Here is a 144,179-nt window from a genome sequence, read left to right as displayed (position 1 = left end):
TCCTGCCTTGGACAAAGGAGCCAGAGGCAGCAGCAGCAGAAAGGCTGCCACCCAACTTGGGAGTTCATGTGGTCACCCAGCAGTCTTCCCTTTTAAACAGATTACTTCTACCTGCTTCTTGGTTTTGAGTATTGAGTATTCTAGTATTGAGACTTCAGGTTCTTCTTTTAATGCCTGCAGGAATCTTTCCATGTGAAAAAAAAAAAAAAAGTTAAGGATTTTTTCTCTAGGATGTCACATGCTCTGCTACTAAATCACTCTGGAGATCCTTAAAAGAATAACACAGTGTGCAAGAATGCAAGAAGTGATGTGCCCGTTTTACGCTCTCCTCATCCATTGTGTTTTTGAGTAGCACAACATGATGTGTCACAATTCATGTGTCATTTTTACCCTTGGAGAAGTGGCCAGCATGGACCAAGCCAGCCATCCTGGCTGAGTATGCTGTTGTTGACTGATACATGTCTCGAGTGCCACAGGAGCCACAAGTATACAAGGCTGTTGTGGAGGTGCTGACTTTTAAAGCCCAGCTGCATACACAACCCTGGCATATTGTACAGTTTTCAGTTTCATGGGACATTTCTTCTGGTGTTACCAGTGGATTTTGTTTTACCTTCATCTCCTCTTTCTGTTAACACTGCAGAAACTCACATCTTGAGGCTCTGTCCTGTCTTTCTCAATCCCACGTGCATTGTGTGATTCCATGGCAGAACCTGAATTTGCACAAGTACTTCACATGTACACTCACATCCCAATGCCAGACAACTGAATAACATGAAAGCTGTCACAGGTCATTTTGCTATAGCCCCAGTATTTGAAAGGTATTTAGATTATAGTAAAACCAGATTTCAGCTCCAGTCAGCCGTTTTTTGCAGGATACAGAGAACAGCTGGCTGGTGGATGTTGCCCGAACAAGTCTCCTTCTACTCCAGGTGGCCTCGAGGGGCAACTGCTGCTGTTGCTACTGCAGCTGCTGCTCTGTCTGGCTGGCCTGACAGTAGGGCCCAAAACAGGGATTTATCCTGTACAGCTGTGGAGATCAGACAATCCAGGGCTGTATTTTATCCATAATGAACTGTAGGAGTACATTTTTCTCCTACAACCTACTCAGATCCGAGAGAGAAACAGAGCGAGCTGAACCAGTTCCTCCATCGCTATCCTTCTGCATATTTCTACATGGGTTTAAGTATCTAAAACAGGGTAAGCACAGCTCTGATGTGGTACTCACATACTCTTTGAACAGAGAGAAAAGTAATTCTCCTCCCAGGATTTCTCCTGGGGAAGGCAGTGAGAAAGCTCAGAGAGAAGAGAAAACAATTCTTATCTCTATTTGCTGTGCCTGTTGTTTGGCACATGTGGAATGTGTTATGGAGATTGTTTACTGAAAGGGATTTGTTAATTGGACTCTGGTGATGGTTGTTTGGATTGATTGACCAATTAGGAAAAAGCTGTGTCGTGACTGTCTGAAGGGGTCACAGGTTTTTCTTTAGTATAATATAGTAGTAGCATAGTATAGTGTAATATAGTATAGCTTAATAAAGCAATTGTTCAGCCTTCTGAACCATGGAGTTACTGCATGTTATTCTCCAGCTGGGGGTCATCCTGCATCGATACTCTGAGGGTTTCTTTTTGCCAAGATCTGACTATATTAATTTCCACGGAGAAACTTTGGTTTCAGTGTCTGCTAAAATGAAAATATCATCATTTTCAAGCTAAAATTTAATACATTGAATTATCCTTATGTTGAGATGGACAGAGCACTTTATTCAATTGATCAAGCTTTGCTCAGTTAGCCTTTACTGAACTTGCTTTTCTCTTCTTTGCTGAAATTAACACAGTCATATTTGTAACTGAAGTCAGTGGTAGCCAAGGCTCTAAAGGCAGATAAATGCAAAAACCTGCCTCTCCAAAGTCTTTAGTCTCACTAAGAAAAAAAGCTCACAGAAGGAGATTGAGATAAAAATCAATGCTACCTAGCCCAGGAAAAAAATAATTTGCAGGAGTTCATCTTAGATTCTTCTATATACATAAAGAGAGAATAATTAAGTTTGTACATGCAGAATTTTATCTTCTCTTAGTCTCTCCATTATGTGGACAAACTGTTGAGTTCACTGCTTTGATAAAAATCTTTCTAGAACACTTAAATTATTCCCAAAATACTGGGGTTTTTTCCTGCCTTTTTTTTTTTTAAGTTAGACGTTTATTAAAGAGATCATGGATTTTTCCAGTATTAGTTGTGAAATCCATATGGGAAAAAAAATCAAATCATTCTTGGCATTTATTATAATAATTTTAACTGGGACTCATAAGGTAAAGGAACTTAATTGCATTACCTATGCAAGATCTGAGAATGTGCATCTCCAGAAATAATTACCTTAATTACAGCATTGATCTTGTGTAGGTGGAAGCCTGGTGTAGAAGGAGCCTGGGGGAAATGCTCATGCTACATAAATCTAGGAGACAGTAAAATCCTGTAAGGAATTTTTCCTAATTTTTGGGTTTTTCCCATGCATATTGGAGAGGAAATCTTCACCGCCTCCATCCTAATCCCTTCTGGTGCCTGCTAGGTGTCCAGCTCACTGTGTGTGTATGACTTGCATAAAGACAAGGGAGAAGCAAGAAACATGTCTGTGCTTAACAGAGGCACCTCGGCAGGAAGACAACTCTTGGTTTTGTTTCCATCATTTCTTTCAAGTGACAGAACAGCATGAGAGAACTGTGTAGGTGTGCCTTTTGTCATCAAAACATAACATGCAGGACATGCACATCTGCATAATTTGGAATTGCATTACTTCCTGTGAGCTAGAAGGCACTGAAAGGTGTCAGCACACTGCTACAGAAAATACATCTGCATTAACAAACAACTTGCCTCTTTCTTTTCTCTGAGATAGAGAACAACCACAGTAGCTGGATACTTTGGCATCTTTGAGTCCTGTGATTTATGTACATGAAGCCTGGAGGTTTTTAATAACTGGATCAAAAGGATTTAATCCAGAAGCAAGTCTTCAGTCATAATAATGGTGTACAAGCATTGTTCAGTGACAAATCAGCCAATGCACCAACCCAAAAAAAGTTCCAGGTCGGATTTTCAACCATAACTTAGTAAGAACTTTTGCAAAGAAACACTTGTGTAAATTCATGACCAGTTGTTAGCAGCAGGTGATTGTACAAGCAGTAGAATATACATTGCTTCCATGCTGAAATGTACATTGTGTATTAAACAAAAAAAGTTCTTAAAAACTATAGCCATGAAAGGATAACAGTCCTGCTTACCTGCTGCTTCAGCCACTTCTGAAGTTATCACAATCTGAGACTGGCTTAGCTGACGCCTAAACTGTCACAAGATTTCAGATCTTGTTTTAGTAATGTCAGTATAAAATATATCAGCATTTTAGGTATATGAGCAAACAGCTGGAGTCCCAGGCTGAGAGGATCTACAAAACCTGAGATGCTTCCCACCTGCAACAATAGGATTGTAAGTGAAATGTCTACATCATACAGATGTTTGTGGTCTGTGAACTGGGGGCAAGCATGGTTAAATCATGATGCTGGTTCTTACTGTCACCACATAAAAAGAGGTGCTGTGGTGGTAGACTCAGTAGAAAAGAGATTTACTACAGGCTTACTGTCTTTTCCTATTATTTACAGCTAAGGGTAATCCTGAAAATATTCAGAACTTAACGTATCCAGTGTCCCCTATTCAATTGTAAAAGGGAGAAACAGGACCAAAAAGAAAATTAAGTTCTATTTTTGAGCATAATTATTGTAGTAATTACATATCCTCTGAACAGAGAGAGAGACATGGTTCTCCGAGGAAAATCCTGGGAAACTGTGTAAAAGCTGTGGGAAACTTAGAGGAAGAGAATTCAAACAATTATTCTCCTTCTGTAACCATTATTTATAGATACGGTTCTCCAGAGTGTGCTATTCATAGGTCACCAATAGTGTGAGAGAAGATTCCTAAAGGCCAGTCAGGTCTTAGGTCTACCATTGTTTCTATAAGAACTGTAGATTTCTAATAATAAAGTGTCTTTTCATGCCTTCTGATCAAGGAGTCACTGTATCACCTTTGGCTGTCCCCAACACCCCTTCAGTGATGTAAGTATCACAACAGTTTCCTCACACCATAAATTTGCACAAAACAATTTGCTTCCAGATACTTCTTTAATATCCCATGTGTCCTCAAAGAATTGTATAGGACTTTCCCTGTATTTGGCTTTCTTCAATTCCCTATGTTTTGTTTAAACACGCTGTTCCAAATTTAGCAAAATTACTTGTCTTTGAGGTCCCATTTTCTGTGGCCTAGTTCTGTTTCAGCGCCAGATCTGTCAACTGATTTCATGTAAGTATAATATGTCCCAGGCAACCAGAGAGGTGTATTAACACAATTTCATTTCATCAATTACTACTCCTGTCTCTTCACTTCATTCCCTGATTTCAAGATTTCAATGAGTACAATTACTGCAAGGTTCTGTCCTTTTCTCTGCACCTCATTTCATCCCAATCCATGCCATCTGAGGTGCGTTCAAAAGGGACCTGGCCAGGTGATCCTCTTTCCCTCTCCTTGGCCACTCAGGCTCAGGAAGGGGTTTCCTCCTTTAAAGAAGGCTCTAGGGAAGGTGGCAGCCAGGAGTAGGCAAATAGGGGCAGGGCATGACAGTGTACACAGGCAAGGTAAGGAGGCTAGGTTGCAGTCATCCTTCTGGTATTGGGGCTTTTATTTTGTGTTGGGATTTTTGTTTGCTTGTTTTGGGTTTGGTTTTTTGTTTGTTTTTTCAGCAATGGTCTCCAAATGATTAAAAGCAATGGCTAGTGAAAGTGTGCCAACCCAAACAGATCACCCCCAAGAAGAATATGTCTGTCCAGACCCCTAGCTGTAAGTAGTATATGAGGCTGTCAGTAGTACCAGGGGAAAATGTGAAAGATGCCCGCGTGTGGTGTGAGCAGGTGAATGATCTCTGTCTGGTGGCTGAGCTTAAGGAGAAATTAGAAAAATTTAGGAGTATTAGGGAAAGTTAAAGGGAAATAGACTGGTGGAATTTCACCCTTCCATCCCTGAAAGACCCCCCTGGGAGTCAGAGGACTCCCCTGTCTCTCACCACCAAGCAGGAGGAGGAGACCTAGTAGATGAAAGGGAGGGAAAATGAGTCCCTACTTGGGGAGTTAATAAAAATTCCTCTGACCCCCATCACATACCCAGGTGCCACTTCAGAGTAGGTATGAAGCCCTGGATGCCGAGGGTCAGCCAGGTGCCAACAAAGAAAATAACCTGCCCAAAGAGCCTCCCAATTACACTTTGTCTGTCAGATGGATCAACACCTCTGGCATTAAAAAGAAAAGGGCAGTTGTAGTGCGTGACTCCTTTCTTAGGGGAACAGAGGGCCCTGTATGTTGGCCAAACCCATGCCACAGGGAAGTCTACTGCCTCCCTGGAGCCTGGCTGTGGGCTATCAGGAGACTCCCTAAGCTGACTCAGCCCTCTGATTATCATCCACTGCTGATACTCCAGGCTGACAGTGATGAGATAGAAAAGAAAGGTACTAGGGCAATTAAAATCGTCTTCAACGCTCTGAGTTCAAGGTTGATTGGTTGATGGGGCAGGAGCACAGGTTCTGCTCAGTCCCTTCAGTAGTAGGGACAAATGATAAAAGGAACAGGAGGGAATACATTACCAAGTGGCTTAAGGGCTGGTGCCATGGGCAGAGCTTTGGGTTCTTTGATCATGGGGCAACATTTATGACACCTGGCCTGCTGTAGCCAGCTGGGCTCCATCTAACTAACAAGGGCAAAAGGATTGTAGCCCATGTGGGGGCTGATTGAGAGGACTTTAAACCAGGTTTGAAGGGGGAAGGCGATGTAAGGCTCTCCAGAAACAAGCCGAAGGAGGGTAAGCCAGAGTCAGGGGTGAAATCAGCAGCCCAGTTGAAGTGCACGTACACTAATGCACGCAGCATGGGCAACAAACAGGAGGAGCTGGAAGCCATGGTATGGCAGAAAAGCTATGACATAGTCACCATCATGGATTATTTTGATTACATTGAATTAAATTGAAATAGATTTTTTTTTTTACATTTCAATTGCATTTTATTTTATCATATCATCATTCTAGAGTGTTACACTTTCTTCTCTGATCTCAAAATTTCACTTCCATTCATGAAATGAGGTTCTTAATTTCATGGAAGGAAACAAAATCTTATGAGTACAATCAGGATAAATTTGGCAAGGTTTGGTCCATTTACCTACACTTGACGTCATCCTATTCCATTTTATTGTTTTCACTTTGATTTACAATTTTTTTTTAAGAATTTAAATCCATAAATTTTTTTTCTGCTGTCTCTTCATTTGACTTCATTCCATGATTTCAGGATTACACAAAGTATAATTTTGAAACATTTTGGTCATTTTCACTACAGGTAATTTCATCCCAATACATAAAGGTTGTAGTCATTCCACTTACAAATTTTATTTTTCCTTTTTTTCAGCTGCATCTTGTAATATTACATCTCCCTTGAACAGAGTTTTTTGCACTTTCTTTTCTGAATTCATGATTTTATTACATTTAATTGAAAGAAATTCTTCATTAAATGAGAGGAAATGAATACTTCAGAATTAAATGAGGATTAATTTGGCAAGGTTTGGTCCATCTCCCTGGATTTCCAATGCCTGAGTGAGGACCGGTCCCTTTTCAAAGGAAAACAATACTCAGCCCCCAGTGTCTTGGGGTCAGCTCAAAGGTGGCATTTGGGGCTCCAAGGACAGCTAGAGTCCTAGTTGATGGCAGCTTTGTTTTGGGAGAAATGCTGTGTCATTTATGAATTTTGGAGGTAGCACCCCACTGTCCATCAGTGCAACTGGATGTGACCCATGGCCATTTTCCATGGGGAGAAAACCTCATTCCCCCAGTGTCTCCAGGTCAGCTCAGAGGTGATGTTTGGTGCTTCAGTGGCAGCCAGAAATTTAGGTATTGGCAGCTTTGATCTGGGAGAAGTCCTACTATTTTCACTATTTTAGAAGGCAGCAGCACACTTTTGGCCACTGTCTGTCACTCATATAATCCTATTGGCTTTTATTGTTTTCACTTTGCTGCAAAATTTTCCTTTTCTTTAAGCATTTTATTTCATTAATTTAATCTTTTGTCTTTTTGTTTGATTTCATTTTCTGATTTGGTGATTTCAGTAATATAATTCTGCCAATATAATTGGTCCTTTTCACTGTACCTCCTTTCACTGCAATCCATTTGGTTTTAGTCATTCCATTTCTAATTTTTTTTTCAATTGCATTTTATTTCATACTATCTCCTTTCCTGAGTGTTTGTTACACTTTCTTCTCTGATTTCAAGACTTCAAGTGCAGGGAGATGGACCAAATGTTGCCAAATATATCCTCATTGAAATCGCAAGATTTCATTTCCTTTCATGAAATGAAGAATTTCCTTAATTGAAAGGAAATAAAATCTCCAAGTCAGAGAACAAAGTGAAACAAACTGACTGGGGTGAACTTATAATGAAGTGAAATTCAGTTTAAAGAAATAAAAGCAAATTCTGAATTAAGTGATTGTAATCCAATGTAGTGAGATTATATGAAGTGCTCTCCTTTGCGTGCCTTTTGTAGTTGCAATGTCCCTGGAGGCCTAAGCTTTACGCTATGAAATCACTTATAAGTACTTAATACAGGAGTGACATAAGTAATTGAAGGTACATAACACAGAGTAGTATGAAAATAGGCACTTTGGTGTCATCTCTGGCCCAGTTGATTCCACAGAAAGCAGAACAGTTTAAGCAGGAAAGAGTAAGAATTTCCTGTCTAGATATTCTCATTGTCTGGTGGGAGACCAGGGGACATCAGGGACAGATGCAGAGTTCACAAAGAGGAGGGCTCCAGAAGGAGTGATCTGGATAGAGAAGGGTCCACAACCTGGTGTGACTTGCAAGCAAGAGCTGCCTTAGGCATTCAATTCCAAAACAGGCTGAGACTTAGGCAACCCCAAGAGAGTCGAGACTCATTTTATTTAATAATCTTAAAACATGGCCCTCAGTGCTGCATTTCCAGCTGTCCAGATTAAGTGATGCTTTGGTAACAAGACATATATTGTAGATCCAGTGGTTTAGGCTCCCATGTCTCCCATGCAATGTTACTGAATCCCCAGCTCTCTTCTGTGGATATGGCCGTGCAAAAGTAAGCTCAGAGGTGGTCACTTTTTCAAATAGCATCAATTTCCAGAAATTTTATCTAATGTAACATGAAAACCTAAATTACTATAGTTTTTAAAAAATAAAAGTTACCCGGTCCTCTCTTTTACCCCCCCCCCCCTTTCATTCCTGGATTGCTCATCTAAGAATTACAGTAATTGGCAAATAAATCACTTCAGTTACCAATCCTAACTTCTTTAGGAAGCCTAAGCATTCCACTTAGTATAAGGTAATGTAGGAAATGGAATGTAATGGTCATTAGAAACAGAATAATAATGTGAGTGGAGGATCACCTGCTTACAGTTATCTGGGGTCAGATGAAGTGCAGATCAGAGAGTCAGCTGTACTGGAGGTAAGAGACAGAGACATGCTGGCTCTTTCCACCTGAAAAAAGACCAGAAGAAACAGCTCAAGCACCAAGCACCAACAAACACAAATGTTCATGTTTCTTAGACTGAGATGAGTGAGTCTGATAATCTCCTAAAGATTAAAATGCAGCAGAGCCCATAAAAGCTGCCTCCTGTGCTCTAGCTGCACCCCTCAGTCTGGTTTTTCCCAAGCCTGACCCTCTCCCATGGAATCATGGAATAGTTTGGGTTGGAAGGGACCATAATGATCATCCAGTTTCACCTTCCACAAGACCAGGATGCTCAAAGCCCCATCCATCCTGGCCTTGAAGGGGTATCCACAACTTCTCTGGGAAACCTGTTCCAGTGCCTCACCACCCTCACAATGAAGAATTTCTTCCCAACATCTAATCCAAACCTAATCTAAATTCTGTCAGTTTAAAGTCATTCATCATTGTCAAAGCACTACATCCTTTGTAAAAAGTCCTTCTGCTTCCCTCTTGTGGGCACCTTTTAAGTACTGGAAGGTGCTCTGAGGTCTCCCTGGAGCCTTCTCTTCTTGAGGCTGAACAACTTGAGCTGTCTCAGCCTGTCTTTACAGGAGAGATGCTCCAGCCCTCTAAGAATCTTTGTGACCCTCCTCTGGAGCTGCTCCAACACTTCACTTCCTTCTTTTATTGGGGGCCTAGAATTCTGTATCCAGCAGCCGATCTTGGAAAGGCTAGGGAGGATTTCCATTCTGCTGGGGAATTTACCTTCCAGCGCTTCTTCCCTGATGATTCTACCTTTTTTTCTTTTTTTTCCTCCATTCCATATCCACATAATCACCACTTTCCTCTAGTTCTTACCCCTGTGGCCCCTCCACTCCCTGGCTCTGCCCTTCTCTTACTCTCACCTTGCATGAGTGAGCAGCTCAGCCACACCGCTTCTTCCCGCTCTCCCCAGGGTGGTGCTTCTCCCACCGGACTCACACCCCAGGCTTTCCCGGCAGGTGGAGGGGGCTCTCCCACTCCAGCCGCCCGGTGTATACGTGGGAACAACGCTGGGAACAAGGAACAAGGTGGGGAACAGGGAGGCTCTTCCCGGCTGGGTTTCTGTGCGAGGCCGTTCTGCCCCGGAACGCTGACGGTGGCGTTGGGACACAGGACTGGGCTGTGGGAGAGAGCGACAGGCCTAGACGGGTCTATCACAGCCCACAGGACTCCAAGGGTCAGTCTTCACCCTCTTTTCCCACCCTCGACTGCCCCTCTTTCCACTGTCCCTTTAAGCCGCCACGAAATAAGGTTTTCCAGCCCTAGGAGAATGTTTTGGCAGCAGGGTTTCACTTCGAATTTTTCAGAGCACTATGTAACTTAGCACTCATTCACTTTCTTGCCCCATGGTGGACAAGAATTACTACACTCTTTTCCTTCTTTCTTCTTCTTCTTTTTTTTTTTTTCTTTTTTTTTTTTTTTTTCTTTTTTTTTTCTTTTTTTGATGGGGGAAGAATAGATCTGCAGGGTACAAAGAGGCACAAAGGTGTTGGAGGTAGAGCTTGATAAGACAAGGCTGCATCTGCACCTGGCCTTTGAAGAGTCCAGTTTGTGGGATTTCAGCAGTTCCACCCTAGACTTCAGTACTTGAGAACTTGATCACAAAGTGTTTTGCTTTTGCAGACACCCAGCAGTGTCCCAGGGCTGATTGGCCAGCATCTAACCTGGCTAACACATGGCATAGGTGTTGTCAGGTAGGCAGGCTTCTAGCTCTGACCTAGCATAAAGCACAGCAGCATTGTAAAATGGAGCAGTGAGCTGTTGCTGTATTTGTTTAATTCCATGACTGGGAGCATTCACCCAGGTCATGGGATGCCGGAGGTCCGAAGCCCACCCGCTCGACCTCGGCTAGGTGTTTCTCTTCACCAGGAGAGAAGGAGGGTCACTCAATCCTGGATAATTCCAAATGATTTTATTGCAAGGTCCATAGGTAGTGGGAAAACAGGAGGATAGACGGAGGAAGGGACGGTAAATCAGAGGAGCAAAGGGGTACAGGGTGACAACCAGCCGGACGGCAACAGGCGAGTGCAACTTCTTTAGGGAAAGTTACAGCTTTTTCCTGCACAGCAGCAAAGGGAGGGGTTGAATAGGAGGGGTTGAATACAAACAAAGGCTCAATTGGGAAAGTTCGGGGAGGGCGCAAAAGTGGCAACATCTAGGGGGGTGGAAGGGGAACAGTTCGTACAGAGGTAACTAATGAAAGATACAAAGGGTACAAACTGATCTGCATTTCAATAAAAGGCATGTATTTCTCCTTGACTTTAAACAATGCTGGATTCCCATAGCATTCCAGGGTCTGTACTTTCACCCCCTCCCCCCACATCAGGAGAGTTCAGTCTATCAAATCTCTGCCCGGGGGTGAATGAGACATGTATCTTCCTCCTAATTGGCAACAGGCTAATTTTGGCCATCTCCAGCTTCCTTGTGAAGCTGTGTCATTATGCAAGAACTTTTGGAAGCTGAGTAAGGTGGTGAAAGAGAGGAACTAGATGACAGGGCTAGAAGGACCTCCACAGTGTTCTCTAAGGATGGTTTCTGGGTTGAACACAGGCATAATGAGAATATGGAAGTAGATCTTCTCCCTTCCCTCCCTTGGCCCCATACAAAACATCCCCCAACTCCTCATTAGGCTGAAACATGATTTAGAGAATCATGAACAGTATTCACTCAGTTGGAAGAGCTATAAGGGAAGAGGAGAGTGCCTCCTGTCCAAAATAAACAATGTTTCCACAGTTAGTGGGCACAAGTGTGAGAAAAGAGTTTGGTGTTGCATTGCGAAGAAAAGAGACCTGACTATACTTGTTTTACTTGACAGAATAATGTGCTAAATAAAGGCATAGCTGGCTTTCTGTCTGGAAAGAGCTGGGTAAGGAGAGAATTTAAAATATACCCTGCATGGGGATTTCTGTTTTGGCAGTCCCTTGGTGTATGACTGCAGGTATTTATGGATTCAGAAATCAGGTGAATGTTCTTCTAGATGTATGGCCATGGGTCTTCTGGGCAGTCTGGACTTGGTGAAAGGAAGGAGAGATCTTGCCTCCATTTCAGAAGGCCGGTTTATTATATTATTATATATATATTACATTAAAAAAGACCACACTATAACTATACTACAAAGAACAGAGAGAAAGATTCATCAGAAGGCGAGACAGGAATAGAAAAGAATGAATAACAAAGTTCTGTGACTCCCAGAGAGTCCGAGAGCTGCTGCTTCCTCGATTGGCCACCAAGTAGAAACATCCCACATTGACCAATCGAGGAAGCACCTGCTGCATTCCACAGTAGCAGATAACAAATTGTTTACACTTGAAGCTGAGGCCCTCTCAGCTTCTCAGGAGAAGAAAATCTTAGCAAAGGGATTTTCACAAAATATCACAACCACATAGATGCACTGCATGGAGTGTGCAATTCAGTCACCTGCTTCCACTCTACATGCCTTTCATCAGTTCAGCCTGTGTTACAGCTGTTTTTCCTGGTTGGGTTGGGACTATCTTGTGTAAGGATAATCAGTGGATGAGCAATTGATCTGGTATATATATGCGGGTGAGCCCTAGGATGCTCCTGCCATGCTGGGAATCGATGGAACAGCTCCCTCACCAAGAGCCTCCCACAGAAATGGTTTCAGGAAGGCTACCAGCTCCTTTTCTACCTCCTTTACTTGGTAGGTCTTCATTGCATCACAGGTTTGATAGTACAGAGTTTTGTCAGGTTTGATAGTACAGAGTTTTGTCAGGTTTGATAGTACAGAGTTTTGTCAGTTTCTAATTTCACCTAAAAGCTGGGCAGATTCTATCTCTCTTTGTATTGTATTTATGGTCCTTTTGTCACTGGACATTTGCAGCTTGTTATCTTTTGACTGCTTTTTTAAAGTGCATGTGCAAAAAAAATACTTGCAAAAGCAAAAATCTCATTTATAATTTGTTCCATTTGGCTCCACCTATTCAGGAATCCATTTCCATCTTTTTTAATATTTCTCTAATAAATAATGTGCCCAGATTTGGTCCCAGATGTGCAGGAGTAGTAACCATACCAATCCCCCTGAGGCTGATCACCGTTACTCATCTTTGCTGACTTCAGGCTACCAAACCATTACCACTGTTTTATGCCTTGCTATGTTTTCCTTGGGGTTTTGAGCCGATCCGATAAGCTCTCAACACCCAGACGGAACACCCCAAGATTGCTCAGCTTCCCTTGGGGGGCATAAATGAACAGGAGGCTTCTGTTGCAGTGTTAGAAACAAAAAGGATTTAATAAAAGGCAAAATAACAAACACAAAACCGAGCCAGGTTCACAGGTTTGTGCTCCTGGTAAAAACACCTCACAAAAGCGATTAGCTTCTTTGTTCTCTACTTTTTCTACTAAATGGGCCAGGCGGGACTTTTTGGCTCCCGTCCAATTTGGCTCCCTCAAACTTGAGGTGAAGTCCAAAAGGTCCTATGAGGTGGCTTTTTTAGCTGATCACTGGGAGAAAATTCTGGACTCTTTCCTTTTGGGGGACAGAGGATAGTTATGTCACTCTGTCCATAGGGGGCATATTCCTACAATGCCTGACAACAGTTTCACAGGCATGACAGCACTGATGAGCTTTATAAAAGGATGTGACCTTTAAAAAAGACTGTACAGAGCTCTGTTTGTGACCCCAGGAGTTACAGTCTTCAGACTGTAACTGCAGCTTCTCCAGTTTGTCTAGAATTCACTGCTTCCTGAAGGATTTCTGTCTCATCTGTGAAAGCTGACCTCCTGTAACTTAAAAGCTTGACTGTCATTCCTAAGTCTCCTTTTCTATTATCACTTTGATCTTTTCCAGGTCAGAGCTTAAATCCTGGCTGCTTGTAATTATCCTGCAAGTACAAAAAAAGAACATTTTATCCCTGGGCTAAATCCAGTTTCTGAAAAGCACAGTCCAAAGTTATAGCAAAGAGGGAGGGGAAACCAACAGGAAGAAGACTTTTTTCCCCCAGGGTGGCTTCTGGTGTAGACCAGGCAGTTCTCACATGACAGCTTTCAAAGAACAAGGAAAACATGAGCTCAAGATGTGAGGGAAGAATCCTTGAGTGGTGACTGTGACTTCCCACAGGTGGTTTGTGCAGCCTAGAATGAGTGTCGCTGCTGGCAAACAACAGTAGCAAAAACTTTGGGAAAACAAAAAAAAACCCCACCAAACAAAAAGCCCCCAGACCTCCAAATGAATCTTCATTGTCCTCATTAAAGCCGTATTTCCTTAGGAGCTGGAAGGCTGGTTGTTGGTCCTCTTTGAGGCCCAGCTGACACTCTTTCTGCCTTCATGCTGTCCTGTGATACACAGGACAGAGCTGGGCTGCCCAGGGCTGGCTCATGGACCAGTGCCCAGTGCTTGGGCCATACTGGGACAAACAACCCAGCTGGCTGCTGGGCAGGGAAACGAGCAGGCTGGCCTGGCTCATCAGGGACACACTCAAAGCTCTGCTAGAGGCTAAAAACAGTTGAGCTAGGGCCAAAAGCTGAGGTCTGGGGCTAGGACTCTCTCTCTGCATATTGAATTTACTCCTGTAGTCCACAGAATAGCCCAAGCATGTTTTAATCTCTTTTTTCAAGTTTATTTTCCTGTCTTTTTGGGGACTGCTCTCCTGTAAAGAGCTGTTACACTATAATTAGTAGAATCACATCTGTCTTTATGTGCTTGCATCTCATCATATAATCTGATGGGATATCAAAACAAATAAATACAAACAGAAAGTAGATCATTACACCCAAACAAGTACTGGCTTTTATGGTCCTTCTGCTCTGTCAGGTCATTAAATGCCTTACTGCCTTATGCTTTTCTCTGTCAATGATAGGAGCTATCACAGTACGCAATTACCTTGTAAGATGCTTCCTGATTTTAAGAGGAAATCTGCTATATTTGATTTAAGCATCCTGGCAACTTAAGGGAGAAACTGAGGGGGGTGAGAAGAAACTGACGGGGCACATTCATCAATCATCTGATGAATGAAATAGTTTAAATGATTTCTATTTTAGATCTTAATTGGCTAGAGGGGCCCCATGACAGAAAGTGTGTTTACACTGCACAACTTTTTTGTTGGGAAAGATGAAAATTTGGCAAGAAAGTTGCACAGAAATGTATGCTTAGCAGAAAGATTTTTGAAGGTAGAATCTGAAGAAGGAATAGAGATGGAAGGAAGTTTTGATGTAGAAGAAAAGAATTGCTGAGCCAGTCTTACTGAGTAACTAAGAAGGCAAAGGGTATGTTAGTTAGAAGGGGTTATTATGACTTAGAGGAAAGGATAAACCCACCTCAAACAAGAAGATGTTTTTACCAAGCAGAAAGATAGCACAGGCAAACAAGTCAGCAGATATTGTAAGTAGAAAAAAAGGTCTCAGAATTTTCCACTGCAAGTGTGGGAATCCATAAAATCAGAGGGTTTTGGGAAAGCTGCAAAAGGCAGGCCTCAAAGACAGCAGAACTGTGCTTAGAGCTAAGCAGTAGCCATGAGATAGGTCAGCAGAAAAATTATTTAAGAAGTAGAAAAGTAAAGACAAATAGAACAATGGTCTGTGTATTAACACTTGTCTAGAATAACTCCTTAAGCTGCAGAAAAGTATATCTAGAGAGATATTAGAAAGTTCTAAGTTTAATAATGGAGCTCTGTGCATTGTATCTTAAGGCTTACAAGCATGTATTGTATTCAAAATAAGAAAGCATTGTTTTAACCAAAGATATGTGTGCTTATAGTGATTGGATAGAACTACTGTCAATATGCTTTTGCTTTGTGTGATTTGTCACAGACATATTTTATGAAGATCCTTTTGCCAGGATTTTCTTCTCCTGAGAAGCTGAGGAGCCTCAGGAAAGAAATGTAAACAATAACTCTCTGCTGCTGTGGAGTGCAACAGCTGCATTGGCAATTGGTCCATGTTAGGTGTTTCCACTTAATAACCAATCAAGGATGCAGCTGGGTCAGACTCTCTGGTAAATCATGAGCCTTTGTTATTCATTCCTTGCTATTCCTGTCTCTCCTTCTGATGAATCCTTTCTCTCTGTTCTTTTAGTGTAGTTTTAATATAGCATTTTTAATACAATATATATCATAATATAATAAATCAGCCTTCTGAAACATGGAGTCAAGATTCTCGTCTCTTCCCTCGTCCTGGGACCCCTGCGAATCTCCCAACTGTGAGTGGACAAAAAACTTATAAAGTAAGTTATAACATTAAGTTCTTTGTCTGCTGCCTGGGATGTGAGCTGTTGGCATCTTCCCATTGTCATAACCATGTAATGAGACTGATGCTGAAAAATAAAACAGCTCAAGGCACATTACTAGCAGTCCCGTCCTGTTCGTGATTTGTACGTAGCCCCCCTACTGGGTCAACACACACAATCCCGGTGTTGTGCGGCTTTGTTCTTCACCTCTTGGAAGCTGCCGCACTCTCCGTCTCCCAGAGGCAAAGAAGCGGCTTCTTCATGCACAGATCGTTGTTCCGGTTGCAGTGCGCTCCGGAGCGCTGCTTCTGCTTCTTTTCCACTGCAAGAAAACTGAAAAACAACTTCTAGCTTAAACTGTAATGTACTAACTTAGTGATTGGATAATAGTAACATGAATATGGTAATTATAGAAGTTATGATAGTCTATAGATAAAAGTTAAGGTATAGATTGGTTCTACTCTATTAAGATGCTCAGCAAAGAAAAGTATATAATGCATTTGTAGCCTAAACTAAGGGTCTCCAGGCCTGCCTGCAGCTGGAGCTGACAGCTGTAGGCATAGGGTCTGTCACCCATGACCCTGGACTGCTGTAACATCTTGGATGTAATAAACTGCATTTTGGAGAGCTGCCTGGAGTCCCACATCCCTCTTTTTGGCTCTTACATTTTTTATGAGCACAAATGCAGATATTGTGATGGCTTAAAGCCCAGTCAAAAGCTTGGAGCTTTATTTTTATTTCAGTAAGTAGATTTTATCTAATCAGATAACATCAGCAATACAAATTTTCACAATAGCAGTTGGCCTTTATCTGACCAGTCTAAGAACAAAGGCTTCCTGTTTTGCAGTATATCTTTCAAGATCTGTTTTATGACATTAATAAATATTACAATCTCCTTGTCAGTAGGCTTTCTGTTACATTAAAAGAAAAAGGATGCTCTTTGAAGGTCTTTGGGGCTTTTTTTTTCTGAGAAGTTTTTTTCTGAGAAGCACCAAATAGAAACAGTCCTTCACAGTCAGTGAATATCACCAACCTCTGGGAAAGATAATCATAATTTTTGCCATGAGTGAGGAAAATATGAATAATACTAGGGCATCAGACAATGATATTTTGTTCTGCACTTTCTCCTAGAAGTAGGAATGATTCTCATTTCCCTACAGAATTATGACCTGGGAATATAAAGAGAAGACTCCATAAAGGAGACTCCTTTTGGTGGCTGGAAGGTGCTCAAGATCTGAAGAAGGAGATTAAGATATCTTTGTCTATTCAGGTGAATTTTCATGCGGTTTAGACAGCAATTGCGCAGCAACTTTTCCAGCACATTTTTGTTGGGGTTGTGGAAAGAGGAACAAGAAGTGCTTTCTAAATTTCCATTAAAGAGTTGCTGCTGTGCCATGAATAACAAAAAGATACAGTCTGAGCCCTCCTTTTCAGCTTTACTCCAGGCCCTGCTTATTGACAGTCCCTCTGGGTGTCCTCAGGCCCACACAGTGGTGCTGAGATAGACAGGCTCTGCTACAGCATGCACTCTCAGATACTGCCAATTGCCATCCTCCTTTGCTGTGGTTTGAAACCATGTTAGCAAAATCAGGTTTTAATACAGTGAGTACGATAGGGAAGATCAGTTCCAGATGACTCAAAGCCTTCCCCCTTTTCCCCTTCTCTTTACTACTTACCCTTTCCAACATCAGTGCAGTAGAAGGAAACAAAATCTCACATGCTGGGCTCTGGTTGTCTGAACTTCAGTGCTCCGGTTTTCAATAATGAAAATTTTCAATAATTGTCAGGACAAGAGGATATAGACTCAAGCTCCACCAGGGAGGTTTAGGTTGGACATTCAAGAAGAATTTTTTCACTGAAAGGAAACATTGGAAGAGGCAGCCCAGAGAGGTGGTGGAGTCACCATCCCTGGAAGTGTGAAGTGTTCAAGAAACAACTAGACTGGCAATTATTGCTATGGTTTAGTTGACATGGTGGTGTTTGGCCAAAGGTTGGACTCAGTAATCTTGGTGGTCTTTTCCAACCTTAAAGATTCTGTGACTCTATGATTCTGTGAATTGAGCATTTACACATCCCTTCATCTCCATGTCCCTGCACAGACAGGTAATTGAATGGAGTGATCCTCATTTTGTGGGAAGAATATTCTTCCCAAAAGGTTTTACATGCTAATGTACAGTGGTGAATGGTTGCATAAACTGATACATGATGGGATTCTGATAAATTACAAATCTTTGCTGTCTTCATGAGAGCAGTTGTTGTGGTGCGGGTTTGATTCACATTTTGTATTGTTGAACCCCACTTTGTTAGTAGATGTTTGATGGTTCAGCCCTGGTTTCCCCCTCTTCCCAGTTGGTCCCTTCCCTGTCTGGGAGTACTGCCATGTCCTAGTCTCCACCCGTGTTTCCCTAGCAACAGTTCCACTTGTTACATTTTCCCCTCCTCCCGGGCCCTGTCCTTCACCCGAAACCCCTCCTCTCTTTCCAGAAAGTTCTCCCTTCCTCCAAGGATGATTGGTCAGGGACCCCGAGCCCCTCCCAAGCATACGTATCATATTGTCCACGTCAGTTATGTACAATTCCCCTCCTTAGTTTTCCCTCATTGGTTAGTGTACTGTATCCTTGTGTGTGTGCCACCCCCTTTATATACCCATGTATTTAATTTCTCCTGGTCTTCCCTTGTGGACTCCCCTGGAGACAATAAAGCCTCTGGACTGTACCACTTGGTGGAGACCCTCTTTTCTTCTTAGCTTCGCCTCTTCTTCGCCGCTCCCCACACCACTGCTCCGCCTGTCGAAGGCGCTGCCCAGACGCCCCGGCGCATCAGGGTAGTGCCCCCCGCTGCTAGCTGCTGCAGTGTCCTCACGGCTAGCCGGTGCCGCCTCCTCCCCACGGCTGGGGGAGTAGAGGAATTTCGACGCAGCAGCGTGGCAAGCAGTAAGAGGCATTTCTTAGTACCAGTGTCCCTCTGCTGCCCATGGATTCAGGAAAAAAGGTAAAAACTTAGGCAGAAAGGGAACAAAGAGTTTACCAGTGAAATCTTGCTTGATACTAAATCAGAGCAAAGTTGGAGTGTAACAACTGCTGAAAGATTGTTAGATGGTTTTTATAGCTCACAAAAATGTGGAAAAGCAGGTAGACGTAAAAGAAAAGATCTCTAAAATTATTTCCCCATTTTCTTGTGTTCTCATAATAAAAATAAAACTACATTTAAAAATTTAAAACCAAAATTTTCTAATTCTTGCACTCTAAACATTCTGATCTTTTTCTAGCTGTCTATTGTACACATATCTGTTAAATATTGACTTTTAAAGTATTTTCTCTTTGTCACTTCTTTTGATGATGCTGTGATTTTGCCCAAACTTTAAAAACATCCATCTAATCTGGGATGAAGATGTAAATGTCTGAAGATAAATGTAATTTAAAACTATTTGTGCTAAACACCTTATATCAAGGTGTCAAGAAGCAGCAATATAATAGTTATCAAATATAAAAAAGATAACTTGATGTTTTGCTTTCATAGTTCAAGCAAAAAAAAAGTAAAAAAGATCTTGAATGATCTGCTGTATCTTTAGCTGTGTCTTTTTTTAATAACCTACAATATTTTGTAGTCACAACAGACATTATATAGTTTACTGCTTATGAAGTCCCCTTTAAAAGTGCACGCTAGGTCAAAAAAGAGGTTAGTAGGTACAATTATTTTTTAGTACTTGGAATTATTCCCCATAGAAGAAGTTAAAATTTCTTCATGTTTATTTTAAAGTGCAGTACACAGACAACCCCTTTAGGGCTAATAAATTGCTCTGTTCTTTACTATGCTAAATAAAAGATAATTTTGATGTTCACTGCCTGCAATTTGATTTCCTTTGCAACACATCCTAAATTTCTTAGTGAGACAAAACATGAATGAAGTTTGAGTGCCAGGACTTCAGACATCAACTCTTATTGTACATCCCTAATCTTTTTTACTTTCAAGGATCAGAGCTTGTCTCAAGCACATGAGAGTGTCTTAAAAATTACAAGATCACTATTTTTAGTTGTGAGCTATGTGGGTTTCCCACTTAGTGTTTGAGCCTCTAGGGTGAAAATTCACAGCCTCATTCCAGCAGTCAAAGCTGCTACAAGTGAAGGTTTTAATATAATCAGGTGACTTGGAGAACATCACCAAAAATGTTTGATACAGTGGGATCATGTCAGTTATAGGACTGGATTGTGTTGTAGTATTCTTGTACTTTCAATGGAACAGATAGTCTGTAAAATTGGCTGCTTCTTTGGTTTTTGCAGTGGGAATGTCGTAGTGGCTTCTACTGACATACTTTCCGATTTCCCAGGAATCCCATAGTATGACAGCAATAAGCATAATTTTAATTTAATTTTAGTAGTGCAGTATTCTGTATGGAGTTTTGTTCTTGTCCTTTAAAGAGGGAGGCGGGCTCAAATCAGAACAGTAATCATTCAAAGCCCCACTTTTTCTCTCTGAAGTAGATCTACTTTGCAGATGTTAGATGGGGGTTTGGTTCTACAAGACTTCACACTTACCAGTCTTTAAGCAAATTGTGCTGGAGGATACAGAAAAATCACCCATTAAGTCATCATTTCATTTCAATAAATGTTTGGCTAAAAGCAAAAGCAGATGGTTGCAATCTTAGTTAGAAGGTTAGGAGGTTTTTTTTAAACTACACTACACAAACAACCACTTTAGAGCTAATAATTTGCTCTGTTCTTTCCCATGATCAATAAAAAAGACCTTCTTTGCTCAGAAGAGGTTTTTGTCGCAGATAAAAAGGGTGACAAGCAGACAGAGGACATAATGCAAGAAAAATAGAGAGTGAGAATAAATGGATTCATCAGTAAGCTGCATAAATTGTGCTATGCACCTTTTTGTATAATTTAAGAATTTACAGTTTGCGAAATGTAGTTTTTCATAAAACATTAAATCTTGCAGCACAGTTTCAGGCTACGACTTTCGTTTTGTTTTGTTTTGTTCCATCACCGTTAGTCTCGTTCCTGCCTATTCTTTCTAAAATATTTTACAGCCATTTCCAGAACAATTTCACATTGTCAGGTTAATCTGAGGCTCAAGGAGCCCCAAAAGAGGTTCCCCTTCTTAAGAACTCACAGCTTTTAGGCACCTCTGTGTGATAATAATCTGAATTCCAAACAGGTGACAAGGAGAGCACTCAGGGAAAGAGCAGTATTTGCCTGCTCTATTGAGATGACTGGGTGGCTGCACTTGGACAATCCAAACTGTTTTAGCCTTTTTGGAAAAACTAATTAAGGACTTAAGCTAATACACCAGCACTGCCTGTTCCATGGTGCAGATTAAATAGCTAGGCCAGGATTTTTACTCTTACCTGGTGGGGTTTTAAGGAACTGTCCTGGTTTAGGGCAAATTTGGGAGAAGACCTCCAAAAGGGGCCTCCTAGAAAGCAAGCCCACATGGCCCCTCCCCTCAACCCATTTGGGAAGAATTTCCTCGGAGAGAAGTGGAAAGAACCTGTTTATTTAACAGGCAAGGCACTCCCCAGCACACAAAATTAACAATACCAGATGACAAAATTCGTTTGCCGCTCTGTAGAGATGACAAATTCAGAAAGGCTCTCCTGGGAGTGATCAGTCTGTTATCAGTCCCTCCCGTGCTGGGAAAGGCTGCTGCCCACAGTAGGCCCTGGCAGGCTACAAAGTGCAAGCTCTCTCCCCAGGTCCCAGTCTAGGGCAGGATCGAATGGTTCCATGAAAAGGGAAAGAAAAACAGTCCAGGGAAAACTCAAACTGCCTCAGCTAGCTAAATTAACTAAAATGCAAAAGGAGAGCTGTGTTCTGCCCTTTCCACGCCCCGACAAAAACAGTGGAGCTCTGTGTTCCAGCCAACTGTGAGGGAGAGTGCAGCTGATAACGAAACTCTGTGCTTCTTCTTGTTCTCCCTGCCTTCACTGTCAGAGCCACTCTTGAAGGCACATAATATAACATCCAGCATAAACAGAAAACCCGACTGGGGATACAGCATCATAACATCACCCTGGGACAGGAACATAAAGAAGAGTTACTTTTTAGGTTTTAGGAGGCCCTCACATCTTTTTGGGATGCATGTTCTGACCAAACAGCCTATCAGGTGATGCTTGTTAGACTTCAGAGGAAGGATAAATCCCAAATCACAAGGGTTTTTTAGGGTGTCACACATTTTTAGGGTGACATTCATCCTCTATTCTACAGCTGTTTAAAATGTGCTCTGAAACTCACTGCAAAGACAGCCAACCGCTGAACTAATTCTCGCTGTCACTTTTGTCACTGTTTTTTACATAGGTTCATGACGTTGTGCCATGAGCTCCTCCTTGTCTTTGGGCTGTCACTAGCTAGTGGTGTGTGTGCATCTAGAAGGTGCTACTCAGAAGCCCAAGTCTCCCTATACTTTTTCTGTGGCCTCACAGATGTTCCACCTGTGCCAAAGGATAAAGTGAAGCTTTTCCTGACTTACAACTATATCAAAAAAGTTATTTTGTTTCCACTGCTGGAGCAGTTGTGGCTGTTGGAAATCGGAACCCAGTTAGTCCATCCTGTTACCATAGGAAAAAGAGCATTCAGGAACCTGCCAAACCTTTGTATCTTAGACCTGGGAGACAATAAGATTCTTCAAGTGCATCTTGATGCTTTTGTGGGCTTGCCAAGCCTGACTATTCTCCATCTGTTTCACAATTCCCTAGGAGATTCCATCCTGGAAGAATATTACTTTCAAGATTTGAGATTAATGGAAGAATTGGCTCTTTCAACAAATGAAATCTGTTTCAAATGAAACAAAACTTCATGCCCACCCCTTATTTTATAATCTAACAGCCTTGAAAAGTGTGAACCTGAAATTCAACAAGATATCCAACTTTTGTCGAACCAATCTTACCAGCTGAGGAAAACACTTTTTATTTTTTAACCTCGGTTCTAATCATTTGTACAAGACTGAAGATGGGACCAAGTGCCCCAATCCTTTCAAAAATATTACATTTAGCTCACTAGACCTTAGTGACAATGGCTGGAGCACAGAGAGAGAGTCCAGTATCTCTGTACAACCATTAAAGGGACTCAAATAAATCCTTTAATATTTAGCATTCCTATAATGGGTTCAGGATTTGGCTTTGATAATTTAAAAAATCCTAATGATTCTACTTTTGCAGGACTAGGAAGAAGTAATCTAAGGTTCTTTAATATTTCACAGGTGTTATGAGTAATTTAGTAATTCGTGCTGGTTAAAACCGTATGTCTATGAAATATGTCCAAACTAAACACCATAGTCGGGGGACAGAGGGTGACCACATGGGATGGCAAAATCGAGGCTGGCAGCAGAGGAAGATAAAGGAATTAACATACAAACAGGACCTAGCCCACAGGAGACAACCATCATCGCTGGAATGACCAGGAAGCCACCCAGCGATGATGGCCCATGAAGATGTCCAATCTAGATAATCAGAGCCATTAGGAACATACATCTGAATGCCCAATTCTGGTAACTGAGTGACAACACAGATCACTTCCCAGACAAGGTTTTGTGCAGCACAGGACATAGAATGAAACCAACATGAATATGGAGGACACTAAAAGACGACAATGAACTTAGCCTTGGGCTAGAAAAAGAGTATAAGAACGAACTCTGCCATGCAGCATGTGTGAACTGTAGGGGCTTGATACAATACAGGTCAAGCCAGTGTTCACCCAGCTCCAATCCCAGGATCAGTGCTGTCCCTCGATTGTTGGCTGTCAGGACTGTATAGCGGTCGTAAAATAAATTGTATTTTTTTCATTTTTTATTAAATTGACTGGCTCGATTTTTACCTATAACAACAGGGTTACATTTTCTCTCTCAATTCTTTAGTCTTTCAAAGTCTTGGCAATCTGGAATCTCTGAACCTTTTCAAAAACAAGATAAATGCAAAGGTAAGCATTTTTTGGCTTGGGCAACCTAAAAATTCTCAATCTCTCAAGTAACCTTTTGGGTGAGTTGTATGATTATACTTTTGAGGGTCTGTGTGGTGTAATATATATAGATCTACAGCAAAATCATACTGGGATGATTTGTGACAAATCATTCAGGCATTTAGTCAATTTGAAAATAATTGATCTCTGAGACAATGCCATTAAAATACTCCCTTCCTTTTCACATCTAACCTCTGCCTTTTTAGGTGACAATAAGCTAGTATCTCTAAGTAACAGAGCAATAACTGCAACACACCTTGAACTAGAAATAAACTGGTTGGCAAACCTAGGTGACCGTATGTATGTTCTTTACCAAGTTCCAGATCTGCAGTATATCTTCCTAAAACAGAACCAGTTCTCTTACTGTGTGAAGAGTGCTAATGCTATAGAAAACAATCAGTTAGTATCTATGGATCTAGGTGAAAATACGTTACAGCTGGTGTGGGAGAGAGATTTATGTTTGGATGTGTTTGGGGCATTGCCCAAACTTCAAGTTCTACATCTGAATAACAACTACCTCAGGGCTCTTCCACAGGAGATTTTTAGAGGTCTAACATCTCTTAAAAGACTTAACCTGGCTTCCAAACTGTCTCATCTTTCTCCCAGGCTTTTCCCACAAAGCCTAACAAACCTAAACTTATCTGGAAACCAGGTGTTTTCCCCTGAGCCTGAAGTCTTTATGACTTTGAGTATGTCTGTGATTGTGCTTTAAAGAGCCTACTAGTGTGGCTGAATGAAACCAATGTAACCCTGGCTGGCTCCCGGTTTGACAGGTACTATGTGTACCCTCCTGCCTTTGAAGGGGTACCCCTGTCATATATGACATATGATGGCTGTGATGAAGATGAACTCCAGCAGACACTCAGATTCTCACTCTTCATCTTCTTCTTGGTCATTATTCTCGTGTTTCTGGTGGCAGTCATAATTTTTACTCGCTGCCAGAGGATTTGTTTCATCTGGTATAAAACCACCACAAAAAGACTGATAGACAACCAACCATGAGCAGTAGATAAAAGTGAATACAAATATGATACATATCTGAGCTACAGCAAAAATGACTTTGAATGGATCCAGAATTCTTTGCTAAAGCATCTGGATTCACAGTATTTTGATAAAAACATATTTACTGTTTTTATCAAAATTTACTGTGGTGGTTGCTGGGGTCCCAGGACGAGGAAAGAGATGAGGAATCTGACTTGATGTTTTTCAGAAGGCTGATTTATTATTTTATGATATTATATTATATTAAAAATGCTATATTAAAGCTATACTAAAGGATAGAGAGAAAGGATACATCAGAAGGCTAGACAAGACAAGAATAATAAAAACCTGTGACAGACTAGAGAGTCTGACACAGCTGGCTGTGATTGGCCATTAACTAAAAACAATTCACATGTTTGGATAAACGATCTCCAGACCACATTCCAGAGGAGCAAAACATGGAGAAGCTGAGGCTTCTCATCTTCCCAGGAGAAGAAATCCTTGCAAAGGAATTTTTCAGAAAATATCATGGTGACAATTTACCTTGTGTTTTGAGGAGATTTCTTGCCTGGCGAAGAACATATCAAAAATATTCATGATGCCATTTGGAACAGCAGGAAAACAATTTGCATTGTGACCAGGCAGTTGCTCAAAGATGGGTGGTGTGTGGAATCCTTTAATTTTGCCCAGAGCAGGTACTTCTGTGATCTGAAGGATGTCCTCATTATGGTAGTGGTTGGGCCACTTTCTCAGTATCAACTGAAGAAACACAAACCAAATCAAAACTTCCTACAAAGGAATCAGTATCTGTGGTGGCCTGAAGATTATCAAGATGTAGACTGGTTTTTAGATAAACTTTCTTGCCAAATTCTAAGAGAAAAAAAGGAAAGGAAAGGAAAGGAAAGGAAAGGAAAGGAAAGGAAAGGAAAGGAAAGGAAAGGAAAGGAAAGGAAAGGAAAGGAAAGGAAAGTGCAAAGGAAAACTGGTGGTATAGAGCTGCAGCCTGTAGCAACTGTCTCACATTGACTGTGTGAGTTCCTGGCAAATATCCCATTTCCAACTGTGCCATGGCAGGAATAAACAGAAGTTGGCTTCATCTTTCCTTGAAAAGACATGCAGAATGGTAACCATTTCAATATAATTCTTTCAAAACACAGAGACAAAGCAACCAGCAGATTTATGAAAGTGCAAATGGACTACATCATGCATTTTCAGAAGACTTGAATGAAGCACAGATGCTTCACATTTTGGATGCATCTTCAGGCACTTTAGCCCTGATTTTTGGAGTACTGCTTAATGGTCTGTTTCAGCTAGAAAAGGATGCTCATGGTTATTTTCTCAAAGAGGAAACATGGTACTGTCCAGGAGTGACAAAAAGTGCTCTCAGGCACTGCCAAGCCTGATCATTGTGGTTCCTGGACCACTTATTTCTGTGCTTGCTGCACTGGTAACTTTTCTTGCTCTGTTTCACATTGTTTTGCACCTTTATGCTTTATATTGGTGTAACACAGATTTAGTTTGTTTATTTTCTTCTCAATTAACCTCAGCTCAGCTGGAACATACAAACTTTCGACTCCGTTCATGCCCTTCCCCTCCACCAACTTCTCTGCTTGGTAGTCAAACTACAGTTGTTGGCCTACAACATTTGCTACTTGCTCAGCTTTGGTGCTTTTTCACTTGACTTGCCTCCAGCCCTGCAGATAGGAACTGGTATTCCCTTTGGATTTCAGGCAAGCCTGAGCTTGGAAAGGAAACAAGAATCTACCTCAGCAGCTGTGCAGGCTGTACCCTGGTGACAGGGCTTTTGCATTCTGGGAGTGGGAAATACACCTGTACTTTGTAATTGTCTTGTGTAATTTGGGTTGTCCTCAGCACACCCTGTGTGCTGATCAGTTCTAAGGTGTTTTCTTGCTTCTATTGAAATGTTTTTCTAGAGACAATAATGCCTGGCTCTCTCTTACTTCTCTAATTATTTTACCACTGTCTGCTTAGGTATGTGTCTTCAAGTGGTTGTTTAGGGTCATTTTAATGAAATTCTGACTCACTGTTCACTGTTACAGAACTTGCATCTATTATTTCAATCTTGACATAGTCCTTGTATGTACTGTTTGCCTCTGTTTGTGCATTTATTCAACAAAAGCTTACCAAAATAATTTCAGTGTGGTCTCACTGAGACTTCTTGCAGTAGTGAGGAAGCAGGAATGGGAAGTTTTATAAGTTGTCTGCCTCAACCTTAGCTGCAAAAAGTAACATCATATCTTAACTGTTTTGATAGAGATGAAAGAGTGTAATCCACTTTGTGTGAAGGCAGGTGTTGGAATATAGATGTGCCTGTGGCTGATCTAATTTACTCTCAGCACAGTATACACGATTTCTATTACTACAGCAAAATATGTCTTCCTTCTCAATAAGTGTAGTCATTCAGGAAGGCAAAAAGGGCTAAACCTTGGGATATTTTCCAGGTGGCATGGACGTGGGGCTGCAGATGTAAGAAGAGATTGACTGTGCTGCTGGAGTTCTGGGTGTCACCGTTGGCTCAGGTAACAGCTCAGCTTTCCTGAGCCCCTCCTGTCTCCTGCCCCTGCAGCTGCTGGTAGGAGGGGAAAATGCTGCTGCAAGGAGAGGCTGGGAAAGTACCAGCAGTCCTGGCTTCCCAGAGCCCCCCTGAGCTGTCAGAAAAGCCACCATGGGCATTTCAGCTCTCTGCACATCTTACATTTCTCAAAGAATGTCTAACTCTTTCTCCTTTTGTCCTGTCAGCCAGTGCAGATATTTATAGGCATCCTTTAAATGCAGAGGCTATACCAGAGAGTATTTCACATAAAACCCACTGGCAGATAGCCAAAGCAGGAATGAATCTGTACAGTGAAGATCATCTGCAGGTCCAGGTGTTAATCTATGTGCATGGAGTAAGAGTTGGGGATTTAAAAGCACCCTTAAGAAATTATATTTGAATGAGTATCACAAAATATTTTTGGTCAAGTGTTAATTTAGAGCCCTCTCCACTTAGGACCTTACTGTATATTTACAAAATACTCCAGTCATTTCAGAGACTTAAAACTTTCTCCTGCTAACCCGTGTATGCAGGAATGACAAGTAGATACAGGAGATGGCTTAAACCAAGGCTTTTTCATTTAATCTGAAAAGCTTCTGTCTATTTCATGCGGTTACAGATGGATAATGAGATGATTTGCTCTCACAATTAAGGGATAACTATTGTGTGAATATTAAGAAAAGCTTTACTGATGTATAGTTATGTTATTGTAGTTTAGATGTCCTCTGTTCTCCCTATAGTTCCCTTCCTCCCCCCCCCCCCCCCACTGTTACCATCAGACAGATGGGGTTGTCTAGGACAGATAAAAAAGAAGGTGTGCACATGTGTCCTTTGCATGGGGCAGTTGGGAATGGAAAAGCTTGTTGCTTAGGGGGTGCAGCATGGCAACACCTGATGTCCAATCAAGTTACAAGAAAGCAGTCTCCATCGATAAATGGCAAAGAAGAGCTGACTGACAGACTTTGGGAGGGGCCAGCGCTGGCTGATGCAACCCCCAGGGGTATAAAAGACTGAGCATCCATCTTGAAGATGAATTGGCCACGTGGTATTCACGAAAGCAGTTCCCAGCGCTGCGAATAGTCCTTTTGTTGTATTTTTGTCAAGGTTTAATAAACCTTTTTAAATTTGCTAAGTGAGCAGTTGTTTCTCACAATGCTTATGACACTGGTGGGAGATGGCTACATTAGTTTTGCATTTACTTCAGGCTTTGGAAAGGTCTGACTTTTTACATGGAGGTTTTAATAAGACCCTTGGATGAAATTTCATTGTCTGCCTTTGTCCTTAAAAACCAATTTCAAAACTTAAAGAGATCACACCTGTGCTGGAAGCAGATGAGAAAACTTCTTCCACAGAGGCAGCTTAGAAATGTAGAATTAGTCAAGCCTCCATCTAGAAAATTGTATTGCAAAGGGTCTACAAAAACAGTAAAAGGATTTTTGGAGAACATACTACTGAACCATTCCTGACTGTGGAGTGGTTTGCAGGCAAATGAATAACTGCAGGGTCAAATTTTAAAGAGATCCAAAATAACTTTATTTTTCACTCTTTGTGAAACCATTCCAAGCCTGAGACTCTCAGAACACATACAGTTGGTACAGCCTGCCCTATATGATGAAAAATTGCCATTGAATCGATCATAGGACCCTGATAACCACCTCTGTAGAGTCAGCTATCTTAAATTACAAAGCCTGGGAAATTTTTGAGAAAGAGCTTGTGCTGACTTTATACTCCTCTGCTCAGCAGGAACCACAAAAGCATCCTGTACAAAAATGGAGAATTAGTATGCTTGATGAATTCAGGCTATAAATTGAGCCTCAGCCTCATAACTATTGACCGGATTTCCTTCAGGCTCACTGGGAACATTTCTGCTCTATCAGAATTTTATGGTTCCTTAGTTAAGAATACTCTCATAATTTTTACTCACCTTCCTCAGTAAAAAACATTAACTTGTTGGAGAGGGTCCAGAATAGGATGTGAAGTGTGGCACTTCATTATTAAGATGGAAGCTGGTGAATTTATTTGCAGTAGCAGCACAGGGAAGGACAGTGACTCAGTGCCCCATGGTATCAGCTCAGATATTCAATAGCAAAGCCCAGTCCTACCATTGCAATACATATTATAAACACTAACTGGTCAGATGGGCAGTGTTGTTCAACAGTGACATCTAGCCAGCCTCTCAGAGTCCCAGGATTGCATGGGCTCCTCCTTGAAATCCAGGCACTTAGGACCAGAATCCAGATTCTACAAACATCTACATACATGGAGACTAACAGAAGGAAACAATTGTATAGCCACATATTATTTCACATTTGACATTATTATTATTATTACTATTTCCCACACTGTGAAATCAGGCATCCCCTCCCAACATGCATAGTATTCTCAGTGAAGTCCAATTATACTTTTTAATCCCAATCAGAAAGACCGTTCCACATGCTGGTAGAGTATCATGTTGTTAATTAACGAGGTGATAGATCTAACTACTACAATTAGTATCCAGCTCTGCTCCCACCCCAATACCTGCACGAGCATAGACAAGAGTACAGAGAGCTCAGTCTCAAGAGGGACACTCCTGCATACATTGCCCAGGAACACTGCCTTTAATTTTCTTGTGTCACATCATTAACTCAGCTCATTTGCTGACTTCTGGGTCTTTTTTTCAGCATGATAGCTCTCCTTCTCCCTGCCAGTGACCATCGGCAGTTCAGATCATTGGACTCCACCTTCTCAATTTCATGTGGTGCTCATAATTTTACAACGGCTTTTAACATGTTCTCTTCTTGCTGCAGCTGCAGTCCAGTTAAATCACAAGGCAAGGCCCATACCTGGGAAAATACAGATGAAGAGCAGGACACAACTGAATGGCAGGAGTGAGGGGTTGCAAATGGAGCTGAAGCTTCACCTGTGATCTCTGGAAAAGCACAAAATTGGGAAGGGTGCGCACTTGGGTTCCATGAGAAGTGCAAACATGAAGCAAGCAAAGGCAGGTGAGGAACAAGAGGTGTCTTTAGGGTCTGACTCTACAAACATGAGCAAACATAATGCCCTAATGGAGTAAGACGATCCACCTGGAAATAGCCTGAGAAAATATTGGCAGGGTTTCTTTACACTTATACAGAACTGCCAACAGTAACTTGGCACTTCTGTAAAATAAGGCTTCCAAAATCAGAGACTGGTGTAAAAAAAACCCCAAGGAATAGTATTGGTTGTCCCAGCTAGATGGTGATGGGCAGCTACACTCCCCTCTCTGCTCCACTGATCCCCAGGTGCCAGGAAAGGCACAGTGCAAAAACAAACGCAGCAGTCACAGATCCTGGGATAGTTTATTAGATGTTACAGCTTCCCCTTGGCTTCTCCAGGACCCAATCTCGGGGCAGACAATAGCTTATATACCGAGGGAGGGTCACAGGGGAGGATACAGAGTTGAACAAATCAGGAGGACTTGAGATAACAAACAAGGCGGGCATTGAAATATCAACCAATGAAGAATCCCAAGGGAAAAGAACAGTTTCAGTGAACTAATGAAGTTTAGAGAAGTACAAAAGTGACAGGGAATTTTCTTGAGCGAAGGCAGTTTTTAGGGAGAGAATGGCATTTCCTGAAAGGAGGAGTAAAGGAAGTTCTGGGAAAAGGGCAGAGACCAAAAGGCAGCATAAGGACATTACAAATCAAACAATAATCATATTAATAAAACAAAACACACCACAAAAGAATAGAAAACAATTATAAATGTCTGGTATTTGACCCTGTAAGACCACATTTTCACACTTTCTACATGATCAAAAGTTGGTAGATATTCATACAGTCTGTAAATACAAGAGTCAAGAATTTGCCCAAGTATTTCAGGACTTCTGCTTAGCTGTTAAAGACATCTAAATTAGCCAGGCCTGGAATACAGAACTTTAGGAAGATGATGGAGAAAAGACAGACCTTTCCAGCTTCCCAACCCTCTGTGGGCAGCAATCTTATATCATATATATCCTCTTCCATTCATGCAAAATGTTTCAGCACTTGCTGTTAAATAGGATCAACAAGAGTACAGCCTTGCCTGTGATGAAAAAACATGAAGGAGAAGTGACAATATGAACACTTCCCATGCTGACAAATTGACATCAGCAGTCCTCACAAGGCCGCTCCTGTTGGTTATTCCATCAGGCTGCCTGTCAGACTCTGGGAAGGCATGAAGCACGTTTGGAATGCGGAACAGTTTGTTCTGCCTTTGGTAGGAGCACTTTTTCATAGTCAGCTTTCAGTTACCTGTTTTCTGATTTCTGCCTCCCAAAGATGAGCGGAGCGTCTCAGTCTTCAGTCTCACTGTGCTGCTCCTGGCAGCCATCAGAAATTACACACACACCTGGAACAGAGCTGCCGGTGCTGTTCCACCAGTATTTCCTTTAACTAAACAAAAGCTGCAGAAGCAGAGTTTAGGAGGTGAGATTTACCCAAAAGGCTACGTCAGCACTGACTTGAACCAGAGAACACTGTAGGCCAAGCATGTTCCTCAAGTTTTAAATTCAGCCTTGCATCACATCTAGAAATTACTGTTGGGCCAGGCCAACTGCCTATATGATTCCTCCTCTCTGTACAGATTGACAGGAGGCTTCTCTTCCCTCTATAACCTTAACTTTGCTTTCTGTATTGTGTATATACAGTGCAGTGAGTGCCAAAAATAAGTCTACATTTCCTTTCCCAATATGCAAAAGTCAAAATGTAGGTATGACATGAGTTATTTCATAGTGCAAAGTTTATCTATTTATAGCAGACTCTGTTTCAGACATGTGGTTTTCCTTCCTCCTAGATAATCTATTGTTTGTCTTTTTCAATTGTATTAAAAATAAAATCTTTGAGAGCTGCAAGCAAGAGAGAAAAAAAAATATTTCTTCTGAAACTAACAATTTTCCAAACAGGAAGGTTAGCTTTTTCCTGTTTAGACATTATGTTCAAAGAGAGGAAGTTGAGATTTTCAATGATAATAATAATTACATGGTATGTAAACATCAGTAAGTATCAAAGAAGGCTTCACTCTTTATTTAGTGTGTCCCAAATGCTGTTTCGAGTATTTTTACCAGTTTGCCAGTCTCTTGCAAAACTGGATTTATGAGCAGTTATTGCACTGGGTTGATCACCATATACAAGATTCCAGTGTAAGAAATTAGGCTGCCTCAAGCCTGCATGGAGGGCAGTGATGGACAGGAATGGAGGAAATGGAGAATTTTCATGCAAAACAACAGTTTAAAATATCAGAATTGCAGATTTGGGGGAGACTGTTGAATGAGTATTATACCTACCAGGCTGTTGATGCTGCTACCTAAAGCTAAGTACTTCAAGTCATGAGGTCTGTTGACACCGTTCCTAAAAATTGGATTGGCATTGTAATTTCAGCATTGAGATCAGGCACAATAACAATACATATTTGGCACATGTGGGACTTGTAGCAGTAGACCTAGAAGTGTTTTATAAAGATGAGTGCATGTTATTATCTCCTCTATAAAGATGGAGGAATTGAGGCAGAGAGGATCAAGTTATGTACCTTTGGGCACAAGCATCACTGGGAAGAGAGCTCAGCTTTGTCAAAGCTCTTAGGTCTGTTTGCTTGGTTTAGTAGGAGTTTTACAATGGGCATTTTTATTACCTTCAAACTAAAGTCTTCTGTTTATCAGCAGAACTAATTAACAGTGTAAGGCCTCTGTTTAATGGCTACCAGTCTGCTCATGTGGGTCAGAACTGGTTTTATAGGGAGGAGAAGGTGGCTGAAGGGTGTCACCAATTTGATTTGAGCCTATTCAGGTTGGGAGCCAGAATCCACTGGGCGTTTCACTGGGAGGTGCTGACACTTTTCAGGTATCCACATGGTCTGGTATTTCTGATGAGGCTGTGCAAATTAAGAATTATAGGAAAAAACACAAAAAACATAAGACCCCAATAAGGTCCTCATGAAGATGGACCAATGGGAAAGTGAGCAATGGAGTAGGGAGAATAGGGAGAAGGCAAGATAATTTGAAATGCATGAAGTCTATTTTGAGAACTCTCAGATACCAAAATTCATCAGTAATCATGAAAAATCTTTGGAATGGACCATTTGGATATGTTGCTTCAAAACAATGACACCTAAGAATTTAATGTCAATAAGAAAAAGTAAGGTGAAACAATAAATTGTACAGAGCATGAGAAATTAACAAAACTATCCTAATTATAACCTCCTTTTATCCAAAGATCTAGTGTTCTGGAATTTGTCCACTTTAACTCATCGGAAAGGAAAACCCCGGGCGCATACACCCAGCTTTCTCTTTGGGATGATGAGAAACGCCAGGGTGAATCACTGACTTAGTGTAAGAGCTCTAGCATCTGCAGCCCTCCTGACAAACATTCAGCACTCCCAAAAAGCAGGCCTTGAATTTCTCACTCTTTTCCTAGGGAGAACAGCCTTCAAGCTGCATTCCAACTGCCTGTTGGAAGCAATCTTGCAATTTCAGCTTCCTTAATTTCAAGCTTTAATGTCGGAACCCAGGACATCCCTCTGGGTGCCCTGGATGGCCCGAGCCACTTGCAGGGGTCTCTGAGACCCTGACATGCGGCCAAAGACATGTGGTGTTTTGATCTTAGCCCATGGAGCAAATTACCAACTCTGTATGAAGAATTACAAGACACAAAAGTTTAGATAGCACAATAGTAGTAATCACCAGGTGAAGGGAAGAGTTTTTGAGTGCTGTACAGGGGGGTTTGGGGCCTTGTACAGAGGGGTCTAAGTTTTGTACATGGGGGTCAGGAATTCTAAGATGGAGGGATTTGGGCGTGCCCTGTCCTCCTCCTTTCTCCTTCCTAGCCTCCATGTTCAGGGTGATGTTGGCACTTTTAGATTGGTTTAGAATAGAAGCTGACTGTCTAACATAGGTGATGACTATTGGAACAGAATTGTAAATATAGTACATGTAGTTTTTAGTATAAAAGACAACACCAGCCCCATGGGAGGGCAGAGTGTGAGTGTGCCCCTGGCTGACCTGCTGAGCAGACCTCGGCAGCTCAGGAAGAAAATCTTTTAGATAACATCCAATAAACAACCTTGAGACCAACTGCTGAAGACTATTGAGTCTTTCTTTGAAGGCACGGGTTGGAGCAGAGACTTTTCCACCTTTCGGGGTCACCCTGACCTGGGGGAGACTCTGACACTTTAACTGCTTTGCAACTCCTTTTTGTAACCTTCCTTGTTATGCACCACCAAACATCCCTGCACCATCTTTTGTCATAAATAGATTTGCAGGCATCCAGGAAAAGACCATCCTGTGCTGCAAGGGAGGACTGAGAGCAGCTGACAAGTACCCTAAATGTCTGTAAGATTAAATAAAGTTAGGAAAGATCTGCAAAACATTTACCCACTTATGGGTAAATGGGTATGTCCACCATACTCTACCATGCTTCAGAGAAAAGCCGTGGATTAATCACAGCCCTTCCTCATGTCTCTGAAGTCTGAGCTGCACTTTTCCTGCCAGAGGCAGGACTTTCTATAAAATGCCAGCTCAGTATTGAGCTGTAGCAGCCAGTGGTGCCCTTGACAAACCTCACGGCACGAGGGAAAATACAGGCTGGTGTGGAACAAAGAGAAATCCAGAACACATTTCACCTTTGCCAAATCCCTCGATACCCTTCAGAGGAACATCCAGCAAGAGGAAAAATGTAGGCTGTTGGTTAGTACAAAGCCAGTGGTATTTCACTCAGTTCTGTCTTTACAATTCTTTATCAGGAGCAATTTTAGAATGTGACCTGATGGAGAACAGACCTGAGCTAAGAATGGTTGTTTAAATAAAGGGGGAATGTCTTCTTTTTTGTTCCTAAATTTGAGATTGCTTTAGAAAAGCCCATGCAGTTTTCTGCCGTTTCCCATTTTTGTGCAATTTCCCTTGCAGAAGATGGAAACAAATCACTCAAGACAGAGGTTAGTCTGATCAGATCTTTAGTCTGATTTGAAAGAGCTGAAGAACCCAGAGAAGCAGAACTACCAACAACAGCTGGAGGAAAATTATATCTGAAGCCAATAGAAGTTTTCAGTGTGAAGGAAGAGGAGCTGCCCTACTACAGAGGGTGCTGTCCCTGTCAGCTCACTGTCTATTCATAGTCTAGATGACCAAAGAGTAAGACAAAGAATGGTATGAGAGGTCAATAATCTGAAATAATGGAGACAAATTCAACTTTTAAAGAATCTTGTGCAAATCACCCTCTTCATGCCTCACTTTTTCATCTTTTTTGTGAGAAGATGGCACAAGCCCTATATCATGAGGGTGCTATAATTGTAAAGATATTAAAACTGAGAGACAATTAAACAACATGCTGATGAAGCAAAGTAAACCCAGAAAACAGATAAGAGCTTATCCTTTTTTAACTTAACTCCTCTTAAGAGACGAATCCATAGGCTTATCCTATGGCCGTGGAAATACACTGGGACTTGTCTTCACACCCAGGAGAACTTACACTAAGGACAGACATTATTTTAGGGTGTTTTTGCTAAAACTGGAAAACCTTTCCTATTTAGCATGACTTCTGAAAAGAAAATAATGTAGTTCACTAAAAAGTAGGAACCCACTCCCACAGGGTGTTCTTCCTTTCAAGTATTTGCTCATACTTCTGTGGTTGTTTTTTTCTAACAGTGTCCTTTTCATCAGTGTTTTTTTCTGAAGAGACCCATTCATAATACTTGGGTGCTCACACATTCGCCCCCTTGACACTTCAGAAAACTGCAGGTCCGTTCATACCCCAGCGCACACATCAGAAGGCTGTTTAAAAAGCCCCAGGAAGTTTGCACAGACATGCTATTTTAGGAGAACTGGACTGGGTCTTGGAATTTTACAATATTTAGAGGATTTGGCACTGCAACTGTTTCCACACCAGGCCATGTGTGCTGTCAGAACACAGAGTGTACGCCTTGTGAGGAAGGAATAAGCTAAAGAGGAAGGCCTATAAAATGCTTAAGAGTGGCTGCAGTAAATGATTTGGGGAAGACTGACCCAGTCAGCCAAGAGCCTGACCCCAAAGATAGATGCAGGCCAGGCTGCAGGTGGCCAACCACAGTGCACATGCGGGGGATACATCCACGCCCTGTGAGGAGGAAGGGCACACAGGGAAGTTTGTTCTGCCTGAGGATGGGCTATAATATAGTTTGGAGTTAGCTGAAGGGACAGAACTAAACTATCTTGTTCATGTTACAGCACTGTAGTGCACACAGCTACAAAACCAACACCTCCTCTGCACAGCTCCACTAGGCCAACATATGTATTACAGTCCTAAAATCACTGGGAGATAAAAGGGTTGCCCAGTTGTATCAAGCCTGAGGAATAAAAACAGTAACTGCAATTTTCTACCGAGCTCAAACATACTCGGGAGCTGCCAGAGGCACCAGAGATGCACCTTTTTAGTCCATCCTGCTGATACTATGGTGAGGAGGCAGCAGTGGCACTCTACAAGCTTTATCCTTCTCATTCAACAGGCAGCCTGGGACACCTGCACAGACACCACTACTCACTGACCTCAGAGAGCTGCACCAGGGACACTCTTATCAGTAAACAATAATTTCTGCCACTCAAGTTAGTCTCCATGGATTCCTTGCAGGGTCCAAAATTTAGGAAAGATCCACGACTCACCTCATGTTTGCATGTTGTACTCAGTATTTGCAAGCCCTTAGGAAAGAGGCCTGACATTAGAAATTAGGGACCATCAGGAATTTCTGAAGAAAAAATATTTTACAAAGTAGGTTGCTGCAAGTAATCAGTATGGCTGGGCTATTCTGCCATCTCAATTTTCAGAGAATTGTATTTCTCAGATACCTGTTCTCCCATGGGAGTAGGACATTTATCCAGAAGCTGCCTTATGCTTCACATTCACGAGACACAGCAATGGGTGATGAAATTCACTGAACAGACCTGCATCAACATGAGCACAACAGCAGCTCTCCTCAGCAAATCCTCACCTCTCCTACCGCCATGCTGTAGACTTCCCAGATGGCCTCAGAATCCAGAGTTTTTAACTCAGTAACTTACTGCTCCCTGACCTTGGTTTTACCCCTTTGAAGGAAAAGCTTAGCAGGAGACACTGTGAAGGGATACACTCGTACTTCACATACAGAAGAAGCAGTGACCCTTTGGTAGCCCTTACCAAGGTTGGAGATCTTCCCATATCCTGTTGACTGTGTTTCATTGGCATGACAAAGCAGCACATCCTGCCTGAACCTATGAACCTGAGGCCAGACCTCATCTCGAGAGCTTCAGGATAACGCACTGATAATGCCTGATGATCTACCTTGATGTGTTTGGTGCCTTAGTCATCAAATGGGGCATTGCAAAATATGGCTTTGCTCTGGAATGTGCATTTGGAGCCAGAATCTTCACTTGGAGCTGCACCTTCCACAGCAAAACGAGCACAGACTGGAGACAGGAGCTGCTGGGTTCATTCTGACTTCCTGCAAAGACTGGAGATGTATCGAGCCTCAGTTTTCAAAGTAGCATCTGGGATCAATGCAAACCTTTGTCACAAGTGGCTCAAGGTGCAAGGCTCAGTCTGCCTCCCACCAAGATCCAGCAGCTGCATCCGTCTCTGACAGACTGATAGCTGTTTACACAGCAGTAAATATTTTCTTACCCCATCTACTTACACTTTCATGTCACTTCAGAATTATTTATGTTTTTATTTTAAATCAAAGATACCAAGAAGGCTATATAATTATTTGTGTTACTTCACAGTTTGATAGAGAAAACATGACCTAGAAGGCTGAGAGTCTGAAAAGTGAGATGTAATTACTTTAGCAGAAAGATAATTTAAATAAAATTCCTCAAGATCTAATTCCTCCTGCCCAGCTCCCACTTGGCTTTTGTGACTGCTCTGCATGTTTCAATCTACCCACTGAGAAGTCATTGAAGGGGATAAAGGTTGCAGCCCACCTGCCTGATACCCGCTGACTTCAAGGAAGATGGGAAAAACATTTTTGACTGTTTTTTTCTTCCAGACTTATGAGAAATAAACACAATCAGTAAAGTGGTAACTGGTTAATGGATGTTCTGGCTTTCATGATTCATCTGAGATGTGAACCTAAGAAATATGTGGATGGTTGTAAGCTGGATGAACTGGGGAGGATAAGTCTTACACAACTATGGTGTGGTAAAAAGTGAACCAGTGACCATGAGTCAGAAGATAACAAAAGGGCCTGAAAATCAGAGAAAACCTAGAGGAAAACAAAAAGTGCAGAGAAAAACAAATAGGCCTTTTACATTTAAAGCAATCTAAGGTCTGACCCAGCTTCATCAATAGAAAGATACACAGGGACTTCCACAGATATTTTAGTGGGTTTTTTTAAATGCATTTTTACTACATCTTGAGTAGATTACTCCTGCAGTAAGAAGTATAATCTTTGTTTTCCAAAATCTTCGCCCTTCTTGAGAAATTCCTAAAAACAGTATTAGATCTTGATGGGGCAAATCAGATATCTCAGAGCTGGACCAGCTTCTGACTTACAGCCTCCAAAATTGTCAAGACTGGTCTTGATGAGGCACAATTTCTGTGTTTTCCCCATGACAATAATACAGTTCCACAGTGATAACAGGAATCCATTTGGCCACAGTGGCTTATCAATATGTATTTTAAATAATTTCCAGGTTTTGATGCCTCCAGGAACTTCTTCCAAAGTTGTCTTAGCAATCAGGTACTTCTGTTTCTCAAATCAGTCTCAAGCACACAGGAAAATCAACTTCCCAGGAACTGCTCTCAGCAGGAGCCCTGAGCAGCATCTGTGTAGGATTGTGCCCCCTATGGACAGAGTGACAGAACTTTCCTCTGTCCCCCAAAAAGGAAAGAGCCCAGAACTTTCTCCCAGTGATCAGGTAAGAAAATCACTGAAAGGACCTTGGGGGCTTCACCTCAAGTTTGGGGACAGCTAATTGGCCATAAGCCAAAAGGTCCCGCCTGGGCCATTTAGTAGAAAAGGACAGAACAAAGAAACCAAATCGCTTTTGTGAGGTGTCTTGTACCAGGAGCACAAGTCTGTGGCACCTGCATCGGTTTGAGTTTGTTATTTTGCTTTTTATTAAACCTTTTTTGTTCCTGACGCTGTCACATCAGCCTCCTGCTCCTTTTATGCCTCCCAACGAATGCTGAGCTGTTCTGGGGTGTAACGTTGGGGTGTTGAGAGCTTATCAGATCAGCTCAAAACCCCCGGGCAAAAACATTATACATCTGCCCTGGTACACTACCTTCCCCATTAGCTTCTTGAAATTAGGTTTGACTTTGCAAAAAGGAGTGTGCAGGTATGCATCTCAGCTCCAGAGGCAGGAGACAGGAATGGTACTTTAATGATCCGATTTAAAGTAATGAAACAGCCATTTATCCTAATTGGAGGAACACTAATTATATCAGAAAGTGGCACAGTCTTAGATAGCAGAGTGCAAATGCTATCTAATCAAACTTAATGAATAGGCAAAGTGTCCTGACAGAGCATCTGTCATGGATGTCCTGACAGAGCATTGACGGATAAAGGAAGACTTGCACATCCGATGATGATCAACAAGTCTCAAACTTTATTGATAGGAACACATATTTATATTGGTGTTAATAAGGCTAATACATATTGCAAAAGGCGAGCTCATTATTGGTTAGTTACTTATCAGCCAACTACACCTACTTCTGCATTCTTGTAGTAATACTGTTATGACTTTTCTGCTTTTCTTCATATTTCTAGCTGAATATCTTCCCTCCCTTTTCTACTGTTGCAGCAAGGGCATAGTGTCCTTGCCTTATATGGAAACTGACTGCTGGCTCCTTTACCTGTCTCCTTGCTTAACCAAGGGTATTATGTCTAAATGGCCTCTCTCAGCTAGCCAACTGTCCACAAAACTCTCCACAGAGCATCACTCATGCATTCCTGCAAACAGAGAAATTAGCCTGTAGGGAGCTGATTTGGAACTGGAAGTTTTAAAATGGAAGGTTAATTATGGTGGTTGGATACATGTTCTTTATCTAAAAACACATTCACACCGTGAGCCTGAAGGGATGTTTTCATTCTGAAAGAAATGAAAGTGTCTGGAACATGAGGGTACATCCAGTGTGGAAGGCCTGTTGTAGTTACTGGGAACATGTGAGGCACTCTTTTCTATCCATGGGATAGAAGGAGGAGGCTTAAGACAGCCTTTGAGTAAAGACAGCACTGCTGATAAGTCACGGGGTGATTCTTATGTTGAAAGGTCTTTGCTTTCTCTCTAATTGGCTCCCAGCAAGCAGAACAGAACTTTGGCACTGCTGCTGGGAGGAGAAGGTCAATTCCTGTGTCTTCCCAGCCTGACAGGCTGGAGGGCAGCAGAAGCAGAGTGTACAGCCCTGGGCTGGCACAAAGAACCTCCCAAATCCTTCAGCCTCCATCCTTAAGGACAGCAGTGGGGTCACTTAAAACAGCCTCTGAGTGAGACTTCATTTGCGCTTCATTAGCCAGGAGAAGGGTGGTTGGGATACAAGAGCTGGAAAAGGATCAGTGAAGAGGTCCTGGAGAGCACATTGGAGATCTGCCCTCCTGGAAGAGGAGATGATTACTGCAAAGGGAGCACAGGGGTCTTGCCTTCCACAGTCACAGAAGATGCATTTCTATGAAGTGAGCTGGGCTTTCTATGAGCTGTTATGAGTAGAAAAGTTGTCCATTTTTTAAAGAAGTTAACAGGTTAAACCAATTGCTGCTAGGTTGGAGTTTTAACTATTTGTTGTTAATAATTTCATGTTGTAATCACCTGTTGTTAGTAGTTTTTCTTTAATTACCTGTTGTTGATGGTTAGAAATCCCTCTCACATCATCAAGTATTCCCCCCCCCCCCCCCCGCTGCTTCCTGGGAGATGGCGCCTGGGACTGGGACTGAAGAGGTGAAATCTGAGCTGACATGCAAATGTCAGGAACCAGCGTGCAACTGTGTAAACACCACATCAAATCCAGCAAAACAGCAAAAAAACCCTAAAACAACGAGTCACCACGGCATTAAGGGATCTAAGTGATGTCTAAAGGAGAGCAACTGAATCCAGTGTCTGTTAAGATCCTTTTTTTTTTTTTTTTTTTTTTTTTTTTTTTTTTTTTTTTTTTTACCTCTCACCCTAATGTTAAACCCGCACCCGGTATCCCCTGATGGTCGTATGAGGAGTGGGGCCCCAGCTCTGCCTGCATACCAGCGGACAAAGTTGCAATCATCCTCCTCCTTCGTGCCACTCCTGGGAGGAGCGGATTTCTGGGAGCGGCGGCGGCGGCGGCGGCGGCGTGCGCGTGACCCGTCGGTTATCCCTACCCGAGCTGATTTTCTTTTAATAAAGGCATTAAAAAGTAGAATAATTTCCTGCCGTATTTATTTCATGAGCTGGTAATTCATGGCATTGCGACGGCTATGAAAAAATAGATTAAAATCTTAGACACCTTTTAAAAAACATCTAATGAGGAATAGCAGTGAATTGACAAAGTTAAAACCTCTGCCAATGAAAGGAAGTCATCAGAATATGCTCCTGTGAGCAAGGGACAATGTTAAAGTCAGAAAACATTAACCCTCAAGCCACGTTAGTCGGAGCCTTAACGTATTAGCAGACTTGGCTACATGGAAGCCCTGCAAACAGCACTGGGTTTATACACTGAAGATGCCAAGTAAACACACAAGTCTTGACCAGAAAAGTACTGCACAGACAGCTTATCTGGAAAAAGGAAAAAAAAAAAGCAATTAGGTATGTAATGCAACTCCAAGCAAAATGTGCTTCCTGCCAAAAATACATAACAAACCTCAACAACTCAGGATAAAAAGACATTCACAGCCTCTGAATGCTTAGTGAGATTAGACATAAAAGCCTCTTCAACTTATCTTGAGTTGTGCTTTCCTCTTAATATCAAAGGGTACCCGCTGCATAGGAAGATGATTATACCCTCTCATGGGAAGCCAGAGGCTTCAGATAAGGGAGTGTCTTTGGAAGAAGAGACCTTTAAAGGCTTGGGAAGATAGCCTTTATTATCAGCCAACCCTCTTTTGGCTGTTTGATTTGGCTGCAGTCTCTAGCCTCAAGTTCCTGCCTGAGCTTTTAGAATAGAATAGTATCTCCCTGCAGCTGAAAAAGGGCAAAGGGTGGAATGTGTAAATAGCAATTAAAGCAAAATCTTGTTTTAAAAAACCCTCCCTTAAAATACATTCTGTGCTCTTCCCCAGTGGTCAAGGCTGGCGGGCTGACAAAGCCAAGCATGCTCCAGAAACCAGCTCAAGTTAAATGTGACTTGTCCAGCTATTCCGAACTGCAGATGACAATATAAGCCTGACATCACTCCTTCTTGGTCTCATGTTTAGAGGCAATTCAGCCAAAAGGACAGACTCCTTGAATGGGGTTCAAGAGTGCTGGGGGCTGTCCTGGCTTCCCCAGCAGCCTGCTAGGTAATCACCTTGGGGCATCTCTACTGCTTTAACTTTCTGAATTTTTTTTGAATAAGAAGTTCTGCATTAGGTATTAGTATAAATTCTTACAATCAGTGGGGTTTGTTCCATATAAGTCAGTAAGACCACCTAGAAAAATAAAACAGCTAAGCAAACCAAACTTGGACTGGGGAATAACAGCCCCCCACCCCCCCAATTCCTTCCTTCTCATCACAGAATAGCCGTGTCAGACTCATCTGAGTGTGCTCAGACCCCATTTACTGCTTATGTTTTGTGATCTTCCCTCACCTGTTTCTCAGTTTTTCATTGTACTCTTATAAATCATGACTTTCTCATCTCTCAGCATTTCAATCAATACATAAAATGTCAGATGAGATAACTGGTGCTCTGTCAATGCACACTAATGAAATTTTATAATATGATTTCACTTTTCAGAGAAAGAATCAGAAAAGCTATTATTGGAACATACATGGAAGAATTGAAACATTACCTGGAAGAACCAGGTAATTGATAAAGGGCACTTTAAAGGCAAAATTCTTAGAGTTTTGAGTAAAATATTTGGCTTTGGATTACACAGAGTGGCTTCTGTGACTTCCACTCCACTTGCACATGCTACAAATCAAAATTTGTTCCAAAACTTAAGCACATCTATAACTGACCTTGGACAAAGTATCCACTGGGATGGCAAAGAATCACAGCATGCTTAAGTGACCGCACCTTGAGAGGTCTGTTAGGCAATGGAACTTTTTCAACATCTGTGATAACTTTTTATATATCATTATTATCACATGCTATATAAAATTCATATAAGATTTATATATCATGTGGAAGTCATCACACTCCAACCCATTGTTTTCTGTCTCATTTCCAGGCAATATCTGACATATGGGATGTATCTGAGGTGTAGTATCTCCTAGCGTGTCAACACTAGCTCTAGAAGCTCTTGAAGAGCTGCAAAGTGCGAGATGTGAAATGGAACTGGCTACAAAACTTTGGGGAAAAGAATTCGGGTTGGGGGGGGGAAAGGAAACAACAACAAAGCATCAAAAATTCAGGCTGTTTTCAATCTGTGCTTCAAAAAAGACAAGTCCAAGGTACAGACAAGACCCAATCTCAGTCCTGCTGGCTCTGGAAGCCAATATTAAATTCTTGGCATCCAAGATGAAAGACAACATGAAATTCTGCTTATGCGCCTGCACATTTTCTCTCCGTTTTTTCATGGCCATATCATCCCACTGATATTTTTCCTTTGGGATTCTAGGGAAGGGGGTTTTAGTAACCAATTGGTCCCTTCCAGGGGCAGATTAGGAATGTCTGGGTGAACTGTTCACAATTCATGGCATGTAACAGCAGCCTGCAGTTCCTGAGTACTTTGTAAACTTCCTGAAGAATGAGCATTATCCTCCCCCCACTGCTCAGACCTGAGAGCACAGACAATTCGAATAGTACAAGTCATTGGAAAAGTTGGTCTGGGCGGTCACCACAATTCCTATGTTTCTTGCTGTAACCACCACGTGGACCATCCAAAATATTTAGGAAGAAAAATCAAATAATTCCATCTTTGCTCAGCTGAGTCATCAAACTCAGTTTTTGCCCAAGAACTTGTTGGACACACTGAACACCTCAGAAGGAAATACAAGTAACTTTCTGTGACTGCAATTTGATTGTACAGTCTTGATGACCAGTCTTGTTTCAACTTGTAAAAGCTTTTGCTTCATAGGGAGGGAGGTCTGGTCAAAATTTTAAAAAGTCATCACATTGCAGAGTTATTCTTATAACACCCCCAATTTCCAAGTGCCTTTGCCAAGGAAAATATCAAAACAGGTTTTGTGTGAAACATGGAAATAAGCAAAGAAGCAGAACTAAGTATTAGTAGGATAGGCTAATTTGTGATGGGAGGCAAGCTGCAAACAGAAATTAGGGAATGCAGCAAGGGAACCTGGCACAACGCTGTACAGACATCTTGATAGGAATCGAAATTGCACCAAAAAATTCACTGAAACAGAGTGATCTCAGATATTTTTTAGCACTGATAAACTGCGTGCATGCCAGCATCTGGACAAAGTAGCAACTTATTTCTAAGAGAAAAGAAGGAAAGAAAGGGAAGGATTTGGGAGATCCAGGCATCTCCACATAGAAAGATTGGCAATATGGGAGAAAGCATCCTCTGATGCTAAAAATACCAGGGATCCAGACTTCACTGAAGCTGGATTTCCTCTGCAGTTCCTGCTCACAGGGATTCACATTGCCAAACATCAGGCACACGTGGCAGAGCTGAGACATCTGGGCAGTTACTGGTTTTAATTGTTACTTGGAATAGTGTGGAAGGAGACTTCACCTTGAGGTGTCAGAGATAAACTAAATAGCGTGGACACTGTTAACACAGAGACAGCTTAATGTCAGTGTGTGCCTTAAAGCAGAAAAGGTTATGTGGGCAATTTAACACAGGCATACCTGACATTCTTCCTAAATTGGAGTGAAAAGACCCGGCCTGCTATTTATAAAAGAGGAGACAAAGCCAGGGGCAGGAAAAAGATCAGAGTCTTAAACAAAACAAGCTTTTCTTATCAGATTGAGGTGCTTTTTTCATTTCAGAAAACATTTAAAATATTCTTTTCCAGCAAAAAAATCATATATCTGAAAAAAATCATCTTCTGAAAAAAAATAACCCTCGATTAAAGAAGCTTCAGTTTTCTTGTCTTTTGTTTGTTTGTTTGATTGATTTTCTTTTTCTCTTTCCCTCTTACACTTCTTCAGTGGCAAAATGGGAAGACTCAGAGAGAAAAAGAGAAAATATCTAGCAGGCACAAAGAGATGTAGACTTTTTCTTTATAAATGCTGGTGACATATTTTGAATTAATAAGGTGTTTATGGGTGTATGTAAAGGCCTTCAAAACCGAAACATTTTAAAAGATAATTTTTCAATCCTCAGCCCTTTACAAGCCCTGTAATAACACTCTGAGTCATACAAAGCATTCCTGACATTTCAAAATTGTCCAAACTGCACTTGAATAAAATTATAGCAATAATATTTGAAACAAACAATAATCTTGGAGGTCCAAGCCCCAGGATTTAGGTATCACGCAACATCAGTTTGAAAACAAAGAGCATAACATGATTGTTTATTTCTTATTTTCTTTCCAGCTTCTCTTTTTAAAAATTACATTTAGGGGGGTACAGGGCTCACTGTTTCTTGTTCCTGCCTAGTGCCCCACACTGAATGGCAAGCAGAAGAAAACATTTGCTACTGCCAATCCATGGCCAGACACAGATATAGACAGTAATTCCCAGAGTTGTTGAACAGAGTTTGTTTCATTAAATGGCTAAATTTCTTGTATTTTGTGTTCCTCTTCAGAGTTTTCCAGCTCAGCCATGTTCTGAGGTTTTCCCTTAAAGATCAAGACTCCCAAATATTGCAGTTTCTGACAACCCCAGTCACTCCAGGCCTGTCACTCTGTTAATTCTCTCCAGGCTGCTGGAAAGACAAGGTACAACAGCAGTCAGTCAGGAAGACACACTTATTTTCATCTCTCACACAGCTGATATCTGAGAAGAACATCTCAGTGAGGCCCTAAGGGCAACAAGGACTTTGATTTATTCCAGAAACTGCTTTCTTAGACAAGTTGCTCTCTTGGCAAAATTTAGAACAAATTATTGAACTATAAAGGCTTGGAGAAGGTTTTGACTTCCTGCTTTACTTGAAGAAATATTTTTTGTACTGTATTTTGTGTCACCCTCTCAGCCCCCCAGCAACAACACTTAGCATTTCCTGATAACACATCATTCTGTTGTCTTCATTGTTCAGAATATCAATAATTATTATGCTAGCACAAGATTGAAGAATTATTTCAAATCCTTCTTAGCTTCAATACCAACAGGAAGAAGAAACTAGAGCAGGAAAACCCTGCAATTACTGTTGGGGATTCCTGGTAACATCAGTCACATCACATCAGTACAGTGTCTTCCCAGTTCTTCTTCTCCCTTCTGCCTGGATATCCTCTGGCAGGGAGCAAAAGCTGTATTAGACATTAGGAGGAATAAGAATATTATCTAATATTACACTGGCTAATGAAAAATGGCCAACGGTATTGACTGTCATGCTTCAAGGGGACAAACTGATCACCAGACATGAAAAAATAGCTTCCCCACTCTCACCCATACAACACTTCAGTGTGCTTACAATGGGAACACAATCAGCACTTAAACCTTTCTTGAAACAGCCACATCTGGGAGCAGTGTCAGGAAAAATCTTGACCAGACAACTCATTCACCCCTTCTGTACCTATAGCAGTGCAAAATCCAGGCAGAGCAGCAATCCAGACTGAGATAATGAAGGAATTTTGCCTTTCCACTGAAGTGCTGGCAGATGAGCCCCAGATGCTGCATGGTGCAATCCATGCTAACACAATAACGGGTGTGTGTGAAGGCATTTCTCCAGTTGCTGTGCAGCATATTGTGTGCACATCCACCAGGGCCCTGTGTCACACTTCTGCACACACTGCTTAACTCCACTTGTTCCAGGGCAGTTCTTCCTAACTCAACACATTAAAGACCCCTAACCACCCAGGGAACAAATACACACTCTTGGAGGCAAATCTGCAACTCAGGCTCTCCTATTCTCTCTCTCCCTTTTACTCTTGCAGTCAATATTAAATACACCTCTAAACAGCCACTTCTGTCTCTGTTTTATTTACCATGCAGAAGAAGGACTTATCTGGCTGCCAGTGCTATAGATTTGACCCATTACCTGAGAATTAGGCTTGCCTTTTTATTTCATACATGGTTTTTAATAACTATAATCATGCAATCACAGTGGAGATGTAATTTATGGGATGCTGCCTTCACCTGGAGCTCTGCAAGTTCTGAATCAGGAGTAGTTAGTATGAATATTAGTCACCTAGCTCTCCCTAATTCTTTCATCTATCCATGTCCTTTCTATCTATCCATCACCTTTCCTTCCAGAGCTGACCTCTTATTTATCTATCAGTCCTGGAACTGGTACAAAAGGCTGTAGAAGAAATACAGAACTAAAAATGATGGACAACCAAACCAAATGTACCTTATTTTGGCATTCTTTTCACTACTGCCCTATCTTTAATATTGCAGAAATGAAGCAGATACCACGCAGTGCCTTCTTTCTTGGAAAGCTGGGAGTGAAAGACTACAATTTTAGAAACTAACATAAACCTGAGCTTTCTCAAGTAAAGTATGCTGATGTGTCTCAAAGCTTCAGCTGGCTTAAACACTGTGAGTAAACACTGTAAGAACAAGATTTTAAAATTATTTTTTAAAACTGTCACAACTTTTATGACCAGACTTAACATTTAAAGAAATCCAAGTGTTTGCCTGCTTATTTAGCTTTTATTTTTATACATATATTTACATATGTGTATATGATAGAACTTTACCAGAAAAACTCTTTCCCATTTAATTTCTCATCACAGAAAGGACAACTGTAAATTCCAGAGTCAGAGAGGTTTTGTTCAAAATCTAAATCAAATGATGTCTCTGACATAAAACTACAAAGGTGTGCAAGAAAACTGCTCATTCTTTAGAAAAAGAGTAGATCACCTGTATTTCCTAACATCTGTATTTACACACTGGAACATTCAGAACTGGAAATCCAGTGTTTTAGTTTACAAAGAACACACAAGATTTGTTAAGATGCACATTGTATACAGAGCAGCAGTACCAGCTGTGCTGGGTGAGTGCTGTCTGATGCCATGCATAAACTCAATGCCTTTTCCTGTTGAAAACTACACACACAAACAAATGGGAACAATAGATTGGTCAAGTGAATCAAGCTTTCACAAGCCAGCACATCATTGAGGGTTGAGTGTTGGGAGGAAGATGGACTGGATTTGAAGCATCAACTCAGGAAAAGCAAGAGACAAGAGCTGTGCTCAGAGCCAGGGACTACCAAAACCATTGATTCAACCCTGTCATGATACAGGTAAGCAGTTACCCTGAAAAGGAGATGCTCTGTCCCTAAAAGGCAATTCCTAAAGACCATTGCATAGGATGATTTCCTACAGAAGCCAACACTGGCATATGGTTTAATTTCCACAGCACAGAGATAGCTGTGGGAACTGAGTGGGAAGGCAGGATAAATAAACCAGGCCAGAGCTTGTATTGTCCCAGCTGGATTCCTTTGGTAGCTAAGGGGAGCAGAGCACATATCTCAGGTAAGGCTGTCCTCCTTTTCCTTTGTCTGGTCAAACAGAAAGATTTATGGAAGACCCTTTGACATATTGCAGCCTTAAAGAAGATAGAAGTATGTCACCTGTTCCTGTGCTTTTCCAACTTTCCCATGTTATTCCAGTTTCAGGTCTCAATCTGCTTGTCTATGAATTAACAGGAAAGAGCCTATGCTGCAATGTTAGGAAAAAAAAGAAGATATTGCAAACTTCAGAGGGTGGTATTCCAAGTTAGCTATGATTAGGACCTTGGGCTCTCTGGAGAGTCATTGGGAAAAGACACATGTGCTTCCAGAGGGTTGTACCTGAACTGGTTGTCTGCAGAAGACGAGGGGAGTACATTTCATATTACTATTCCATAGTCAGTAGCTTCCCGTCCCACATTTAATTTGGAGTATTTTGCAGTGAGAACAGAGGAATTTCAGGCAGCACAGCACAGCACAGCCCAGGATGCACATCCTTTTCCTTATGTCAGCAATCAGCTCCAGGTGCTGCATCCATACCCAGGCAGGCTGGAGCTCCAAGATCTCCTTTACTAATTCACTATACGACAAAATTTGGTAGCTATGAGTCACATTCCCAGTTCAGATCATCAGCTACAAATCAGCCACTGTTCTGCAGAGAAGGGATGGAAGGACTAAGTCTTTTGACACAGCTTCTCTCTCTCTTTCCCATCTCCCTTCCCGCTGTAGGAGAGGTTACAAACAAGATTGCATCTAGTTCAATACACTGAAATATGACTTCAGACCCTCTGAAGTAAAAGCAAACCAGTCTGAGAGCTGTGATGAAAATATATATTCAGCCAGGCACACCTAAATGTAAAAACATGAAGAGGCTGTGGCTTCCTTACTGTCTGGGTTTCCTAAGGAAGGGTGGACCCATTTCCAGATTATGTGGGCTTGGGTGGAGGGAAGCGGGAAGACACCAGCAGCAACATCTGACATGAATCTTTGCTCTTCTGATCTTAAAATGCAATGTGAAACCAGAGCAAGTGCAGAAACTGAAAACTCCAGCAGGCTTTTCAGGATACACTATTTTAGTGTATCAAAACCCAGGAGTGAGACAGCAAATGTGAGAGGTCAGGACGATTTCTGAGATCAGAAGACACAAGAGGTTTAAATTCACAGCCCTTATATTTACAGTCCACCTCAGCAGCTCACTGCACGCCTACTCTTTTCCCAGACCCCAGGAGGCAGAGGAGGTGACTGTGCAATTAACAGCTACCTTGGGGGAAAGGCCACTGAAATAAATGAATGCCACCAGCACTTCTTCCCTTAACAAGGGGTTCCAACAAGGCTGCACTCAATGTTGGGAGCAGCAGGGATTCTTCCTCAGTGGGGCCTCCTTGCAGGGATTTGAGGAACACAAGCACCAGGAGGGAGCCGCTCTCAGCCGCCCAAAGGAAGGGGAATAACTTGCAGGGTAACACATTGGCAAGGGATAAAAGGCAAATTTAGACCTAGTATGAGACAGATAAAGTGCTGAGAGCTCTAATCCTCAGGGATTGCATGGCCCAGTCCCCCCCTGCTGCACAGGCCACACCACCTGCTCTGCTGCTTGAGATCACACCTCTCTCTGCTCAAAGCAGTAGGAGAGATATAACAGTGGGTCTTTTTCAAGTTCTGTGTCTGGAAACCCACTGAAAAAGCAGGCATATGCTGGCATAAGTGCAGCCCCTCAGAACTAGTTGGCCCCTTGCTATATCATAACCAGCTCTTGTCTTTTAGGATGCAAGTTCAGGTGCTTTGAATCATCTATGCATCCAGGCCTAGCCTCCTAAATTCATTAATTTAAAGGCCTCATGAAATACAATCACAAAGTACTAAAACTGGTAAATTAAATCAGAGCTTATATGTCTCCACTGGTCTTGCCCATTTATAAAAATACTGAAGTAATAATACCATTAAATATCAGTTATAATAACAGGAGTTTAAGCCAGGAATGTTATTCTGGCTTTTATATATTTAAAATAAGTTTGAATTTAAACATAAGAGCATGGTGTTTCTTTGACAGCACCAAAGCAGAAACAGATCAGATCAAGTTTTACACTTAACAGGGTAAAGTGAAAAATAAATGAATTTTAACAAAAGCAACCTCTTAGCTACAAAAGTCTAAGTGTTTATTTAGAATCCCAGCCCATACACACAGTTTCAGCTACACAGGACCACAAGGTCTGTGATTGATTCACCTGATTGATTCACCTTTTGAGTTCTGAAATATCTATGCTGGGCAAAGTTATCAGGTTTTGTATTCCGGGGACAAACAGAAGTAGAGATTTCAACCTCCCTTCTCCATTGCCCACAACAAACCAGTGTCTGGCATAAGCTGAACAGGCATATTCACATTCTGCTTTCAGAGGTGTTCTCAGTTTTGAGCTGCTCATTCAGGAGGCACTTCAGTCCCCATCCAAAGTCCAGACTGGTGACAGCTGAATTCGCTGCACTGATGTACCTGTGAACCTGTGTAACAGATACAAAGTGGAGTATATAGAAGTTATAGCACTGAAAACTATTTGGATGTACTTGAACAAGCACCGAGTTCTGCAGCACCATTCAGACACACAAGTTTGTGGGGTTGGATGAGACCACTCCAAGGGTACCAAAGGAGCCGATGGACATGCTCTCCAAGCCATTTTTATCATTTACCAGCAATCCTGGCTAACTGAGGAGGTCCCAGTTTTCTGGACGTTAGCAAATATGACTAAGCCCAAGAAAGGCTGAAGGAGTCTCCAGGGAACTACAGGCCTGTCAGTCTGACTTCAGTGCCAGGGAAACCAGATCAGCTGGGGTCCCATTACATGGCACATGCAGGACAACCAGGGCATCAGGTACAGCCAGTATGGGCTGATGAAAGGCAGGTCCTGCTTGGCCAATCTGATCTCCTTCTTTGATGAGTGACCCACTTAGTGGATATGGGGAAGGCAGAAGATGTACTTACCAGGACTTTAGTAAAGCCTTTGGTATCATTTCCCACAGCATTTTCCTGGAGAAATCAGCTGCTCATGGCTTGGATGGGTGCACTGTTCACTGGATAAAACCTGGCCGGGTGGCCAGGGCCAGAGTGGTGGTGATTGGAGTCACACCCAGATGGTGGCCAGTCTCTGGGGGTGCTCCTCAGGGCTCTGTGTTGGAGGCTAGCCCTGTTTAATGTTAGTGATCACTTTATCAGTGATCTGGGTGGGGGGAGTGAATCCTCAAATGCTTCCTCCAGTTCTGGGCCCCTCATTACAGGGAAGACATTGAGGGGCTGGAGTGTGTCCAGAGAAGGGCCATGAAGCTGGTGAAGGGTCTGGAGCACAAATTCTGTGAGGAGCAGCTGAGTGAGCTGGGGGTGTTTAGCCTGAGGAAAAGGAGGTTCAGGAAGACCTTTTCACTCTCTACAACTGCCTGAAAGGAGCTTGCAGCCAGGTGGGGGTTGGTCTCTTCTCCCAGGTAATAAGTAATAGGACAGGAGGAAATGACCTCAAGTTGCACCACAAGAGGTTTAGACTAGATACAAGGAATTTTTTTTTCCACAGAAAAGGTTGTACAGCATTGGAACAGGCTGCCTGGGGAAGTGGTTGAGCCACCATCCCTGGAGGTATCTAAAAGACATCTAGATGTGGCAACTGGGGACATGGTTTAGTGGTGGCTTGGCAGTGCTGGGTTAACGCTTGGACCCCATAATCATAAAGGTCTTTTTAACCTAAGTGTTTCTATGATTTACTGCACATTCTTTGAATGCTCCCTTTTCAAATACTGGTGTTTTCAAATACACAGAAGTTTCCATTCCCTAATTAAACATCAATCACATTATACATGCTGTTGTTTGTAACTCTGTTTCATGCTTATTACGCTGAGATCATAAAAGTTACTGTCATCTCAAATATTGTAGTTTAAACATATTTTCAATACATTTAGTCCCTCTGTGTCGTGTACAAGAGAATTTAAATACAGATAAGAATTTGGGATTATCTCTCTCTCCCCTGCTCTAAGATAATTGAAGGTTTTATATCTAAGTTATCCAGTGCACCTACTGAGCTGTCTCAAATTCTTGTGTACAGGGTTGAGTACCTTGCAGTAAAAATGCGTTAGTTCAAGTCCCATAATACTTCTCAGCTGCAAATGATGAAAAAGCCAGATTAACACTTGAATGATAGTTTCATTATGGCACCTTATTTTGGTAAGGTACCTTTCCCCAGTCCTTTTGTTTCACATACTCAAACGTCTCTGAAAAGTGATATTGTCTAGAGTTACCAGAAGAAAGTTTCTTGAATTCTCATTCAAAAACAGCATGATGTTCACCTGGGACATATTAAGCAAGGTGGCTTAAAAAGTCCTTACAGAACTGAAAAAGCAGCAGAGTTTACCTCCTGGCAAGCCACTGTAATCTAAGCACTTTTCAATTTTATGTTGTTTTGCTTAATACTTCCTGAATTACTTCTTTTAAGTTTCTTTGTGTGAAGGTTATGCTACGCAAAAGAAGGTGAGTTATTATCTGTCATTTATGTTACAAGACTCATAATGCCTGTCTTTGTGAGGATTACTCTTTCAGTGCTATGCAAAATAAAACACCTCCATGTAATGGAACTACCTACTGCTCCAAGTATTCAAACTAATGTCAGTGTAACACAGCCCTCTCTATTTCTGCCCTACTTTGTCATGCAATACTGCTGTGAAGTCTTAAAAAGCTGACACATTATACTCCCCAAATGTAAATAAAGCTTCTCTCATAAGAAAGGCTCAAAGAGATTATGCTACACCACTACAGAAGCTGTACTTCAGGAGCTCGAGACTAAAAAACAACAACAAAAGGAGAGAAGGCCTGCTACAAGCCGTTTTATGAACCCATGGGATACAGGGAAATTAGTTACCTTTAACGTACACTAATGACAGAACAAGGTACATTTGGCTCTTAACAGATTCAGTACTGTGTCAGGAAACAAAGCAAGCTCTCAGGGCATCTAAGAAAGGCCCAAAATTTCAGGCTCAGTTGAGACAGAACCCTAACTAAGAACAGAATAGAGGAAAAGGTGAATAGACTTGGACAACCTTGCTGATGTGACTGTCATGAGTTCAAGTTCCATCAGATTGAAAAGAACATTTTTTAGGGAAAAGGCTTGATGTTCAGCCATGGCATATCAGGCCACTTAGAAAATTTTGGGACAATACTATCATATATTATAAAAGAGCTATTTAAACCATAGGTTTCAAAATTATAGATTTAAAAATATATATAGAAACAGACTATTTTTGTCAGAAAAAGTGAAGCAGAGCATCTAATTTTGTACTGCAGGATGACTCCAACAGATCTCTCCACTAAAAGCAGTGCTAAACTTGCTTTTCTGTACTGTCAAATCTTTTCAGAGATTCATATGCCTTCAGTTGCCAATTTCTGTTCATTTTTACCCGGACTGTAAAACTTTGATGGGTTCTGCATTTGCACATAAACATATCTCCTCAAAAGTGGATTTTGGGCCAAACACTTTGGAATTTTTAAAAGAGCCAATAACTCAGCACTTGTGATACCTCTCTTATACTAACACAGCTCAAATAACTCCAATTAACTTACCTCTGATTTGTACCACTAAAACAAGAAGTGAATTATTGCTCCAACACACAACACACTGAAGGGGCTTTTATTACCAAGTGGGGAACTTTACCATTGAGGGAGGGGGAGAAGAGGAGACTGATGCAGTTGCTGTCCCTCTGCTCCCCACTACGCTGCAGGTACCTGACTGCTCCTCTGTCAGCTCCTGAATGCTGCCACCACAGCATGTCAGGTGACCTACTCTGAGGGTTGAGTGAGAGCAGACTACCAGAAGTGCCACCTTGTCAGACAAGCTGTGTCCTTCACTTGTCTTGAAAATGACTTCAAATACACATAAACTCAGTAAACTTCAGTACATCATCAATCTTACAATTTAAACTACAACATTTCCAATTACTGAATAATATTGTAAAATATTATTGCATGCAGAAGACATGGCTTAGGTCAAATTTTTAAGGGCGTGTCAATACTGAATGTGTATTTTAATCACACTGTTTTACAAGGATCAGGGCACTGTAAGAAAGCCAGCATTACTAACTAGTCAGCCATGAAGTCAGCCATGATCCGCTCCTTTCCTAAGCCACAGAGAAATGTTTCTAGAATTGCCATTAAGATTAATATACAGACAGTTTTGGTTAAGGCTTTTCAAGGGTTTAAGAAAGTTTGTTTAGGCCTCAAAGCAAAGCCATCCATCTGCTCTAAAGACTCGCTGCTGGAAGGGTTCAACTTTGAACACTGCCACCAATTGTAGCCAGCCCTCAGCAAGACAGCAAGTGCTATCCTGCTGCTTTTAAGACAGATGGGCATCAGTTTTAAATTAATAGCTTGGGAACTAGACTCAACATACATTTCTAACTAACAGAATTTAAATAAAAGCAACAAGCAGCCACTCCTCTGGAATATGTCTATCCATTTTCAGGTGAAGTGACACTGACCAAAACTTCAAGTAACGGAATCCAAACCCAAGCTGGACATGTTACCTTTAATACATTTCAGGTGTACCAAAATACCCATAATTACATGTCTCCAGGAAACACCTGACTCCATGCAACTTTCTGAAGTGGGGATCTTAGGAAAGACTCCTGGAATACAGGCTGCCAAATAAAGGGAAACAACAAAGTCAAGAGTCCTTGGTTTCAGACTACTTAGTATTCAGACAGTACTACCTAAAAGCTGCAGCCTCTCTAATCTGTGCGTGATCTATGTCACAGGCTCTGCAGACCTCAGAGACCCTTTTCTGATAAAGTGAGTGAATCAAAGGATAACACAGTTAAAGTGAGGGTAGCTCTGCAGTGGTGACACCAGATCCAAATTCATGAGTCTGCAGAGATCTGTTATGAACTCAGAAAAGCTCTCGCCTTTCTTCCAGAATGTAACTTCTCCAGGCTGAGCTTTTTATTGCAAAGGCAAGCCTTGTTTTGCACTGTGGGAATATGTGACACTTAGTAGGATGGTGTCCCAGCTCACCATCATAAATCAAATGCTGCATGTAGAGACACTTCAGATGTTATTGGCAGAAGTAAAATTTAATACACCTTGCCAGCACGTGGAAAAAATTTAAGGTCCAATTCAATGAAGTCAGTGTGATTCTGGCCTGAATCACCCATCTGCTACTTGCATTAAGTAGTATAACATGCTTTGTATAAATAAAATATATTCAAATTTTATCACATTTGACATTTCTTACAGTGCTAAAATTTTTGTCATTTGTCAACCTGTATTTTTAGAGCTCTCTTAGACTAACTGCCAGGACTCCATCTGGCAATATGAGGGGTATTCCTAATTCAAAGCACTTCAAAGCGATTCTCCCACATCAGTTCAAAAAGACCAAATTGAAGTGATTATGGGTGATGGTAAAAAGATGGATTTTAATTTTCTTTAAAAACACAAACAATGAAACAGTAATTTAAAACTCCTTTATGTTACTCTATCAGCTAACTACCCACCCCTCAGTCCTCTGTATGAGGTAGCTGCATTTCCAGTGATTATATATTGAGCCAGGTTTAATATTTTAAAGAACTTACTGTAAATTTTTTAATCTTTTTGTTAAACTGATTAATGTATTGCCCAAACTATAAATGTGATTATGACTTGAAGAACACAGGTCCTAAAAACAATACAGATAACTAAGGTATCTATTATGTTAAATATAATTTTTTTCCCCCTGCAAATTTGAGTGAGTTGGTCTCAGATACAAGCCCCACTCTTGGGAAGATTCTGGCTTGTAGTCTTTATTCCTGAAGAAAGCATACCAGCAACTTAAGACCCACAAAGAGACCACTGTCTTCTCACATAAAGTTTCTTTCCTTCCTTGAATACTCAAAGAGATGTCACTCTAAAGACTCTTGTAACATGTACAAGTTATTGTCAAGTTTTTCCTAGACTTTGGAAAGGCAGAGAGCTCACCTGTTATGTCTCAAGCTACATGTATCATCACTGGCAGAACAATTCCCAAACATCCCAGCATGGATTATTCATGGAAATAATCTGCATCTTCCAAATCCAGGACCACGTTACTTCCCAGAGGAAGAGCAAGCCAGTGGCAGGGCTCTCAGCCCACCTGGGCAGCCTACAGGAGAAGCACCTCACTGAGCCAGTCTGTGTGGTATGCACACATCCACATCTCCATGCAACCCCAAAGCAAGGCAAAACCTCAGTGACAGCAAATTAGTTAATGGAAATTTCAGTATTTTTACGTAATCAGCTTCCCTTGGGACTTGGCCATCACTGGCAAGTCTTGGAGAGATGTCTCAGCAGCATGTAATGGTTCTTGTTAAAATTTCCTGGAGTGGAACAGAATTCCACCTATCCTTGCTCGCTCCCAGTAGCCTGTAAAAACTTAATTATTAGCATTTATTTATTTATTTCTCTCCTGGATTTTCTAGGGATGGAGAAATGCACACCCTCATCTACCTTCATCTGTCTCGAACCAATTCCTATTCTCTTCTACTCTCCAGGAGTTGCACTGGCTTGGGTTTTAGAGTCTACACCTAAATTGACAAAGATGGAGCGCACACACAGGGTGCTACATCCATAACTATCAAACTTATCTAAGCCAGCGATTGCTCCTTGTCCAGCTAACTGATTTGGAAAAGATAAAGCAGTTTGCACAGAGGAAGTGGCAAAATCACAAACTATTACAGTAGCATCCTTGATGTTTGTATGTCTGAGAAGTAACACACGACAAACTCCCTTTTGGTCATCAGACAACAGCGTCATTTACTGTGTCTTGCACCCCTTTTATCCCCTTCCAAACTCTCGGGTTGGGGCAGATCATTGGTCTATCTCTGTGTCCCTAGACTCTGAACCCATAAGATGTCTGCATCCTAGGAAAGCTCCCATTGGCTGTGAGCTTTTGTCAGTCAGCCTAGAGGCTGCTCATGCAGCTGAGCTTAGCTGCTTATTATAACTTGATTAATACTACTGCAACAACAAAAGGCAGATACAGGTAGTGATCCTTGGCTCACTAGCCAAGCACATTAGTTCATTTTAATCTTTCCTAAGAGTGAATTACAGCACAACTCCTTATCTGCCCCATTTTACTACTGTATCAGCCTTTAAGAACATATGAATATATAAATCATTATGAAAACATAACAATAATCTCTATCACTTACATCACCATTTCAAAGCCAGTTATTAATACAAGCATTCAAAAGTGGTTTCCCTACCCAGAATGCAGGATGGAAAACTGGTTTAGGGAAAAATCTAATTTTGAGCTCATCAGCTGACAAAGTTCCCTGTTCTGTAGATGCATTGGCTGAGGACCTCCCTGAAGGCCCATGTCTCAAAGCTGTGAATGACAGCTCATGTGACAGGCACTGTGGTAAGCATTACATGCTGCTTTGACAAGGTCTGACAAACTACACTCAAGCAGGTGTGGTGGGCAGGAAAAAAGCTGGACAACAGCAACAGTCCAGTTTATTTCTTATTCCCTTAAATTTCTTTAGATTGCTAGCACTGCAGGTGTTAGCTTACAATAGTGTCTGTAGTGCACAGAAAACTCCCATTACAAGCTAAAGTATCAGGTTCTAAACTGAGTGAGAAGTTCCAAGGTAACTGAGTTTTATTTTATAACTAAGAAAGAATGATACTCTTCTTTAACCACGTAAAACTAATTTAGGTTTTTCCGTAGATTTCAACCTCTTCCAGTCACTGGGACATATAAGCACCAACATCACTACTCCTAGCCAAACCAAAGTGGTTTGTTGCGTGATGTGAACCTTCTGTATGCCTCCAACATGAACACTAGGACAGAATTAGCTTTTCCTCCAGTGATCCATTCATTACACACCAAGTACGTGATATCACATCAGCCCATGAAATCTATCTTCTGTGTCTCATAAATCAACATCATCAGCATAACCAAGCGATGAAATGAAGAGCGATTTGTCATTAAGATACTCAGAAATTATGACACGCTACACAGTTCCAGCTCTCAAATCCACCCTCCTGGAATGATAAGACCAGCAAATATTCCCATGATTACCTACAGCTATCATGTGACTAAACTCTGTACTTACACAGATACAACATCCAAAATCCAACATGGTTTAGTTCAGCATTTATAACTTTATCTGGGAACTTCTCCAGATAGAACACTCAAAACACAGTATTTTAATTTATGTTTCTGAGCCTTTTGAGTTGATTTAATCTGATACTTACTGTTGGCAGTAAGTCTAGAGCCTGTGCATTAACTACGCCTTTCTCCACAGTAGATTAACTCTGTGGGAAAAACTTTAGTATTGCAAGGCACTTCCCATCCAATTTTAAAAGTTCTGATTTTACATACATCTGTTAGCTGCATAAACTGTATTTTTGTTGTCATCACTGAGAAGTCAATAATGTTCACTGACTATTGTTTCCACCTGTATTCTCTGGTATGTAATGGTAAAGTCTATACAGTAACTGACAAAAAGGCAGTTTAAAATGTTTTACTGCACTATATGTACAGAAATGCAACACAGGCAGTGCAAATGTTGTAGACCTCCAGGAGCTTTACTTTAGATTTGGTAGGATGAAGAGTTAAAAATATTCCCCAAACAGGCTACCCTGCAGAGCTGGTCTGTCAAACAATCCTGAAAGAACAGAGTTACAGTTCTGCTGCTGTTTCAAAATGTGCAGAAGCCTGCCAAGGCAGCAGAAGAATAAAGGTAAATCATGTACCCAGGAAATGTGGCAATCTCAGTCTGCCCCAAACATTATTGATCTCACAAGCCCTGGCTTCACTACAGGGAGAGTTTCTTTGTAATGCTTTATTTCTTGAGATGGTTTATAAGGAGAAATCAAATACTAATGCCCTGGAACAAAACCTAAATGAAGCATAATCCACCTTAGGAGTTACAGCAAAAAAGCATTCTGGACAACATCAGGTTTTACTACATGTAATGGCTTTATGAAATGTATAACTGTTATTCCTCTATAAAATATATTTTTCATTCCAAAAGGCAAATTATAATTCATATTTATTCAGGATTTTCCTTTCTAGTGCTTTAAACTTACTTTTAAAAGAAAGACGCAGGATTGCCAATTTAAAGGTTTATTATAGTGTTTTTATTAACAAACTTTCATTGGAAAGTTCTGGGCGCATTAACATAGGAGGCACATTGGCTTCAATGTTTGGCATTTGACAGTCAACAGAATTGCACTTCACTGCAATTGCCTTGCCACAACAGTGTGAAATTTCATGGCAACCCTTGGAGCGATCCTCTCTCACTGACCTGGTCAGCAGGTGTTTTTTATCATTTTGGTCTACTTTCAAAACTTGGTCATTCTGCAAAGAACGCTTATCTATCTTGCTCTCAGCTTTCTTTTTCTGCTTTGACAGAGAGGCTTTCTTGCTTTCCACCCCGTTTGCTTCTGTACCACCCTTTTCATCATACTTGTCTGTCTGCTGACAGAATCCCTTTTGGTTATTTGAGACGCTGTTCTCACATTCAGAACAACACACTATTAGAGGTGCTGCTTTTTGGCAGAGGAACTGTGAGGAGCTCATCACCTTTGGAACAGTTCTTACATTTTCCTCTGGGTTTTGATGAGCATGTGTATCTGTCCTGTTTATTCTTTGATGTGCCTGGAATTGTTGCACGGACTGGAGGAAAAAATTTTTAGGCAGAGAGTTTTGTGTCATCGTTCTTTTGAGTCTTCCTTGAAGGCAGCCGCAGTGGAAGATATGCTGGACTGGATGAAGGTAACCCTCAGCAGCTTGCTGTAATGCATTTACAGGAGCTACACAGCTTTGGATCTGCACGGTCCCTGAGGAGGGAGAACACTGGTAACAGAAGGTATCACTTAACTGCTGACAGGAGTGTGGACTCCACTTCACTGTCACCTGCTTATATGCATCAGGACAGCTACACTGCCTGTTCTGAGGTAAAACTGGGCATATGGTGTGTTGGTCAATAGAGGTCTGGAGCACAGATGAATTAGCAACGTTTTTGATGCTTTTACTCACTTCACTATTATAGGCTGGATGCATAGGCACACACGAGTTTTGGGGCCTGCTGCTGAAGAGCTCTGAGCAGATATGAGTTTCTTCATATGTCACTTTCTCTGCAGGGTTACAGATTCTGGTTTGTGATGCCAGAGGTTCAAGCTCATAGTGCTCATGCTCCATTTCTGGTTTTTGGCTTCTGGAGTCCAGCTGGTACTTGTTAACAGGATGTGATCTGTTTTGACTTCTGCTCCCTTGGGCTCCTGAAAAGGCCTGAGAGAAAGCATTACACTGCAGTTTTTTTGGTAGTGGGATCTGGCCACAAGTGCCCTGGGGCCCAAGACATCGGCACATGCACTGGAAGAAGAACGTTGCGAAAGCCCAACTAATGCACATTATAAGCATCATGAAAGTGCCAAGCTGAGTGTATGCCAACACTGTTGAGGGCATCATCATTGCCCCAGCAACAAATGTAGTCAAGGCAGCCATTGCAATAGCAGAACCCATACGGCTTAAAGAAAAAATGACCTTTCCCTCTCGGTCAGGGTCAGGGGCCAAACGATAAGCAACTCCATAATGAACAGCAAAGTCCACTGACAAGCCAACAGCCACCGAGATTGTGACAGATTCCAACACATTCAGCTCCCACCCAAGAAGAACCAGAGAACCTACAGTGACAAAAATAGTTCCAGCTATTGAAAGTATTGCATAAAGGCTTATGATTATGTTCCAAGTTGTAAGAAGCATTACACTAAATGCAACGGCAACTGAAAGGCCCATGGCAATCAGAGTACCATCAGAAAGACTGTCCTGAAGATCATAAAATTCAAGGTTACTCACAAACCAACCATTGCTAAGACCTTCAGGAGCAGAACTAAGCTCACTTGAAATCCATGAGTCCACCTCTTTGTAGAACTGATGCATTTTCTCATAAGCCAGTGTGAAGACATAGGTGCTTTGGAACTCTAACACCACTGCCCTGATGGTGTCATTAAGGTCAAAGCGAGGCCCTGGGGTTTTGCTATCTAAATGGTACCCTGTGCTTCTTTCTAGCTCCATTATAGCTCTCTTGATACATAATTCAAAAACTTCTTGTTTGTATGGAAAGCTCCAGTGGCTGCAGCAGGGGTAAAGAGATGGCTCATCACAGTCTTGATTCTCCATCCACTGCTTAAATGTTTCAATGAAGCAGCTTGTGAAGTCTTGTTCTTCTGTCTGATAAAAAAAGGTTTGATTTCTTAACTTTTGACAGAAACGTAAAATCCAAACCTGTGAAGCTGGGCTAGCAATATTAAAACTGGTATCTAGCTGCAGCTCTCCTTTACTTCTGGGGTTTAATGGGTCACCATTATCCTCAGGTGTGACACCCCAGATGACGGTAATCGGCATGTGGAGCTCTTCTCCGTGGTGGACACGTTCAAACATAAAAAGTTTTTTGTATTCTGCATCGTATCGTTCAAATGGGTGAGAAGACCTAAATACCTGAAACTCTGACAGCTCCAACGACGGCAGTTTCATCTTTGGATTTACACACACAATGTATGCTCCACCAATTGTTAAGGCAAGGAACCAGAAAAGCCAAATATACCGAAATTTGATAACAATGCATGGCAAAACTTTCTCAAAAAATATCCTGGATGCTTCTGAGACTGCAAAAATAATCTTGTGGAACATTTGGCACAACACTGTCCAGCAGTTTTTGTTGTTGCATACCCTCTGCTGAGGTTTCTTAAAGCAACTGAAAATATTGACAAGGTATCGTTCATGTAATACAACTACAGCAGGTAGCCATGTAACCATCAAAACATAATTCACCAGAATGGCAGTGCCAGCATAAACACCAAAACACCTGATTGCTGTGATATTGCTGACATAATTAGCATAGAAGGCAGCAGCGGTTGTAAAACTCGTGACAAACATGGAAAGAGCAGCATGTTGCAATGTGATGCTCACTGTCTCAGAGGTTCCAGCATGAGGTTTATCAAACTTTGTGTAGTTCCAAACATCACATAATACAAAAGCATCATCTGCTCCAATCCCAACAAGGATAATCAGTGCTGTGAGATTCATAAATGGAAAGAACTCAAAATTGAATACTACCCGATAGAGAAAATAAGAAATAATCAAGGAACTAATAATAGCAAACATAGTCATCAGCGTGATAAACATGGACTTGGTGTACGCACACATAACTAACAGGACAATTACAATGGCTATGCCAGGATACACAGTATCCATCAACAGGTAATCTTGAAACAACCTATGTTTTATTCCAAACTCAATCCCTGTGACGGTTGTTACACCATCAGAAGCATTCCAGTTCTCAAAGTTATCTAGGTAAATACTCATCATGCTTTCCCCTTTCTCTGTGGGAGAGAAGAGCATGCTGTATTTTAAAGCTGGTAATACATAGTCAGCTGTCTTTGGGCTTAGGAAATCCTTGTCCACTAGGTAGTGAAGGATCTGGTAAACAGCATTGTACTTGGTACATTTGCGAGGCACGTTTGTACACTTGAGTTGGTCCTTCCTTTTGGCATTCATGTCCCAGCAGTCCGGCCCTAGGGTCCCGTTGTAGTAGTATTTGGCACAAGTGCGAAGCAGCTTTAGGGTGTGAGAGACATCCCGTTCGACAATTTTCTGACATGATGACCTGTTGTTCAGAATAGCAATATAGTTGCCCAGTGTCCAGCTGGGACAGCAGGAAGCAGCAGTGGCTCTCTGACAGAGATCACCAAACTGGGAATGGGATCTGATCTGTATAAAGACAGACAGGGAGACAAATCCAATTTAAAGTAACAGTCTGAAATATTCAGTAACAAAAAAAAAAAAACAATCCAAGAAATTACTTTAAATTATGAAAATTCAGTTTATGTTAACATTTGGCATTAACATATTAAATTCTTATTTCCACACACATTGCTTTTGATCAGTATCCTCTTACATGCAGCAGACTAAACCAGCTAGTATACAGACTTTTCACAGCAGCACAGAATTGGCAAAAGTGTTTAAGAGTATTATTTGAAGATGCACTGAGGTGTTTTTTTTCTTTCCAGTCTAAGAACTGTTCATTCTCTTCTATTATCTCATGCTATACTCTTGAGAATAAACAATCAGCCATACATCAGTGAAGTTTCATTCTGCTTGGAATCATATCCTAAAGCACTTTGTGAGTTCTAAAAAGTGTTAGAAGTACTTAAAATTGCCAGAAAGTGTTCAAATAATTTAAAATGTTATTTGTAAGTAACAAGCATTTAAAAAGAAACTATGAAAAAATACTGCATCCCTTTCTGAGCCCCGAGTATCTAATTTTTAAAATAAATTTATATGCACAGACCAGCAAAAATACAAAAACCTAACCATATTTGTTTTCCATACTAACTAGCTAAAAATCAATGCTGCTACCATGATGTTCTGTTGTTCTGCTCAGCTGAGGTGTTAAATTACTTTATTCCTAAGTAATTTACAAAAAAAAAGATCTGCAAGACCAATATTTACAATAATATTCTTTATAAATATCTACACAGGTGTGGGTATAGATGACACATCAAACATTTCATTTTCTGAAATGTTCTTACTTCAAAGGAAGAGCTAGTTTTATGGGCCTTGTTTGTTGTACAGTACAGTAGTTTCATCCTTCCCTCAGAAGGTATAGCTGTCTTTGATATAATACATTTTTATCAAGGTGAGCAGATGGAGAGGAACAAAAGAAACAATTCTCAATAGTAATGCAATCATTAGAGAGATACTCTTCAGAGGTAATTAACTATCTTCTTTTAAGCAGAATGATGTTTTTTAATTCAGACTGCATTGCTTTGCAACGATCTGCACTACCTGGGATTTACCTGCATCAGCTGCCTGTGCGACTGAACTTCTACAGTAAATGCGCAGATTAGCATCTCCTCCCTCAGCCTCAATTTTTACTCTTGTTAAAGGTTATTCTGCCCTGGATCTCCTGATTGAACTAGTGATGTGATGACTCCCTAGCTCAGCTCATTGAAAACTGAGCTGGGCTGCTTTAGATCCTGTACTCTTGCTCACCTGGCTCGTTCTGATTGCAAGAATAAAGGGATAAAACCACATGAGCCATCGTGTCAGTGCAGTCATCTCTGATGGGGAAATAAGGAACATTTAACAAGTATGTGAGGACAAAACTCACTTCCAACAAGGGAGCCAACCAGGACAAAATGCCAGTCAGCAGACTGCCAAGGGATGTTCCACTACAGTTCCACTATGTTCCACTACAGTTCCACTACAATGTGCCACTACAGTTCAACATTTTAAGCCAGCAAATGATGGCTGTTATAGAGAAAACAGTTTGGGAATTTGCTACATTTATACAGTTGTCTAATAGGCAATGATCAATCTAATAATGAAAATATTTCTCGTTAAATAAATGAGAAATATGAATTAAGTTGTCTTTGATTATTTTTGTTTTGGAGAAGAGCAAAGTGGAAATAATTTGTTCAGTATTAACAGATGAAAAGCACATTGTTTCATTCCATGCAAAGTCATCAGTATGTGAACCAAAAGTTCATTGTTACTCAGAAGTTCAAAGGAGTTCGCTCCAGGAAATGACAAGCTTATATTTTACAGATAAAGTAAAGTTTAAATGAAAATTAATATCTCTAGCTATGTCATGGTTTGACGCTGGCCCAATGCCAGTGCCCCCATGAAAACCTATTCTTCCCTGGTGTCCGCTGTGAGATGCGATCAGAGACAGAGCAAAGCAGGCCTCGACTTGTAAACAAGGAAAAAAACTTTATTATCATATAACTACAATAAAATTAACACACAGAGCAGAATGAAAAACCTTTTAAACATTTCTCCTCCCCCCACTCAATTTCCACAGAATGACACAAAACCTTAGATCTCTTCCCAGTCCATCACCCTTCAGATAATCAACTCAGTCCATCTCCACCCTTCCGACAATCACCTCTCATTTCATCGAGGAGAGAAGAGCCCCTCTTGTGCTACCACAGGCAAATCCCCGTCACTCAGCACCACACGTCGTGACTTCTTCCTTCCATGTTCAGTGCTCTCACCACTGCACATGGACCAGAGCTGCTTTTAGGGTTTCCCCTTTCAAGGATGCCTTGCCCAGTTCCAGAAGAAAACGACAGTCTCTCACCTTTTCGGGACACCAGTCCCCCCCAGTATTTCACCCCCTGGGGCTGAGGGGTCTCACCATCACTTCATCACCTGTCGTCTCCGCTCACATCACTCCTTTGGCACCGCCTCCCCCTAAAATGCAGTCTCTGTATTACAGGAAAGGTTCTGTCCATGGCTATACAAGAAAAGTCCAGCCAAAAGCCACTCCATCATCTCCTCCACTTAGGATTTTCTCAACATCTCTCAGTCGTTCTTCACTTGCACAGCTCTCATCACACTTGCACATTTCCTCTTATCCGTCTCTCTCCTCCCTCGACTCCCGGAGGATCAGCATTTATAAGGTTTCCATCGTCCCACAGAAGGGTTAAAATCACAGTCTCTGCTCATTTTGAACTCCCACACTAGCTCACCGGGCACTCTTCCCTTGTCGGCCCCCCCCCTTCTCTTCCTCGGCCAGGCCGGTGCTTATCAAGTTTCAAGATAGCACTGGCACCTCTCTCTTTCTCTCTCTCTCCCGAGGGGGGGGGGGGGGGGCTGCCCGCCACCTTTCTGAGTTCTTCCACCCTTCCATAATCTGTGGGGAACTCACTCTTGTCTAAACCATCGCCTCCCGTCCTCTGCCCAAGGCTCCGGCCCACCTCCCTCGGCCGCGTGGCTTACCCCTCCCCTGCCCAGCCCGAAGCTGGGCAGGGGAGGTCTGACCTTCTCCACCGACCGGAAGCAAGAGAACGTTCCCCTGAGAGCTCCTCGCTTTTAACCCCTGTGTTCTCAGAGGCGTATCCATATCCTCAATGGTCAAACCAGGTGCCAATATCCACATCTGAGCACCTATTGGTTTGACCACTACCACCTCCCAAAAACTCATTTCCTCTCAAACCACGACAAGCTATTTTACCTAAGTTCCTTTGCTGCCCATTTACAGCCTATTCTAAACTAACAAAAACCAAAAAATTACTTTGAGTGATCCACTGGGTGTCAAAAGAAAAATGCATATATTATGAGATTATAATTAGTTCAATCTGGAGGTGAAAACGCAAGAAAAATCAATTATTTGCTGGGACCCAAGAACAAAACTCCATAGAATAATATTCTATATGGAAATACACAGTAGAAGTTAAGAGAGCAACCCTATTCTACCCATTTCTGGATGCTGTTAGTAGAAAACTTAAAGATATTCCCCAGTATATAACCTGATCTACAAATTGAAAGTTGTTTTTTAACTGCATGTACATGCTGACTGATCATCTGACAGGAGTTGAACCACATAAAGTCCTCTCATAGCTACTGGATAGCAGTGGGAAGCAAAATAAGGTTTCAAATGCATGCTCTGTATTTGCAAGTGAAACAAATGCCAAATTGACTTACCCTCAAGTTGTCTACATTGCACATTGACTTAATTGCATTCAAATTCCATAAATTCTCTCCTTCTGTTGATGTAAACACCACTCGTGAATAGCGATCACCTGAAATTACAGAAGGGGGTTTTCACTGATTGTTTGGGTGGGCATGGTATCAAAGGCTGAGGCAAAATCCCACCATTCAAATGGCACATGGGAAATCTTTGTCGAGTCATGGGAATTCACCTCCTTTTCAAGATGAGCTGTTTATCTGTAAGACTCACTCCACATGAAAGTTTCCATTTCCTTAAGGTGCTTATAGTAAATATGGCATCTTCAATACTACACACCACTCAGAAGCTCTACAGACTTCTATTCAAGCAAACTATCTTCTGAAATATGACAAACAAAAATCAGAAAATCTAATCAGCAAACTATGAAATTCTTGGCACAGTATAATGGCAGTACACTGATAATGGTAATCAAAGGCTGATTTAGTAAGTCATTTGGCAATATAAATAATAATTATAAAGCTGTTTCTACAAGAATGTCTTTGCTTTAGAAGCAAATGACTGCAGTGGAAATTGTTGTGATATCCTTGAGGCCATTTTCAAGAATTCCACAGTTTAGACACATAGAGCTTAAATTACAAATTAAATCACAGTTATCAGAAGACAGATTTAGGATTAGAAATAATTACTTAGTGGCAGTGAGATCTGTCTGCAGAGCTCACAATGGAAACAAATATACAAACACAAATATATACAACTGCCTAACACAGTATGGTACTCTGGGTTAAGAAACATGATCACATTAATTAAAATATTGCAAAAACCCAAAAGGCTGAATTTTCCCCACGGCTGTGAAGCTGCAGAATTTTTGCCTTCCACAAGGCTGCAATGAATAGACTCAGGGGCAGTGATTTATGATCTCCAACCATGCTTTACAATCAAGGGAACTGAAATCTAGAGGTCCTGGAGCAGACAAAGAAAGATACCAGGAATGACAAAAATGGGTCGAGAGGAAATTACATAATGGACTGGCAAATTTTCCCATAGAAATGCAATTTCTTCATGACTGTCACAACTAAGACTATGCAGAAACAGCAGAGGAAAGGAGGAGAGTGAGACCGTGCAGAACAGCAGCCTGGATAAGAGGAGTCAATCCTGCTATAAGAATGCTCAGCAGAGTAGCAAGTACATTTGCTCTCCCTCACTCATGATATGCTAATTTGGTTCTGTTCACAGGAGCAGAAATCATGACCTTGCTACCATCCTCTCACTTAGATGTAAGACTGTACTGAAAGTGAAAAAAAAGAATAACAATCTGTTCTTCACCTCGGTTTTCCCTGGTCATTGCTCTCTTAGATCAAGTAATCTAAACAAATAAGTTCACAATTGTGTTTTTGTGCTCTTTTATCAGTGCTCACATATGGAAGTAGCCACAAAAGAGCTCAGGTCCTTCTATGAATAGAGGCAAGATCTATATTTCTCTGCCAGAACAGGACCTATCAAAGTTCTGCAGTGTGCCTTGTAAAAAGTCAAAAGACTTTGTTTTTTGTCCTCTAGTTTAACTTAGCCAGCTTCATAGCCTACAGTGCTTTAAGGTGGGGACATTTTATTTTTATTTCTGTTTCTTTGAGGGGGATGTTTTCTTCGTTGGGTTTTTTTGTGTCTGGTTTCTTTTCCCCATATATAAACCCTTACATTCTGTACAAAATATAATTAGTGGATGCCTTTAGGACATATACAAGAAGAGTATTTTGATTTAGGTGTTTTAGAATTAAGTTAATGGCATGAACAAAACACAACCTCTTCCCAAACGCGAATTAAGAACTACATCTCTAGCCACACACAAAACATTGATTTTACAATGTTCAGTAGTACTAAGAACAAATAAAATTCCTTACAGGAAATGGAAACACTTAAAGGAAGCATTTCAAGTAAATACAGGGCTTTTTTCCTGAGAAAGAGCCAGTAGAATAGAACCAAAAAGGCAAATCTTCAAATAATTCTGAAAGTGATTTTGAAACATTTCAGTCCAATTTTTACAAGATTTCTGTATGGAGAAAGAAGGTATTTATTGTGTTTATATATTAAGCTAAAAATATCTTCCTAATATGGCATACAGTATAGAGAAGAGTTCAAAAAACTCTGAACTGTCAAAAGTTTTTAGCTTTCCTTGTATCATTTCTCCACTTACTTGGAATATCACAGAAAAAGGTATCCTTGTGGAAGTTCCAGTCTGCTTGCCTCTTCTCTCTTTCATAGTGATCATCTGACCATCTGTCATCTTGATGACTAAATAAGAACAAAGGGTTATATTTTACCTTAGCAAAGAAATCATTAAAAGAAGCACCATCCAAACAAGTCACACAGCTTAACAGCTCTTACACATGAGAAAACATATTTTTACCAATGTGATTTTGGTATACAAAAACTGAAACAGTAATTTAATTTTTATTTTTAATTAAGAGACTTCAAATGAAAGGACACTGAGTCCAGCACTGAAAATATCCATAGAGAAAAGTACAATTATACATTTTTTTTTAAAAAGCTTGCAATGGGAAATATCTAGCCTGGCATGAAAGGCCTTAAATACTGTAGAATATTAGATTCTGTATTTATTGAAATCGGTGGCAGTATATGTATTAACTTCAGAGCCTACTGGTGAAAGCACTCTATACATACAAAACCACCAATAAAACAAAATGTATTTTTACTATAAAGCCTTACCTTTTAGCTTGCTCATCTGCATATTTGAAAGGGTAGTTTGCAAGTGTTGCTTTGTACCCTGTGTTTTTCACCATGTTGTTCCATGTGACCAGTCTCTGTCCTATGGCTGTCCCTCTGGGTTCAAAACCCTAAGGAGAGAAAAGCACAAAATTTCACTAATGCTTTTCATTCTTCAGCTCAAACAGGAGAGTGGAAACATGATCAAAGTGATGGATAACTTTCACTATGAAGCATAATTACTCCAGACATCTACTTTTAGAGGTAAAATGCTTTATGACAAGTCAGACAAGATAATGACTGATTGTAGAGAGTGACGAGGGATTAAGACTTCTTGCACGTCCTACTGCTCTCCCTGAGAGGAGATGATTTAGTCCATCCAATGTTCAACACTTGGTTTTCAGAGGAAGGGCATTCTACAAAGTACTCTTCTCTATCTCAATTATCACTCTTAATTAAGAATAAGGCAAATATTTAAATAATTTTTAAAGTGACTTTGAAACAATTTTAACAACTTGGCTGTTTTCAAGAAATATCCATAACATATGGATATGTACAGATACACATACTATACAATAAATACCAGTAACTTACAGGAACAGTTTATTTTTATTTGAGGATAATGATTAAATGCCATATTCTCAATAAAAAATTGTGGAAGCTACTCATGCTTAAGACAATCCATAATAAGTAAAAAAAGAATCTGATAAAAATTACTTTTATCCTTTCAATATGGCTATCACTTCATCCTCAGAAGGGACTTAGAATCCCCTCTCCTTTAACATATCCAGGCCTTCGTTCTTTGAAACCTGATTTAGAATGTATGGTCTGTGCTGTACATCTAAAAGTGGGATGAATTTATATTATTCAAGCTGAAGCAGTTCTGTTGAAGGACACATGACCCTAGCAAAATGCAGAGAGAATGAAAACTAGTGGGAAATATTTTTTGATGGCAACTGCAGCTTTGTATTATTATTTGCTGCTCCAATGTCAAGATTCAATACTGTATCAATTGCTGTACTTGCATTTGCTGTTTACTGGTTCAAATGGAAAACATGGCAAACAAAAAATACTTATTTGACAGGACAAGTGATGGATATTGACTTACCAGCAGTGGATCAGAGAAATCTGGAAGATCTGGAACTAATATTCCCACAAGTGCACACACCACTATGAGCACAGTGCACATGCCCAGGACCACCACGGGCCAGTCAGCGATGAGCGCGGCGTAGCTACGGGAGAGGAGCAGGGAGAGGCGCTACAGCAACAAAAGCTGCACACAGAACTTATCCATACTCCTCTGAAGAGCCTTTCAGATCAGACTATTATTTTTCCCCAGGATTTTGACAAAAAAATGCAAGCTTATTCATGATTGTAAGCCACTAGAAAAAGATGATTAGTCAAAAATTTAGTGAGAGAAAATGTCACTACTTGGAATCTTTTTTAAACTTAGGCATTTTAAAGAAAAAATCCAAGAAAGAAAAAGATCTACTTTTTAAAGTAGAACCCAAAGAAAACACTTCCTCTATTTTTAAAATAGTTGTTAAAAATATTCAAACCCTAGATACTCATGATCCATGAAATCTGTTATAGTTCAAAGATGCAAGGGATTGGCAACATGATATATAAACTAACCAACATTAACTGTCTAGTCTTACAGCATAACATCCATCCTTGGATTTTAACACCTAGTTAATTCTCAATTTTATGAGTGGAATAATTGTTACATGCAAACCTAATTTTCATTATTTTTGTAAAATATTTTTATTTTTGTTAATTCAAGAGAAATGTTCAGAAAATTAAGTGCAATCAAGAAATCTTCATTTCTAAATGATTTTTCTTACAATAAAGACTTGAATTCATAGAGTTTATGTTTCAAAAGCAACACTGTTTAATACTGGGAGCAAAGAGAGTATAGGAAGTCCCATAAAGGCATTAGAAAAGTAATTACAGGCTATGAATCCTTCTATACAAATGGTCTTTGTACACATTAAATATTGATCAAGATCTCCATTCTTATTTCCTCCTCAACTTCAAGCAGCATAACATGAAAGTTTACTGCAGAGAGCTCCTTTACTTATTTCTACTGTCTTGAAAGGTTATGGCTCTTTTTCAGTTTTAAGAGCAACTTGCTAATTAATCACAATACAATTATCAGCTCAAGCAAAATTTTCTGTCCTGCTGCTAAGAAGGGAGGGATTGTCCATCTCCCCAGTCTAGGAGTAGGTTCCCAGTGCTCTGACTGCAAAATCAATTGCATGAGCAAGCTTATTCCTGTTTTTCCGTAGCATGTGGAAATAGGCACCTCTAGGGGTCTGAGTACAGCTTTGAGGAGCAAGGAAATCCAAAGCACTGGCTGTTTCTTCATTTCCCATTAAGTAAACATGGAATAATTCTGACATGCTCACACAACAGGTTAATTAGCAAAAGCTTGAAAAGCAATCTGAAGTCAAAGTTTTCATGAAAGACAATCACGAAGGGGCAGCTTGCCAAATGAGCAACTGCACAAAGTAGAAGTGAAGGGAAGTAAATGACCTAATAGAATTTTCCTATTTATAGGACTAGATGTTTTTCTAAATTCCAAGCTAGACTGACTAGCTATTACAGCCATTTGCTCTGAAGTCATAAAATTTATACCCAAAAAGATTTTCCTATTCATCACTAGTGCCAGACAACATTTTGACATGTTGTCTCTACGGTTCCATTTTCAGCTGAGCACTGTTAAATTGGGTAAATTCTTTCAGCTGTAAAAGAAACTCTGTCCTAAGTGTTTAATGTGATAATAAAGCCACATACAGAAAACAGTGAAGTGCTTGTTTACACCTGCAAATTTCTCTTGTTTCTTTTACTACATACTGAAATAAAGATAAGCAAAGCTGACGTGGGCTGACAAGAGGACTGACCAGTCTATTTTTAATTTCACCTGTCTGAGTATTATTTATGCTCTTGAGGGCTACAGCTCCAACCAAGTTGCCTAAAACCAGCCGCAACGCCAACCCACTGTACATGGCTAAAGAAACGGCAAGTTTTTAATTTTTTTATTCATTAAATAGCTATAACATGAGTCTAGTTTTTTTTTTTTCTCTGTGAAGAGGAAGCCACCACCCTGACAGATTGAGCATAAACGACTACTTGCCTGAAAATGCCTGAGTCCAAGGGGAAAATGGACTTAAATAAATTCCTCGGTGGAGGAATCACATTCAGAAACGATATCCTTACTGCTAATCACATTCTTTAATACTTTTCTACATCAGGATAAAACCTCCCACTTTTGGATGCCTAATTAAAACTATTTTTTGTTTGTGCAATGACCTAGACATACAGCCACACTTATACCTTCTTGGTTTTGTTTCATCCAAAATATTCCAGCACTGAATTATGAACTCATGTAAGTTTAACACTGAGTGAAATAACATTTTTTATGCCATTTTGCACTGTTTTCAGTCTGTTAGAATGGTATTAATTTTAGCTAGCTATGTACCATTAAAATGTAGCTTTCATTAATTTATTTCTTCCTGATGTTTTTCACACACCTAAAAAAGGTTTGATTTGTTTTCAGTTGGTTTTTTTTTTTTAAATTAATGCTCTAAGTAATTCAAAATATTTAGGAGATAGAGTAATTCAATCTATATTTAGCACTACTAAAAGCACCACTGTTATAAAGCAATTTGTCTAAAGGTGATCCAAGACCTCAAATGTTTTCTTCAAAAGGAGAAGGTAAAAAAGAGAATGTTTTGGATCTTTTCCCATTCTTTTCCCATTTTAAGCATAATATGTGGCTAGTGAAAGCTTTTCAATTCAGCTCCTATATACAGATGTCCTCAGGTTCAACCACTCCTCAGGTTTGTACAGAGACAGAAATGTACCATATACAGTTTTTGTATTGTAAAAAGGTCACTATGAATAATAGATATTTGTGTGACCCAAATCATATCAACACACAGATTTCTGTAACTCAAATACTTACATATTATATGACACTTAACAAACAGGCCTGCTTTTTACTGAAAGCAAATCCTAAAGATGGACTGTTTTTAATGTCTTTTCACTTGAGACGGTTTCTTGTTGCCATTCTGATGCACTGACAGTTCTAGATACAATGTTCTGTTATTTTCTCTGACCCTGCCATGCTACAGAGCCTATAGAATCCAAACCCAGTGTTCTAGATTGCATGGGGGTTTAGGAATAATTAAAAACTACTACGACAAAATTTTCAGAACTTGTCTGTCAGGTTTGTTTATCACTATTGATGATACAAACAAGCCACATCTCAGAGCAACCCTTAACCAAAAAAGTACTGAGGCACGGAGTATCTAGTAGATTGTAATAAAAATGTCTAAAATAGTTGAAAACAAGAAGCACTGAAATCTGCAAAGATTTTAAAATTCTGGCCTAGTATTAATGAGGAGACTGCTTTTCTGTCTCTAAATGGAGCCTGAGTTTGGATATCCTGCATGTTCTATCCCCTTCCTGCTCCCCTAGGATTCACAGATGTGTTTTTAGAGATGTTAAAGAACTTGGCACTGGCTCCTTGTTTCAGAGTTTATTTAGGGACCCACTGCAGATCAATTTTTCTAAAATGTTGTTTGACCTTGCTGATAGTATCTGGTTTCCCATGGCAACTGCAGAAGTTTACTACCCACTGCCTAAAGAAATACTTTTAAAGTCTGATTTAATTTGAATGTTTATTTTTTTTCTTTGAATAGTCCTTATTCTTGCTTTGTATGGGGAATAATAGTTTTGCCATCACTCCATCTACCACCTTTATAATTCCACAAACCGCAGCTGTGACAGCACTGAAACTTACCTTTTTGGTAACTTGAATGCTCTGACTGCCCTGAAAGAAGAGAAAGAAGAGAGTAATTCAGAATGCATGAAATATGCATGCCCAAACCAATTTGTTTAATTACTCTCATACATGAGTAAGAAAATAAATTATAAAAATCAGATATTTTAGGATATGAATTATTTTGAAAGGCCCACAATCATATTCAATTGAGCCTTTGCAAACAAGTTGTTCAGAGAATAATTACAGCTACAGACAGCTGGGTTTTCAAAAGTGGAATTTTATGCAGCTGATTTTTGGGATTACTATTCCTGAGGCTTTTCCAGTTTTCAACAAGACATCAAATAAAGTGATAAAAATTCAATACTACTGAAAATCATGACAAAGTTTGCATATGATGAAAACAAACAACCACAACACCATGTTCTGACTGTAATTCACAAAACTTCATAGTTGTCCTTTGTAATTTCCTTACAAAAAATTATTTTGGCCATAAATTCTGGATTCTACAGGAAGTAGAATGACATAGGATACCTCTATAAAATATTATTATCCAAGTTTTTGTTACTTCTTTAACGTTTAATATAAAGTATATTACTTTGAGAAGGAGGTAGCAAACCCAAGTGAAAATTATTCTCATCTAACACTGTTCAGTGCACACTTCAATTTCTTAGCTACTGGACCAGTAAGACTCACATAAATTTCACTTAAAAAAAAACTTCATAAATAATCTGCAAGTCATTTCAAGAATGTGACACAAAATCACTCCGAAGCTGTAACCATACAACGGCTTCAGTTAAGTAATGGATTTGTTTTACCACCAAGGACACATTTAATATTACTTCTTTTAAAAAGTATGGAAAGCACCAAGTTAAGAAACAGGTACCTGCATAAAACAGATCACTTAGTAACATCACACTGAGGTTGCCAAAAGCATAGATTTGTATGCTTTCATACACAGATAAACAGTTCAGACTCCTCAGAGATTTTCAGAAAAAACTTAATCCACTACATAGAAATCAAATTTGCTCTTCTTCAAAGTACTAAGAGTTGTTTACTGCTACACAAGAGTAAGATTTGCTCCTTTCAGCTACAAAAAAATTGGAGAAAAGCAGATTCACCATTCTCTCTAGTTGCAGAGTAACTAAAGGATTAATGAAAGGTATAGGCAAAGATTCTCAGTTGAATGCAGCCACAAGAGATTAAATTTATGAATTGTCACCAACCTTCAGACTAGGTGCACAAATCTGACTTCCGGAAGTACAGAATACACCCAATTTTCCAACTGATGCTAAAAGCTGCTAGCAGCACTACAAAAGACTCACCAGCAGCCAGAATGTAGAGAAACCCAACTGAAATGAGTTCTGAAATTACTTTGAACAGTAAATTCCCGAGGCTGAAAAGAAGTTGTGTCAGGCTTGGGAGACTGCCCATTGTCTGTCTGATCTACAGCCTCAAGAACAAAACTAACTTTTCCCAACTCAGGCTAGATCAGAAACCAGGTACTAAAGTCAGAACTCACTCAACTTGAATCTGAAGTGAATAGTAACAGGACTCTGGATGAAGAGAAATGCTTGAACAGACAGTCCCTTTAACGAACTTGCACCAAGGCAGAGCACATGCTGAATGTGCCTTCACGACTGTTTGGAAAAGGGGGCAACGCCACAGTGTTGGGAATAACAATTTTTTAAACTGCAGCAGAAACTCCTGGGTTTGATGAGAGATGAGAGAAAAGTATAAGCAGTCATACTTACTGTTGGTAAGGTAATTCAAACATTAATTTCTAGCTTTCATTTGTAAAGATCTGAATTTCCATATATATTCAGTCACTTGTTTTTGTCTGTGCCATAATAGGCTCTGCCGTGAGTAACAGTATCAGGCAAGCAGAGCCACCCAGCAACGATTAGTACAGGCTTTGTATTTATGCTGACTTGTACAAAGGCTTCTATGACAATTCTGGTTTATATTAGCAAATTAAATTGTGTTCTTCTGCATGGGGGCTACTTTAAAATTAAATTTGTCTAATTTGGTTTACACAAAGTGGGTAAAAATACCAACACAGTCATTCTTCATCCTCCCCTGGTCTCATCAAAACCAAACTACATTTCTCTGTTTCTTCCACCTGCAAAATATATTCAGTGCTGAACAAATAATGATGATTTAAGTTCTTCAAAGCTAGGCAGTGTTAAAGGTCACACCTGCTATCAAACTGTTTTGTTTTGAAAAGCATGCATTGAAAAAACCTGGGTACACCCGGGTAAATTCCAGCAGTGTAACCAATCCCTTGCAGCTGTTGTGATGACTTTATTATATTCGTCAATAGGAAAAGTTATCCCTGAAAACTATGCCCCAAAATTCTTTAGTTATGCTCTAAAATACAGAAATGCATGGCAAAACCAGATCTTTCCTACTTAATGAATGTTGCTGTATCTAATTTTTGAAGTATTATACTTTCATTGAGCCAATTTAAATAACACCATCAGCCTTCAAAAAAAAGTGCGGACAAAAGAGTCCTCATCAGTTTTCGTGAGAAAGAAGTGGTGAATTCCACTATTTGGCTGGGACAACAGCCAAGTTCATCTGTGTATTAAACTACCTTTGTACTTCATTCTCACAAGTCTGATAGCAGAAAGTGACAATTACAGTTGTTGGTGACAAGACCAGCAAAACCAAGTTACTGCACAAACTGCAATCACTGATAAAATCTAATAAACACTCTGCACCAAGAGGGAAAAAGGGAAAGAGGAAGAAAAGGACAAGCTCTGTTCTAGCACCATTTACTGCAATTGTCAGCCATAGCTCAACACATGCTTTGCTTCATCCTGTCATTTCCTAGTGGCAAGTTTCATCTGAACATCACACAATTAAGAAATACATAAAGAAAAGATACATAGATTGGTTAAAACCCCCAGATGTTTCTCAGTATGAAATGTATTCTGGATGCCTGGCATCCTTCTGTGTAACATGCTGAAAAGGAGGAATGGTGTCTCTACAAAGGGCTGCTGTAATACCAGCAAGTTTACTCAAGGAAATAGCTGAGTATCAGGAGGATTGATCAGCTTTGGACTGTACTACTACAGCTCCAATTATTCAGCTTTCCAGCCTAAATAAGCACTTAACCTCAGTGTTTCTACTGGTATTTTGAACAGTGATGTAGTAGAAATCATTTGTTTCTTTGTGAACAAACCTACTCGAATAGGGGCAGTTCACAGGTATAAAAAATATGATTGCTTTACATACTTTTCAATCTGAGAAAGATAATGACCAATGCTCGAGTTTCCTGGAGGGAACATGGCAACATCCTGATTTTGGGTTCCCAGGGAAGCCAAAGCCTCCTTTTGATTACAGCACTGAATGAGTTTTCTCATGGAAGTTGATAGAGCACATCAGAGAGGGGAGTTTGGTCCTAACTTCAAGTAGCACACTGGAAAACAAGCTTTTGGAAATCCTGTGTATTATTAAATCTAGTTCATAACCTTCATGTCACCTGGACATCACATGGCACAAGGCAATATTTCAAAACATGTTCCACAGCATGGGACTTAATAATAACACTATGGCTGATTTACTTCCTATGCAGTCTGTTTTATTAATCTAATGCATTTCAGGGAAATACAAACCTGAATGTGTCAGAGAACAACAAAAGTATCTAGATATTCCAAGGCATTCTTTTTCAGGCTTTCTTCACAAACCTTGGTTGTGAGAAAGGTATCAATGTAAGCAACCCCTTGACCTCACACCCCTAAGAATCACTGCTTGCTCGTTCCTTAGTGGGTGCAAGAAACACAGCAGAATGTAGCCATGAAATAGAAAATTAGGAAAACAGGCTGTGTTTTGAAGCATACTTTGAAGAGTTTTCTAGCTGTTGCAAAGCACCCATCATTTCAAAGAAGTGTTAAAAAGGCAGCTATCGATAACCTAAGAGGTTGAAAGAGATATTAATATGATTTTAAATAGGAACATTCCGGCTTACATTGACAGTATTGTCGGTTGGGGTCTTTTTTTGAGTCAGTTAAAAAGCATCAACACATTCCAAATCTTATCTTTGTACTAACTTATCCAAACATTACCTTCCTAAAATTTCTATTACAATTCTGGATATTGCCCTGGCTAAACACTCGATTTCTGATTTATGCCATTTCACTTGCTGCAATTAATTTCTATTTCACCATGAGCAGATGTTGAGACTGGAACTTGGATATAGAAAGGCTTTTCCTCTTTTTTTCCTTGGAGGAACAACAAGCCGAAATTAATGCCTAACAGCCTGACATGGGGCAGCACAAAGGCACTGCCTGTGATTGTTGTGCCCTATTTTAGGCGTAAGGAAACAACAAACAGCTTTGGATAAAACCGAGACTGTCAGTGTGGGTGCTTGTCCTCTGTTTCATTTCTGGGAGACAGAAGCTACGAGAAGTGGAGCTGCACAAAATTTTGAAAATAAACACACAGCTTACTGATATTTATCCTGAAAGGATTTACTCAATATAGAATCATAGAATATCCTGACATTGAAGGAACCCATCAAGGTCACTGAAGTCCAACTCCTGGCCCTGAACAGGGCAACAGATTCATTTTGCACTCTTGCTTTTCACTTAAAGATTCACTGGAGGCAAAAACAGTACATTGCAATAAATAGCTATGTTTACTGAAAAAAAGGACTCTGCTGTCCAAGGATTATGAGGTGTTTAACCTCAATGCTTTACTTTGCCAGAGGGAAACTATTCCCTTTGTTGGCAGATCTGGTTACCATAAGTGATAAAACATAGCTTTTGGTCATTATTATACTCCTGGATAAGCTAAATCCCTGCAGGATAGCATGAGATATGCATCATATTGTACATTCTTCATCAGAACATACAATACAAACTAGATCCCTGCACAGGAAGAAAATCCTCATGTTTTCAGAATGTCATTGACCCAAGTGAGCCATTTGAATTGTTCCTAAATAGCAAGTTAGCTTTTGCTGTTATTTATATTTATATTATTTATATTGTTATTTTATATTGTTATTATATTTTGATGTAACACCTATGTGCTTTATAATTTTAATCATCAGAGAAATCCAACAGATAAAGCTGCCAAAAAAGTCTTTATAAGCCTCCCAATTTAATTTTTTTGCTATGATGTGCGGTTTTCCATTATTTTAACTGTAAATTCTATCTAGATGTTTTTTAAACATGCAGTGTTCATTGTATTTGTCTGCACTTAGTTTTACTTGTTTACATCTCTAAGGAACACAACAACCCATAGCAAAATGATGTTGTAGAGGAGACAGAGAATTCCGTTTTCTAGTAAGTTGCTTTTTTAAGGTTTTATTAAAACAGAGAAGAATGCAACTGATTTTTATGGGTCTTTTCCCCACATAAAATATCAAGGAATAATCCAAAAGGATTTAATATTTTTTAATGTCTAAATTATCAGGGTGAAATTACCTGAAACTAACTGCTATTTCATCCCATTAAAATGTGCAAAATGTCAATGCTGCAACTTTTCTTAATGTTGTACATGTGACTGTTCTTTTGGTTAAAATTAAGCAAAATGCAACTTAGCAGACCAAAAATCAATATGCTATTTGGCAACTGTATTACAGTGGTCAATTCACATTTTTACAGTTGAGACATCAAGCTTTATAAAGTTCCTATCTGCTTTTCTTGCTGTGCTCTTAACTACCTCTTCAGTTCCAACTGAGCATCTGCTCTATTTCCACAGCAAATAAGATTGCCTTTCTGTGAGGAAAGCAACTGTAAGGAAGGTGTTAACAATAAAATCATTGTCTGAGTGATTCTCGCTCTTACTGATTTAAATTCCGCATAGAAGTGTAAGCTTTACTGACCTACAGCACGCCCACTGGATAAAACTGTGGAGTGGGGCAAACCCCATTTCCTTAACTAAGCCAGCATTTCACTCACTCCCCTTCTGCTATGAAATCAATATTAAACTTTATTAACCTACTCTGCAAAAGTAACAGGGAGTTTTGACACCTCCCACAGAGAAAACTCTGGCTCGTGCCAGAGTACAGCAGGGAAATATATTTCCATCAAGGCACCAGAGATGGAAAAGGTCACTGCAATCCTATTAATAAACTAAATGTGTATATTTTTATTAGCACGTTTAGTAACAGTACTGTGCGGAGTGTCCTAAGAAGATGGGTTGAGGACTTTGGACTTGCCTAATTTGCAGAAAAGGAAGTTGAGCACTGACCTCATTGCTCTTTACAGCTTCGTAAGGCAGGGAAGTGGAGAGGTGATCTCTTCTCCCTGGGTCCCAGTGCTGGGACAGGCAGGAATGGTTCAAAGCTGAGCCAGGGGATGTTTAGACTGGACATTTCTGTATCTAGAAAGTGGTCAAACACCTGACCAGACCTTCTTAGGAAGGTGCTGATGTCCCAGTCCTGTCAGTGTTCAAGAGGCATTTGGACAATGCCTTAACTGAGTCAGCCCTGAATGGGTCAGGTGATTGTTGCAGGTCCCTCCCAACTGAAACAGTCTATTTTATTCTAACCCTGTATAACTCATTATATGCTAAAATTAAAACTTTTATAAATTTATAACATACAGGTGATTTGAAACTGAAATGATCCTATTATAATCATCTCCAAGGCTGGGTGGATTGTTGGGTTTTTAACCCCTCTCCTTTTCTTCACTGCTCCGCAGGGATGGTATCCACATATGAGCCCAGGATTTCCTGACCAAGTCTTCAATTTAAGACTCCTTAGAAACCCATTTTTGCAATACTGACTTCTAATGTCTTTCCTCTTTCATCTTCAACAACTGACTAAGTATTATCAACCACTAGGAAAGCTGGCTCTTTTCCTTTATAGCACCTACTTGGTTCACTTGTCTTGAAAAGGAATTAAATCATCTTCTCTGTAGGAAAATCTGAGAGCATATGAAGGAGCCCAGTCATACAGACCCTCCAAACACTTTTCTTCTATTCTTCTTTCCCTAAACTTTTCTCCAACGAGTGTAGCAACTTTTAAACACTGCTCCAAAACTGTCAATAAGAAGACTGCCATCAAACATACTTCAACTCCCTGCTTTAAATGGCAAAGTTTATACACAATTTAAAGTATATACTGCTTCAAAATGTTTAATTGAAGCTATATATTTATTTATTTATTTATTTATTTATTTTCCTTAAACTTTTGAAGCACTGCCTGGCAAGTTAAACAAAAGTTCTGATCTATTAAAGAGAATTTTAAAAAAGCTTAGTAGAATACCACCATGAATCATTATTTGAAAACAAGCCAACAGCTGTTTTGGAGCAGACTAGTATTATTTCAAGATCTTTCACAAGTCTAAAACCATTAGTCTTTTCTCTTTTCTTGGTAATTACAGTGAAATTAATATATATGTTCTGGGATTCAAATGATGACTAGAGTAGTTTTCAACATTTTTACTGGCAAAAAGTCCCTTCCTTAGAAATATTTTATTTCAAAGCTGTTTTTATTACCCTTCCCAGGTGAATGGAGCAACACAAGGTCATGGCCACATCTTGGATTTCTCTGACAGACAGAAAGTTAACACAACTCAAGGAACCACAACATACACAGAAGAAAACTCGCATCCCATGATACCACCGAGAATGAAAATGTCCAAGAGTGCCTATTTTTATGATGGTATCTCTCCACACAGGCTGAAGTACATGCTCCTACAGGTATTAAAGACTGACATTAAGAACACGGAAGTTTGGCTCTGAAGTAGAGAGACTTGGAGTGTCATAAATCACACTTCAACAGATACATGCTTCAGTCTTCCTTCCTGTGCAGATATAAGACTTTGTGGTTGTAAGTTACCAGGGAGTTCAATTTTGCTGTCAGAAAACCTTCTTCGACCAGAGAACTTTTCTAAAGATAGACTAAAAGTACTTAAAATTTCTCCACATTATTTATCAAACCATGGGGACAAACAATAGTTTTTACCTTTCCACACATTTAATCTCTTACAGCAAACAAAAATATTGTTACTTCAGATCTTTGTTCTAAATTTAGTCAAATATTTCTCTTCAGTGTTGAACTCCTGTTCCAATACCTGTGAATTTAGTCATTTAGAATGCTGTAACTTTTAAGTCATATAAACCAAATGTATATTCAACAGAATTAATATATTTAAAAGGCTTTAATATGTAATCGCACAAAGAAGGCTCTCTAACTTTTGCTAGTGCTAATGAAAACTTGTACATATATAATGAAACATTATCTTCTGGATCTCCTGACATGAAATTTGTTTTGTATGCTCAGTAAAAAGCAAGCAAAAAAAAAAGAAATATTTACTGAACATTTAAGTAGCTAAATACATCCAGTATTGTAGCCAAAAGCCCCAAAAAGCGCTCTAGGATTAAACAGACTGTAAAACAGATTTAACATAATCAAAGCTGTTCAACAAAATGTTTGCAAAAGTTCATCCATTTGACAGAACAAACTAAACATCCTACAAACTGGAAACGTAACATAAGAATTTTGAGGCAAGGTATCCTATTAACATGCTAGAATATATGAGAGAAGTGGCAGAAGTGATGCAAATCAGCTTTTCCAGTCCAGTTCATAAATCTATTTATGATTTTACTAGAAAAGAACAAAACACACCCTAATTTGCCAATAGTGAGACTAAGCTCTCTGAAATGTCAGCAGGATTTCTACTTGTAACTTCCCTTACCTCCACTGATCTGTTAGTGGTACCATCTCATTTTTATTTTGCAGTGATAGTCCAGGTTTTAAGAGATTTCTTTATTCAGCAGAATATCACTGCAATTTTTGTGTAGCAAAATCAATGCCAAATTGCTCAGGTACCTTCTGTATTTCCCTCTTGCGCTGCGTTTAGGGGTTTTGTTTTGTTTTGCTGCTCAAGCACCACTGGCCAATTAAAAGCACAGACATCAATTATTATTCACTAGGAGATGAAGACAACACTGAATATCAGAGAGGAAGGACAAGTAATTTCAGAAGGAGTTAGAGACAGAAACAATGATGGTAACTCATAAAGAGCTTTTTAAAGGTGATGTTGATAATTCTGCACTTTCCCCCATCAGAAGGAAGACTCAAAAGTTTTATGTAGGAATATGCAAATCGTTCAAAATCCATCTCTTAAAGAGTGATGAAAATCAGGTCATTGGCCATGCACAGTTTAGACTGTTGTTCTTTGTTGTCTGGTGTTGTCCTATTCACATCTGAACTTTACTACAACCACCTACTAAATTAAAAGTACATGAAAACAACCATACATCATCAAAATATTCCAACAAACTGACATAATTTTGGATGTTGTGGGTTTTTTTCTAAACATAAATAGTACATAAATGGTCAGTTTTAAAAGACATCTCAAACCCCACACCAATTAGTCCTTTTCCAGAACAAGCACAGCTGATGCTGCCTTTCCAGTCAATTTAGTACAAAAGAAAGGAGCCATGTTTTTTTATGGTTTCCCTCCCATAAAGCTGAGTTTCCCGCAGCTTTACATCTTCTAAGGACAGTAGTTCAAAGGCCCAGCAGATTGCTAGTTATGAGTGAGCTCCTCTGTTGTTCAGGGAAAGGTGAGGGATACAGGGCACAGGAAATTCATCTTCAAGCACACACAGGACCTCAATTCCCTAAGGAGCAGAACCTAAACAGCAAAATACAGCCAGGCTGGTCCTCAGCTGCATGAAGACCAAAGCACCAAGCACCACCTTCCTATGGCAAAATTGCTTGATTCCAAACAACCTGAAGTCTAGACAAACACTAATGTTTAATTAGTACAATTACAAAGCCTGCAAAAATCCCCTGGACAGCCCAGAATGACAGGGATTTTTTTTTTTTTTGCACTTAATTCTTTCTTAGCCATGCTATTTTTAATTTGGTCAGACACCAAATTATAAATGCCATTTTTATTTGTATTCTGGTCTCTGTGTGTCAGCTCTTTGCTTTCAGTTCCAGAAAGTGCAGCAAGTTGTTTGCACAGCCAACAATGCACAATATTTATCATGGGAAAAGTAAATGAATTAATAAAACCCGAATAAAACTCTTAAGGTATCACACTCAGAGATCATGAAAGACTAAAATAAAAATGTGTGAAAATGAAGCACAGCTCAAATCAGACTGACATGAAAAATTATTTCAAAGAAAGAAAAAAAAAAACCAGTTCATTTGGTCACAGGGAAAACCTACTTTTCCACATGTGCTCAACACAGAATCCCACATTTGGACTCAGATGGATGCATGAGATGGCTTCACATTCCTTTTCTTTTTTCTCAACTACATCTAAATCCCAAGTAAGCCATTGGGTTGTTAAATGCTTCATAATAAGGAGAACTCCTATTTTGACATAGAATAAATGGCTTAAATGAGAACAGAGCCAGAATTTGTATTGTTTCAGGAACTCCTGATTTATAACATGAACCAAAAGATATGCAACACCCTGAACACTGAACGAAATAATGGTCACAGCTTTTGCTTTTTAGTTGCTAAAGGTTGATAAAACATTTCAGAAATCCCACCTCCTTAAACCTGACCTAAAGATTTCTTCTTAAAGATTCCTATTTTTAATCTTCTTTGGGGAAGGCAGAAAGGCTCCTTTATTAATTTTTAAATCATTATATGCAAATGTATTTTGTACAAAAGACATTAGTATACAATTTTCATTTAAAAAGTGAAAACTAGAATATCTTGTAATGCATCAAATAAAGCAGAAGCTAACAACTTTCAAAACAGAATAGGCTGTTAAAAAAGCTCAGTGAAAAAATTTCTGTGAACAGTTCATGTTGCTGAAATGAGGCTATTTGAAAATATTTTATACACATGTATTTGCAAAATCAGCTCTACAAGCCATGCAGAATGTACTGGATAACCATTATCTTCTTCCTGGAATCAAGCAGGGAACTGTTTCATAACAAAGTCTCATTATTAAGATTGATATTTGACAAACATTCCCTTGCTTTTTGAAAAAGGAGATTTTATTTTTTTCTGGTTCTAATCTTTATGCCAAATAATTAGAAGGAAAAATCTAAAATGGGTAAGAGGCAGCTGTAGTGTTTTATCCTCACTTCACAGCTTTTTAATTTCTACAGAGCTTTGTTATAAACTATTAAATAAAGTGTAAGTATTCATGTATATCTGCAGTACTGTTTGAACAATGTGTGGCACAGAACGCTGAGACACAGCAAAACCCAGAGTCCCAGAACCATCTCATAAATCTGCAGTGCCAAAACACTTCAAAAGAAGGTATAAATCGAATTGAAAGCAAGATGTGCAGTAAGTCTGGACGCTTTACCAGTTTCCTGACGCTGTCTTTTGCCTTCTTTAGGCTATAAATTGGTCTAACAAGCAAAAGCTTTGAATCCAGCAAATTAAACTAACTAAGCTTTGGGAACTAAAATCTCCAAAGTACGCTGGTGGGGGATGAGGAGCAATTCTTAAATTTTATCCAAAGTAAGGATTCTGTGTGGCTATAAACAGATTTTATTTTCCTGTTCCAGCTTGAGATGAACCTCCTTATGTATGATCATGGGGAGATCATCTCATATATCCTTTCAGCCTGTTGGTTTTTTTTTTTTTTTTTTTTTTTTTTTTTACCACAGATCATTCAGATGCTTTTCAGAAAAAATTTCCTTGCTTGTCTGCTTTAGTCAAAAGCATCAACAGTATAGTCTAAAACAGTAAATAACAGTGGGTGACACAAAGCAGGTTCACCCTGAGCCAAAAGTGCTTGTTTGAATTTATTGGTTTGATACTGTGAAAGTGCAAGCACTGCATAGACTGGCAGTCTGGAGCATTTTCCTCAGCAGCAGCACCAGCAGTTCCTTCACAGCCTCCTGACTTCTTCTGCTCTACCTTTTGTCTCAGAGTCCACAGACCTAAGCTTTCTAAATTTTATCACCAGAGAGATTCCAGCAGAGCTGACATCAAGATTAACAAGCACACAAGTAGCTTTTAACTGGTGTTTTCCCACTAAAAACTTCCTATACATGTCTGAAGGAAGCAATCCAATTTGGCACCAGAGATACCACTACTGTTATTCCGTGCCTTCCTCAATACTGAGACAACTTCCTAAATGATCTCCCCACATCCTTCTTCTGCCACTCCTACTGACATGCATACATTCGTAGACATAGAAGAGGTTTTAAAAAATACTAGGAAAGATTCTAAGAGTTTTCTGGCTTTTTAGAAATGGTAGTATTTAGTTCTTCTAGAGAACCATGCAACTGTTCACTATTTATTTTAACCTCCTTTCATCCCACTAAGCATGCTACTAGGCTGCGCATTTTTACTTTTCCCTATGGACTCCTAACTCAAGTGCTTCCAGTCATTATGGATCAATCTTCATGCTTCTTTCACAGCCTTACTTGGTTGGTGTTCCCCATTTCTACCCACCCTGATGAAGGCTGCTGATGACTACAGAAGCAGGTGGCAACAAAGGAGGGGCAGTAACTCGTATCTTCCATGGTGTCTAAGCTCACAGGTTTCTTGAGATACATAAGTGCATTCCAACAAAAATGCATACTTCAGCATGAGCTCTCCAAAGGGGCAGGGTAGGGGAACAAATAAAAAACATCCAACAGTACTGAAGAGAATTAAATGTGCCATGCTCATACACAGGTAAATTTAGAAATGGTTAGAAAGCAAATCAAACCCCAAGACAACTGCATTGTGATATAGAGAGATGGCTAGAATTTCCCAGGGAGTGTTTGTGTGGTCAAGATATTATAGCCACTGAAAAAAAAGAAGTATGAAGCTGTTTACATGAGCTATTTCTTAAATATGTCCACAAAACAACACAATAAACTTTACTCAAGATCTTCCAACCTCAGAAAAACATCTAAAAATCATCAGAATCATTACTGCCAAATGTTGACTCTTTTACCTATTTTTACAATATAATTTTTTACCGCAATCATGCTGCAAAACACCAACGACTAAGAATATTTCCTTTTATGCTACAGAATGTTTTCACCAACCTGAAAAAAATTAACAGTTGTTAATTTTTAATCTTAATCTCAAGATGCAGTGGATAAATGACATTTCTGTGTAATTTGGTTAAACTTCGAAGCTGAACCCTCTACAAAATTCCAGAGCTTTAAGAGGATAGGACAAGTGTGGCATTATTTCAATCTGTCTTTACTCACTCCAATCTGCAATGATATACCAGAGCCACATTCCTTTAATATTAAGTCTCTGACAAATGTTAAGCCTTGGACTTCAAAACCTGACAAAGTCTGTTGTGCTGAAACAACTGGTTTACCTGCCCAGAGCTGTAAGCATCAGTGATACAGTCTGCAAAGAGTGGTCACCCTCTATCTAATCACAACTTTTCCCCTTCTTAAAATTATAACAATATTTGAATGCATTAAAAAAAAAAAAAAGCTAAATTAAATGTAGTTTGACTACATACTGAATTTAACTAATGTACTTTAACTAATGTACTACTGCATTTTAAATAACCCTGTTAAAACATGTACATTTCATAAAGCTGAATGATTTCCAATGAACCTTGTAATAAAAATACCTGGAGAAGAAGCTGCTGTGCAGATTATAAGCTCAAACTACAATAAAATTAAGAGTGTAGAACAATGATCATATTGAAATATCACACACCTAAGTGTTACTCTTTTGTTTACAGGAAGTGACCCGAGCACATAAAAAATAAATACACATTTATCACCTCTCCTTTTTAGCAATGCCAAGGAGCTACAAATGAGGCAGTCTGCTTCCTCCTCAGTGCACATCCATCCACCTGCAAGGCTGCATCCAGTGACTCCCAGTTTCTACCATCTCTCAACACGTCTACATTGACAGTGGCCTCTCTGGGTGATAACTTCACAATGCAATGACAGACTATTGTATTTAGACATACCTTGCTGACTATAAAGAGAGAAAACAAGTCTTTGGTTCCATGCTAAGTGATAGTCAGATCAGTATATATTGTCCATTAATGCAGCCATGGGCAGTTTACAGAGTGAAAAGGCATGGAAGCAGTACAGTAATAATTTGATAGGGATATGCAGGGTATGCTAACAGACAGAGCTGGTTAAATACGTATAGGTGCTTTAAAGGTCAGATTGCATCTTTGTTTTGACTGCTAGCAGTAAGACAAACCATTTATCATAAATAATTATTCATAATTTCTGTACATTTTTGTAGAAGTGTATGATATGGCAAGGAAGATGAAAAGCCAGTGTCTTGGCTCAAGAGCCCAATCAGAGCACTTCAAACAGTTTTTGTATCTGTGAAGCGCGACAGAAAACATTATTTTAACGTATCCAGAAAAAAATTCACTGTTTTTATTTCTAGATTAAAACCAGAAACGCAGACTATGGATGGCATTTGTTCCCTTCCTCATGACTATGGAATATAGATAAAGTTTAACAACCCTGCTGCACAGGGAGAAAAACAGTGAAATCAGTGCAACCATTCCGACAGTTTGAAAAGTACAACTGATCCTACAATAATTCAACTTCCCTCACACCTTTGCATGCAAAATTATACAATGTCTTTGCTTGACATTTATACTAGTATGGGGTGGAAAATACATCTCTGATTACAAGCAGTTCTGACAACTAGGATTTTTTCCATTTGTAAGTGGAATAACTGGCAGGAGAAAGCTGATTTGCGCTCTGTATTATAATCCCTATTTTCTTCCGTTTTTATCTTAGGAGAAAAAAGCTTTATTCACTTTGAGTTTTTCCACATTACATGTTTTTCCCAGTCTGATATTTTTAGGAGTTTAAAATTAGCTCACGTATTTCATCAAGACAAAATCATCATCACTGTTGAGAAACACAGCTCCAAGTTCTTGAATAAGGGTGCAGATGTTGGAGAACATGCAGAAGGGTAGTTTTAACGTTCCCATGAAAATCCACCCCTTTTAGCCCAACTGCAACTCAGAAAAAATAATAACTTTGCTTAAAAGCTTCAAAGTGTCTTCCTTCAATGGGAATTGCTTTTTAGAAATTGCCTCTTAGATTGGTTGATTTTGCCCAGGACCAGGAGGCTGTAGAAGATTTTTCTTGTGTTTGGTGCTCCCTGAAGCTCTGGAACTCCAAAGTTAACAAATACAAACAGGCAGGTTCTTATGAAATAGAGAAGCGAAAGGACTAAAACCTGGAACAATCCCAAATTTCTCAATCCGAGCACAGTTTTGAAGTTCAGCAGGTAACCTACACTGAAAAGACATGAAGGGAACTCACTGAACCAGCTGACCTGACAAAGAAAACACATCCTGTACATTTGAGAATAGAATTGTTGAAAATGTTTTTCAATGCATCTTTTTAAGAAAATATGTGTTTTGAGTGGACTGTGCAGACATATCAGATCTTTCAGTGTATTCTTAGCTTTCTCTTTACTGGTTTGTTTTACACAATAGAGTGTACCCTGTGTCTTCTAAAAGAGCTAATGAGCTTCCAAACAATCCTGAAGAAGAAAAAAAAAACACCAGTGGTTTTTTTTCTCCCAAGAAAGAACTATTTCACTTCAGGAATATTCATGGAGCCCAGCAAAACAAATTTCCTGACTTGGTTTCTCCTGGAAATAATGACTTGGTAATGCATTGAAAATTGATCTGTAAAATCACTGGGAAAGAAATTAGGTTCATCTTCCTTTCAGATCTTCTGCTTCTGTAAGAAAACAAAACAGTTCAGGGAAAGATTATCCATCCTGAGAACTAAGAAATAATGCAACCTGCTTACCTTATCCTGGCTATGTGTTGCTGCACAGGCTGATGCTGGAAATGGTCAGGCCACTGATGGTGAAGGCAGAAGGATGGGGAGGGTTGAAGACAGCAGGCAGGCTGATAGACAGAGGGGTGTTTTTGGCAAATAGAGGCTGAGTACTCAGGGTGTGGCTGCATGCAGCACGAGGTCATAGGAGATGGTGCTGAGCTGCCAACCACTGAATGACATTCTTGCTTGCTATTATGGCTACTTAAAGAACGATGGTATGGACAAGGGCGGCAGCATTGTGACAACATCTGCTGAGTTCTTTGGTTGTCTAAAGGCAGAAAGGATGGTTTGATTGTACCATTTAGTGGCAGGCAGCCATTTGGACTTGGTTTTGTTCTTGGTGTTTCCTTGGATGGGAGTTGTTGGACTGTGATGTCTCTGTCATTCACTGCAGCAACCACTGGGTCAGCAGCATTTGACAAGATGCTGCCATTGCTCAGGACCACAGAGTCACTGGTGTTGCTCATAGCCATGCTCCAAGTTCTCAGTGGACATGTAATATTCCTGAAGAAACACAAAAAGCATAGATTAAAGAGCTGCAGTGTTTTCAGATGCTCAAAAATTACTTTAAATTAATGTGACTAAAACTCTGCTCTGAGCTTCACCTTTTGCAACACAGGGAAACAGGGAAAGGAGCCACACACACTGCCAGGAATGTTTTAAAGTACTTAAATTTGTTCAACAAAATGTTAAGAGTGAAGTCATGTCAATTTTCAGTGATTACACCAAGTTATAAGTCAAATGAATAGAGATTTGTCAGTATCTGTGTCACAGCTAACAAGTAATGCACATGCACAGAACAAGATCGTTGTGCACAAAACTAAGCTATAGCCACTATTTATAAAAACAGATTTTGGTATAAACAGTGTCACCATCCACACCTTGCACTGCAATTTACCTATGTGCTTTGAAAAACTGCAGGAGACGAGCTCACACAATAGAGATTATTTAATAACCAATAATGTGCTGGTTTCAGTAACCTCCTTTCCAATTTCTATCAAAAACGAGGCATAGTCATGTTTATAAAGAAATTTTGAAATGCTTTATTTGAATAAATCAAGCCATTTCAGCAGACATATCAAATTTTCTGAATAGTAGACTAAGTCTTTAGCAGAAGTTCAAAATGAACTGTTATGGATACTACAAAGATAGAATACAATCACATGTTTTTCCCAAGGTGACAAAAAAATAATCCCAGGATTGAATTACTGCTGATTGAGAAGCTCTCGCTTCTCAGCGACATGTACTCTAAAGGCAGTGCATAATGTAATGGGTCGTAAATAAAGGATATTAAAAGATTTTTCTCCTAAGATTTTTCAAGCCATATGTAGGTAAATGACAACTATTAACATTGTAGAAGTGACCACAGCTCAAGATCAAAACTTGTGTGAGGTGGTTACAGCAGTCCATTTTTCCCATCTTAACTATAACTTTGTTTTAATAAGATAAAAAGGTAAATTGGAGATCATTATTTTGATAAATAACATGAGAGGTCAAACACCACACTCAGATAAGAGTTTGCTACCCAATTTACATGACCCTGGGGGAGGGAAGAGGAAAAAGAGCATGAAAAACATTAATTATGTGATAGTTAGAAGAATAAATCAACACTTGCTGAAGAAACAAAATCAGTTAATTACAACTGCTTTGACTTTTTAATACCAAATTTTAATTAACATCATTGTAAGTCCAACTTGCAAGGCTTGCATTACACAGACACTGAACTTTGCAGAGAGACACAACATACATAGATCAAGGCAGATAAGCAAGGAAGTTCCTAACTCATTTTCTTCCCTGATACCTTTGCTGAGTGCTCAGAGAGCTAAGCGTGCCCAGCCAGCTGAGCTTTTAATTGCCTGAATGCTAATTCTCAGCAAAGTGCTTTGCAGACTGAAATTCTCCCCCATGGCAGCCCCCCTGCATGGCATCTCCCTGAGACAGAGCTAAATTCTACACTTCTGAAATGAAAATTAATCCTCTGCTATTTGTTCTAGATCATGTACAGACCCAGATGCCCTGGGAAATCACTTTCATTGAGATACCCACTCAGAACAGGAGAACATGCTACTTGACAAGCAAATTTTTCCAGCCTTCAATTCCACACATTCCTGATGGGTACGCCATACCATGGCCCCGGAAAGTCAAACCCAAGGAGGACTTTCTGCTGCGCACAGAGAGCAAATTCAAGGGGCTGGCTAAACTTCAGTTTGATCTGAAGAGATATATTATGTGAAATTCCACTGTGTATCAGCAGTCTGGTTTCTCTCACACTGCAGGCAACATCAAACCTCAGTGGACACAGTGAGAGCTGGACACTGAGGCAAACAAAGCTCCTCTCCAGGTGTCTGGCAGCATTTTTGGAATTTCTGGCTGCTTATTTTTACATTCACTCACATAAGAGATAGGCTGCACAGTGATGCTGTTCCATTTGTTTTTAAGTTAGTTGGATTCATCCATATCATCACTTGAAACTACTGTACACTGCTCAAAATTACTGTCTACTGTAATAATTGAACAGAAGGGACAGAGAGACTGCAAATATCTGATATTTCAGGAAGACAGACACACATTCTTTTGCTTTAAACCCAGGACACTTACAACATTAACTTTTAGTAGCTGTTTTCAACCACTTCATGAAGGAAACCACACATCTCTGTGCCAAACACAGATGCCCAACCTCGTGCCCGCAGCTGCTGGGCAACCCCTGCACAGACACATGGGCTTGGCCCTTCAGTGTATCTGTGCCCCTTGAGAACACTGACATGGCAATTGTAACTTTTGTCCAGACAGCTCAGCAGCCTCCATTTAATATGATCAAAGAAAAATGCTTTTTTTTCCACATAGGTAATAGCTACCTGTGTACCTTTTTTTCAGATATGTTTTAGAACTACTAAATTTGAAGAAAAGATCCTCAGTACCACAACACATAATTCTGCCTTTGTTGAATAAGCCTAATATATTAGTACAGATAATTCACAGATATTTAGAAGACAACAGAGAACAGCCAAGTGTTGAGGGTTGTTTTAACCACATAAGAAAAAAAATATCCCAAATCTGTAATTTGCACAAAATGAAAACTAAACTGTTGTAAAACTTTAGATTTTTCATTTAAGGTAGGAAAGAATTGAAATTTCATTTCAAAGTTATCTAAAGCTTCTCGGCTGTAGTCAGCATTGCACCACTAAGCCGGCTGAACCAGCCCAGGCTTTAGGGACTTCACAGACCTGTCAGCTACAAAGCATCATAGTTCTGAGATAAACACAATGTCCAAAGTAACAGAAATGTCTTTTCACATTAAAATTCATCTAAACCAGCTGGATTCTAGAAGCAGTGCACTGCTAAAATAAGCAACATTTAACAATCCCAGTGCTAACTGGTAAGGCTCCTTCCAGATGAAATACCACAATGGTCTTGCAGTCCTTTAAGATGCTGAAGTCTTCCAATGTGGCCAATAGTCTTACAGTCTGTAAACTCAGTTAAATCCTCTCCAGCCTTCGGCTGCTCTGCCAGCCCAGCCACTCTAAAGGAGAGTGTGCTCCTCCTTCACATTACCAGAATTCTTTGTATCTTTGCTTTTTCTCCCTGCCCAGAGAAGTAACAGGTGGTGCCTGGTGTTTGATACTGGGTTTCATGGGAGATGTCTACTTATCTATCACTGCAATGGTCTTTAGCAAGCAAAACTGCTTTTTAATGCTTCATGGTTGTTGATCTCCATTTAGGCTCCCAGCGAGACATTTTTCAAATTCTCCAGCTCTTACACCAATCATCCGTGGTGCTTGGTTTCTCTCAATACCTCAATTCTTGCTCTTCCATTTCAGCTGTTAACCCCTACCTCTTCCCTGAAAAGCTTTCTCTGTACAAAATACAGGCACTTCCCAGAATGAGCCATCCCTGTGTTCTCTTTTTTTTCCCTCAGGTATTTCAAGTAGATTAAATATAAGCATTTCAGCTTCAGAAAGTCTCAAATTCTTATTTCATCAATGAGTAAGTTTACCTGATATATTTATTAATGCAGCTATTTCACTTTGAGAATTGGTACAACACCGCTCCTATTTTTCAGAAATGCCATTATGATCAGTGTGTTTTCTGCACAGTCTATGAATACCCATATTCTCAACTAATGACACCCTATTAACAAGCAGATTTTCAGCAATCTAAGTCCTTGCTCCATGAGGTAGTAGTTAGCAGACAACTATGAAGCAGGTTTGTAGAGGGGAAATTTCCCCTCCTCCAAGTGTTCTGAGAGCCAGCTGTCCCTGCCATCCCTCTCTCCAGCCTACGAGGCTTTGAAGCTCTCCTGTCCTGAACCTGAGACCCCATGAATTCATTTCCTATGCCACAGGCTGGCTCAGGAACTGCAATTCCTGTGACAGGGAGTTTCCAGATGTCACCATGCCAGCACCACAGCTCACATACAGATGGGCACTGGCAACCAGTGTTGCCAAGTGACAGCTATGGGGTGAGGGAGCTGGGAAAGACTGCAAAGGATGGGAAAACCAACCTCTTCAGACCCCCAGATTTTCCTTTGCTTTTAAGCTAAAGTTACTTCTGACACAGAGAACGAAAAAACAGCAGACCATTTCCAGAAATCATTTGCAGGGCTTCAACTACAGAAATCAATGGCAGTGCTTTAACTACAAGTCTTTTCAAAGTCAAAACTTACAACAGATATAATCAGACTATAAGTAGAAGCAACAGCAAGGAGCTCTGAATTCTGTTCCAGAAGTTTTGTATGATTCTAAAGTTTTAATTTAACAAAAAGGAGGGGAAAAAAGCGTATCTATGTAGGGAAAATGGAAGAAAATTTATTAAAGTCCGAAAAAGCTTCAAATACTCTGAGTTTTGGAATGAGATACAGCTACAATCAGAAATTACTGGAACCATACTACTTCCAGAAAATATGTGCATAGTTCTGGAAAGCAGGTGTATACCTCAGCAGAGTTTAAGAGCCCAAAAAGCTGTTAAAAAACTCCTAACACTGCTTACAACTGCCACACTGTCATCACACTAAAGATTATTTACACAACTTACTGACTTTCCATTACCAAATGAAAGACTTTAAAGTTTTTGTATTTGCAAATATTCTGATCTAAAATAGCTCTAATCCTGCTTACACAGAATGGGAAAAAACTAAAATATGGCTCTTTCTGGCTGTAAGAAGAGTTACTTGCATTGACAGTTCCACAGGTTTTTACTTCATTATGCTGTGGGACTAACTTTGAAATTATTACAGTTATAAAGGGACACAAAAGCAACACTTTAAGGTACAGCCCCAGCTATACCTACCAGCACCCTGGCTATATAAATGTTACGTAAGAGGATAAGAAACCTCTCCACCATCTGCTTAGAATCAGACTTTTTGCTTTCTGTCCAAATTTAAAGGCTATGTTTGAGCACATAACACATCAATAAGAATTGTTACTAATATTAGCATTTTTTCCCTATTTTAATAGGAGCACTAATATAATCTGCCTCTACAGTACATTAAAGAAGGCCAAGAATCAGTGAGACAGTCAGGGTACATCAGGCAGGTACACACTGGCAGTCACACTTATTTGAGAAACACAGTATTTTTGCACTTGGCTACAGAAGATACAGCAAAGCACTTTTACACTATCAGTCCAGCAATAATTTTCTTTGAAAGCTAAGTTGTTTGGTTCCCCCCCACGCTTCATTTCCCAAGCGTGAGTGGGTTTAAAGTCTCCCATTCGCTGAGCCGTGTTTTGAAGGTCAAATGATCAACCTAGTACAGCACTTTTATCACAGCGTATCTACCCCAAGAGCCGTATCTCGAGTCGGGGCAAGGGGGGAGATTTGCTTTCTCACCATGCTCTTCAGGGGCGGCAGGGTCCTGTGCAAAGCTCTCCGGCATTTCTACCCAGCTGAAAAAAGTCTCTCTCAATCCCAGGAGCCCACTTACATTACAAAGTAGCATTGCAGTGTAAATAACGCAGAGTTAAATCACCATCCCCGCGCTTTCTGAAGGCACGGCCATGTCCGAAGCAGCTCTCGCCACTCACCAGACGCAAATCGGGGCAGATGGGCAGGAAGGAGGCGACAGCCCGGTCTCGGATCCAGGTATCCCCCGGCTCCGAGCCCGCTCTCTTCGCAGCCGGAGCCGCTGCTCCGCTCGCCCCAACACAGGCCCCACGCGGGGAGCGTCGGCAGCCGGGGCCGCCCCTCCCCGCCGCAGGTCCGAGCTCTGGCAGCACCCGGCGGCTCCTCCCTCCTCCTGCTGCTGCCGCGGGAACCCCGGCGCGCTCCCCACCCTCGCTCCCAGCCCCTTCGGATCGGGTTCGGTGGTGGGGCCGAACCGAGCGCTGCCGCCTCACCCGCCCGCGCCCACTGGGGCTGCGCGGCCCGCGGGCGCCGCGCTTGCCTCTCCACGTGGAGAGCACGAGTGGCACTGCCTTGGCACCCGCTGCTGCAAAGGGAAAGAGCCGAGGAAGGCGGGAGACTGAAAACAGCTCCCGGGCTCTTTGGATTGCTTTTCAAACTCACTTCAGTCCTCATTAGCTCCGGGCAAGGGCTTACTTGCCCCCCCCCCCCCCCCCCCCCAAGCACCAAGCTCTTCTATCATCCTTTAGTTGTCAGGCCAAATACTGGTGTGTGGCTATAAATCTCCAACAGGTCTCCAGTAACAGAATACCTACTGGGATTTAAGGGCCTTTACCCCACCAGATTTTATGATATTTGTACCTAAAAAAGCTTCTCCCATAGAGGAGTACTTGAGGACCTGAAGTTCATCTCCACATACATCTCAGGTAACAATTCTTTATAAGACTTTATAAATACAAATATAATTATCACAGACTATTTCTGTGAAAAACTGAAAATTTCATGGTTCACAACTCAAAATGAAAAAATAGAGATTACCAAAGTCTCGACATATTTAAAACCTCAGTTCTAGGTATTAATGTGGGGAACATGGTACTCACTCACTTAGCAGAGGTGTTCTATGAGGAGCTTAAAATCCTAGCAGAGGAAGTGCTACAAACAGCTCTCAATCTATGCTTTTACTAGGATATTACGCTCAAACTAACTACGAAAGCCCACAGGCTCACAAGCCTTGTGTTTTGAGAGCTGACTCCTGGTTTTTCCTCAGGTCTGGGTATCTCAGATACAAACCTCAGAACTGGCATCTTCCTGGGGCAGATCTTGTGAATCAGTCTCTGTAAATCCAAAGTAGATCACAATTCACAGCCGTCTGACTGGCTTTTAGAAGTTGCTTCTCCTGTTGAAATACAGGAGTTCTGATTTCAGGGTCAAGTTGAACTAGTTGGAGCAAAATTAATTGCTCATCTATAAACACCTTTACTCTTTGTAAAGCAAAAGATTTAACCAAAGGAAACACTGAAGCTCAATTTCCCTTAGTGTAACCTTAGAATTATGCATTCCAATTGTGATACATGTTTTTACACATGGCAACCCTTCCAGATTGGATCTGGTCTTTAACAGGTGGTAAGAAACTGTGCTGCTTCCCCACTTCTAAAGGAAATCTCTTTTTTTGTTAAATCTGTCTTCCTTGACTTTCTCACTGAGCTTAAACTGGGAAATTTCACTGGCATCAGCTGCCATCTCCACCTTCCCCACACCATCAGCATCCCACCTAGAACATCATTTTTTTAACACTAATGGATTCTCTAAAAGAAAACTTGCTTTCCACCCAAGGTCAAACCATTCAGCGTTAATGATCTAGGACAGATTTTATGTAAGAAATGTATTTTGCTCAAATCTATTTATTAAGCAAAGCAGCACTACTACAAAGCAGGTAACTCAACCATAATTCAAAACGAAAGTAGGATGGCAATACAGTATTCACTTTCTGAATATCTGAAACACATAATATAGCCTGGAAGCATCAGAAGAATAATCTCAAAATTACTCTTCCAAAGTCACACAACTCCATGTATTTTTGAAAAACATATCTACTAATAAAAGTATTTCTGAAATGTGTAAATATTACTGTATAAATTCACTGCAGATACTGTGTCCCTTGTATTTGCTAATCACCTCAAAGAAATGACAGGAGGCACACAATATTTGCTCACTGCTTTTATATTTAGGAAGAAAAGGACTATATAAATCTAAAGGATTACAGTCTATTAAGACTCAAGATTATATGTACTGCAGAAAATAGTGTTAGTTTCTTAGCACATAAATTTAATGCAGACACTTTGTTCCCAAGGGTGACAGTAAAACAAATGTATAATGCATGTTCAGAGATATGCTTAAAAAACCTATTTGTCCAAACGGGATTTAAATAGTGTATCATATATTTGAATTACAGCCTTGTACTAGATTATTGCCATTACAGTATCTGAAAATCCAACTCAACACTAAGTGCTGAGAAACCTTTTTCCCATGCTACACTTAGGCCCTGCAGAACACCTTGGTTGCCCTGGGTCCCCCCAACATAATCCTGGTTTGGACATTTCCATCATCCACCCTTTAATATCCCCTTCTGCATCACTTCTAATGTTGCTACTTATCCCACCATTCATCTCCAGCAATAGTGGACGAATGCTGACTTCTTTATTTGCAAGTGATTAAAAAATACAACTAAGCCCTACAGCATATGGAACACAGGTCCAGTGAAAAAGGATGGAAAAACTTAGAGTGATTCAAGGCAGACCAGGAATGTCAGATTTGATTTGTGGAAGCCTCAAGAGGATAAATGAGTTTGTCCTATAAACTGCGCTGTTCACTGCCTGGAAATGCATCTATGCAGGGAATCTGGAGGACATCTGCACTACTAATTCGGCCTTGGTTTAATTCAAAATGATTCTCAGTGATCAGGAAGTTCTGCCCATAGGTATATGGATCTGCTGATACATTTTACAAGTACTTTGATTGTTCAGATAAAGAAAAACTCTTTAACTTAGTTATCATAAGAGATGCTTTCTCTATTTTTCTATGATAAGTTGTGTTTTTTAAAACAACATTTTTCACAGTATACTTCACTAATAAAATCAAGTAGTAGTAAAAAAATCTAATACAGTTTCCAGATTTATGTATACAATACTTCAGAAAAAGATTATGAAGATAACCGTGATAGAGACTTAAAGGAGCTGTAGTCTGTGCAAGAAAATGAGCCTAAAAAACTGAAGCTTGTATTTACAAAGCAGGACAGAGTGTTGTAATGTGTGAAGTTTCTCTCTTCAAACAAGATAAAAGAGCTGCAGTACTTGGCCATGACCCTTTCATAGCCTCTCCTAAACTGAAGACATTGAGCAATGCCATTGAGTGCCAGCCACTGCCCTGACCTCTATCTGCCTATGATCAAGAGCCGTTACTAAGATACCACCCTTCCACCACAGGAGGTGCAGCTACACCTGGTACCTTTTCCTGGCTGGATGCCCTCACCTGCCTCTCTCAGCTTAGTATGACATTAATCACAATTTCTTCTTGTCACAGTGTCACTCTTCCAAAGAGAGATCCAGAAGAAGCTGAAAGACTTTGAACATTGCATGTTAATAAGAGAGCCAGTGGAAGTCTTGGGTGTTCTGGGGACAAATGGGTGATGAAGGATTCAGCAAGTGCTCAGGAAAAAAGTGCAGAGGCTTCCAAAATCTTTGAAAGCCAGACAGAAGGCACAAGAGGTGCTGTAGAAATTCTGACGAATTGCTAATGAACTGGGGAGAATAAGGGTATACTGAATAAAAGAGCCAATTAGAGGTTAAAATGACAAAATGAGTTCTGCATGTGGCACGTGTAGTCTGCACATATTTTATTACAGCTACATTGAATTTTTATTACAATTCCTATCCAACTCCAGAATTTCCTGGCTGGTGGGTTTTTTTCCCTTGGATGCAAAGGTCTCTGTTGCCTTTTAGATGCCATAGCACATTACTTGCAATAGGCAATTTACCAAATGCCTTTTAAAATAAACAACATAGCAGGAAAAATATTGGTTGGCAGGAACCAACCATTCATTTACTACTTTTCACACTAAAGTATATTTTTGTGCAACACTTGAGGTAATACAAACGTAGCAGTACCTAATTTAATTACTCAGAGGCACACAGAACACAGACCAGGAACTTCCAGCTTCTAGCAGCACTTGGGACATGCCCGTACTGCAGTGAGAAGTTAACTGGGCTGAGTCAGCTTGATTCATCAGAGATTACAATATCTAGAGTGCCACTGATCCTCACACCTGACAACCTGCAGAGAGATCCAAGAGCCTACACGGTGTTCCCAAGTATTCTTGGGTCCAGAAATATGATGCACAGACACAAAGTGACCTGAGACTGCAGCCATGCCAATGTGAGCTGTCTGCTCCTAAGCATAAACTGAACCTGAAAAGAGAATGCCTGTGTCCATAAGGAAATGAAGTTGGAAACTCTCAAAATTGGCATTTGGAAGCCTCTGAACATTGCAGTTAATTGACAACCTCTGTTACCCATCCAGAGAAGAAAGAAAATATTGCAAAATATAAAAAAAAAAAGTAGCCAGCAATGAAAATCTGGCACTTCAATCTGTAGGTTTATTTATTTGAGATACAAGATAAAGAAAATGAAGTGACTGAAATTCAAGGTATTAAAATCTGCATCCTCTTACACTGGTATTCTTCTGTACAGTTTTTTCTTCTCCTTTAAGTGTAGAACACAGACCTTCTTATAATTACAGGTCATACTATAAGCAAAACTGATTCAATATCATCATATACCTGTGGCAGAAGCCTTAAGTACACTTACAGACACCTCTACTTACAGACTGCTGCCTCCACAAAGGTGAAATATTGTCTGATCAATAGAGAATGTGAACTAAATTGACTGTCCTTTTCCAGCTTCCACTCATCCAGACTTTATCACAAAATATTTCATAATTCATAACCTGGAGAAAGACTGCTTTGCAAGGTTTAAAGATTTCTCAGCCTTTCTCTAGCACTAGTGACAGAGGAAAAGTTCAGACATGCTTACTGCTCATGCTCTATTCCTTGGGGTTCTTTTTTGGGCTTTGTTTTGTTTGTTTTGGTTGGGGTTAAGATATGCAAAACATATCTGGCTTGTATTTGGAAAATTTAAACTCCACATACTACATTCAATAAACCAGATACCAACATATGCTGGAAACTGGACATTTAAGGCCACATCAGCTTAAATAACACTGAAAGTCAAAGCACAGAAATAAATTTCTGGGGGCAAAGAGGGTCTTTCATTATCCATGAAGTGCCTAGAACAATGTCCTCTCAGTCCCTAGTGTAATGAAAAAGTTAGTTCAGTATGACTCCGCAAACAAATACAACCTGATTCTAAACTATTTCCTTTATTGATTTTTGGCCTTTATTGATATTTTTAAAAAAGCTTTCAAAGTATGATAATGACATTTTACAGCCTTGCCTCTTTTCCCAACTGAAACAAGTCACTGTCATCATTTCCCTAGCTTTGTTTCATTGAGATTCTAAATGTGAAGTCTGAGTTTTATGACATATAAGACTATCTTGTTTTATCTACTTACAGAACAGAAATACTAATATAGATTTAATGACTTTTTTTTTTTTTGGTGGACATCTAATAGACCTAAACCTTTTATTTTCCATGTTTCCAAACCACATGTACTCTGAACTGAAATGCATATCTAAAGTTCCACACTAACTCAAGTCCCACATCCCACAAAAAGCCTTGAAAAGCTATTAAGTTTTAAAATTCCCCACACTGGATGAAATTATTTATATTACTAAAAAAAACCCTGAAAGGTGTGTGTTAAGAATGAAAAACATAAGAAAACATTAGATTTAATACTCTGCAAAAAAGCTTTAATATGGAAAGTTTATAAGACAGTTTTATTAGCATCTCAAATAGTTTTCAGATACTAATATGAAGAAAACTTGTTAAAAAACCAAATAAATCCAGAAGCAGAACTGAGTATCTATACTTCTGATTTATCTACAGCTTACAATATTTTGAAGGAACTTTGAAACTTTTACAGCTGAAGACAAGCTATTAATTCTCTAAACAGAGTGCTCCAATAATAAGTTACATTAAAATGCAGCTGCATAAACATGTTTACACAGTTATATTTTCTCATTCACATTCCTTTCTCACAGGTGTACTTTTTCCACTATGAAGTAACTTAACTTAAATGTAACTTAAGTGCACACATGTATAATGTCACTTGTAAAATAGTCCAGACTGACCATGGGGAAAAACTAACAGAATGCTTTATCTGAGCATAAAATAAACAAGTGACATATAAAGCAGTAATTCTATCACTTGTACAACACCAGCACTTAAATTACAACCACTAGCCTGATGGCAATGAAAGCAATTATTGCAGTGTAATTTTTTTTCCATGACAGGAGAAATGTATTTTACTAATACTGTTTTAACAACCACCACATTAACTCGTCTGTAATCAAAGAAGTAACAAAGAACTGTATTTCTCCCATCATTTGGAGAAATTCATATAGCAACAGTCCAGAAACCACAAGTACCACTATTTCCATTTCAGTTAGGGAAGCAAAGGAAATGACACTTTTTTCAGATTCATATTCTTAGTTCAGGAAACAGCAAAGTCTTGCAATGTATGGGATTCTTTCAAAAGATATCAATTATTTTTAAGATAGGGACAAGTGCTTTGAAATTAATTTAGGGAAGCGAAAAATGTAACATCTGTATTTAACACAAACTGCATAAGTATTGCCATATAATGCTTATGCAATATTAACAGCTGTATGCAAAATAAACTTTTATGCTGCAGATATCAGAAAGCTATTCATTTTGCTGTTCATTCACTTAGCAGAGCTAAGTAGAAGGTTCTTGCTATTCATTTAAGAGTAAACTGGGTAACAATGGCAATTCTGAAACATTTCTAAAACATATATTGTACCTATTGCACATTCAACCTTCAGCTTAGCCTATGTCCCTTGGCTTAGTAAAACTAACAGAAGAGGAAATCCCTACCCAGCTTTTTTGTTCTTTTTTTAAGATTTTCAAAATTACCTCCCTAAACCATCAAACAATTCATGAAAGAGTTCCCCCTGCTTTTGTGCTCAACCAACATCACACCTTCACCTTTCTTCATTAGGAAAGTGGAATAAGCCACTGGAGCTAATATTTTTTTTCCCCGGGAAAAAAAAAGAGAGAGATCTAAGTGTTTGGAGTTAACAAGCATTGCTAAAGCCCAGAGAGGACCTTTTATTTGAAGTGAGCTCTACTGACGCACTAATGAAGGTCTGACAGACAAGGCAGGAGAAAATGGTATTTGAGCACAACCTCAATGTTTGCTCACCAGGCTGCTTTTGCCTGCCACAGGCTTACCCAAACACAGCCCCTGCAATGTGAAGTCAATCTTTTCTGGCTGTCTCTTAGCAAACAGACATGAGCCTGGGAATTCCTCATACATTCAGATAAATCAAGAACCAGACTGTTCAGAGCCTCAGCCTCCATGGCTTTAGAAGGGGATGTCAGATTTCTGCAGAAGCCTCCGATTTCACGCTACTTAGACTAAAATACAGTTATTGCAAATCAATCACATAATTTCCAAAACTCTTCACCAAATTTGATACGCTTCCATTTCACCTGCTACTCTATGGGAAAAACCTTAAGTCTAAACTACGAAACACCTACGTAACATTCCCCTATGGATTTTTCTATGCTATCTCTATTCCTTTTGTATTATGCCCAAGGATTGTGAGGGGTGTCTTATCAAAAAACTGATCTGGCATTTTCTACTCTGCGCAGCTTCTCTGGAGCCACGCAGTTTGGACTTGTACAGTACAAAACTTGTGTTGTCAGTACAAAACTGCAATTGCAAACCTTCCTGATCAATGCTTGACTCAAAAAATCGTTCAGAAAAGCACAAGGTACAGAAAAATTGCATTACAGTTGTAACACAAACCCAGATAAATTGCTTCTCTGCATGATGTCCATTTAACAGACCGGATTTTTATGCAGAAGATGACCCAGTATTGACAAAAATATCTAAGGTGAGGCACTTGAGTGCTTTTCAAGCTTAAGGGTAACTCTTGAGATTTACATTCAACAAATACAGCTGGATACCTACTTAAAGATGGAATTCAAGAGAAGACTTTTACTAGATTACTTTATACATTCTGTGATGTATGCAGAAATTCAGTTGGACAATACTGATTTTACCATTTTATCAAATTACTATACAGGCTACACATGCTGTTTCTAGGAGCTTCATTGGAATAGGATTTGGTTCTCTACTGGTTATATGAACTCTATTATCAGGTTAACTCTCTTCACACAAGAATTAAGGAATCTAAAGAGGATCAGCCGCTGAAATGTATTTAGGAGTACGGTATCTTTCCACACCCAGGAATTGAAGATCAGGACTCTGAAGCAGCAAGACTGATAGCAGTCTGCAAAGGAAGCCAGGCTATGAGAATTTAGACAACACTAGTCAGTGTTGGTCATTAGAGACTACAACTGTACAGTTGTTGTTTTTTTATATCCTGGCAAGGAGGAATGCCTGGGTATATGCCAGCAGTACCACAGCTGCACAAAGTTAACACCAGCAAAGCACCTCCATATCAGACAGGGAGACAAGGAAGCAGCAGCTGTAGAAGACTGCTGGCAGCCCCAGGCAGCAGCAGCTGCACAGCCATTCCACAGCTCCAAGGGAAGTTTGGTCCCTTTGCAATTCCCTCCCTTTCAGCTCCCTCAATTGCACCATGTACTTGCTCCAGGGCATGGGCACTGGCAGTTTTAATGAACCTGAGAAATCAGTTTACTACCAAGCCATTGAACCTTTATAGCAAGTGTTCAGATATTAAAACCTGAATATTCTTTTTATAATTTTAAATCTTACTTCATAGAACAGCATTGTTTAGTCTACAGATTTAACAATCACCAGCAGATATCATTTTAAAGAGCAGTGCACACAAAATACACTGACCTTCCCAGCAAGAACTCACAGCCCAGCTATTAAAAAAAAAAATAGACCAGCCTCAGTAAGGTTGCTCCATTTGTCAGAAGATATTAATCTTTGCATATGCCCTTTCCAAAACAAGTTAAGTACAAATCTACCAGAAAAAAAAAAAAAAAAATCTTTCTCAAAGAGTTTGCTTTAGAAACAAAGCCAAAAATAACCTAACCTTGAGGGAACCATCCCAATGAATTTTGCATGACTTGTTCTTCATACTCGTATGACACATCCACGTTTTTCCTCACAGTGGGCAAAAAAACCTATCACATGGATCTGGTCACAGTACTCAAAGGCACACCGAGTTATTGATAGGCATTAGAAGAGACTGTAATACCAGCCAGTGTTCCTTCCACCTTTCCAGTACAGCTGAGTGTGAGGTGCCAGACAGGACCAACACTTTGTGCACAGTAAGTGACCTTGAGCTCCTTGGTTACTGGCACATTATAAACCAGGGGTGAGAGCAAACTGCTCATACATATCAAGGGGAAGGGGGCTGGGAAGAAGGGAGAGAAAGGAACCTGCAATGCTTGGCCCCGGGTCAGAGGACAAAGAACTTCAGAGCTAGGTGGCAAATTTAAGAGGGAAGTACCTATCACACAAACATGTGCTCGTCATGTTCACCCACACACTTCCTCTTCAGAGATTAGTTTCAATCCCAATAGATTTTCTAAATTCAACTCCCCACATACTTGCACAAGTTTGTTTGCTGGCATAAGGATGGTGGCTACAGCAGGCAAGGATAACCAGATGGGGGCAACACCCTTCTTTAGGAGGCACTGATGATTTAGGTTCACTTAGGAGAACCCATGCATATAATGTGTATATTAGCGTACAAACTGCAAAAGCAACAGGCTTTACAGGACTAAAGAGAAACTTTTAAAAAATGCTTAAGAAAAAGCATGCAGTACGTATAACTAAAAGGCAGAAATGCAAATCATAGGGATAAGCATGATGCACAATCTCTGCCTCTGATTTTTCTGTACAAAAAGTTATTGCTGAACTAGTTTTGAATTCTCACAAAATAACAAAGCAGAATCAAAGGGCTGTGTTCAAAACACTTAAAGACTGAAATTCCAGTTCCCTACATACAGGACTTTCTTTCATTAGGACAAGATGGAAAACAAGTCACTGATTAGCATTCTAATTCAAGACTAAAACATAGTGGGGTACAATTGGTAAAGGCACTGACGGGCATTTTCCCAGGTTCCTTGTTAAATGACTGCACTTTTTCTTTCAGAAAAAAAAAAAAAAAGTCAACAGTTCAACAATATCATTATCTGCTATGACTTGCCTCACAAGTGCTCAGTACTGAGCTCCTTGTATGGCCACTGTAAACACTGACCAGGAGCATAGATGCTCTTCAGATTATCAGTCAGAGCATGACTGAGAGCAGTCATGCTTCATGTGCATGGAACACACCCCAAAGACTCCACAGCCATCAGGAGCTAGTTTTCAGGTAAATATATGAGTGACAGCAGATAAAACTATATTCCATTAAAATGGCAGCAGTGAAACCTTCAGAAGGAGGTAATTCAAGGAAAACTCTGCTGTATATTACTGATTCTGCACAGATCTTCACAAAAGCCTCATGATTACAAAAATAAAAGAACAAGTTCTGTTAAATTTCCTATGCTCACTCCTTCTTATATTTAAAGATGGAAAGAAATATTTCCCCCAGGGAAGGGTGGCGCAGTTCATAATTTCTGGGTTAAATCCATTACTATTAGCTACAGAATATTAGCGACAGGTTCACTGAATTACTTCTTTATAGAGGTCACTGGAGCTTCCTAGAAACCTAAAACTGCCACTGTAAATTTAGCTAATAACAACTCAGTTTTTGAAACCAACTAAATTAGAGGTAAACATAATAAAGAACCTGCTTTAATACCCTAATCTAGTTATGCACTGTAGTACAATACATTTTCGTTTCTTCACTTTGAAGTTATAAACTGAGAAACAGAAGAGGCATGCACCACTATTACATCAACATTTTATATCCACAGATGTGGTTGCAGAATTTCTATTGATTTTAAATATGCTCATTTCTCTTTGAACTATAACACAAATCAAGAATAATTTTTCTGGCAAGTACACAAACCATAGCTTGATTAGCACATTTAAAATAAGATTATACAGAAGCTTAAAATAGGATTAAAAAAAGCTTTCACCACATAAAATTCTATTATGAAATGAATCAATTTTGTAATATCAAGAATCTGAAAAAAAAAGAAACCACATGTACAAAAATCTTACTTTCATTCTATGTTTATTACCAGCATTTTGAAGTTTCGCTGAATTATTGATGAAGCCCCTTAGACAGAAATTGTTCAATTCACCACTTTATAGGTTACACTAAGTTCTGCTTAATCTTCCAAGACAGTTCATAAACTCTGTGCCCTGTTTCATGTAAAGTACATACAGAGTCGTCAAAGTCCTGCCTGTGCTTCCCCCTTCCAAGGAAGTGACCTCACCACCGGATTATAAAGTTCTGTTTCTCTTATTGGTGCTCTCTGTTGCTCTGGTCCTGTAAATTTTGCATTCCTAGGAGTACAAAGGATGCCCTTCATCCCAATCCAGTAAACAGCTGAGAAGCAAAGAGTTCACTACTGGTGAGAAACCTCAGCTTGAAATCCTTCAGCTGGATTTCAGCATTAAATCCAACTCTTTCCTTTCTCAGGGTTATCACACAGCTGCCCAGCAATTATATCCCAGCTTTGCAGGGCATGTGCAGACACTGGTGTGGTGCTGGCACACTGGGGCACTGGCAGGAGCAGCACTGGGCACAGCTCTGCTCCCCAGCACACCAGTTTGCCTGGCTGGTAGGACTACAGAGGGACTGGATGTCATATTTGCTTACACCAACTCTCCACTCCTCCCACAAGCAAGGAGAGCCTTCATCCCTGCTGTCCCTCCCAACTTCTGATCTACTTTGTGAGAGGTTACTTCAAGAACTCCCAGAAGTAATGCCATTCCAACCTAGCCAAATCCATTTTGAAATGTCTGTTTTTACACAGTGTAAAACAAACACCTTGAATTCTGCTGGTTCATAAGGTATTGATAGGTAAAATGGGGTTATAACTGAATTACTGGGGAAGAGATGGAATATCCCATGAAATTATCCTGGTAAATCTTACACCAAATGAGGGTCACCTGTTACAACTGAGCTCACAACTGTTCATTAGCATTGAACAGAAACCTAACAGAGTTCTTATAGTCTCACAAGCCTTAAATAGATTTAAAATGTGCTCTGTTGTGATTTATTTTACCAGTGGAACACTATTGTGCAAAGATCACAGAATCCCACTGACCCTGGTCATGAGTTCCATAGAAATATTACCAAAATTCCACAGTTGCCAGAGACCTTGAATCTGAAGAAGACTGATACTAATTTGCAATTAAGAGACTAACCTACCATAGAGTGCAGGTTTCTTGGTCTAAATTCAGTTTACTGTAAATTCAGTTCTCTTTGTAATTCCTTTTTTCTGCTTACTATTGTAAGGGGTTTTGTTTTAATAACTAATATATCTCATGCAACAACTATACATATCCCTAACAGATAAAGATGCAAAAGGCCGGGAAAAGAGCTTGATTAATCAACTCTAAGATTCAATACCACCTTTTGTATACGACATATCTGATTCTGAACAAGGAAAGCAAACATGCTCTGTGCTGTGCTAGTCTCTGTTTGTTTGTGGTAGAGACCAAGACTGTATTATTCCACTTCCTCTTGGCACTGGGTGACTAAATTGAAAAAATTACCACATTCTCCAGTGTCTAGGTTGGGCAAATGACCTCACAGAAATAAGAATTTCTTTGACTTGTTCTAATTCACCATTTGCAGAATACTCTCAGTATTCAGAATTTGCAGAAGAATAAGCCAAGAAAGGACAGGCATCTAAATACTGAACTGTTTCTCATCCTGCTAAAGAAACTTAGAGGTAACAGTATTAATTTAAGTAGGTAACCAAAATGCTGAGAAATTTTGCAAGGAAACTGAGGCACTGAAGTCTTGGAGTGGTCTAAACTATCTCCAAATATTACTTTATATTGTATTTCAGGAGTCTAGCTCCTCTTGCAGAGCAGCTTCTGCTAGCCTTCAGACATTAGGTGATCTGAAATTCAACAAACTCTGCCAGCGGCTGTGCTGAATTATCCGCCATCTGGAAACTGTAAAAATCAAAATTATAGGAAGGGACATTAAAAAAATATTATTAAAATACAACAGTAATGGTAAAGCTTGACACCTTTCCAGTAGAACTGACTGGAAACCTGCCTTTTCTGAAGACCCATACAACCTGAAGCAAGCCAAGTGAGAGCTAAGAGCCCTGAGGCATCACATAAAGCTACCCAAGCAGTCTCCTATCTGTGGAGATTAAACTCTATTTGCTTCTACAATGAAATGCAGATTTTTTTTTTGTTTTGTTTTAGCTTTTAAATTGGATGAAAAATAAAAATCTAATTTCAAAACACTTCTTTCCAAAAGTACAGGTCTCTTTATCCAGCCAACTCTATATAGTCTCTTTCTGAAAAACACAGCATTACTGAGAATTAAGTTAAGGGATTATTTGGAGTTGTCTTGCATAAACACAAGCCAAGTATCAGCTTAAGTTACTATAATGGTCTTTATATAGGCTCATAAGTCACACAGAAAATTCTGGCAGAAACAAACTTCAGTCTTTGGACAAGTTTAGGTATTTGAACATGGTGCCAAAACTCCCCCAAAGATAAATGAAACACACCAGGAAAACTGGTTTTAATATCCAAAGAGTTACTCAAGCTCAATTGAATTTATCAAGATAAAGAATACATTTTTCTTGCTATGCAGAGAACAGATGAGTTTTTCCGCTCAATATTGAACAGCTGTTGAAAACAACAAATGCTGAAAACTCTCTATGAGATTCTATAAAAAATCTTTTATAGAGCAAATTACTTTGCAACCTAAACAAGAGTTCCTATAATGAAATCAATTTCTATGCCATGGTCTTAATTTCAGTTTACTTCATATAGTCATTCAACCTACAGCCCCTGAGCTTCATATTCAAGAAGTTCTCATACCAGCAGTTGTCTTCCATAAAGAGCCTCGTTCCCTTAACGGTGCTAGTATTTGCTCAGTGAAATATTAGCTCCTGCAGCCTGTCAGAAAGGGACCGAACAACAACACACTCTGGTCTGAACACCACCACCACCACCATCCCCCCCCCCCCCCCAAAAGCCAAAAAAACCAAAACACCCAACAAAAAACCTAAACAAGAACAAAAAGGAACAAAAAGGACACATTTTCAAAACTGGATGTTTTATCCTACATAGAATGGTTCCTGCTGATTCCGTACTCCAAAGCTGAAAATTGTAATGTTTCACCAATTTACCAAAAAGCTTGTGTTTTTTTCACCCAAGACTTAAGCGAAATGTGTCTCAAAACTGGATCCTAAACTTTAATTTCCTTCCACTTCTGCTATTGTTATGCCAGCACTTCTAAATATTTACCCTTCCCAGATTCCTAAAATGGAAGAAGCCAGGGCTCTTTTGTAGTGCAGATGATTTGCACAGGCCCCAAGCAGTGGAGAAATTCTCACGCTTTCATGGGAGGGAATTGGATTTAGGGGACACTTTGCTTCTGATAGGGGAAAGTAATCTTTAATAAATTTAAACTGAAGTGTCTTTCTAACACAGAGGGATAATGTATATCTTCCCTATGTACAATGATAAACATTAAAGGTATTAGGAAGCATTCCTTAGAGAACTGCAGATGTACATTTTTCATAAAGTGTAGATATGATTAAACTGCATCTACAGCTGGAAATGTTTAGCACTACTGAAAAATTAGTTTTCTGTATGTGTCACTTCAATTTGTCTTCTGAAAAGTTAAACTGTCATTATAGATAGGGATTCAGTAAAAGCTTAATCAAAAATGTGAAGACAGTACTAACGAAATGCAAGCATAAACAACATGAAAAAGAAAAATGCATTTTTATGCTGAATGAATCTTTTGGAGTCTCCATAGGAGCAACTGAGTCCTTCGTATCAAACAGGGAAGTCAGCTTGGTCTTTGCTGGTATCACACATTCAGCAAAGTGACCTACAAGAGAAATGCTCCATATACTGTTTATTTATTAAATAAACCCCATCGTCTAGAAAGTCATGCTACAGTAAATCTAATGGAGATATAAACATGTAAGGTACTACAGAGTCATCTGAGACAAAAGCAGTTTTTCTTATTTTTGTAAGCACACACTGAGTTATATCCTCCTACTTAACAGAAATCTGTTGCTAAGGATAGACAGAAGACTATTTAAAACTTGCTAAAGCCATTGATTGTGTCATTTTACTTGAAGCAGTGAATAAATGTATCTAAATATTATTGTATTCTTTATTTTGAAGATGTCAAATTATGCACTCTAACTAAAAAACATCCTTTCAGAAAATCTATGTGAGCACTGAGCCTCTTCTGTTATCAAAGTAAATATTTCTTTGTGTGTCTATTCCACCTGATAAAGTTGGATTTTGCTCCCTTACGGATGCTGAAAACTTGGGGGACAAGAACCTAAATGACATCATTATTTCCACATATTACAGAATTCCTAAAGAATCCACACAAGTGTGCAGTAATTGACAGAGGAATATAAAGAAAGTTAAAATAAAAGTGGTTTTTGCACAGTGGGGAGCTACCATTTCTCAATACTGGACTCAGAACACATGGGCAAATCAAAACAGGAGGGAAGAAAGAGAAGATTGGGAAGAGGCTGTCCCAATCTTCTTTTCAGTCTAAGGAAGCAAAATAACCAAGTCATAATTTTTAAAAAAACAGGACAAAAAATATTTCAAATGAATGGCTGTTAGTGCCAAACCCACTTCACACAGTTCCACCAGTCTACCAAAAGCAATCTCTCCTTATACTCCTGGTACTGCACCATTCCTCCTACCTTTAAATGGACCTTTGCTCCTTTCTCATCTCCTGCTTCTGTTTTTATCTCCTCTTGTCCTGAATTTCCCTAATTACAAAGCCTTCTAAATCAGAGGAATCAGAAACTTTGATGAATAATTTCTAGAAGCAGCAGTCTAGATAGGGAAGATGAAATCTGCCTCTGTCCTGCAGGCAATCTCCCTATGTAGAATACCTGTCTGCATAAACACCACTTATTATTGCAAGCAGTTTAGATGTGCGGGACAGTTTGAACAAATAACCAAGGAGCTGTTGTGGGCACACAGGTTCCACAGACCCCACTAACCATTTTCACCTTTTAATAATTGCAGTGATCTGTACTGCACTTGCATCTCACAAAACACTCAAGTGCCAGTCACCATAATGCTCCTTCATGAGGCATTCCTTGAAATCTCCAATTTAGGGTAAGATTATTTCCAAGCTATTTAACCCTAAGGGAAAGAGCTGGGAAAAAAAAAAAAAAAAGAAAAAAAAATCTGAAGTTTTATTCATGAGACTAAGGAAAAACTGTAATATTCAAAGTCTTCATTAAAATTACCTTTGTTTTTACAGACTGACTTCAAAAAAATACTTCAGAAAACCCTTTCTAAATGGTTTTAACTTAACTAGTAAGTTACAAAACAGTTACATTTCAACAATTTCAGATCAAGCCAGGCAACTACTTTAAATTCTCAAAAGACCACTGAACAAGCAGTAGTTACTTTTCATAGAAGCTCCTATCTTTAGAAAATATTAAAAACCAGTGCTGGAACTTTAAACCGTTAAATAGAACTTTAGAAAATAACAGTGGATATTCACTAATTGTAGGCACTTATTTTTCTTAACCCCCTTTTTTTTTTTTTAATAGGTATAACAGTTGCTTTAGAAGTCATAAAAAAATAAACAATTGTTTACCTCCCCCATTTAAAACTCATAGCTGAACAGTTAGGGTTTCATGCATTACAAAACACAGCTGCTGGCTTCAAAACCAGTAATTACGATAAAATTTTAGGCTGAAAAAAAGCTGAACTTTTCATAGTCTCCCAAGTGCAGTAACCAAAGGTTGAACACTACTGAGGATTGGACCAAACTTTTTAACACTCTTTATTCTGCCTTTCCCTTTTATCTGATGTAAAATGTATGCTTTCCCCAAAACTGAATTAAAAGCAGAGAGGTAAGACAGCTAGCTGAACTGGAAACTATAATAGCAATAAAGTTACATAGATATGCAACAAATGAATACATTACTAGCTGACTAGTAAGGTAAGAGTCCTATTTTCAGATGGAAAACCACTTTTAAAGAGCAGTCAACATGAATTTGCATAGAAAGGAACAGCCTTAAAATGGGAAATGTTTAGAGAGAGAGTTATCAGTTTGGCGTACATAATAAATAACATCCAGACAACAGGCCACAAATACAATCCTTTCCAAACAGTGTGCTATTTTCAGGAATCTTGCCTTCTGCAATGCAGAATGTATGATGTCAACTCTGGAGAGCAAAAGCAAAAGGGAGCAGGAGAAAAAAAAAGCACCTAGGAAGAAGTAGCCCAGTTTTACTTGGGATAATAACACACTGAAAGCTGCTGCATAAGGAAAAAAAAAGCAATTTTAATCAGCTCTTTGTGTTACTCTTAAATAGAAGATTTTAATGATAATGAAAATAAGGGAATCTGAAAAAAAACCCGACCTCAAGGTACATAAAAAAAGAGAAGATGTTCGAGAAGAGATGAAAATACTTATTGCCCTTTTTTCCAATCATCAATGCAGTCCATGAGATTCTAGGTCCATATAATCTAAATTTCCATCTATGCTCCTCACTAAAAGCAAGAAAGAAGTCACTTTCTGGTTCAGGATTAGTTACCTCGAACACAAGTGAGCTGACAACTGCAACAGCACCTTCCCAATACAGCAGAATTAAAATAATGAACTTCCCAGAGCCTGCACAAAGCAACCCTCATCCTTCCATACCCAGCCACGAGAGTGACTCTTGAGAAGCAGCTGACTGCACACAGACTCAAGTCTCTGCTGGAAATCAGGCCCATGTGTTACATTTGATGTACTGCAGGCAAGTGAAGAAACTTCATTAGAACATTCCAAACAGGTTTCCAGGAAAAGCAGCCCACTGAATTAGGCGCTAAAGGAAGAGGAGTTGCCAGTTGTAAGTGTACCAGAAAGAAAAACAGGAACACACTTCCTGGGGCTTTTAAAATTACACTTCAAGAGCTATTATTACTAATAGCTGCTCTGAGCTGTAAATACTGCAACCTTGGAGGGCAAAAGTCAAAGAAACCCTACTGGTTTTCCCTGGATTACTCACAGAATAAGATCATTTGGAAGGCAGCCTTGAGGTTATCAGAAATCTCCCGTGACATGCCCACAGGAAACTATTCCAGGATTTCTGCTTACAACTCTTTAATGAACTGCAGCACTGAAGCAGAAATCCTCCTGCCTGCCAGCAGGTCGTGCTGGAATGCAATTTGGCCACCTATGTGTTTTGCGTTTCCAACAGCAAAGTTATCAAAAAAAAAAAAAAAAAAGAAGAAACAGTTAAGTCTTTGGCAGTTTTCCACTACATGATTCTGAAATAACTTTTTAAAGCATTTAGTGCATTTACCACTAAAAAAAAAAAATGTCAAAACTTATGTATCAATATTATTACTGACAATATAAGCAAATTCTCTAGATCTTTCATTACATAATCAAATAGAACATGGCCTTAAAGTGTCATAGCAAGTGCTCCTTCTTCAAATATTCTTTAAAGCAATAGCACTGGAACAGCTGCCTAGGGAGGTCATGGAGTCTCCCTCTCTGGAGACATTCAAACCCCACCTAGACACATTCTGGTGTCACCTGCTCCAGGTGACCCTGCCTTGGCAAGGGGTTGGACTGGTGATCTCCAGAGGTTCCTTCTAACCCCAACAAATCTGGGATTCTGTAATAGGTCTCAGGCAGGTAGAAACAATCTGAACAATGAGAGTTTGAAGTTGAATTGAACTGTTTTGACACACAAAAAATCCTAAATATCAACGGAACTAAAGGAGAATATGATTCAAACAGATTCTTGTCAAGGAAGGAATTGTAGGAGTTTAGCTACAGACATGTTTTCACTACGCCATGTTTAGGTACTTCAAGGATTTTGGCCCAAGCCACTATTTGTGCACAAGTACCTCATATTCTGAGCACCTGGTTCAATGAAGTTCCCCACAAAACAGACATCAAGGTGGATATCAAAAATACAGCTTGCCAGCCAGAGGCTCAGACATTCACCGTAAATTAGTGATGGGAGCTCAGCAGGAGAACAACCCAGACAGGTATGGCCACTACAGGACAGCTCACAGCCACAAGAATAAGCAGAAACAGGTAGAGATCAGACAAATAAAAATGACAATACTCATGGCAAAGCAGGATTTCAACTTGTCCTTAATGTGATGGGCTTGGTCAAACACCTGGCATTGCTGGAATTACATCTAGAAGTGTTACACATCTGAAAATCCGTTATTTTGGCCTTTTGGACAAACTTTCTGAGAAGAAAATGAAAGGACTTGAAGGGGGTGAACCTGGCTGGGAGCAAGAGTAACATTAGAGAAGAGCAGAGACTGAATGCATATCATCATCAGGTTGGAACCTAAGGGAATCATAAAATCCCCAAAACTTACTTCCCTCCCTAAAGTCAAAAAAGAGGCCAAAAGCCCCCAAGAAGCCTGTCACAGGTAAGAGTCTGAGTTAACTTTTTTATCAATTTGAGAGAAACCAGTATTTGTGGAAGGATTTTGCTGGTTCAATTAGTACACTCATTGGAGACTTCAGATAATCAGGCATTGACTGTCACAGCTTAAAACAATGTTTTGCAATATTTGACTTCCCCTCCTACATCCCAGGCAATCCAAAATGGATTCCAAGTTGGCAGAGAAATTAAGGGTCTTTAGCCAGTCACATCTGTTTTACTTGAAAAGTTATAAGCAGCACAAATTCAACACATCACGAGGCAGAGGGAGCACAGACATCCATCCAAATACATTGCTCTTAGTTTCCAGAACAAAGTTAAATCGGAATGTGGAATGAGGTTGTGTCTCAACTACTGTACATAAAACTTCACTGTCTTGAGAAAGGTTAACAAGTAGAACTTATTGACCACTTGACCATGCAAACCTTTGCATGTTTTTTTGCACATTAGAACCAGCCCTAATGCACTGAGATATTTTAAGTCATAAATCCTGTTGCATAACATGCAGTTTTAACAAATCTCACGAGACTGCTATTGTCTGCTATCTGGGCACTGCTGATTTCACTGTTTTCATGCATGTGCTGCAAAGATGGCTGCCACATGCAACATTCTGCATCCCAGTTCTGCATCTTGTTTGTGTTGGCAGGAATTTTAGCCCACTCTTGACAGAAGCTTAAGATGACATTTAGAAATTCCTTGGTCAGGGCAGATTCTCCCTTCTCCTCATACAGCTCATGTCAGGGAGCAAGAGAAGACAAGAGAAACAAACCTATTAATAAACTCTCAGACCAGAGAAGCATGGGCACATAAAATTTTGATAAGCCAAGTTACCAGTTATCTACACAGTTAACTCCAAAGAAGATGGAACAAAGGATTTATCTTGCTTTCCCTGTACTGCTACACCATGAGCTTGGAGAGCTGCATGTCCTGCCTTGGACTCACTGATTTCCATCCAATCCCAACAGCAGCTCTTGGCCCCACTCCTATTTTTGTACCTTGTTCTCTCCATCAGCAGTAACATGTACCAAATTTGCCATTTGAACAGGTGGGTAACAGCCTGTCTTGGGCCTTCAGCTACCTTTAACTTTGGAAACTGCTAGGTACAAATATTCTTCTATCTGGATGATGCTTTGTAAGTTCAAGCAGCACAGTGTCAGCTGAAACACCCAACAGATGGGACAGATTTGCACTGGCTGGTGACATCCACGCCAGTAGGGATGCAGCAGACAAGTAAATGCTTGTAAATCATAGAGGTTATGGAAGAAAACCACTGTCTCAGAGGAGTCACTTACAATGATAAGATGTGTGGATAATTTGCATTATCTGAAAATAACAGTCACATCAATTTCCTCATCTGTCAATCTTGAAAAAAGACAGAAAATTTTACACTATGAAAAACAGGTGTCTGTCTTGGAACTAATGGTAGCTCGAGATATCCACAAGCTTTCTGACACTTATTTTTGTAGATTTTTTTGAGCCAACCAAGTTTTGCCAATAGGCAAAGTTTCATCCTGCCATTACACAGGGAGTCCAATAACTACTAGCCCAATATCTGTACAACTCCCTAAAATTTGCCCTGTGGACGCCTCTGTCAAAAAAGTTAACAATGACTTTTCTTCCCCCTTTCATGTTGCTTCACCAGTGACCCCCTGTTTAGGTTTGTCTGATACAATTAAAATCTAATTTCTGCATTTTCTGGATGATGACTTCTTGTCAAAACTATGTTACCTTGGTAGTTTTAGACCAAGATGCAAGTTTTAGACAACAAGTTTAATAGGAATTATCATTACAATCCTCATTTTCTCCACAAAGTACCTGGTATGGATTTATTATTTCATCTATACTATCTTCAAGCAAAAATTTTCAAGTCTGAAACAACACAGTGAAAGCAGACAACATCTACACTCCATATTTGAGTTTAGACATTACCAACAGAACAATTATGAACAACTGTCTATTTAAATATTTATAAAGCTATTAAAAACAAAGAAAATTTTAAATGCCTTAACCTGAAATCAAGGATTGAGAACTCACAAAGATACCAAAGCACTAAATATATGCATGCAAAATGGTTCAGAAAATAACTATAAAGCTTAGATACTAGGAGTAGGAGAGGAAGATCTCTAGTATGCTAGCTGATACTCAGCTTCAGGCAGCATCCACAAAAAAAAAGTTATCATACAACTTTTTAACTGCTCATGCAAATTGAACAAATGACTTGATTTCAGAACTGAGAATAAAAAGCTTTACTCAGTGGAAACATCAGGAGTGATGGGAAGGGAGCAGACTTGCCTTCAAAAATGACCTGATATTATTTCAGCATCCCCCATAGATTATCACTGGGACAGAAGACTCCCAAGAATATTCCAGTCAAGGCCTCTATGATGCAGTTTGTCCTGGAAAAGGAAAGCCACATGAATTAGCTTTCCAAGGAAATGTAATTCCTTGGCTGAAGCATCTCGCTGATCTCACTATATTAATATAAAGTACCTTACTCAAAACCCAAAATGTAGTCAAATCTGTAATCAAATGTGTAATTGAAACAATCAAAAGGTGTGCAACTGATGGCAGATTTCTAATACCCTTAATACCTGATTAACATAATGAATATGATCTCATGTTTACCTATTCTTTATTTGACATGGAAAACAAACTAGTACAAAGTATTTGCACTCATTTAGGAAAATCACATCTCTGCAAAGGATAATTAGGAGAAAGACCAGGACAAAGTTTCTCATTATCAGAATACCATACCACTTCACACTTTCTACATAGTTTTTCTAAGAAATCAAATTTTTCTTAAGAGTGAAATAGCAGTTGTACCTGGATTGAAAGTAAACAGTCTGAACCAATCAGCCTCATGAGGGGATCTCAGTGCAAATTTTTAAATGCAGGTCTGCTTGAAATTTCAACAAAGTAATTAGATATAGACCACTTCAAAGTGGGACATGTCTATACTAATCACTGAAACACACAGTACTGCAAAAAGGGAGCCAGTAGTTCTAACAACATTTGAATAAAACATGAATTTAAAAAAACATCTAAGCTCTACAGGAAACATAAGAACAGACTGAGAGAATATCTGAACAGGTCTGCTTTTCATTTTTTAAACTAACATTACTTACACCTGTATCAAAAGCTTCTTTGGAAGCACCAAAACTTAGCTGTTGGCTCCAAATACCTTAACATAATTAGAGTGCTTTTAAACTTTAATTTTGCCATGCTTTTTAACCCTTCTGTGCACACTGCAGGGGACTGAAGATCCAGTTTGTCTTCCCTCTTGCTGACCTAAGGCAGCATCACATCTCAGCTTGTCCTGTTCGAACTCACTAGTGTGAAGCTTTCCAAGACACAGCTCCTCTTCACAAAAGCTAAACTGTCAGTATATTAATCTGTCTGGTGCAGAAGTAGGACTTACACCATTCTTTCCCCTCTGTCTGCAAGCACAAGTAAAACAAGTATTTAATCACAGTATTTGAGAAAAGAATTGGCTGCTGGGCTCCAAGTTAGCTGATGTTGCAAAGCAATAGCTAACACAAGTAGTAGGGCAACTATCCACTGTTGAAGCAAAAAAAAGACTTTATGTGCTACACAATATCCAGATTTTTTTTAGAAGGAAAAGTGAAAATTCACTTGTCTATCCTAAAACAGAATTTCTACTTCTCAGTTTACTGGTTTGGTTTCCTGTTTTTCTTTTTTTTTTTTTAATAACTAAATCCATAGCTCCTATATATCCCAATGCCCAAATATGTACTTGCATCAAAAATGTATTTGGTAGACTGAGGTGCAAAGACTCAATTAACTGAAACTTTGCCTGTGATGACATCAGCCAGTTGCAAATACAGGCTAGGTACACTGTCAGAACTGGGAATACAGGCCAAAAGCTCTGGCTCCCTCTCTGGAGACCTTGTCAGAAAACAGTATTTCAAAGAAAAATAATGTATGGGCCTTTTATAACAGAAATTCATTTGGACAGATGACCAAACAGGTCATAGCTTCAAATTACCACTATGAGATCTGGCATTTTTTGAAGCTGTTTGTTTGTTTTTAAAATATAAACATACATACTCTTACAGTCATATTTTGCTCAATGAGCTTTATAAAAAATGTGTCCTATTCTGCAGCTTTGCAAACTGAGACCATATGTGAGCATCATACACACCATAATAAAAAGGCAAGCTGCCTGTTCAGCTGAACATCTCTTCCTGCACATGGACCCAGATGGAAGCAGCTGTTGCCACTAAACTCACAGAGCTAAAATGCATCTGAAAAACTGCTCCTTTCCCTAGGCAGGACCCGCTCTTATGGACTGCAGCAGAGCTGGATGGGATAGAAAGTAGATGCGAGTATCTCCTGAAATGCAAAGATACTCATCCAGCTATGAGAAATGAAAAGACAAATACCAACAGCACTTCCTCCTGTAAGCACTAAACTAAGCAGAAACACAAAGTGCACACTTTTATTTTATAGCACAGCACAAACAAGAATTAGGCTTTTTGTACCAAACCATTAAAACATGCAATCAGCCCATCAGGTCACTGTAAGAGGATGAAAAAAAAATAGTGTCTGCAACACTGGTTTATACTGGAAAAACAAGGATGTTGAAGGATGAGGTAATGGAAAGAGGGAAAGCAGTTTATCACCCCATTCACTCTCCTCTCTGAGAAGACTCAGAGCACTTAGGAATTGCAGGGGACTGTGCTCCTACTCATGACCTTTCTTTGAAAAAGTGCAGTGCAAAGTCTCAAAAAGTAAAAGTCAGGGAGGAGGCAGAAATCTGTCATTGCAGCACTCCCACTCCCAGCTTAAAACTTCAAGGCAGACCGACTGCTATTTCACAGTCTGCTGATTTGCTCTACTTTCCATGAACCAAGAATGCTTAAGAACCTCTAATCTCTGCTTAATGTCTCAGGTTAATCATGTTAAAATTTTGCCTCTGGAATCTTGAATGTCATCAGTGGCAGTAGTGGGCCACTGAAAGTAAACACTCAACAAGAGAAATAAAACTAAGAGAATCTCCTTGCTGGAGAAAAGTGAGCCAGAAGTCTCTTTTCTTTAGGGTTTTAAAGACAGGTTAGTTTCATTTGCATGTTTTTAGACAGGCATGCACCTTTAGGAGGAGAAATCACATGTAAATCAGTACAGAAACAGCACAGTTCTCTCCAATATTTATCAGGTTAGGAGAAACGATTAGCAATACAGAAGCATATATGTTTATGGAATAGAAAAGGCATTCCTGCTTTCTGCAGCTCATAAAATCATGTCTCTCATAGAAAGCAGCCATAATACTACACACTGCAGTGTAAACAACTGTAGGTATTTACATTTCTGTGACTGAAATATAGGAATGATTGTGCTGAATCAATCCACAAAATAAGAACTTTATAAGCCTCAAAACCAACAAAATATCTGATTCTTCAGATAAAAGTATGATTACCACAAAATGGACAACTCTATAGCGAATGCTTTCCCTAGGAGTTATTTAAGCTGTAAGTCCGTAACTATGGGGTTTTTTTTGTTTTGTTTTGTTTTTTGTTTGTTTGGTTTTTTTAGTACTGTTTGAATAATGTTTCATTTTTGGACCCTATGACATTAAGGTAGGTTTCAGACATGGCAGAGGTCATATCTCTACATCATCAATTCTGCACCATGGAACCCAATTGTCTGATCTACAAACAAATTCTGCACCATGGAACCCAATTGTCTGATCTACAAACAAACTATGCCTCTTATAAACAGAGAACTGCAATTTTTGCCGTTCTACAAATTAAATAAATTTGTAGAAGTAGTTAATGCTGGATGCTGCTTTCCCTGTCATAGAACTACTTTGCAATTAAGTAACTTAAACTGTCAAGGCTTACATGAACACACAGTATCTCTCTAATATTTAGGTATTATTATATAGGCGCAGTTCTGCTTGGACAAGTAGAACGTAAGTATTTTCAGCCACTGGCCCTTTAAAGATGTTGAGTGGGTAATGTAAACGTGGGAACAGGAAAGCACACACATGCAAGTTTTATTGGCAACTTTCAGTCCCAGTTCTGTAACATTAAAACTTTATATATTTTCCATCTCTACAGAGAAACCATGCCAGTATCTTCACCCAGACAAAGTACTTCTTTCATCAAATGAAAAAGGGTTAATTCCAAATTTCAAGTAAGTATTCCTACAGCCACCTTCATTACTTTCCCAAGCAACGAAGTAAACCAAAGGAAAAAACTCCACCAAGTCAACAATTCCATTAATCACACAGAAATTGTTTTGCTTCCACTGACAGGATCAATGTTTATGTGAAGCATTGATGTCATTTTAGTGGCACACCCTCCCCTGCTGCAGGACCTCATCCTCCACAGGCTGTGCCCAGCTTCCATCCCACCCAAGCACATCCATTAGGTCTGCACTTCTGCAGCAGGCTGCATTTATGTCTGCACTATATCTTAAATAATTTGATTGTTCTGCCTGCTTTTTAACAGAGTCAAATCATATAAAACAATAATTACAAGCAGAACAATGAAAATAACAAAAAGATTCAGTAAAAAGAATGCTCGGTTACTTAATTGTCTTTCAAATCCCATACATTCAACTTTGTTGTTTCCAGTTCTTTAGAGATAATAATAGCTCATTTGACATGTTCTTATTTAAAAGTCAATTAATGTATTTGTAAAAATTTACCTTTAATGCAACTGCCACCCAAGACCTCTTCATCATTGTTCTTGATTGATTCCTCAGGTCCTTCTCACCAAGTAAACATTCTTATCAGTACTGCAGCATATTTCCCCAAGTCCCTGCTTTTCTTCTCCATCAGCATCAAGAAACCAATTCCCAATCACAGAATTTCCATCTACCCTCCATCCTAATTCCCCCTAGTAAAACAACACTCCTGTCATTCTGACTTTCCCAGGTGTAGAGGGGGAAAAAAAGCCCATCCGTATCAAAAGACACTGAACTTAGAGCAGTTATTTCCCTTGCAAAGGAGTGTGATGTACTTACGAAAAGTTATATGGAGAATAACCACACAGAGAAGTTCATCAGAACTGAGGAAACTCTGTCCTCACAGTCTCAAAGACTTAAGAGCCTCGCACATTCCTGACCTTGCAATTTATATTCCCACCTTACATTGTTTTCCCCCTCAGTTGCCTGCATCTCCTGTGTTTGCACACAGCACCTTTATTTTCTTCCCCATACTTCACATGCTTTGAGCAAGATTCAGCTGCATGAAGCCACCAGGCATTTGGCATATGGAAATAACAAAGCAGGAAAGAGAGCCAGAGCCTTATTACAGGCAGATGTTGCTGCTCTTACTGTAGCTCCATGCTTAGGAGTCTCATTAGAAAGAATATTGCTCCCAGATGCAGCCCAAAAGTGGAGAGAAATACAACAGAAGCAAAGCAAGTTGTCTGCTCCTGACAAGGGAACATTCAATAAAAATCTAAATTTGGCACCTTAATGTCTTTGAAATCAATCAGCCTTTAAAATTCCCTGCCACATGATGCTAACCATGGAATACGGCAAAGTTCAGTGCACTGCATATTTTTATGGTTGTCAGGAACTTTTAGCTGCTCTATAAATGACAACAGAAGGACTTTTAGAAGAGAGGTGAATATCTGCAGCTTAACATGTTAAGCTTTTCATGCCTCTGGCTCAAATAACTTCACACCCTCTGAGACAGTAAGATTCCACATTCTTCCTCAACTTGCCTTTTCTCCAGCTTAATAATGGTGCCTTCTCCTCCTGCTTATTCTGTTCCTCCACTTGCAAAAAACATCATTGCTCCGATACATACCCAACACTCTGACAAGCAAATAAGGATTTGGCTTCTTTCTGCCTTCTCACAGTTATTCAGTCTTCTGCCATCTCCATCTCATCTCTCCTCAAACTACCACAATATCAAAAAATGTAGCGAACAAATGGTACAGTTAAACACTACTGAACAGCTCTCCACTTTTCAATACGGCTTTTAATGCTTTAGGCTAGATCAGATGTTTCTCTTCATGTTAGTACTAGCACCATGTTAGTATTTCCTTTCAGGATACCAAGACTATGGTGCTACCAAATAGTAGTAAATCTCAACTAAATATTCTCAAGAAATTAAGTTCTAAAATTAGACTTAAAAGTAATATTTTTTTAGAACTTCTAATGACTATTAGAATGGGGGAAGGTATGAAAAAAAGGAAAACTGAAGTGGTTTCAAAGAACAGTGTAATTATAGATGAACTTCTAGCATTTTATGGTCACAAAAAGAAGTTATCTTTCTTAAACTGATTTATGACAAATTGTTCCTTCTCAGGTGTAGAACAACACAAAACTGGTACTACCAAAATCTTCAGCTGAGGCAAGGTAATTTCAGCAAAAATTTTTATCTCTATTATGATCTTGTGGTCAGATTACTATTACATGGCTTAGCAAAACCAACTTTAATGTGAATATATTTCTAACCTATAGCTAAAGGAACCAAAGTAAACATGCATCTGCATCTGTTCCTTTATTTCCTTTTGCAAACCATGAAGGTGTAAATACACAATGTTCTCCACAAGCTTTAGGAGATGGGACAATTCAGCTAGAACATCCCTTCAATGAAACCACCAAAGAAATATCCTGGAGACAGAATATGGGAGGAAAGGCAAACTACCTTTCTGACCCATCCCAGAAGGACAGCAACTTTTCATTATTTGACATTTGTAAAAATCTTTAATTCAGGCATTCAAATAAAACCTTCATGATATGCAAGATCTCTACATAAGAACACTATGCCTAGAAGGTGAATATATAAAGTGGAGTATAAACATATCAACTGGAAAACTGGGATGAAACTCTCAGATCTTTGCTTCTTGCTTAAGACAGAGGGATTTTTCTAAGAACACTTTGTTTTTGTCAACTACAGATAAATCACTAAGGTTATAACAATGCAAAAGAACCCATCAAAATTCAAACATGCTCAGATGAACTGTTCTGTAATTCCATCTGCAAAGTTCTGGAGTTTTTTGCTAGAAGTGCTGGTTTTCCCTAGCTCACATAGCTCCCATTTCTAATATTTTAAATGAAGTCATCTGAAGTCTTTTTCTAATTGCCACTTAGGCCCAAATCAACCATGAGGATAAAAAATACAACAGAAACACCAAAAAACTAAGACTATTCTGGTAAACAGTACTTTCGGTACCCAAGCCAAGCAGCGCCCACAAGAATGCAGTCTGGCCACGATGAAGCTCTTGATATCCAGTCCCTGTCCCCTGACTGACCCCAATCACCCAGAACATTTCAGCAATTTCTACAGGTTTGCCCCAAGACATTACTATGACTACAACATGATACAGAATAAGCAATCTTCATCTTACAGCACTTTAACAATCTCCAACTTCTCCCACAAATGCAAAGCTATTGATTTTTTTATTTGTCCAAGACCAAGACCACATGCAAATGTTTGTCCAATTTCACTGGCATAATTTTTCAAGACCAACCTAAATATTTTCCCAAAAAGTACTTTTTAAATTAAATCTTGTAAGCAATTTATTAAGTTCTTTCCCTTAGAAGCAGGATCTCATTTTGTGCAAGTTTTAGATACCAAAAGCCCACCTAAAAATGCACATTATTTCGTGGGCAAAGTTAATTCTTTGTAAGTATAAGTATAAAACTCAAAATTGTGTTTCTTTCCAAATAACTGAAACATCTCTTTAACAAAGCAGCAAACTGTAGTACAGCATGAACATTGTCACTGTCTCCTTTTAGCAGATAATTTCATTTCAGTGCAAATTTTATTGTAACTACCTTCCAGTACTTCTCCCCTCTCAAAGTTTCCCTGTTTCGTAACACTCTGGAAATCCAACATCTTGCTTTGAAACAGCTTTGAAACCCTGGCTTATGGCAAACTTGCAACTGATACTACAGTTTAAATACCTTCCTAGTAAAGTTGCACAAACTTCAAAACACTCTGGGATCAGTCATTAAAATGTTTTTGTTTTGGTTACAGCATTAATGAAAACCAAATGTCTGCATTTATTTTAGCCAGCTTAATGGTCTAGGGACTTTGCTTAAAAGAAAGCTCTGAAACAACCCTCATTTACTTGACTGAACAGATTAGCAAAACAACATTGTACAGAGATACAGGATAATGTTTTTAATGCGTTTAATAAGAGTCATTCAGCCACAGGTTCAATTAAGGAGGCCAAATAAATTGCCTCAATTTTCATCTTCTCTAAAGTCTTCAATTACAGTACACAAAACTATGCACTTCTAGCTGCAACTTTACAAGACTCAATTTGCAAACAGATTTAAGACCCAAAACTAATGTGCTACAGGATAGAGTATTGCAAATTAAATAAGGTACAAAATACCAGATCCTGCCTGAAGTTTGAGCCTTTCCAAAGTGCCTGCTTGTGAAAGGTATCACTGTGCTATGCAAGTGTATCTCCCAGTTATACACATGCCACATTCACTGGACATTGGACATGGGCAATTCGGGGTGGGAATTGCAGCATGCTAAATTAAATGCTCCATACAAAGCTGTCTTTCAGCCGAGAGTTGTGACATTCTGCTGCTGCTTTAATCCATACCTTCTACAATAAAGCCTGCAAATTCTATGCTGCTTTTGTACAGCCCTAGCAATGCAAAATAATTGATGTTTCAGCAACATTTTATGCCTAGATTCATTTTTTAATGCTTTGTACGTACTTCTGCACAGTAAAGAATACGGAAGATCTGCTGAAGCAAAACCAACACAAGCTGGCACAAATATCTACATTTCAGTAATAACACTGTTGACCATCATTTGTATCTCAAGATATTTGGAGCATGCACCACCTGTTTCCAACTAGCTCTCACACTGTTCAACCGCATCATTAATGACAGCTGCTAAAAAGTCTAAAATATCAGGGAGAACAAATAAAAGTGTAACAGCAGCTATGCAAAATTGAGGCAAGCCACAGTCTTTTGCTAACTATGAGTCATTATAACACATACAATATTCCAGTAACATGAATTTGCACTTTACTTTACAGACTCCCTTCACCACCATTATAACTCAAAAGTTAGAGTTTCTGTCTGCAGGAATGCCAGTGCCTCTGTGCAACAACTGCTTCTAGGCCAGGAGGGTGAGCAGGCTGCCCGGGCACTTCAAGAGTTTTAGAAACCTAAGGAATCCCTAGCAGAGACTTCCCAGTACACATCTGTAACAAGCACATCCATCCTATTTAGCCAGGAACAGAAAACAGAGCAAAAATCCTGCTCAAGAAGTGACACCAAGTGCCCAAATGCTAATCCAAAAAGAAATTTTAAATTAATGAATCTTAAATAATCAATTTTTTATTCAGCAAAATGCATAAAAACTGATATATAGCAAGAAAGCAAAGGTTATAGATAATGGATGAGCAAGTAAATAAACTTGATAACATCCACTTTAGGTGAATTGCCACTATATTTGAAAGTGCATTTTACTTATGAACACTGGCATTCTCGGCATGCTTTCTAAAGTATGCAGAACTCTCCCTGTGTAAAAATCCTTCTTTCTAGCACAGCAAGCATTGAAAAGAGTGACTTTTAATATGCCTAATTCAGAGTTTCAAAAAAATCACATGTTTACAGTAATTCACTTGATTTCTCTATTTAGGAGATTTTTTTCCCAGAAATTAGATTACAAGATTCTGGTACTAAGTAGTTGATAATTGCTTTTATGTTAATCCCAAAAGGAGGAGAAAGGAATAATATAGGGGGGGGAAGGAATACTTAAAATTAATACACTTATGTTTTACAAAAAAATCCCAATGCAACATAAAAGTCTTCCAAGGACTTAGATCTCTGACCTGGTCACAACTATATAGATGATGGACATCATATCAAGAGCACCACAAGCAAAGAATCCTTCCTCCAAGTTTTAGCTAAATTATCACAAAGCAACAGGAAACAAGATCAAATAGTTCAGCTATTTAAATGAGAAAGCAAAAACAGCTGAGAATAATTTCTTATTCCTTTATTTTGTAAATCCACATACCTGCTCTTTACTACTTTGAGAAATATAAACAGTATGCCGTGATTCTAACTATTTTTCTGTGTGGATATGAGAAGTATAAAATCAACCCTACCCTTCAAGAACCTTCAAAAATAACATTTCTCAGTATGAATTTTCTTGGACCCTGGCAATCTTACAGAACAGTCACAGCCCCAGCCAGCAAAGAGGTCCTCTTATGACATTTCAAATAGATACAACAATGTCTTCATTTATTAAACTGACCATACCTGCCTATCACAATTTCTCTCAGCCACTCAGCACAGAAGATTAATAAAGAGCATGTGAATCAAACAAGCAATACTCCCTGAGATCGAGAAAAACAAACTCCTGCAAGAACACAGTTGGAGCTAAGTTCCTGCTATTGAGTAGTATTTGCACAAAGCAGCATAGAAGTGCAAATCACAAACTCTCATGTGGGAGCACATCCCATCTGCATACAAAGGGAACTTTTAAGTTTTAAAACCTAACCTATGGTTTGGGACAAACTTCTCAAATATGACTCTTTTAAGCAGTAATACACAATCATTCCTCTCTCAAAGGGAAATAATTACACCAAAAGCAGATTACAGAGAAACAGCAATACTGAAGAATTAAGTATCATTAATTCAGAATATTAAGATTGATTTTTATGGCTCATAGAACAAGCTTCAGTTCTTGCACATGACAGGGGATCTTTTATGTGAAAACACCTTGAAGAAAAAAAACAGATAAATACTAAATATTTTCCAGCAAAACAGAACTCGACACTTGTCATATATTGAGCATTCTCACTTTAAAGCCTCATCTAACTCAGTTCAAAACATAACACATATCACATGACCCATTCCAGAAGAGCAATATGGAAGCAAGCAGAGGTTAAGAACAAGGTGGCTGCTCAGCTTCCTTCACACTGACACACTCGTGGGAGCAGTCACTCCTTTTGGAATAAGAGAAAAAAATTCTAAGTATCTCTTTTTTTAATCCAAACATTCTGCATCTGGGGTATTTTCTTGCAGTGAATTAAGGGTTAACCAAAAAAGCATTTAATAGAGATTACTCTGTGAATATAGGGATCTTGATGGTTGGTAGTGTCAGCTTTGGAAGCTGGCTGTTGGTTAGGCCGTGAGGATTGATGAAAACTGATATAATTGAATAGATGTACACAGCACTTTGGGTTTTCTTCCCTGTCACTAGGGCCAAGTGGCCTTTCTGTGTACAGCACAATCTCCAGGTATGTAAAATCAACATATGGGATGATTGAAAAAAACCCCCAACCATATAAAACAAAAACATAGTGGCTTTTGATCTAGAAATCTACTTGGAAATTAGGCTTGAACTGCCATTAAAGTGTTCTAACCCAAGAGCATTTGGTCACTGGTGATTATAAGCAGAAGAGAGAGATTAATATTGTTAAGACAACATCTAATAAAATGAAATAAACATGGACTGCAAAAGACATTCATCCTCAAGCACTCTCATGTTTTAGCATCCTGCTGAGTTTGTACACTTGTGGGATATGGGCTATATAAGAGCAGCATGTGGAGCCAGTACCACATCAGGCCTCACAACGTGAAGCTAGAAATCCACTTCTTGGCAATTCCAGTAAAGATTCTCACAACTTCATTTAGTCCTGGACATGTCTTCAGATCCATGCCCACTTTCTTCCCAAAAAGGCTGAAATTGTGTGAAAGAAACTAGACTACAGCTTGTCTCACTGCTCTGCGAGGGTTCCCTCCCTGCCACACACTCCTGACTGGATGTTTGGCTACAGGGAAGGACCCAATGAAACTGTATCTCTAAAGAGGTGCAGAAAGTACAGACTCTATATTGTTCATTCTGAATGGAAAATGCAGATGTTTAATGGGGCTGGTATTTAGCTTACATGAACCACTCAAGATATTTTGCACTACATCGATAAACACAATGAAAGAGCTCTTCTGTGAAACACAAACAGTTTCAAACACAGCTATCTCTGTACCTGTCACTTCACAAAGGCACCTCTGGCTATTGCTATGGATACTAAACCCAGAGAATATCTTGTCACCTTCATCTGGAAACTCAGACCTACTGCACTAAAATTAGAACACTGAGGGTATTTCATTTACACTTTTAAAAACACACAAGACACTTCTTTGTAAAGGCATTTCAAGGTTTTGGAACACACAAGGCATAAGACTACCACACTTTTCTCAAAATGCTTTTACTAAACTTTACATGTAAGGTAACTCTAAAATGTTGACAGTAGAGCTTATATGGGAACTGACTGGCACAGACTGACCACGCCCAGGCATGCTCCCCCACTCAAGAAACCACCTTTGATTATGAAGTGGAAGGGAACAGAGTCATTGTGGCTGTGGAGTTCCACAACTAAATTCATCACAGAACGTGCACAAGGACCAATTTTGCCAAGAAAGCTGCTGCTAATTCTTTTACTCCACTAGGAGTGGTCATCCATTTTTAGCAGCTGCTTCTTTAACAGGTACTTCTCTCTCATCCTTCACTTTCCACTACAAGATATTCACCTTTCCATTTTTTTCCACTATGCTGCCTCTTGACTTTTTGCTACTCTTTTGGCTATTTGACCCAAAACTGAAACAAGTGTCCTGCAGCAGTTGTCTCATCCTTAAGGGCTGCACAGTTTACAGTGAGACATGAGCAGCACTTAAAGACACCTTCACTGTGACACAGGGCTCGTTTTCCTCAGCTTTCAAACATGCCTGCCCACACCTCTTCCAGTGTGACCTGGGAAAGGGAATAGTTAAGGTTTGACTTCTAATTTAATTGGATACTTTTTCTAGTGGTTACTTGACAGCAGAGTCTAGTGCTGTGCAGCTCATTTGCATGGGCTCCAAAGTCAGCAGCCTGTATTTCTGAATCAAGATTTGAAAGGTAACATAAACAAATTTATCTTTGTGGGCTTTTTTTTTGGAAGGGAAGAAAAGTAAGTGTGCAGCTACAAAGCAGCAAGCTAGATGACTTGGAAGGCAGAGAACAGACCAGAACACACTTCAAGTGTTGTGTTATGTAATACAACATACAAATGCTCTCTCATGAGCATTTTATCTACGCATGCAGGAGTTTTATGGCTTGATTTCCTTGTTATGCCAGTTCTTCGCCAGAAAAAATTCACCATGCCCTTTTCCCAATCACAGCCGGTCTAGGAACTCTTTGCTTTGTGCAGGAGCATGAGATGCAGCACATTTTGCTGCAGCAGTTCCTTAGTTCTAGATGTGTGCATTGCCTCCCTATTTCAATGCTGACTGACAGGACTCCAACACACAACACATGGTACACAAAATCAGCAGGGTCCTTTTACTGCAGAGGGAATAAAGCAACCTGAACGACTGACAAGCTAATGCAAAGTAAGGATATACACATGAACATCTCTGTGTTAACTCTTTTCAAATTCTCAAAGCAGACAGCAGAATTCATGTTCACTGGCCAGTTAGCTCCAGTGAGAACAGCATCACTTGAAAGCAGAACATGCATTTGAAAATAGCTACCATAAACCTTCTCTACCTCATTCCTCTGTAAACAAACATTAAGAACCTGACATATCCATGACAACTTGCTGAGGAAACAAGAATTCAACATAACCTTTTAAAAAATGATGCCAGCTCTTTTACAAAGAATTCACTGAAAGAACTATAAACCCTGTAGGGTGACACCATAATAATAAATTTAAATGTCTGTGCAGGCCTAACTTAAAACAAGCACCTGCAGGAAGAAGCCCACAGGGATTTCAGCCTGATGCTACCAGCCTTGGAAAAGGTATTTCATTGCCCTAAAGACCCCACACACCATCTCACTCTTCAACACTGCTGGTCTGTTGAACGAGAATGATATCATACAGCATTGCCCTCAGCCTCTAAAGGAACTTAAATTAAAAAATAAATCCTTTGGCTGTATTGCTGTATCAATGCTCCAAGACAAACCAGCTTACATCCATGCAGCCTTTTTGCTTAGAAAATAATAGGACTGGGATTCCAGTAAAATTTGAATTCTGCAATCTTTCTGTATCCTTATAAATCATGAGTGAAGTAAAAAACTACACCATACATTTGAAGTCTTTGAGAAAGGAGCTGTCTTCAACAACAGTAGGCAATCAAAAAAGGAAAGGAAGAAAAAAAATTGTATTTTCCATATATTAAAAACTAAGGAAATTACCACAAGGTTAGATATTTTTAACCTATCAGAATTTTAAATTATTGTTCTTTAACCTGAGGATACTGTAGCAGAAGAATTCAAACACAACCTAGGAACTAATGAATGAAATTTGGCTTACATACTAACTTTTAATGTGGGAAGACAAGTCTGAGAGTTTTAACTCTGCAGCTACAAATAAAAATTAATCCTTGCAGCATTACAGTCTGTGTGTGGAAAACAGGGCCAGGAATTAAACACTCCCTTCAGCAAACCATAATTCAACAACATGTTTAACATTAAGATGCTGATCTGTCTCCCAGGCCACAGTTCCTGCTATCAGAGTACACTGCCTCTTATTCATGCATTTTAATTGCCAGATTTAGAAAAAAAAAGGAATGCAAGATAAAAGCTGCTATCTGCTAATGAGGGAATGGTTTATTTTATATCTTAATTCTGATTCGGAGGAATGAGCTAAGCAGTCGCAAATCTCAGAATCCGATATCAAACTTACCATGGGGCTTGAAGAGTCTAATTTCTCCCTCAACCCCAAAGCAATTTTACACACAGCTAGGGAAAAAAGATGATTCTGGAAGTTTGTAGCCATCAGTGTATCAACTGGAAGATATTTACAAATGTGAAATGGAAGTCAGCCAGAAGATTTATAAAAGTGTTTCCCCCTCTCCCCCAATGCAATATTACTTTCTTTGAAGAGCAGGGAGTGGAAATGAGGGAGTACAGAGGTGAAATTTTGACAGCAAGATCCATTATCACAAAATGAGAAGGTGATTAACATGTACCCAGTAGTATTAACCACTTTGATACTTTTTTAATTTGAATGTCCCTGCTTTCTAGAAACTCTTCTAGGATTTTCTAATACTCTAATGGTTAGAAAGCAGTGCAATAAATCAGCTAATCCTGCCTCTCAGGACTGAGGGAGAAAAACACGGTCTAGACAGAGTTAATCTGTGCCTTACAAGGCACCCTAAAAATGGCAATACCACAGTCTTCCCAAGCAATCTGTTTCAGTGGGTCACTGTTCTTTTCTAGTGTCCATTTCCACTCACTCGCAGTTTAAGCACTTTACCAGTGGTTCTGTTGTCAGATAGACTAAACTGAAAAATGCTCTCCGTGTTTATACCTTGCCTGAAGAAAACTCTTCCTTCCCTCTGTAATCTTCCATTCTGTAAGGGAAAAACTTCTCAATCTTTCTGTGAATAAAATAATTACATTTTCAAGACTTCATTCTTTACTCTCCTCTACGCTGTCTTGTAATGAAGCTTTTCCTGGGGTGAAATGCTTAAGCCTGGCATGAAGGACTACTATGTGCTTTGTAGAAACTCATCCTGCTTTCATGTCACAGTACATCCAAGCTGTTTGCAGCAGCTGTGTTAACGGAATCATATCTGGCTTCTCAATGGCATCATCCCCAGAACTCTGCACAACACTCATTCTACTTCTCCAAGGTCTTCTTGTACAAAGATGATAAATGGAGGATCTTGAATCTTGTCCTCATCCAAAGGCATGGTTTTCTCCCTTCCAGACTGCTTCTTCTCTGTCCTCAAGTCTCTCTGAACCCTATCCACATTTTCTAACACACTCATAGCAATTCCAAGTTGATACCATCGGCTGCTGCACAGCTTTAACATTTCACTTAAGTCAAAAATAGTGACAAAACCCTGCAGAGCATTCAGTCTCCATATCCTTTGGTCTGACAGTGATCCATGAAACTATTTCAGGCTTTTCACCAACTTCATAGTATTTAAACATCCTTGCTTATAATACAGAAAAAGCCTTTAGAATAACTAACCAAACTCAGAACACATTTGTTCCTCCCAAAAAAGACTGGATACCATGCCATAAAGGAGATTTGACTGGTTGTGAATTTTCATTTGACAAAATCCATACTTACACTTAACACTTTTTGTACTTATTACTTGAAAAACTTATTCAATAGCTCACATTTGTTGAAATGTTTTTACAAGTGGACTCCAGAATTCTCATGCTTCTTTTCTACCTGACCCACCTACATACAGGTGCCCGGCCTGGCTCGTCTCCCCACTTAAAGAACTTTATCTGTCTATATGGAAAATGATAATCATTCTATGACCAGGAAACAGGTGAACCTTAAATTATCCTTTAAGTTTCACCTGCTTTCCAAATTACCCCTTTTGTGTTCTTCATCATCTTCCTTATATAAGAAAAATTCCTATGGTTCTGTTTCTGGTGTCAGGTATAACTACAGCTTATCCTGTAATAAAGACATACCTGAAACAAGTATACTAAACATACAGTCTAGAATTTTAAAATGTTTTCTGGAAGAAAGTTCATTCAAACCTTTTCCAAAAAGGCTGCAACCAATTGATTTTTTAGAATATTTTCACCACTCAGGTCTTTTATTAGTTGTCTGCACCCCAATTTATGAACACCCAGCAGCATTTCACATTCAAGTTAACAACAGTCCAGTTTGGTAAACTGGGAAAAAAATAGTCTTATGTTGCTGACGTAAATGATCTCACTGACGACCAAACACCTCCTTGGTGCTAAGTGAGGTCTCTTGCCTCCTGTCCTACATCCCACCATGCCTTGAGCTCATTCTGTGTAGCCTTCGGTTAGGACCTTACAAGGACAAAGGAGCACAGCTACTGCATGTAGCAGCCACATCTACACCTAAATGTATCAAACTACTTGATATTGTTAATTATAGACAGCCTCTCAGGAAACTGTCTGTACAAGTCTGAATTCACTGGAAGGAGGTAACTGTGAGAAAAGAAGAATTTAAGCAGTGGAACAAAGCATCTGCCCTTCTCCATGTAATAGCCACGAGTGCTTGTTTTGGCCCATGGTTTATTACATGCCACATGCCATGGAAGGCTACCCAGAAACAGCTCACAGAAGAGATAACCGCATCCAATTCACAACTACCATAATATTTACTTTATTCAAACTTTTCACTCGCTGCATTTCTGTTTTCTACGCCGCTCCAGTCATTCTTTTGCAACACAAATATGAACACAAATTTCCAGAAAAGACAAACAAGATACCACAGAACATCCTCTTAATAGGGCTGACAGAGGGGCTGGTGTTATTTCTCAAAGAGTAAAATAGTACAACTGTTTTGAGCTGTCATTTAGACCCAATATTATCAGCTGACTAAATGTTAATCTAATACACCTTTTACACTAAGGCACTGACCACCAAAGCCTTCCCTAAACCAGAGAGGGGAATGATGAGAGGAACAGTAGATAAGAGAGAGCACTCAAAATGAAGGATTCATCTTAGAGTCTCATAATCCTGTTATTATGCATTCTGTTTGTGGGTTTTACAGTTTTAGCAGCCTTTAACTTGTAGGTTCTACAAATGTAACACCCTAAGTTCTAAAATCAGCTAAGAACTCTAACCAGCATATTCAAATTGCCTTTGGGGGATTGAGGATAAGACGCCAGTTTAAGAAAAAACAAAATCATGTTTGGCACAAGCAAACAGATGCAATTTCACCTGCCTAGATAGTAAAAACAAAAATAGAAAATCATATCTTTTTGGAAGTCAGTAACTTCTTTATTGTGTATGCAATTAGTAAAGCCATAAAAGAGAAGTTAAAGAGCTTTGCAAAGTAACAAAAGCTGAGAGAAGCACAAGCCTTCCCCAATCCACTCAACATCACACATCAGTGATCAAAATCTATTAAAAAAATTAAAACCCCTTTCAATTTCCCCAGAAAGCAGTTTGGTTTGTAAAATTTAACCATGTTCAGGGAAATAACAAACCACAATGTGACCCTCTTATGGAACGGCCATGAAAAAAAAGAAATTTGTCTGGAGTTTGTGTTGGCTAGGCAAATCAATATACTTAGTCATAACTGAACTTCACTACTTACAAAGCAAGTAATTGTTTTCCCACTACTGCCATCTCTACCGTTTTTTAACAGAGAACAAGTTGCCAACGTACTCAGTTTGCAGCAGATCAAACTGGCTTTGCTTTACAGCAAAGAAAAGCAGTTTACTGATGCAACAGTTAAGCAGTAACACAAAAACCCCCCTGTTAAAGCTCACAGTAAACCACAACTACCTTCTTCAGCTGTCTTGGTGTATAAACATTATTATACAATGATATTTTCAAAACCCTTAAAGCAAATCTTGTTTGCAAAGTTTGTAAAGTTTCACTGTCATAGAAAATACTTGATGCCTAATTCAGGCCCAGAAAGTGTCCAGGACCATTCAGGATCTTAGACTTCACTGCCACAGAAGAGAGTTCTAAACTATATTAATGATCTTACTTTTAGCTTTAATAATGGATTTTGGTTTTAATTCCATTATGTTTTTATAAAGCTATCAGCATGACATACATTTCACAGGACTTCACTTCAAAGGGTTAAGATTAAGTTACTGAATTCTTGCAATACCTACTGTAGTTTTTTATAGTAGTAAAGAAGCTATCAACAATAAAAGAGAACATATGTTTAAGACTAGGGTAAAGTTTATTCCAAAAGGCAAAAAATCCCTTCAGCTTTATATAAGTATTTAGAATTGCATATGTATTAAAGAAAATATTTTAACTTGCATATTCAAAGTATGTGGCAGAGTACTCTGTAATTTTCTAAGCCTAAAACATCATAACCACAGCAATCTTTAATTAATTACCTAGTTCTCAAAATCCCCTCTTCCTTCCTCCCACCCAAAGATATCTCCACATCATCCAGTTTTGATGCAACTTCAATAACTGCTGCCCAAGAGGGGTGTTTCAATATTAAATACTTTTACCATTAGAAATTGATCTTATCACCTGTATTGCTGAGCACAGCAACTACTTTCAGTAAACACAACAGGGAGAAAATTCCTAAGAAAATATTTTCAGTTTACATCAAGTCTAAAAGCATTTTTAGTCTAAGCTTCTAAGTATCAAGCACCCTCTAGGTCTTACAACAAGTAGTAAGAAAATGCAAAACTCAGAAGACCACAATTGAGGCTTTGCAAAAAAAACCAACAAACAAGCTCCAAAAACCCCAGCTTTAATTCCAACACTACCCTGAAGCAAAAGTGTAATCTGAGCTGTACCATTCCACTCACATTCCAGGTAGAATGGATTTTGTGTTTACAAAATGTGTCTTCTCAGATCTAACTACCATGCTCCATCTTGTCTATAAATATTTAATCACAAACACTTCACAAAAGGCAACTCATCGGCAGATGAATCTTCTCTAAGTTAAAACAAAGAAAAATTATGTTACAAATAAACAAGATATTGGAAAAGAAGCCTTAAAGAGAAATACATTAAAAGAAACAATTTCTTAAGTCAGTCACTTTATATCCAAAATATTTTTCAGGCATATTCATTGACCAGACATGTACAAGTCACAGGAAGATGATGCTGTACTTAAACTTCGAAACCTGAAACAATTCTCTTCGAGACTCTCCAAACACTCAGTAAACAGCAGACAGGATACTTTTTTAAAAGCAAGGCACAAGCCCAGTATTAGCTGTGGCAATAAACCTTCGTGCCTTTGAGACTGACTTCCTGGTTCAGCTCCAGCAGGCACGTCTTATCATATACAAGGATGGCAATGGCACAGAGAAATACCAGGAAATCTAAAACAAGGCTGTTTACAGCCCCTGACCAACCCTGGTTACATAAAGAGGAAAGATAAGAATTAAAGCTCTAGGAGGGGGAGATATTCTTGTCAACCCAGGAATAACAAGTTTAATTTCTAAACACTCTGGCTCTGCACAAGAAAGGAGTACTGCTGAGCACACAAGCTTCACCCAGGAGCATAAGTGTTTTCAGATGACAAGGCAAACACTTTCCCTTATTAAAGCCTATCTCTCTCCCATTTCATCTGCATGTGAAATTCATTAACAAGGAAAGACTAAACCACAGTTTCCATCTGCTATTAGTTATGGCTTAATTCAGTAATCTTTATTAATTTGTGTTACATAGCACAAGAGTTATGTTGTATTATAGACAGCACAAGAATGTTTTTATCACACTGTGTTTGTTTCTACAAAAACAGTGCTACACAAAGATACACAGCAAGACCTTTCTTCAGAGACTTGAATGCAGAAAGCTGATGTTATTTCCAGTCATATGTTGACTGTACCAACCCACCAGAAAGCAAGTTTTTCATGTCTCCCATAGAGGATAAAGATGGGGGCAGAAATAACAGAGAGGGCAGAAAGAATGTTTCTTTCACAGCTTCTATAAGCTGTGCACACTGTGAGCAGCACTCTGGGCTCTGCATCACTGAGAACACCCAGCATGGCACACTAACATTCCCCTAGGTTACCATACAGCTTCTCTCATTTGGGGCTGCAAGTGTTAAGCTGTCTCCATATCTCTGCTTCCCCACCTCAGCACTGAGGTTCTCACCCCTCATAGGAATGGGCTCCACATGCCCCTATTCTCATTTCCTTCCACATATTCCAAGAACATGCACCTTACAATCACTAATTCTTTCTCTGGTGCCTTTCAGATGTATTTCTACCTAATTTTAAATGGCACTTTCCTGCCTATATACCACACAGTTTCTTTCTCTGTCTCTCCTCAATGCCACCTTTACTAACCAGAAAACTATGCTTGCAAGGTCTACACTACTCTACAACACCATCAGCAACGTTTAGTCTTCTGTGATCCCTGGCCCCCTGATTGTCTTCTGTGATTCCTGGCTTTGCCCCCTTTTTTTCTGTTTCCCAACACCACTTCTGCTGCTTTTCTTTGCCCCACTCCCCGGACTTGAATGCTTACACTTCCAGATCTCCTTCCAAGATCACCATCTGACACTGGTTCCCCTTCCCACAACTCTCCCAGACAGATTTATTTCTGTTAATACTGCATGCTGGAGAATCTCCCATAGAGAAATTTTAGCTGCTATTTATAAGCACAGAGTAAAGGTCAGGCTAAAAAAAAAGTAGGATTTTTTACCTTTATAAAACTGCTTCAAAAACAGCTCTGAGCTTCCCAGCCAGACTCCTCTGTTATCCTTGCTTTCGCCAGCTTAGCTGGACTATGCTCCTTGATGCCCAGAAAGTTTCTCAGAAGATCTTGATTTCCAATCTTAGAATCATTACCGTTGGAAAAGACCTCTAAGATCATTGAGTCCAACCGTTAAACAAACACTGCCAACTCCACCACTAAATCCCATCTGTAAGCATCACATCTGCGTGTTTTTTGAACAGTTCTAGGCATGGTGACTCCACACTTCCCTGGGCAGCCTGTTTCAATGTTTGACCCATCTTTTTAATGAAGACATTTTTCCTAATATCCAATCTAAACCTCCTCTGGAGCAACCTGAGGCTGTTTCTTCTTGTGCTATCACTTGGTAGGTGGGAGAAAGAACCAACTCCCACCTGTCAACAACCTCCTTTCGGGTGGCTGTAAAAAGCAGTAAGGTCCTCCTGGGCCTCCTTTTCTCCAGACTAAACAACCCCAGTTCCCTCAGCCACTTCTCATGTGACAGGTAAAATTCACACTTTTTTCATTACTGTAGGTCTCAAAAACTCAGAACTCAAATGGAAATTTCCTGTGGCTGTTCTATTAATGTCATGACACATTAAACAACAGCAATAATGTATCACACCTCCAGAAGAAAACCCTTTAAAAGGGTATGATACTGAAAGAGGAGTCTCCTTTTTACAGAAAAGCTAAAAAGTATTTTGTTTTCTGTAACTGAACACTGATCTGTTGATCACTATTTGCATTAAAAAACTTCCGTGTCAAACAAGCAGCAGTTACAAATTTGTACTGCTTTTACATAATAGTATCCCTGAACGTGTGATTTAGAGATTACAATCTACTCTTACCCCAAAGTTAAAGCAACCTTTTTTTTTTCTCTTTTAATATAAGAACATTTTCTCACCTTCCCATAGTATTTAATTTTTGCTGCACTTCACACTAAAGCCCAGCTGACTCTGTAAAAACCACATACAGGAAATCACACTAAACTCAGAAATACCATATGGCTGCTGAACAAGAAAATAGCCATGGTTACCAAACCAAATTAATGCCATTGATCACTTTAAAGAGAGAGAGATGTAGGCTTGCTAATAACCTGAGGTGCTTATTATGTATTTCAAAGTTTGAAAGTAATTCTATCCCTCTATCAAAGCCAGTAAATCAATCATCTCTGTTAAAGGCTGAGAGACAAAGTCAAGCTTACTGCCCAAATAAATCTATGGTCAACATATGAGAAACATTACTATGAAAGCCATTCAAAAAGCCTCCTCATGGGAAAGGGTAACATTTTGAGAAATAAGTGCCTTCGCATGTTGTTTTTACCTTTGTTCTTTCAAAGTCTTACTTTTCACCTCTTCTACTGCAAGATTTTTTTGAAGGCTACTAATCTGAATTCTATCTCTTTCTTCTCAAGGCCCCTTGGGACCACTTCTCCCCAATTACTGTCCTTAGTTCCTGATACAGTAATTCTCTGAGCAGTCAAAAGTAGCTTCACATGGCATGCTCCAACAGAGCCAGGAATGTGTGATGGTAGCATATTTGGAAAGAAGGAGTGAAAAAAAATTGAAGTGAAGAGAAAAAAAACCCCATTCTCAGCAATGTTGAGACTCTGCTAAGAAAGCTTCATCCTCAAGTTGTGTCTCCCCCTGCCCTGGAGAAGGCAAATACATTGAAGCAAAGGTTTGGCTCTACAGACAGGAAAGCCCAGCCACTGACACTGCCCTCTCCCAGGTGCCTTAAAGGCAAACAGATATCACTATGGCCTTATTTCACTTCATATAACCTGCATACAACCTTAACTTTGCTACAGTGAGTTCAAAAGCAGACAAAAAAAATTGGAAAAAGCCAATCATTGAGTTTTATTCCCTAAACATATACTGCGTCCCTCAAAAGGGGGAAAAACCCCTCCTGAATGATGGCACAAGGTTTCAAATCTTAAGGCACTCTTCCATACTTGGCACCACTGTAGTGTCAAGTCCCCACTTCAACATCCATCTGCTTCTAACCAACATACACATTTAAGCTTCTAATCTCAAAATAACTGTGTCCTCCAACTAGGCTATGATATTACTACAGGACATCACTCCCTTCACTCTAAAGGAGAAAACAAGTCTTCCTGTGCAATCTGATTTTTCGTTCTATTTATTTCTTTCTAATGACCACCAAAATATCCTACACTACAACAACGATAAAGTTCAACCACTATATTCTGAAACAGAACATGAGTGTCAAAGACTGTTTTGTTTCCTTACTTTAACATCTAGAGATAATTACTTAAGGAAAAAAGCCCCCACCTGGATGTTTGCCTCTTTGCATTTCAATTTACACAAGCATTCAGCAATCAGCACAGCAGCCCCTCAGTAGTAGTTAGTTTCTGGGAGCTACTAAAAAAACTGAAGAAGCACAAATAATTTATTTTAGATTCAGAGAAATACAAATATATATAAAATAAATACAATCTGTAAATATTATATACATTCTAATATAGTGTGAAGGTTTGATTACAAGCTTAAATATCTGCCACAAGAGACTACACATCACAGAATCTCCTGGGATGGAACAGAACCACAAGAATCATCCAGTCCAATGCCTGCACGGGACAGCCCCAAGAATCACACCGTGTGCCTGAGAGCATTGTCCAAACCCTTGAACTCTAGCAGCCTTAGTGCGATGCCAAAGTTTGAAATATTTATATTTTTCTAATGCACTTTTCCCTGGCCCTACCTTGGCTGTTTGACACTACATCTCTTCCACAACCATCCCTGCAGGCTGCTTGCTTCAGGCTCTTATTCCTTTATCCAGTTAAGAAATCCCTTATTCCTTCCAGTCTCAATTCGGCCCATCTGCTTCCTGGCACCTATTTTTGCCTCTAGTTCCACCGGTCAACACTCCTGAAGCTGAGAACTTTTATAAACTCACTGACAACCCAGATGCCTTGTCCTAAGTGTTTGTTACTATTTCACAGGTTTATCCAAGCCAGATATTCTATAACAAGCTACTTGCAAGTCTGATCAGAGGATTTTTGTTCATTTAAATCACACACATGCTACAGACACACTTTGAGTAACTACAGCTCTTCATCTCTCTCCTGAAAAGCTGGTTCTCATTTACATCCATGCAACGTGAACCATCAACTATTCTGAAAAAATCTATTTTCCATCTCCTCCAGAGGCTGAGAAAAAGAGATGAAGTGTCATATTGCCTTACTCTCAGAAAAGCTTTTCATTAAACTTCTAGTATCCTCTCCATCTCTCCTAGGACTAGGATGTGAAGAACCAGCAGGTGAGCTGTCCCTGACGCAGGAACGAAGCCATTCCTAAAGTGGGGTACAGAGAGAGCTTCTGCACTACCTGCAAGTGCCAACTCCACAGAAAACATGGGAACTGATTGCTCGCACTGAATCCAGAAACTGAAGAAACTTCCACACCTCTCTGGACAGATCTCGGCCCTAATGCTCTCTCCAACGCCTCCAGCGTTTTCCACCGCCACTGGAAGCAATGAGCAACCTTATCACAACACCGGTTGTGCGACCAGAAGTCGGGAATTACCGTATCCTTATTTCCCAAGACAAAGGGTGCCATATGAGCTCCCTTTCGAAACCACTGCCTGTAGACCTGCTCTCAAGGAGTCTGCTCCAAACAAATAAAACAGGCAACTACAAGCACCGTGTGTCTGAACAAAGGGTAGGAGCACACGAAAGGCTGATCACATCTCAGCCCGTAACGAACGAAAAAAGTTAGGTACTTGAACACCTTTAAATAAAGAGAAAAAATTAAAAGGCCCTAAATCCCAGTAAAATAAATACAAAAGATTCAGCAGTGAAGGTGAAGAATTAATTCATTTTTATAAGATATTTTAAGGTACGGCTCAACCGACACAAGGGCACCGCCGCCCCCAGCAGGGCTCTCTCCGCGGCGGGGCCGCCGCTGTCCCGCGGGCGCGGCTCCCCGGGGCGCTGCCCCCGGACCGGGGCTTCCTCCCCCGCTACACGGGCACGGCGCGGCCGCCGCCGCGTCCGTCGCCTCCGCCTCCTCCCCCGGCCCGACCTGGTACCTCGGCGGCGCGGAGAGACTGCCCCGCAGGGCCTGCCTGCCCCGGCGGGCTCCTCTCACCTCGCGACCTGGCGGCTGCCGGCGGCGCGGCCCCAGAGGCGGCGGCTGCCCGTCGTCGCGGGCCGGGCGGCGGCAGGACGCGAAAAGCGGCCGCAGCGTCCCCACCGTAGCGCAGTTACCATGGGACGGACACCCTCTCCCACTCCCTCCGGAAGTCACAGCCGGCGGGGCGGGGGAAGGCGGGGCGGCCGGTGCCGCCATCTTGAGCGTGGCGCCTGGCCCGGTTTCCGCGGGCCGCCATCTTGAGCGTGGCGTAAGGGCCCGCCCCACCTCTCGCAGCCCGCCTGGCTCCTGAGGTAATGGCTGCGATGAACGGAGCATGTCCAAACGTCCCCAAAGAGCCACAGCCTAAGAGACACACTTTTAAAAATGTATTGAAACTGTGGGAAAGTCGTGTCTGGGATTTAAAGGATTCCCCTTTAATCTTAGGCGATTACACCGCAAGGGCCACAATGACCCTCAGACAGTTTCATCCTAGGTGGTGACACAGATCAGAGTCCATGTAATGGACTACCCTTCATCTCTAAAAACATGTCAATATTGCACATGAAATTGCACAGAGGAAACATTATCTATACAGATAAACCTGGTGCTGAATTCCTAGAAAAAGCTTGCTCCAGACGTAGTTGTGCCAATTTGTGCATAGGCCTCAATTTTTAATTACATGGTTGCATACTTTTCTGTCCCAAAAGGGGTCTTTCTTATTTAGTGCACAGAACGGGCCAAAACACAAATGCGGAGTTTCCTCACCTTTGAGCACTTCCTTTTGCAGTTGGAATAAAAGTACGTCTTTGTAATTTTTAAAACTGTAGTAACACAGAGGATAATCTGCAGTGATCCCTTGCACATGATGAGCTGTTTCACTTTCATCCTGTCCTGAGAGTAACTGGCTCTCCAAAAACCCTTCTGAAGCATGTGAAACACACAGATCAGGCTGCTGATGGTTTGAGAGCCAGAGTCTGCAGCCTGAGTCAGACTCCAATCCCCTCGTTCCCTGCTAATTCTCCTGCT

The 144,179-nt window shown here is 39.8% G+C and overlaps 2 protein-coding genes across 7 annotated transcripts; one reads left to right on the top strand and one right to left on the bottom strand.

Moving 5' to 3' along the window:
- Window positions 1-18,717: 18,717 nt before the first annotated feature.
- TLR5 (toll like receptor 5) lies at window positions 18,718-24,899 on the top strand. Its single transcript, XM_038132183.1, is given in 6 exon segments — window positions 18,718-18,735; window positions 22,688-22,792; window positions 22,795-22,944; window positions 23,571-23,662; window positions 23,664-24,388; window positions 24,391-24,899. Coding segments are annotated over 6 exon segments (1,599 nt in total).
- A 34,997-nt stretch (window positions 24,900-59,896) lies between these two features.
- DISP1 (dispatched RND transporter family member 1) lies at window positions 59,897-143,402 on the bottom strand. 6 transcript variants are annotated; one of them, XM_038130895.1, is made up of 9 exons: window positions 143,169-143,302; window positions 118,284-118,387; window positions 90,418-90,954; window positions 74,785-74,814; window positions 71,086-71,209; window positions 69,981-70,108; window positions 69,448-69,545; window positions 67,274-67,371; window positions 59,897-63,553 (listed from the first exon to the last, which is right to left on the bottom strand). In XM_038130895.1, exons 3-9 carry the CDS (start codon window positions 90,921-90,923, stop codon window positions 59,909-59,911), a joined length of 4,629 nt encoding a protein of 1,542 aa, XP_037986823.1. In that variant the 5' UTR covers window positions 90,924-90,954; window positions 118,284-118,387; window positions 143,169-143,302; the 3' UTR covers window positions 59,897-59,908. The 6 variants fall into 6 exon arrangements, with proteins under 6 accessions (XP_037986823.1, XP_037986821.1, XP_037986819.1 ...); XM_038130893.1 differs by lacking the exon at window positions 118,284-118,387 and adding an exon at window positions 97,579-97,684 and having other exon boundaries at window positions 143,169-143,293; XM_038130891.1 differs by lacking the exon at window positions 118,284-118,387 and having other exon boundaries at window positions 143,110-143,402.
- Window positions 143,403-144,179: the final 777 nt, after the last annotated feature.

This window comes from Motacilla alba, chromosome 3 (genome assembly GCF_015832195.1).
Source record: "Motacilla alba alba isolate MOTALB_02 chromosome 3, Motacilla_alba_V1.0_pri, whole genome shotgun sequence".
Classification (NCBI taxonomy): Eukaryota; Metazoa; Chordata; class Aves; order Passeriformes; family Motacillidae; genus Motacilla; species Motacilla alba.
This window is presented reverse-complemented; position numbering and strand designations above follow the sequence as displayed.

Bases quoted from the DNA above. Each gene is read 5' to 3' on its own strand.
- DISP1 (XM_038130891.1), bottom strand. From the start codon at position 143,369: ATGGCGGCACCGGCCGCCCCGCCTTCCCCCGCCCCGCCGGCTGTGACT. The intron at 90,955-143,109 runs GTACCAGGTCGG...GTGTTTCTTCAG, and splicing joins AGTCTCTCCGCGCCGCCGAG to GAATATTACATGTCCACTGA. The intron at 67,372-69,447 runs GTAAGTGGAGAA...CTGTAATTTCAG, and splicing joins CTTTTTCTGTGATATTCCAA to GTGATCGCTATTCACGAGTG.